The sequence below is a fragment of the Thunnus albacares genome, chromosome 1 (assembly GCF_914725855.1).
Source record: "Thunnus albacares chromosome 1, fThuAlb1.1, whole genome shotgun sequence".
NCBI classification, from domain to species: Eukaryota; Metazoa; Chordata; class Actinopteri; order Scombriformes; family Scombridae; genus Thunnus; species Thunnus albacares.
In genome coordinates this window covers 22,046,213-22,152,184 of record NC_058106.1, presented here as the reverse complement: position 1 = coordinate 22,152,184, position 105,972 = coordinate 22,046,213, and the positions used below count along the sequence as shown (strand labels likewise).

The 105,972-nt window shown below is 38.4% G+C and overlaps 1 protein-coding gene across 2 annotated transcripts; it reads right to left on the bottom strand.

Moving 5' to 3' along the window:
- Positions 1-6,298: 6,298 nt before the first annotated feature.
- Positions 6,299-90,460, bottom strand: galnt18b (UDP-N-acetyl-alpha-D-galactosamine:polypeptide N-acetylgalactosaminyltransferase 18b). Of its 2 annotated transcripts, none has more exons than XM_044349778.1 (12): positions 89,253-90,460; positions 88,816-89,115; positions 54,036-54,231; positions 51,478-51,644; positions 44,307-44,490; positions 43,089-43,286; positions 42,702-42,816; positions 22,523-22,708; positions 19,836-19,973; positions 13,959-14,054; positions 11,270-11,434; positions 6,299-7,025 (listed from the first exon to the last, which is right to left on the bottom strand). In XM_044349778.1, exons 1-12 carry the CDS (start codon positions 89,437-89,439, stop codon positions 6,879-6,881), a joined length of 2,079 nt encoding a protein of 692 aa, XP_044205713.1. In that variant the 5' UTR covers positions 89,440-90,460; the 3' UTR covers positions 6,299-6,878. The 2 variants fall into 2 exon arrangements, with proteins under 2 accessions (XP_044205713.1, XP_044205723.1); XM_044349788.1 differs by having other exon boundaries at positions 89,287-89,361.
- Positions 90,461-105,972: the final 15,512 nt, after the last annotated feature.

Genomic DNA, 105,972 nt, shown 5'->3' with positions numbered 1-105,972 from the left:
ATATGTGTCATTAAGACATGAACATAATTTATAAGCTAAATTAGCTGCAGTTTGTCCAACTGATCTGTTTGTGACATTCAGGCATCATTTCATTATGAAAATCCTGTCAGCAGCAGCCTGAGCAGCACAGAGAGACACAGACAGTTTAGCTGTAGCCACTCAGGTGAGCTCTGTCATGAAACTCTTGGGTTGTGTCACCCAGAATCTCAGATGGGGTTTGCAGCACATTACCTACAGGTTTCTACACATTTATTGTGATAGTCTATGATAGGTTCATTTTAAATAATATTTTTAGTCTCAGATTTATAGTTAAGTAGTCTATCAATAAAATAGAATGTAAAAATCAGAGAAAAATTCATGATACAAGTCCAGTTTCAGGCGAGTAAGCAAATGCATATTCAGTAAAGTTAACATTCAGCAGAATCAGGGTCTTTATGTGTGTGTGTGTATGTGTGAGTGCACATGTGCCTGTGAAAGAGAAGAGAGTGATAGAGAGCAAGTGCACATACACAATTATTTTGGCCATCTAACAAAAAAAAGTCCCCACAAAAGTTAAAACCAGACCTGCTACATTCTTGAGTACAATACAATGAATGTAAGTGTGCTACATTTATCGCATCAAATCACAGATTGTATCTGAAAATCTAATATAATCTACTTTTAAGTGATCATATTTGGAATTATTCTGGAATTGCGAAATGTTTAAAACCTCCGGGAAAACATTTACACTTCAGTATCAGCACCTGTAGCTTTTTAACCTGCGTACCCGTGAAAATCTCCTGGATCACATTCAGTCTTTTCATTGTGACTCAAGGCTTCTTTCTCCACTTTCTCCTCCTTTTTGGAGAATTTTATTTCCACTGGAGCTGATCCTTCATTCACCATTACGCTCTTTTACTTCTCATACATTGTGAACAGATATACACAATAAGAAATACACTCGTCAGCCGGTTCGTCAGTATAGGTCAAAGCATTCAAGCATGACTTAAAAAGGGCAAAGATTAAAGTTACATCTGCATCTGTGGGCAATTACATTCCGTCAGGGCTTTTCAGTTAATATACTCACCTATGGTCCGATGCCTGTGGATATCTGAGAATATGCAGTTTAGGACTTGTAGCCATGGCAACGCAGTTACAACTCGGATTCACTCTCACAGAAAACAATTAACAGTGACATTTATCCACATGTGAAGCATTTTGGCTGCGCGGTGAATACAAATTTCACACCCACACGCATTGTTCTGGTAAATCTGTTTTTCTGCTTAAACATTCCCTCTAACACTGTTGGCTCGCTGTAGATTGTAAGTGAAGAGTCATTTCATCTTTGGCAGGGTTGATGTTTATTTTCACTCACAGAGAAGTAGATACTTAGACTATTCATAGCTTCTATTTCTCTCTGTGTGTGTTGTCCCATTTGCCCTGTGGTACTGACAGCCTCCCCTCAGCTACATGTGGCTCACCTGCAGGAGAAGGAACAGAGAAAACCTGGATCCTGAGGGGCGTTCAGATACTCTTACTTCTGACAAGCTCCTTCCTTTTGCCATATGGTATTCAAAACTCAGCTGATTCCCCTGATCACACCGCGTCTTCTGCCAGGAATATATTCCTCAATGTTTTATGTCTCCGCGCCAGGGGCAGAAAATAATGACAAGACTTGATACGTTGCCTCTTAGAGCCTTCTCCCACAAGAGGCAAAAATATGAATTATAAAGTTAGAGAGAGACACAGAGAAAGAGAGAGAGTGTGCTTTATTACAGTGTTAATATTTGGTACGTATGGGGTACCAATTAAATATTGGTACTGGTGTACTAGGAGAGACGTACAGGGAAAAAGGGGGTAACAAATTTACCTTTAGAGGGAACCTAGAAATAAATTCCACCCTAAATAAGTAAATTATTTTAGCACATATTTAATTATTACAGTGCACAGACAAGGAGGAGACCAACAGTCTTAGTCTGTATGTCCTTTAACAATAGTTATATCATGAAAAGGAGCCAGTCAAAATCAGTTGAAATCGTCAGGTGGAACCAACATTAGGTCCCAAAACTACATGACTGTTCCCCAATATTTTATCATCATCTTAAAGGCTATGGCTGGTGATTTTCTATATTTTTCTTATTGTCAACAAATCTCATGTGCAGAGCCAAACCAACAATGAATTGATCCTACTTACAAGTATTGTGTGTGTATCCAAAGGCTGATATATTTATTCCTTTGTGCCGTAGCCCCCTGTTGTCCAAAAACTATTAAAAACACGTCAGTGAGCCACCCCGCTGCACTGGGTGACATGTTCCTTCACCATGAAGATTATGATCACATTAGTTTCTTTAAAAACAGCTCCAGAAACTAATAACAGCAATTCTCTTTCAACATTTTCTTCATGAAATTCACAATTTAGCACAAAGAAAAAAGGTTGTGATATGAAGCACAACAAGCTAGCGAAGCACAAATGAAATTGCAAGCGCAGTGGTGTCTGCTTTATACAGATCTATTCCCCGGAGACTGAAAATGTGATCAAACTAATGTGACCATAATCTTTGAGGCAAAGTAACATGTCAGCTAGTGCAACAGTGTTTGTTGACGATAAGAAAAATATAGAAATCATCAGCCATTGTTATGGTTCTGTCCTAGTCTCGTTCTTCTATGTCCCTATACCAGTCCACCAGATGCCCTTAGACTTTTTCCCTGTTTGTTGAACTGGACTGAATGGGAGAGGGACAGATAAATTCCAGATTATATTTAAGGACCACTTGAGATACTGTTGCTCGTCGCAGTGAACCTTTGTCCAGTCATTTAACTGCCTAGTTCATAATACATGTGCTATTGGAAGAGCAAACAGTAGTGAAAGCTGAATTACTTTCACCTGGTTTAGTATGAGAGTGTTTGTTAAGTTACCAGATTGTTTTGTGAATGTGTTTCAGGCTGGTTTCACTGAGCTGTCAGGTTTAGTGCTTTCAAGCAATTCACATTTCAAGTAGTTATGCATCACTTTTTGGATAATGGAAAAGATCTGTGTTTTGGACGCTGAGTTACATGTCTCTCAGATTATCTTGCAGCTCACTTAGCTCTGTAGCAGTGTGTTTTTTTTGTTTGCATTTGGCCTTCAGGCATTTAAGGCTTTCTTGAACCTACTTATTGTGTTTTCTGGGTTTTTGGTTTTCTGTTTGCTCTGTGTTTCCTTCCTTTGCTCATCTACACACCTGCTCTGTATCAGCCTCATCAGCCCTGCCCTGCTCCTCCTCAGCCAATCAGCTCTTTTCCTGTTCTCCTGTTCCACCTGCACCTCATCCCCTTGTCGGTTTAGTTTCTACTAAAGTCCTGGTTTTCAGTTCAGGTTTTTTGGCTCCTCTGTTCTGTTTGTTCAGTCTTCTTCTGTATTCTGTTTTCTTTGATCAGCCAGCTTTGTTTTTTGCCTGCAGGAGCCTATAATAAAGACATTATTCTTCAGCCTCGCTCTGCCTGCGGTCTCCTGCATGTGGGTCCATTTAACAGCCATATCCTTTAAAAACATACACATAACTATTTTAAGGCTATAGCTGTAAAGGTAAACACTTCATCCCAGACTAAGGCAAAGTGTTTTGTTCCCAACGTACAACATATGAATGAATTACTCTGTAAAAAAACTTTTTACTATGTAATTTCCCTGAGTTGAACAGTTTAAAATCAAGTCATAATTTTGAAGTAAATCACAATAATATATCTGCACCATTATCCTGATTTACCATTTTCCTGTCTTATTCCCCAGTTACAATACCCTGTAATTATTGAATCAGTACTAAGTAATAAAAAAAATACTTTTACACATAATAGTGAAATATGTACACAGTTCTTAACCTTTTATTAATCAACATCTTGTCTTCTTCCTCTGTACTTACATATTTTTCCTACAGGTATGAGTGTTTTTTTTATTATCCCAAATATCCTAAATAATTACAGTGTAATCTGTGTACTGTAATCTAAAGCTTTGCCTGAGGTACATACAACTATCCTACATTTAAACTAAATGTGTCAACAGCATGTTTAGACTAAAACATAAAGTCCCATTGATGGAGAGTTCTGCACCTAGTGTAGCTAAGTAACAATAATAATGAAAAGGACAACCACAAACCTGTTGAGAATCAATGCGTAACATTTTTCCTGCACATGTTTTCACACAGGGAGTCATTTTAATCAACAGAAAACATCATTTTTCCCACAAGTAATACGGTGCCCTTTTAGTCCAAGTAGTTATTTCAAATTTCCATTATACACAAAGCGAAATCAGATCAGTATATTTCTGGAAAGTTAATTGAAGAAACAGTTTCCATTAAAAACCTGTCTCCTGTGACAAATTGCTCATATGAATACAATTTTCATGACAGTTGCTCCAGAAAGGCAGGAGATGTACCTGTTAAAAGTCGGCATTTAATTCCCACAGCAACTCAAATGACTGTAATTTTGCAAATGTTTGATCTCAAAGGGAAGACAGACATGTTATCAAAATCAGGCCAGCACTTTTCTGAGATACGGTATGTGAGTCATGCTCAGACAGAGGCAGCTCCACAGCTCCATCACTGTGGGGTACAGTTGGATGTGTCTTCTACTCCAGATTTACAGGGAATTAAATTCTCCGCAGTGCACTCGGTGCCAACCTAAAAAAAACTCCTCAAGTCATTTTGTGGCACAAGATTTTGTGCTAAATCAACAAGGGTGATAAATGTATGTATGATAATAAAATATTGAGCAAATGTACATACACAGAGTCTCTATGTAATTTTAAAGCTGAGAATATGATTTGGAAAGTATACCAGCAGGGAATTGGGATAAGAGGTCAACTAGAAGAGGATGTAAGTGATGAGCATGGGAATATGGTTTTGTTGAATTTCTCTCATTCAAAAGTTTGTGCATACAGAGGCACTCTTATTGCATATATTAAGATGTGTTAGTGAGGGAGGTCCCTTTGATGAAAGTGGGTTTCCATGTATATTTAATGCCATGGTTTGCCGAGCTCTGCTTGAATGTGGATGGTAATGAGGACTGGCGTGTTGAAAACAGACTGTGCCACTTGTCTCCTCCCCAGGTGCACACAACAGACATATCAGAGAGCAGTCCTGTTTCTCAGCTTCTGCCACTGCATTTGTCATTACAAACTGACTACATCACTTCCATGACTCTTTGCTTTCTGAATGCCGTGTGTGTGCATCTGTTTACATTGTTCAATACAAGGTTCCTTTGTAAAGGTCAAATCTGCGGTGGCCTTCAGAGCGCAACACACTGCGGCAAAAGAAAACATACAAATGGGGAAAACATTTGACAAACCAATTTGACACAACACATGCAGCATAAGAAAAAAACCACAAATAAAGATGTACTTAAAGGGGTACTCCACAAGTTTTTGCACTTCTGTACGTTTGTCGGACTCAAAATGGATAGCTTAAAAAAAAAAGGTGAACAGAACCAGATATCTTTTTAAAAACTCCATGCATTCCTCTTCCTTGTCAAAACCTGGTGCCTACCTTACCCACAATGTAACTCGATTTGATTCACTCGACTTGCATGTGTTATGCTAGTAGTTGCTAACATAGCCACTAGCGATAAGGACCAACTACAGATAAGGAGCTACAGAGGTCTGGTAACCTCACCTCTTTCTAACCCCACACCTCCAGATTTTTTTCATTTTCAAAGTTTGAAGTCTTCAGACCCTTACTAATGTTGCCTCAAGTGACATAAATTGAGGCTAGACAGCACACAGTTCCCCCTGGAGCCACAGAAAGCTTTATACACCTTTTTTCACATATGCAGTAGTGCACCCCAAAACCTGTAAACATACTTTGGTGTGTAAAATCAGCCCCTTTAACTAACACAATTTTAAAATTAAGATTATTTTGTTAAAACATTCTGATTTCATTATTCATATATTATTGCAGACTTCTATTGCGTACAGTATGATGTCCTGGCTAACAGCCTGCATCACAAGTTAACTCCATGAGCCACAAATCATAGCTACAACTTGATTGCCCAGTTGTGTTTATCAATTTTATTTTTAATTTTACTCTGTGCTGTGAAACCTGCAGCGTTTCTGTATTTGTTTGTTTTTGGCTGTGCTGTCTGAATTTTTAAATGTGTTTCTGTTTTTGGTGGAGTTTTTTATATGCAGAATGTTTTATTATGCTGCATATGTGTTGTCAAATTGGTGAAGATGTTCTTCCAGTCCTGCAATTTCAATGATGAGGCGACTCTTTTGTTAAGATTTGAATCACAGATTGTGCCTTAAATAACACATGAAAAAGGACACTTGCAATCAATAGTTTACATCAGTTATTTTACTGTTATATATTACAAATATTTGGGATATGTACATTTAGAAAATAATCTATAATTTTCAGATTTATTCCAACATTTTCCCACAACTGTACAGCTGAATCGCATAATAAACCTACAAACCTGAGACACTAAATTAAATAATTATAGCAGGGACAGGTTCAGAAAGCATGCTACACAGTAGCAATTATGAACAAAGTAGAAAAACATATTGGACCCATTACATCTTTTAAGTCAACGAAAATCTGACTGTACTGTATTTACCACAAAATATACTAAATATACTACCTTGGCAAATCTGGCAATGCAAAATATCCGCCAACTATGGCTGATCCTGTAGGCAAAATAAAATGTTTAACATTTACGATGTGATGTCGACTGCTCATCAGAGGACACTGTGGTGCTCAAAATGAACATGTTCAACCATGCATCGCTCATCCTCTCTGACTCCTGTATTGTATTCTTACACACACAGACACACTCTACGCACACACACGCGCATACACATGTGCACACAAAAGAAGCAACTCCATCAAGTCCGGTGTGCTATTCGCTCCAGTGCTCCTTTCAGCAGACAATCATAAGGAACTGCTAAACAGCACGTTTGTGATGAACCATTTCTGTCCGGTGCATTTCTGCAGAGCCAGTTGGTAGCCGAACTCATTGTCACTGCTTGCTACCAGCTCTAGGCATCTCTTTGATTTCCTGTTCTGAATGGATCCTCCCTGAAAAGATAAAAGCAGGCCGGTTAAAATTGTGCTGCGCTCCAGAAGAACAATTTGTGTGCACAATATAACTTGCTTCCTTTAAACCCACACTGCTGTGAATGGATATGGATGTGAGCTGCTGATGCGCCATAAGCTTTGGGTGTTTTGGCTGATTCACACTACCATCTACATTGCGCCCACCAGATAACATCAACATGGTTTCAAGGCACAACAACGCTATTGCCAGAGAAATCATTCACTTTTGTTCCTAGCAGGGCAAAGATTTTGAGCGAATATACTGGATGAAAAGATTGACTCAAAAGCATGTGTGTCACTTGGCCTGGGATTTTGAACAAAGATTTTTTCTTTAGCCTCGAATAATTCTCTACTTTGAGCAGGCTGTCACTAAAGAAGACAGCGGTGTTGTAATTTTGTGTCTTCAGTGAACAGAACAGAGACCAATCAGAGAGGGTTTATAGGAAATACTCGTGGTTATTAGCTGGCAGGTTTCTGTCAGTTCTTCATTTGATGGGGTCACTATGACAAACGCTAGCTCACACAGTCAGTCAGTGTGAGGAACAAAGGGATATGTGAAGATTTTTTAGTGGTAAAGGGGTTGAAGCTGAAGCAGTGGCACAAACATCCTCTAATGCTGAGCCAGGAAAACAAAGTGTGTAAATGTCTCTATGAGTTAATTGAGAGACATTTACGCACCTTGTTTTTATGAAATGAGCAGAGGATAAGTTACATACAGCTAATGTACTTTGCATTGCACTGTAGCCAGCTAAACCGTTAGCAATGATAGCTTAGATGTGCCTCCCCTTGGTTAGTGACACTAACTAGCCTAGTCTTGTCTTAGCCAAAAAATGTTATATTTTATCGGTCTGGTAGTCCTACAAACAGCAATAACACCCGAGGCAAGTTTTGCAACAAAATTATGAAAGTTTACTCAGTCACTTTGAGTAGTTGTTTTCAACCCTCATTCGTGAAATTGCCATTGTATTATGGGTTTTGAGGATTTTCCATCATGTAGGCATAGTAATAATGGTAGCAGGTGTCTGATATGACGCTCATTTTGGTTTGAGACATTCAAATGGCTGGAATACGTGCAGATTATATGGTAAATCAAATCTAAACCCTCCCTTGTTTCTCCAATTTTCACATTTTTTAAACAATTTGTAGCGTTCCCATGTAAGAAAAAGTCTATGTAGAAGTACGTTTCTAAAAGTTCTGGGCTCAGCCCTGATGGCTAACAGTCCAGTCAACACCACTGTTCAAAAGAGGAAAACAAGACACGGAAATATGACAGACAGATCGGAGACAAAAGATCTAGTGTTGAGGTGGAAGAGAGCTTGAAACAAAGTCATAAAGGTCACGAAGACCTCAATTCAAGTTTCAGAGCCATTTCAATATAGTTTAAAGTCAATTACTTAAAAGACAAGAAATATTTAAATTATGAGAGGATGAGGAATGTGGAGCCTGGAGGAAGAACAAAACCTTTTAGCGCAAAAGGTAGTAAAGTCCAACCATTTGCAAACATTAATATGACAGCTGTCACCAGAATCTGAAAAGAGTGAGCACATCAGCACAGTGAAAATATTTCAGCATGTCCTGATGAAATGAGGCAGGATTTTCTCATTACAGTGTCAGCACTGACAAAGGGCAAGTGACTGAAGACGAGGCCTTTAACAGTGAGGAGAGAGCTCTTTCCAATAAGAGCCATACAGAGGGCAGTGGGAAGAAAAAGACTGAAGAATTAGACAGGCTGTATAGAATGTGGCCCAAATTATTCTTTTTGTATTTTACAGATACGTCTAGTCTGTCGGAGGTCAAACAGACATTTTTTAGAACAGATTTATATGGAAGTGGGCATTTATGGACCAGTATGTAAGGATGTCTTGAGCCAATTCATAAGGTCAGTGTGTGGAGCAATTAAAGTGTTTAAAAATTAAAGTGTATTATAAAGCCAGATCTGTGTAAGATACTGTTTTTTTTTAATCCAAACTCTGGGTACACCAACTTTCATCTGAACTGTGAACGAGTGAACAACTGAAATGATGACATTTCTATATTCTAAACCATCCCCATCACCACTGAGCAACTCTATCTGCTGAGGAAGGCCATACAACAAATATTTTATGTTAATTTTCAGGTAGGAAACCTGTATAAAAAAATAAAAAATAAGATTGCCTTTTTTGTGTCACCAGGATGCTCTTTTTATTGATATGTAACTGACTGACACAGCAGCCTGCGTACTGAAGGTAAATAAATTGTTTGTGAACCAGGTGTCATCCCGTCATTGTCTTACTGAAGGACGCTACAATATATTTCAAATTCAGAATGACATTACAGTCTAGGTGTTGACTGCAGAATCCCAAATGCTGTGCCAAATGGTTATTTCATTCAGAGGACAGAGCAGCTCCACGTTATGTGACAAACTTGGCAGAGTAGCCTAATTTTCAGACTGAATTGCCATTTTGTTGCAGTGACAGCCTGACATCATTAGGCGTTTTTATTTTGGGGTTTATTCTATTTTGTTTTGCCCTAACCAATCAGCAGCGATTGATGTATCTGTCCTGCCAGTGTCATTTTCAGTTGAAATGGAAGCTGCAGTAGTGGTTGCTTGGAGATGCTCATGTTTTTTTTTTGTTGTAATGTTATAAATTTGTTAGTCCACTTATAACAACTTGTACAGCTCATCTATACTTGCCACCATGTAGTCATTTTTCTGTCACTATTTCTCATGGATATAGCTATTTTCTGGCTCTGGTAGAAGATAACATCCCCATTCTTATCCTGCCAACAAAGCTCTGATTGATCTCTGATTGTCTCTTCAACCTGGAGAAACAGCTGTCGATCAGAACAACACCAGACCTTTATGAACTGCTGAACAAATCTGAGATGAGGGTTGTAACCAGTAAAACCCACAATCCCTTCAAATCTGGAACTTGAACTGATAAAAACAGCTTTGAATTTTACAAATTCTGATAGCGTCTTGGTCCTCCAGCTGTTGGTTGATAAATGTGTATGTGAGCATACAGTACAGAACAATAGGTATTTGTTACAAAGAAATCCCCCACATGTACCCACAAAACACATAAGCAAACCAAAATATACAGTCCCACCCACTGAGCATGTTTGCTTTTCCAATCAGGAATCTCTTGACGGCCTTTCTAACACCTGCCAAGACACTTGACTAAGCTGTACATGCAAGCACATATTTAATTTCTTCCACAAATCAAATCTTATCAGAATCACTTTTTTGTGGTTAATGAGAGGCCGTTTCAGTAGCTGAAGGAAGTCAAGCAAATGTTTTATAAATCACTGGGTAGAGATAAAGGATATCTTCAGTTAATCAGGCTTTGTGCAGAAAGGTGCAACATTTGAATTAAGATAAAAAAGATCCATATCTCTAATTTGTACACTGTTGTGCTCTCCAAAGTTGTCACAGCTGCATCAAGGTAATCTACACTATATCTGTCTAAGCTTGACACTTTGCACATGTGCAGTCAAAACTGTAAATAATTGATGCCATATTTCAGAGACATGATATGCTCCAGCCTTGCTGATATGTCTCTATCTTACTTACTAAATTATACAACGTTAACTAAAATAACCACTTAGAGTTCAGGGTGAGGATATGTGACATATGAGTTCAAGCATATGAAACCTTCTCACACTTGGTGCCCATTACGCTGTAAAAGCCACATTGACACACCGTAGAGGGAGTCACCTGTTTAACATGGTTGAAAGAATATTGCACTTGTTATAACAAGCCTCTAACACAAAGCACATTTAAAATTTTACACATATTTCGATAAAAGAGGAACAAAAATGTATAATTAACTCTGAAATGACAGCATAGCAGACAACAATATGAGGTATTTTGAGCTCAAATCAAAGCATGCAGGGAATCCAATCCACCCACTGTCATGGGGCATTTTGTGAGGTTGCTGCGTGTTCTGGCAAAATAGTTTGCAGGCATACAGCCGCTAATGAAGAAAGACAATCATTAAGTTTCAATGAGTCTTCATGTTTAAATGAGATGCAGGATTGTGGGGAACTCCAGTCAAACAGTAAATTAAACCACTTGCATGATTTACAGCCACCTCCACAGTTGGCTTTCCTGTCACATTAAATAAATTACCTGAACTGAGGCTGAATATAAACTAAGAACTTAGTATTGACTTTGTGTTTTTTTGACCTATAGCTCCCCCTGACCATGTGATGTGTATGTTATGAGCTGTGTCCTGTGTTTTCACCTGAGTGAAGAGCCAGTGGAGCTTCATGCGTTTGTCTGCGGCATAGCTGCACTCGATGAGGCGTGGTCTGCTGTTCACATCCACCAGGCACTTGTTGTCATCGTCGTCAACGGTGGGACTGAGCAGCCCGATGTGGAGCTGCTGAGTACTGGTGTAGTACACATTCTGTGAGAACAACACATCCTGCTGTGAACGTGGTGACTGCACTGTGCATTCAGATTGCAGTGGTTGACATTTAGATAATGGCCCTACCAGAGCTGCATATGGTCATACAGGTTATAAATATATGTGGCTTGCTCCTGGGTTGTCTTTGGGTGGAAAAGAGACATATATGAAGTTGATTTACATACACTAGGTATGCTTACTGACTGAATGGAGGACAAAGAAAGACATTGCAGGACACACAAAAGAAACTAATTATTAACTCAGGATTGGGGAGAAAACCCAAATAATTGTCTGTGATCGAATCCCTCCTAATTATTTTTTCAAGGGCAGTTGTTTGCCCATATTTAGCTGATTGAAAACTGAAAATTTGTAGGAATAAAGCAGGAAAGGCCCATTCTGTATGCAAAAAGGAAAAAGGCTCAGCGGTTTGAGGATGAGAGAGTGAGTTTGTCGATTATATCTACAGCAGTGCTCAGAGTTTATTGGTAGAACAATGGTCTTAGTTTGATGCAGTTCATATAGAGTGATAAAGCAAGTGATGTACATGATGTTAAAAATAGAAATAGGATGGGAAATTGCTGAAATATGCAGTTTTAAACAAATTAACAACAAAAGTATAAGGGAGGATTACATTTGTAGAACTGTTGGAGATACAAGAAGAAGACATGGGAGTTAGATTTATATCAGAGTAAAATTGGGTAGAAGGGAAGAGATTTAACAGGGACTCTATACATTTCAGGAGCTGGAGAAGGATTGTCTCTCACTCAGCAAACCCCATCAGCTGTCAAATCACCCCAAGATATTTTCTTTCATTGAATAAATATCAGGTCCATGTTTGGTTATTCTGCTGCCTGTCTTACTTTTACTCTTATCCTTCTCTTACTCTAATCTTATTTGTCTGATAACGCCCAAACTGCCTCCTTCACACAAGATGCTAAACAGTCTGATGAGTGTGATTTTTTATTTTGTCAGTGCTGCTCATTTTTTTTGGAGCGGCGCAGGCTGCCAGGCTGTATGTGACTATGGTTTTCATTGTTGCAGTGTTTATGTCAGTATGTTTTACTCCTGCTTGTGCTGAAGTGCTGCTGTACTGTATGTTTGCTGACAACACGCTCTTGTAATGTCAGCCGTGTGTCGGATTGTAAGCTTTGTCCTTTCATGTGTGCCTGTGCAATTTTCTTTTAGCACGTTGATGTACTGCATTCAGACTAACTCTCCAAAAGCAAGCATCAGTGAAAAGAAGTTGCCATTTACTATGACACATTTTGACTGATTACAGCAAATATTTGTAATTGTTTATGTGTGTGTATAATCATACAGGCAAAGCAGGGACTAATTCCACTCGATGATGTAACGCTGAAACATAAAAATAGAGCAAACTAGATTTGTCTTGCCGAGGAGATCCGTAATCTTATTAGAAATGTGGCGCTACTCTCAATCCTTTGTTTGTTGTGCCTGGATTTATGGAAGATTTATAGCATATAACAATTAATAATTTGCAAGTTTTAAAGTTATTTGGGTCTGAGAAAAGGCTGTACACATTGTGAAATGATTTCTGTTGAATTTATTAAGGAAACCACAAGATTTCTTATTAAAACATTCTCCTACATCAGTTTTAATTTGCTCGGTGGTATAAATATCAATACTGGGGTAATGAGTGTGAAACATGTTCAATAGATTCATTTGACTTGAGAAGGATAATGTGAGATCAAGCTTCACCCTATAAGACAAGTTTACGACTGTCACAGCAAGGTTAAACAATCTCTGAAAACAATCTGCTCAGACGTAATAGGATGACGGGATCGATAGGAGCTGGATGAGGCCGGAGAAAATAAATGATAATCAAGCTGTGCTAACATTTGAGGGCATTTAAACTTCCTGTTATTTGTGCTGAGATATTATCTGAACAAGTAGTCCAAAGGTACACTTTAAAGAGCATTACTGAAATGACTGATGAATGTGACACAAAAAAGTAGAGCAAGCTGTTAAATTTTTTCTCTCTTTAAATGTCTATGTGAATGAGATAATAAGAAAGTAAAAAAAATTTCAAGCATGACATTAAACTGAAGAAAGCTAGACATAGAAACAAGTTTTCATTTCAGCTTTTGTAGAAACCTGGTGCAGTCTAACTTAATCACAATATAACATTTTACATAGTTTCATCAATAATGTTGCATTTTTTTCTGAGCTGGATTCAGTTGGGACAAGTTATCTCTAAATGACGGTGTATGAAAAATGGAGACGTATTTAAAAACACAGAGGACTGTTGCAGTAAAGGGAAAAATAGAAAAGCTGATCCTGTTTTATGAGGTAAAGTTACTGAGTTTGATCCAATCTGAAAGCACAGGAAAGGTGATTTATTTTTCTTCACGATCGAACAGGTTTTATTGAATAAGAAAAACCCAAAATGAAGATAAAATATGGAGGTGATATATTAAATCTCACTATATGACACACACCGCATGAAACAGTGGTGCAGAGAGAGAGAGAGAGAGAGAGAGAGGGGGCTCAAGGGTGCTCTAACCTGAGGCGTCATCCCGTGACAGAGATACAGGATGGGGACGTTGTCATTGTCAGGCCCCTGGTCCAGACACAGATCATTCTTCAGAGAGTTTTTCAGCTGACAGAAAAAGAAAAACACACACGGTCACAAACATGCACAAAGACACAAAAGATGCGTATTGTGTAGGATAATGAACTCAGGAACAGAAGAAAAGTTAAATTCTTTCAACAACATTATGATTCCTTTTGGCCTAACAGTCTTTCTGTGTACGTGCACGGACCCAATGACCTCTGACCTAAAGGCATAAGGATGTCAAGTAAACATTGGACAGAACTAAAAACCCAACCTTCTTACCACCAGCCACGAGAGAAAATGGACAAAACAGTTTGGGAAATGAACGACTTTGTTTCTCTTTTCAGATACGAACAGACTGCTCCAACCTGGATGAACTATTCCCCACTCACTCACTTCTCTTAAGTCGTAAATTTGAGGGAAGCCCACATTCCTCTCTGAGTGTCCCTCTCCTCCTCTCTTTTTCTTTTATGCACATTAAGTGTCTGAATTGGTCAGAAATGCCACTAAAAAATATGTAAAAATATGTATCTGGACATATCTAACCGATTTTAATTTTTGATGTGTTTAGAACAATTTAGTCAGTTTATTATGGAGATTCAAACTCTGCTTCAACATTCATTAATTATAAGTCACACATATTATTGCATTTGATTTATCTGATATAAGTGTTTTATGTGTAAGTGTACCATTTAGCTGTGGTTCTATTGCTTGGATAATGCTTTCTTAATAGATTTAATTACAGATTAGGAAAATAAGATTTATTAATTTTATTCTGTATTTTATTTGGTTAATCAATATTAAAATTTTTAAGTGCTTCTCACTTGTTCCCATGATCAGTGTCAACACTGACGACAGATTGAGTGAGTATTCAATTTGCAAACATCTATAGTCTTCAAATATTCTATAAGAATAAAATAATTCCCATTTATTTGAGGGTCAGTTTTCTCTCCACAAAAAAGAATTAATTAGTAATCAATGTGGTCCCTAAAACGAGTGCCAAGGATCCTCTTTCTCTCAAAATACGCCTCCTAGACTGTAAAAACGTTTATAACTCTTAGTCAGGCGGCTGTTGCTCTTCTGCTTTTTTTCCTGGCTTGCTGACTTCTGCTACTTCTTCTGTTCTCTCTCAGCCTTATCAGCTGTGATAGCTGTCCATGCATTTTGGGCTTTCTCTTCTTTTTTCCTACAGCCGAGAGCTGAAAGCTCCAGAAAGAGACTCAACTAAGAAGCAAAAGACTGCAAAGATGCCTCAGTCACAAGCCAAGTCACACCCATTTGCATTTGAATATATATTATTTTTGTAATCTCCTATTTTTATCGTGTAGTTAAACTTTTAAAGACTTTCCCAAGGACTCTTCTGATTAGTCTAGCTCCACTCTGCTTTGCTGAGTGGAGCTCCATGCATCCAACTCAGCAGTCTGCTACTGAATGCACCGAGACTGGGACACCTCCCTGCTGTGTGTGTCCGCTACATGGCCTCAGCAAGTCTGAGACTGGATTCATCCTCCTGAGAAGCAGTGAACCAAAGTGCTTCACTGAACCTGCAGCAGCTTTTTCATCTGACTGTCACTCTGGCGAACTGAGGATCTCCAAGTCTGCTTCGCCTTGCTCAGTGCTGTCTAGGAAGTTCTTCATCATTAGCCCTTCATCACCACGGAAACAGTAGGAAAACTATCTACCATGCTTCTGTCTCTGAGTTGATGCAAAGAGCTTTACTTAGAGTTAATTGCCCCTCATTGTGTTTTTGTCTTGTTTTTGATAACATTCATTCATTAATTCATTCATCCTGTCGGCAATAACTTGTTAATTTAATTTACCCATTCATTCATGCATCCATTCACTCACTCATTTTAATTGTATATATGTAATTATGCTTAGTGTTTCCCTATTTATCCCTACTCCTTAAGTAGTTCATAATAAATATCTTGATTAATCACCAAGTTGTTGTATTTGTAGTCCTTTATATCAGAGGATGAGGGTCCCTGTATTCAGAGTTCATGACTTTCAGGTATAAGACTGATTAATTCGATTTAATTATTTTACCTCCTAATTAGTTAATTACTTAATGGAGGTGGTGCCCCTATCAACGTTACGAGTGCATAATATTAATTTCAAGTGTAGTGTTATTCCTACAATTATGTCAATAATATGACAGTGTTTACAGGCCCAGACTAACGAAGATATTCACCCTAATCAGGTAAAAGTGTGAGTCAGACTGAAGTTGTTAACATGAATTTTTGATACCATGTGACCCCATTGGGTATATATTTTACTATGAAGAATTTAGTCGGTGTGAGCTTCAATGCAAGTTCATTAAAATTAAAACATGTTGCACAACTCTTCTCCAGTTCACCACACTTTACTCACCTAACCAAATGTAATGATGAAGACATAAAGAAAAATGAATACTGGATCACATTTGTTCTCACAGAGCCACAGAACAGGATTTCTTTTAAGAAAAATTGGAAATTTTGTGAAGGGATGGATGTGTCGTTGACATTTTAGAAAATACACTTATTCGCTTTCTAGCAGAGTTAGAGGAGAAGATTGATACCACTCTCATATGTATTCCTTAACAAAATCTACTACAAGCACCTCTAAAGCTCAGTATTTAAAAAGTCATCCATACAAAACAGTGTAAAAATGACAATTCGTGGTATTACGGGGGATTATGTCCTGGACTATCTCTTGGCTCTAAGCAGTTGCCAGGCAACCAGTGGAGAGACCACGAGAAGCCAAGAAATTGTCCGACACATAACCCTCTGTAAATCTGCGATTTGTCATTTTAACACTTAATTTTTTTACGGATTAAATAAACAAGCTATACTGTGCCAATTAGTAAGCTTTAAAAGGTGCTGATAGACAGATTTTGTTACCTTCGGACAGAGCCAGGCTAGCTGCTTCCCCCTGTTTTTTAGTCTTTGTGCTGAGCTAAGCTAACTAGCTGCTGGCTGTAGCTTAATTTTTATCAGACAGATATGAGAGATGCATCAATTGTCTTATGTAACTCTCCACCGAAAGGTGTGTTTCCCGAAATGTCAAACTAATCCTTTAGATCGACTTCGAAATTTGTTTGTTATCTGAAAATATTGTGATGACCCCTGTCATCTTGCGGTTGCTGTGTGAGTCTCCTGTCTGTCTGCTCTCTGCAGGTGCTCGTTGGCTAACCTGGAACACCTGAGGGCCCCAGTGTGTTCCCAGGGTATTTAATGGTGCGTTCCATTTGAACTGGGAAGTCGGAATTTCAGAGTTCCCATTTGTAAATTTCAACTGGAACACCGCCTGAAGTCGGATTTCCCACTCGTAAAGTCGGAAGAACCTCACCAACCCCAACCTCAAAATACAAGATGGCTGCTCCACGCATCAACAGTGTGAAAGCTGTAGTAATAAACAGTTTATTAGCACTTCTGTCTTATTTGTGTCTCATTAAATCAGTCATACACACAGTGCTGTCCAACTTCTATGTGTGGACATGTAACTACAGTGTTTGTATGTACAAAATACCACGTAATATGTTGTTATCAACTGGTATTGTTAACAATGGCAATATTTGCTATGGTTTGTTTTTTTTGTTTTTTTTAATGGTTTTCCGACTTATTGTACTGGAACGCGGTCACCTCGGGTGTAACGTCATTCCCAGCTCTGACTTCTGAGGTAAATGAAATGCAGCATTAGTCCTGGCTGCAGCACAGCTCTCTCTCTGACTGACTCTCTACTCTGCTGTTGCGGCTTTGCTCCTCTCCCTTTTGATTTGGTTATGTGGGTTCAGTTATTTACTTTGCTTTCATGCACCTTTCAGCACACACACACACAAACACACACACATACACACACTCACCACCCATGCATCACATACACCATTGATCCACTTCCACGCCTCATATTGTAAATATTCAGTTATCTGTTTAATTTGGTTTAATTTGCTTAGATAAATATCTTTTGTTGAATCTTTTTCTTGGTGTCTCTCCCTTTTGTTGTGGCCACTTGAACCAGGTCATGACAGTATCAAGAAATGGAAGTTTTGAAAAATATTCAACCTTTTTACCCATCGGTAGGTTAAGATAAAAGATTGTTTTTGCCAATACTCTACAACTAAAAACAGTTATAATAAGTTTCTTATTTATGGTGATTTATATTTACTTATAGATTTCCCTTACAAGAGTAAATATAGCATTTTGTAAAGAAAGTAAGTTATGTTTTGTATACTTAGAATGGTGATCTATACAGTATGTCACATGATGGATCAATGGACGGTATATTTTGTAAGGAAACCAGAAACATCCTCAGACCACATATATGTTTGTTGAGATAAATAAAGCGTGGTGTACTGGAGAGGAGTTGTGCAGCATATTTGAAGTTTTATGGACTATGAATAATGGTAACAGACAATTCATGATCATGTGTGGTGTCCACAGATAAAATAAGCTACTGCCAAAACACAGTGAGGATACTGCATTTGCCACCTGCTCTCTTCAACTCAGTATTGCATTATTTCTACTATGGGTGAAAGAAACTATTATACAAACATTAAGCCCTGCTTGCTGCTGTGCTTGCTGTTGATATGAAAATGTATCCACAAGACCGTGTGAGCTTGAGTAAAAGTGAAAAGACAAAGATGTTTATAAGCGGCAGTAACCATCTAATACGGACATCAGCCAGGCATCCTCACAGGGATTCCCATAAAGAGAATATAAATATTAAATTATATTAACAGAAAATACAGAAGGAGGAAGATCTGAGCAGGTTGAAACATCTGAAAAATGTGAATCATACACCAGAGCTCCTTAAATAGATTTTTGCTTTATAAAAATGCTAATTTAATGCGTTACGCTTGATGAACATGACTCAGACTCAGAGGGTTATTCATGCGCGTCATGACAAAAGGTCTGCCTGATTGCGAGATACAAACTGCACCTTGGGGAGCTCCAGGAATGGCAGTTTTATGTGAGGAGCGAATTAGGTAAAGATGTGAGATCAGAAGAACACAGCTAGGGATGATTCAGCTCCCCATTGGCTCAGGAGATGTCTACTTCAATCAGATAATCAGTAAATCCACAGGCAGAACATGGTCCTGTGCTACAACTCAAGTCTAAACATGTCTAGTGTGGGAGAGTGAAAAATATTAATGTGCAACACTTGGAGACACCTGTTGGGGACAATATTTAGCTGTGTGGCCTGGCCTTGTTTGTTTACCTCTGTGATGATCTTCTCTCATTTAATGACTTCTCAAACCACCACGACTGACTAGCCCATCAAATGCATATAGCAAATATAGAATAATGAGATCAACTAAGTGAAAGAAATGAATGTAACTACGTTGGACTATTTCCTCGCTATATCCATCCACCATTTGTCAGTTTGTACATGAACAAATCATCCGTACAACGTAGAAATCTGTGCCATAATAGTGCGGTCGGTGTGTCACTGTGTATTAGGATGCATCACAGTGATGCGAGGTGGGAGGACCGTGGAAATAAAGCTGTTTGGGAACAACTGGGAATGGGAAAATAGAAACACTGCCAGCATGCCCTGTTGGCTGTCAGTTTTTCTAGCTTCGCTGACTAATAAAAGCCCTCTAGCAGGATATAAAAAATCTATATTTAAAGTAAGCTTCAACATATTTTCTTTTTCAGTGACTTTTTTGGAGGAAAAAGTCAAAGTTGCAGCAGCAAACATCCTCTTGGTGAAATGTTTGCGCTGCTGACTGCAGCCATCCGGATCTCAACACAAGGGATTAAAATGATTTGCTCAGGCATGGTTCAGCCTTGTTTTGGCTTTTGCGCACACTGAATTTAATTTGGGATAAGGAGGAAGAGGGCTTACTACTCCGTATGCAATGGTGTCGCTGTACATCCTCATCTCGGGGTAGATGTTGACCAGATACCATCGGAAAGTTTTACACTGCAGCCTTTTCCTCAGAGCCTTCCTTTCAGAGATATCACCAATATCAATCCCTGAGTCCTGGGTTCAAAAAACCACACACACACACACACACACAGAAACACACAGAAGCACACAAAGCATAAAATTGATTAACCGTGGTTTGTGGAGAAGTGATAGATATCAGCCATTGAGAAGGATTGTGCAACCATTTGTTATGTATTTGAATAGCCTCTGTGGGGTTTGATTTTTACTGTTCTGACTTGAAAACCGTCTATTTTCCACACATCCATACCCAGGGCCAGTCTCCTGTGACAATATGCCCAGACTTGTCCAGTGTATCTCATCTAACATCACTGATGCCTCTCTTTATGTAATAACTCAGAAGCTGGAGTGAAAACTGCATTGGGTGCAAATCTTGCTGACGTGGCTCTCTGTCCAAAAACATCTAAAAGTGAACTCAGATGGGCGCGAACGCACATGAACGCGGGGACAGTGTTGATTTTTACACTCTCTGAGGTAAATTAAAACTGACATTTTTGCTGTGTGGTTAATTCATGGGGCTAAATCTGGGGCTAAATTTCATGCTTCTTGAGTACAGACTCTGTTAAACGGCTCATTATTGACTGAATGAATTGCCTGCAGATGTTCATCTATTCATAACGTGGATTTACATATTCAAACAGATTATGCAGGAGAAGAAAAAAACTTCAGTGAACAAACATTTGACTTCGCCTTTGAGGGATGCTGCATTTAACATAAGACAACGTAGTATAAATATTTATTTTATTTTATCGAATAGTTCAACATTATATAAAAACTTGAATCTACTAAACACCCCTAAATACAACTCTGATAAAACAGTGGAAACATAACGCAGACTATGTAGACTATGTGTTTTGTATCAAGTAGATGTACTGTGATACTGCAAACTATAAGACATTATGTACAATAAGAGTCGACACCGTAGACGTCTTTATTCAGCATCTCAAATGATACAATAAAGCCTCAAATAGAGATTAAAAAGAATAAATTGATTGCATTTGTGCTGAAAAATGTAATTATATGCATTCTTTCTGTTTGATTATTTATATTGCTCCCATGTCACAGCTGTAATGAAATTATTTTCTTTAATTCATCGTTTAAAATTCCATTGTTGCCTTTTATATTGAAGTTTCTAACTGTTAATGTCTCTGTTTAGACTGTTATATCGAATCATATCATATTTATTTATTCTGTGGCACACATTTAATTTAGGCCATTCTGTAAGTGTAAGAAATCATTTTTGAGGCTTCTGGAGGTGTCAGGAGCCTGATTCAACTAAACATCTGCGATGGGAGGAGTGCAGCTGATAACAGATCACACTCTGCCTTCTAACATTTAGATTAGGTGCCGGTTGAATGGAGCCGCTTGATGGTCTGGTAGATTTATAATGGCATCGTTTGATATCTTCTGTATTCATATTTGTGCATCAATTTATCACATCTGACTTGGACTTCTGAATGACTGCTCTGTATGGAGGGCTGCAATGACAAATCCTGTGTACAGGTAACATTTAAAAATACTATATAAAATAAGCAAACATATTGTAGTAATAATAATAATAAACATATTGTGACTGAAGCTCCTTCTGGTTGTCTGGTTGATTTGTGACATGTTATTGATAAAATGACAGCTACAGTCTACTGTAATATTCTCATTTATAATATTGAGGTTTTCCTTCCTTTTCAGCACACATTGAAGTCTGAACTGTTTTGGTTTCTGTCAGTTCAGCCTTTTGCTAGTTAATAGCTGACATCCTACGTTGAAAAATGGGACAAATGTACGTATGTCAAAGAGGATGCAGTTTGGCATATAGTGTTTCATCTCAGCTGTCTATAAAACTGTGACACAGAAAACACTTCATAATTAAGTACAGCATATGATGGATTCCTGCTTTGTCATTCCAGGGCTATAATTTCCCCTTCAGTTACACTACACAAATTAAGGATTGTTTTTTTATGTCTTGTCACCACAAAAATTCTTTAAAACGAATGGATTGGTTTAATAAACTGATTTGTACTCAGGTTATTTGTCTCCGTGTCCAAAGGTTATGTTCCTGCTCCAAAAAGACACTGTCCAGAGCAGTAAAAGAGCTCAGAATACTCTCCATTAATACAGACTAGATCAAAATAATAAATGCTGGGGGAATCTTGGTGGTCTAGTGCTATATAACCGCAAATCTTCTCTTGGTTTCCTCTCTGCATCTTCTACTGTAATCTATATAAAAAAGGCAAAATTCCATAAACATAAACTTTAAAAAGTGGTGAATGCAAAGGAGCTGCTGTTTATGCAACAATGTCGCTCAAAGTGATAAAATAAGTTGTGAGTGCAAGTTGTATTTTTCAAACCTAATTTTCACACAGTTGAAGTTTGTATCATTGAAGATTTGACCTGACTTTTGTTTAATGTAAAAAAAACACATGCATTTACATATTTCTAATATATGAACAACAAAAATAATGAATCATTTGTATCACCTGTATTGTGATACCACTATTATCGTGAATAAAATATTTTGCTAGTGAATCATAACAAGACCTACGCTGTGAACTCCAATTCACCAACTGATCAAAATCATCATCACTCACCTCCACGGGAATGTTCCAGGCCATGTAGACATGGCTTTTAAACTCATCCATCCAAACTTCTGCCACTCTGAGGGCGTTCCGCCGCACGTGAGACGTCAGATCCTCCGTGTAGGGTTTGTGAGCGCGCTCGATGTGGGCGATGCGAGCACAAGGCAGGACCTCAACACTGCCGCCACACTGCCACACCTGGTTTTACACATCACAAATAGAGAGCAAGAAAAAAAAATAATTTAACAATGAACCTGCTTTGCCTCTCAGTGTTCAGTTACAAATGTTCAGTGGTAGCCTCACATTAATTAAAAGTCACAATGCACACACATACTGTAGCCTTGAAGATGAGAAGTTACATCTGCACCAAAGGCTTAACTGATGTTGTTGTGACATACTGAAGGGCCTCACGCTTGATGCTCATACTAGCTATGAGTTGGGCCTTCTGAGCTGCATGGAAACACTGTTTGAAGTTTATTTTAGAAAGTTTTACTAAAGACTGACTCCTTGTGCTGCAAGGAATCACGAATCTCATGAAAAACACATTTTACAACTGAGACGTTTCATTTCAACTTCATGAAAAATGTTAGTTTCTGTGTACAAAGCTGTGAACCTTCACTCTTTTTCACCTCAGGGGCTTTGCCTCTTTTCTGCAACTTTTTTAGTTCTGATGCAAACACCAGACATTACTTTCACTGAGGTGGGAGAGCAGCTGAGGAGTCTCCCCACTGCGAGTGCAGTGGGCCATGATGGCATAATTTCCAGGCTGCTTAAAGCGTGTGCTGGCCAACAAGCAGTGCTCTTCATCACCTCTGCACCCTACTGAATCCTCGACTATGAGGAGGGAGGAGGCGGCGTTCCCATGGTGGAAAATGCGAATGGTCCCGGTGCCTGAGAGGGCAAGCGTTAGTCCTTGATGAGCAAAAGCCAGTGGCACTAACTCCTCAAATAATGAAGACCTCTGGGAGGCTCAGGATCCTGGTGCAGGGATCTTTGCAAACTTATTCTGACTGAAATACTTCTATCCAGCCATAAGTGACAGTGAAAACATATATCAGTGTCATTATATATTCAAATATTTGTATAAAGATTTTATTGTTTTTATATTTTGCATTTCTTTCAAACTTCATTTTGGTCCACTGAGCTCTACTGGTACTTCTGCTGCGGTTTTACATCCTTAATTTGCCTTTGTCATACTTGCCTCCATACATTTCTAATCAATATGTTAAGCATTTAAAATGATGGATGGCTGTGGTTATTTATGTAACATGTTCCTGCATCCTTTTACAGTTCAATTTTCCCATATGAGTGATTAACATTTTAATTCATTTTGTCATTAAAAAAATGTATTAATAAATCAAAAAGGATCAGATTTTCTGAGTCACAAAAACTTGTGACGATATGAGAATTAAATCTTGGAGGGAAATGAATTAAGCCGTACAATGTTACTGATTAGCATCTGAAGAATTTGAATGGTATCGCAAAGCAATTCAAAGACTCCACAGAAGAAATGAAGACGTGCTCTTCTGTTTACACGCTCAAATTTGTGTGGGGTCATCAAAGGAGATGTCACTACCAGAGCCTGTGGAGGATGCTCAGAAACCACTTAAATGTGCTGTGCTTAGCATTAGTCCAGGACACCCGGTGTTTTAGTATGAATAAGATTTAAATGATCACACTGTGCTGTTATATCAGCACCCAGCAGCACAGCTCACATCCTTCCTGTGTCATTTCCATCAAAAGACATGTTGCCAAAGAACATGTGCAGCGTTTGGAGATGAGCGTCATCAAAGATGAATTAGAAACATCAGACGTAAACTGTAGATGTGATTGGGACAGTAATGATGGGACACTTTCCATGGCCATTAAACTGGTTGTCAAGCAGATGTGGTCATGGCTTGTCAGTGTGTCGTCACTGATGATTATTTGAGAGAAAATGTCTTCTCGGTCTTTTATGGGGCCAGAACAGCGACAATTAAATTTTGGCATTGAAAATAAAATTTGGCATTGAAAACAAAACCTGAACTGAAAAAGGAAACATTGGCATTGAAACACTACTGGAAAAACTGCATTGGCACTGAAACAAGTTCCACTGAAAAATAAAACATGGGCATTAAAAAATGACAATGTCATTATATTATTTAGAGATTTTTTGCATTATGATGTGTTTTTCAACATCAATCTTCAGATTTTTTTCTTCATGTTTATCTTTTTTCAGTGAGTTTTTTTTATTTTATTTTTTTTTAAAAATTTTTTACAATGTCAGTTTTTGTTCAGAGTTACTGGTTTTCAATTTCAACTTTCTGTCACTGTTTTGGCATAGAGAGGAGGGCTGGGCCTACTTTACCCAGTGTGCTTTGTGGTCTGACAAAGATATCTGAGGGCTATGACATCATGGTATGGAGATTTTGAGCCAGACTTGTAATTTTTGCTCTTGAACTTAATATGTCACTTTATTAAGATTTAACATTTTTTCAGTTGAGAACCAAGTAACCATGCAGATTCCCAATATGTGGTCAGTTTATCCAAATAATACCTTGTTTGTAAATCCGCTGCAACGTATTCGGCAGCAGATTTACCCTCTGCTCTGCTGTTAACCACCAACTGTCAAATAAATGACAAGAAATGGGTCATTACTGTCAAGATGGAAGTCAGAATCCTCCAGTGCTACAGAAGGCTGTAGACAGTACATTGCTATTTGGCTCAAAATACAACTGACTTATACAGTTGTATATTCATAATAGTGCACTCTCCTTGAGTGATCGAACCCATCATCTAATTTGCATTGTGACTCACGCATTCTGTTTCCAGTGTGCTGAAGTGGAAAGCATGGCTCAACAGCACTGCAGCAAACATTTACACTACATTTTATTCCACGATGGTGGCATTATCTTGGATTGAAGAGACTTCCCTCCACATCCATGCTGTTAAAAAAAATGTCAAACAGCAATTAGGTTTACAAAATGTCCAGGAGTGATAGACAGTTTCGCTTAGGGATGGTGGTATCATACTTCCCTCACACTGCGGTTTAAACAAATCTCATCTCCACCACTTATAGTCCATGTCTGAGTCTACTTTGTATTATTAGAAGTCAGGCCCTCACTCCACAGCTATGGAACAATCTCAGTGAGGACAACACAACCACTCCCTTCCCTTGTAAACTTAAAACTTATCTCCTCAAGAAATACCTCATGTCCCCTGCTCCCACTTGTATCATCCCTTTCTGCCACATCCTCCTGCCAATATGCTCCTGTCTAAATCTGTAGATCCTCACTATCTAGCTGTTCTTTGTCTAATTTCTTTTTGCAGAACTTTTCTGACAGAGACAGATCCATTATCGGAGCATGATCAGCCTGAGCCTGAGCTAATTTCACTGCTGCCCTCATCATAATTTGCTTTGGATAAGAGCAGGTGTTAAATACCTTTAATGTAAATGTAATGTGAGTGGAAGTGCTTTGGTGATTTTTCTGTCTACAGCGGTGCCAGTTACCAAGCAGAGCATTTAGTGGCTTAAAGTGGATTTTGATGGGAGTACTCACAAGGTTATTTCACATCATCTTTGAGGATATGAAGCATAATAATAATGCAGTTTTATGGTCGGTACGGCTATACAGTACAAACTTAAGCTTAACAATTAGATCTTTGGATTCTCCTGAATAATTTCATGAACTTTTTACAACCTCTAGTTTGTGTATGGATGGCTCACTGCCTTAAAGTACTCCACCCAAAATCTATCTTTAGAGTTTCAAGCGCTCACCCCCCGCAGGCTTCAAAGGCGGCTCTTACATGTTTGTGTTTTTTTTCTTCGCTAACAACAGCAGCAGCTTGAAGCTGTGTCAGTTTCAATGGATTCCAAAGTTTTCACAGCCAAAAAAAAAAAAAAAAAAAAAAGGATCAAACATCTATAAAATATCTCAAACTATTCCTGCAGCATTAAAGATTTCTCCGCTGTTCATCCATATGCTCAGTGTTGTTCTGTAATGCTATTGTCCTTCACAAAGCTCTGTATTTCCAACAGACCCAGTGTATTTAGCCAGTAGAAAAGACTTTCCAATAAAATATTAACCAGCTGTGGGGGGTGTCTATGTCAGACACTAATAAATGTTGCAGTTTATTTGTCCAGGTTATGAGATATCCCTCGCCAAGATCTTTGCCTCCACACCAGGACAATGGAGGTGAATGGATATCCACACACCTGAGTTTTCATAAGGATTTATTCTTCAGTAGGAAATTCTCCCCATGAAAACAGTGTAGTCAGTGTTATCTGTGGATTATCCATTTACCTCCATTGCAGTGGGTTCTGACTCTGGAAATAGATGTTGCTGTTTTGTATGTACTGTATCTTCAATACTGTCAGCAGCGCATATTAAATTCTATTCACCTCCACTGTGTTGGTGTGGAGGAAGAAATCGCAAAGACAAATAAAACCAAAACTACTGGATAGGTAAAACCATGTCCTCCAAATTAAACAACAGAATACACTGTCAGTCTATTCCCTCAAGAATGTAACTTATATTTATTTTCTGATGATGTGACACTGCTATGGTTAAGGTTTGGTTAGCTTTAGGGAAAGATAATAGTTTGGGTTAAAATAACTACTTTGTAAAGATTAGAAAACATTGTGATTTGGTTTTAAAAAAGTTGGTTCAGGAACGTTTGTCGTCATGGTTACAGTACACAACAACTTTGTTACGGTTAGGGAATGACTGCAGTCATGCTTAAAAGAAACTAATGTTGATTGTTGGTTGGAAATTGAAAACAAGCAGTAATCTCCAGTGTTAAAGTCTGACATTTTGTAGAATCACCTGCCCACCGTGACCTCCTGCCTCTGTGGACTCTGTCGCTCTGTAATAACGTCACAAACAGTTTCCTCCGACACACAAAAATCATAATTCCTACAACTGCTAGAGGTTGGTCTTTGGGCAATTGATAATACGAATAATGCTCTCGTCAGTGTGTGAAATACAGGGGGTCTCAGGGCCCAATATTTAACAACTGGGACTCCCTGAAAATCTCAAAATTAAATTTTCTACACAGTATCTTATCTAAATAGTAAGGTTTATTTTAAGTAACTATCAGTCATTAATCATTTTTAAAATAGCGCAATAAAAATATATTTTAATCAAAGCATTTACAGCATTTGAATACAAATTGCTTCATTTAAAAATAGAGTGTAACCTACAGTGTTGCTGTCACACAGCACAAGTTGCCAAGTCACCAGGAAATGCTGCTAAATGTGTAAGCTACCACATAGGTGCTATCTGTTATCTGTGCCAGTGTTAATGTGAGCTTGCAACGACAAAGAGTAAACAAATCACACTCAAGGCACATTTTGTTTTCTCTGCCAAAAAGTTAAGAAACAGCAGAAAAAATACGAATGACGATGAACAGGCAGCTAACGAAGAATAGTGCTTCGGCTGCTAGCTTGGATATGATACCGATGCTGCTCCCAAACAGGGCGCGCCCGAGCAAGAGAGCAGCTCCGATGTGTAAGAGGCTGTGGCAGGCGTAGTTGAAGGTTCCCCCGATAGTGACTGGAAACTGCGAGGTTCGTCAAAGGGCAAAAATGATAACTTAAGCGGAAATATTAAAATGCCACAGGTTTACAATGCAATGGATACACCTAGTTATGTTTTCTAACAAAAGATGTAGTAAACACTGATGCTCACATTTGTGCAATTAATTAATACAGAGTAATTAATTAATACATTTTATCTCTGCACAAGTCCATATGCAAAATTAAAGTCCTTAAACAGTCCCTATATCACAGGGCAAACAAACAAGTAGTCCAATTTATCACCTTGGGATATTTTTGCCCATTATAACCCTGTTACTAAAAATGTTCCTTAGTATTATTAAGATAATACAAGGTGATTCTCTCCATATTTATTATCATATTATTAACTTGTTATTACTGAGCTACTACACGTTATTTTTTATCATTAAATCATGGAATAAAGTTACCAATACATTCTTGAAAGGTATTTCACAGTCCACCATGATGTATAAGAGAAGTACATACTGGTTGCCAGACCTTTTCTATTACAATATTATGGGATGTTATGACTCAATCAGACTACTGAACACGCTCAAGACACTGAGGGATTTAAAAAAAGAATGATACGGTCTCATTTCAAGCTGGGCGGACCATGAGTTATCACTGTAAACTGAAGGTGGGGATATAATGAAGTAGGGAGCATTTCCATGATAAACATCATGCTCCTTGACACACATTTGAATACCACTAGGTGTCTGGATATCATGGGAGCAAAGCATCTATCTCTGAATACAGATTTTTCAGCAGGATACCGCAAGGAGAAGGACAGCTGAAGGGCTCACAAAAGTCACAGTCAACACATCTAAAACTGGTTTAGTATCTTTAGAAAGAGACATTTGAAATAAACAACCTAGAAATGAGGGATACTCTTGGACATTATTTCTTCATTTTTGCTCAAAATAATTCAAAATCTAATGAAAAAATGGTTTGCAAACATGAGCATATGGATATGACCAAAACCTCCTTTGTTAAATTAGTAATGACCGTGTAGTGAGCAATGATATTACACGCATGTCAGAAAATGCGGTGACACCTTGTCGATGATAAATGCCACATTTGAAGAGAAATATATCAGCAAAAGAAACCTACACTTCTTTAGCCTCCTGACAAGATGAGCGGAACCTCAGGAACTTTTTGCACCATATTCCTGTGATTTACTATGCTGCTTTAGGAATTTCCTTTTTTCATTTCATACTCGGTGTTTTGGTTTCACTGCTATTCGGTGTATGTGAAGCTATCAGCTTTCATCTCCCTGCACCACCTCTCCTGTCCCCCCAGAAACCCTGACTGGCTTTAAAAAAAAACACTCTAATATTTCCCACTGCATTCATTTCACATTTCCTCAGTATTTTGCGATAATAAAACCCTTCACATCAAAGCACAGACCCACTTTTAAGGTAAAGCTGAGTTTCCTCTTTTGCTGCCCAGAGCATAGAGTTGAATCAGTGCAGACAATTGGTATAGAGTTTCCATTGTATGTGTATCAGTTCACACTTTCTGCTGTTTGAAAAGGGGAGCACATTTCCCATCCTCTCCACAGAAGTGCTGGACCATTTTCAGACAATCCTAAACCAACTTGTAGAGAAAGAGAAACAGGAAACATCCTCACCATTATCTTTCAGCCTCCAAACACACAGGTGGGATCGAATTTCTGACTGCGTTTTTGTACATTTCATAACAGAAATCTGGTAAAGTCAGCTTTAGCCTCTTTCAGAAGTGCACCTTGTTGCATAAATGTGCTTGCAATTTTTCATACCACTTTGAATAAAGGTCACAACAGTAATCTGTGTTGAATCCAGAACAATAATCATCACATCATTAGTCTCTAAATGCTCAAGTTTCATCCATAAAAAAATGCCTACAGTATGAATATCTAACAAAATGCTTTACATACAATATGTGACCTAATGGGAATTAAATGAGAGTCACAACCTAATGTCTTGACATTTTAAACTGTGCTCGGGCACTGTTGGACTGGAGGCGATAAAATACCAGAATGCTATTTTCTGTCTAAGAAATGATGACACTGATGAGAAGCTTTATTAGGGGGTCTGCAAGGTTGATTAGACTAGTGAGAAGTGGAGGTTGAGCATACAATACACTGTATTGATCTGGGACAGCTGGTATAAATGGGCTAACAGGGCTAAGCCCTCCCTATTTTTTACATTAAAAATGAGAAAATTATTGTAGAACAATTTTGGTGGACCCTAGTGCAGCAACAGCACCAAACAGTCACAAGAAAAACACAGGATATATCTAAATGGGCTTATTTATTCATCCCAAAGACAGTAGCATCAGCTTCCATTCATCTTTGTAGTGTTAAGTGAGTGACAGGCATTGTGGCACACCCCCTTGATTTGCTGATCATTTGGGCGAAATTCATTCAGCTCACAGGCTACTGACTTTTGAACAATGACAGTGGACATACAGAGTAACGGTACGTACAGTGAGGTGCCACTTGTGTGAGAGTGAGAGGGGGAAGTGAGCGACTGTGGTAATGGCAGGCGTTAGTATGAATGAGGTGGATTATTTACTTTATCATCCATTTTCTTTGATGTCTTTGGAGGAAAAATTGGAAGTGAAGAGACAGGGAACACATTGACCCAATGATGTTTAGATAACACAAAAGGACAAATGACAAAATCGCAAGTTTTGTGTTACGTGGTTTCAATGAAAGGACTGGCTAACGGCAGGTAGTTAAGAATTCACTTTTCTGTTTCTCGTGCTTGCTTTTTGGAGGAGACATTGCTTTGATCCAACAAGGAATTGTGGATTTGAAACATTTATCCGACAAAATTAGGAAACATGAATGCAGTTACAAGTCACATTGGAAATAGCATAAAGCTATCAATTTTGGGTAAATTTAACATTGCCTGTCAACTTGATGTGGACCACTTCATCGCTATACAGAGACACAATGAGCTGGTAAAGAAAAACAAGCATTCACCATCACAGATTGAGGACTGTGTTGTGGGATACACGAGCTAGCTCTGCAGGGGTCCGATGAATCTCTGACTTCACTCCAGTGGGGCGTGTTTCTGGACCTTGTTGACCACACCCTTACACACACTTTGTGCACTACTATGCCCATCAGTTAAACCTTATCATGCAGCAGTCCTGCTCATCTCTTACACCCAGCAGAATATTTTTGGTCAACATCTCAGCTTATGCAACATTTTTCTCCAAGTCCCCCAAAAGAACTGCAGTCCTGGATGAAGTGTGTTGAGGATGAGGATTCCAGTGTCAGGACAAACAAGGAGGAACTTTAAAAGCCACGCCATGTTTGAACATCAAGATACTTTGAAACAGTGTTCTGAAAAAATCTGGAATGATCAGTCTTTGGACAGTGTGTCAATCAAACAAGCCCGCGGCCTGTCCGCATTGCTGGGGGATGTGAACTTTCTTTTCTTTTTATCTTTTTTCCACTCTGCCCTCATGCATGTTGATATTCTACAGAGCTTTCTTCAAAAACGAACCATAGATTCTCTCCAAAAACCTAACAGACCCTGGAGAATTTTTCCTGCTCCATAGCTGAACTGAAGGACAAGCTGACCACAGATGACACCCAGCTACATCCAGATGCAGACACAGCTGTTGCTACAGCAGGATGTGGCAGTCTGATAATCTGTCAGTAGCCAAACAGTGCTGTGAAATAAAGATAGAGCAGTCAAAGGCTTGCTTTGAGAAAGCCTGGCACTTACTATCTTTTGAACTTATTTACACTGAACTGTTTCTGCTGTTTAAGGCCAGTTTCCCCAAGAGTTTGCAGCATTAAAGTCTGCAATGTCACTTTTGAAGATGGTGACTGAGAACAATCTTCAGAGCACATTTTCTGAAACATTGAAATTAATGCAAATAGCCATCACAACTCCCATGACATCGACAGAATCAGAGAGGTGTTTCAGTACACTTAAGAGGATCAAATAATTTCTCCGAAGTACTATGGGACAGGATAGGCTGAAGGCACTGGTTATTCTGTCCATTCAGCAGGACTTCATCCAAAAATCACCGGACTTCAATGACAATCAATGATGATTAACCTTTTGCATCCTGGAAAGGTCGTCCATGTGAGCTTTTCTTCAAATAAGGTAGGCCAAAGCCTTTGGACCTCTTAAAAGACCATCACAGACCTGCCTCTCTTCTATAATGATTATTTTGCTGTGGTTGCCAAATTGTTTCATTCGGGACACATTGTGTTGCAAAACGCCTGATAAAAACAGTTGCAGTATCAATTGGCAGTCGCTACAGCTGGAACATGTTTTGTAGTGCAGCCCTAGCTGGACCCACAAGTTCTGTGGGTGGACCCTTTTCTGACACTGTGGGCTACATGATAGAGTTTCTATTCTATCATGTAGCCTATCATTTCATCATTCTTGCATATTTTGCTTTTGTTAAAAAATGGCACGTGCTAATGTGTACAGAGAAAAATAGTCAAATGGTGTGTGTGTGTGAGAGAGAGGGGCAAGAGAGATACAGAGATTTTGGCATCAGGCCCTTCTTGTGGGTTCTTCTCTATAGCATTGTTTTAGAGCACTTGCTATAACAAGGATAGAGTGTCATTGCTGTAACTTGGTATCTCTGATGTGATGCTGCTGTTGCTGCAGTGTTAACTATTGATGGGCATAATGCATTTCTTAGCCCACCTACCCAATATCGCCACCAGCCTGGGAACTTCAATCATTAATTATTGGAGTTAATAGTGATTAGATTAATGTATAATGAAAATAATTGTTATTTGCTAATCCTACTTAGAATGATAGTCCATTCTTCTGTCCTCCACTTTGGTCAAGATGAAAATATCTTGATTACCAGTCTGTCTGTTTACTCTGAAATTCAGTGTCCCTGCAGGACCTGATTTGGGTGACTCCCCCGTCTTTCATCTAGGGCCAGCAATTAATTTCTACAAAGAAATAGTCCTCCTTAACAATGTTGACGATGAGGTCTGTGAATTGAGTAATGGGGATATTGTTTCTGACTGTAGAGCTATTTATTTTGTTTTTATCTGTGAGCACCACAAACATAATTCCATTCACCTGCACAGTATTGTGTTTTTTGTAATTAAATACTAAATTGTAACAGTAATAGTAATTGTATAGTAATTTAAATACTAAAAATCCTAACTCTCACTGTTAGTAAGATGTTTGAAATGGAACCAGGCTGCCAGTGTTGAGGCTAAATGTTTTACATGCCCATCCACCTACTCATCCTCCACCCTTTTTATTTTGCTGACCCTCACTTGGCTCTGAATGTTGCCCTTGAACATAAATCGCTAGTGAAGAATAAATGCATATCAATGTAATTTGTAGGAGACCGGGCTGCAGTAATCCATACAGGCAGCCATGTGAAGATTCATAGCCTTGAATTATTAACGCACCACTTACCATCACATCCTATCTAAAATGGACTTTGCTAGGAGAGTGGAAATACTGATGGCCTTCTTATTGTTTGTTTATCAGGAACTGTTTACTAGCTTTCTTCTTCTGTTTATTACTTTATATTTTCAAAGGCGACCACAAATGTGTCAATCTGTTCAGTTTTTTTGCAGAAATAATAATCTTTCTGACCTGTGGAAATAAAAAAAAATCTAACATTTTTTGGAGTTTAACAAGCTAGGATTGATGTCATTTAGAACCACACACTTCTAGTCTAAAGCTACACCGACCAGTATGTTGTTTTCTTCCAAAATGCTGCTGTGATTGCTAGAGTGACTACTTCCAGAAGAAACACTATAAATAATTTAAAGGGGAGCTATTATGTTTTCTAGCACTATATTTTTATTCTGGGACTCCACTAGAGCAGTTTTGCATCATTCATTCAGTCCAATCAGTTCAAAAAACACCTTATTTATCTTATACTGGCCCCTTATGCAGCCCCTCCGTTAAGCCTCTGTCTCAAACAGGCAGTCTTAGCTCCTGTCTCTTTAAGGCCCCCCTACTAATGAGCCCACTCTGTTCTGATTGGTCAGCTTTCCGTAAGCCTGTGACGGGCAACATCAGAGTTGTGTTAAGTTACTGCTGATGCAAACCCAACATTTTCTGCTTTATTGCAAATGGAAAGCTTTTAAATGACTAAGTAACAGGAGATGAATTTACAGGAAATGAGACGTGTTCCTCACCGAATTAGCATAACTTCTTTAGCGTTGCTTAAAACCGGGCAACACAACAACATATGGAGATATTTGGAGCTTTTTGGTCAGTTGCAGGGAGGAATAGCACAAGCAGACACAGACACAGTTATGAAGATGTTTGACGAAGAGCTGCAGACAACCAGCACACCTCCAACAGGTAAACTACATTTTTTACTTTGCCCTGCTGTGTAATGGAAAAACACTCACAGCGTGCCAGCTCGACTCCAGTCATGGCTCAGCGTGACTACCCCTAAAACAATAGAAAAATACTATAATGTTAGTGGAGCAGAGCAGTGAACTTGTGCTTTGTGTGGAGCAGATGACCATATATAGAAATCAGTCACGAGCTGACGTCAGCTCAGGCTGAAAGCAGAAAAAAACGCTGGCATTCAGAGCAATCTGAAGCGGGTGCTTTTTGCTCATAGTGATTACTTCTACATACCTTTACCTCATTATTTGACACTTCATCCACATTTAATATGAACCCCCGACATTGTAACATTATATATATATGACTGAAAATAAGGAAAAGCATCATATGTCCCCTTAAATTCACCAGACTTAATGATGAGTGTCTCTTGGCATGTCTGTACTGTGGAAATCCCAACAGATACAACCACTTGGCTTTTATTACCAAATAAAAGCCTGCAGTCTGATCACTGACAAGCACAGTTTTGCTATGTGGATGTGAAATTGAACCCACTGAGAACAAAAATGTCTTTTTGACTGGGGACATGATTTATTCTTTAATCTGAGCAGTTTCCTTCCTCCTCACAATTGTTATCATCAGCACAAAAATTGTGAACTTTCCTTCCTGCACACTTGACAACACCTTCTGGGGTGAAACATTCACACAACAATCTTCTTGTTTGTTAAAGCTCAATAGGCTTCAACAGGCTTTTATTAAGACTACAATACTTTTTCATAAAAAAAAATCAAAGCTAATAAAGAATTAACTTCAGTTTTTTTTCATGATAACAAAGGGCTCCATTCAGAACAACATTTTCATAACTGAACTTACACCTTCCAGTTACAACACACAGCACAATCTTTTCAAGATGGGTAGCATGAAACCATAAACAATATATTATTGGAGGGAGATTGCTAAAGAAATTGTCCATGATTGACAAAAGCTCAAGAAGAAGCATGAAAAAGCAAAGAGGTGTTAATGTTGCACAAAGCCCACAACACCGCAACCAAAACCTGATGCAGCAGGTTTTCCATCTATAGTATCTGTCAAATCTGATCCCTCCTCTTCATGGGGAGCCATTAACAAGCCTTAGTATTTACTCTGTGTTATTCAATCCATCCATAGGGTGTCTTGAAATACTCAAGCTACTACTACTACATACTGCTGCAGCCACACTGCCTTCAATGTCCCCCAGTTCTCCTATATCATTCATCTCCTGCTCCTGGTAACAGGACTGTAAAGGGAAGTAGACCCGCTCTTTGCTCTTCTCTCCCTGGATAAGGTTTGTTGGTTGTTCTAGCCAGTCTTTTCTCCACAATGGGAGAATCGTCTCCCCACAAACACCAAATTAATTAGAGCAGCTACAGTAAGCTGCCACCACCACCTCCATGTTCTGTATTAAACTCAACTCAAAACCCACTTTGTGACTAATTATTAAAGACCCCCTCTGGACATGTTTTATGACAATATTGAATAATAATTTGTGTCTGATATGTTTTTTCCTGAAAAAAGGTTCAATTACCTTGTTAATTTCCTTAAAATTACATCTACTCCTTCTTTCTCACAGAAAAATCCAGAATATATGAATACAGTATGCAATTATTTTTTATTTTAAAAGTTTAACAGTTGAATAAAACATGTCTCCTACCTCACTAAAAAGTCCATCATTCAGTGTTTGTGCACTGGAGGCTTTAAGTTTCCACATCACACTTGTGTAAGTTGCATACTGAATCATGATTGGCTCCAAACTAGTGGCTGGTATGTATGTACACACATTAAACTCTTTTAGGTGAGCGCAGAAAATTTCCTCCTTCAGCAGATGAATGTGAAAACAGTCTTCTAGTGTCAAACTCTGCACATACATCATTCTGCTAAGTGAAGCTCAAACATTAAACAATAAGAAAACCGCATTTTTGAGTGGAAAGGGCCTTTAATTTATTAATATACCAGCAACTCATGGTCCACTCCCTACTTTTTCTAGAGCTTGAGGACCCAGTCTTCAGAGCACTTTTTTCTGAAACATTATAATTAATGCAAATAGGAGACCTGTGCAAACTCCATCTGCTGATAAAGACTGTGACATTGAAAGTTGCTGATAAAAGTAGGTGCACCTTGAGTTAAGATAATGTTGTCAAACTACTATTCCCAAGATCAAGAATGAACTTTTACGCAAGAAAGACTAACTACAGTGCAATATAATACACAGTCGTACAGTGCGATTGAATTATAGTACTGACAATAAACTATTGTGTCTTGTAGTATATTTGATGTAGTACATTTGATAAAACACATTTTAAGCCTCTATTGTTACATATTATGAATTTCAGATGGTACATAATCCCTCATAACATCATTCATTGTTGATTATAATGCAACTGTATAGTATAATAGGGATTTTCTATAGTAATTTCTAGTTACTGTATTCATTGTTAGACTTGATATGACAATGAGTTGCTCTGGTTGTACTTCAGGGCTACATTGCTATTCACATGACCTCTGTCAGACAAAACACTTTCTCATTGATTGTCCTGTTGGTTTGAGATTACGCAGTGGGGTTCAATAGATTTTCAGCAGCACAGGGGTCATGAAACTCAATCAGTGCTGTTCTACAATTGCAGACTGAGTCATTATTGTACAACGTTTTGTTATTCATACTCTATGATTAGACAGAACTAAACCTTTTGTACCATTCCAGTGATGGAGATAGTTGAAACGACAATGTAGGGTTTGAATAATTGACACACATTTTGATGCCGTAGTATTTATCAGACTAACGAGAAACAGCCTAGTTCTTTATTTATTAATGGTTACTTGGTTTGCTTTGGTTTCATTCACTTGAAATGTGCTTCCCAAATAAAGTTTTCATATTATTACTAAAAAGATGCTGCAAGTTAGACACAGAATCGCTGAGGCTTAGCTGGATTTATAGTTGAAAGTAGATACCTAATACATAGGTTTTGTTCACCGTGTAGTATCAGATTCCTCCTGTTAATATCAGCGCAACACTAGACAGATGTCGGCTGTATCAAGGTTTAATTATAATCCCTGCTATGAGCAATGGTGGGAAAGTCCATCCTGTTTCATTACTGAATATGGGACTATTCAGTGCAATCGCAGTATTTATGTTGTTTCATTAGAGAGCAGCAGCTTTGCTAGATGTGTGTAACTGAAAAGGAGAAGATGCATGTAACTGAGCCTTTTTTCAGCTTGATCCATGTTGTTGTTAATATTAGCAATTTCTAATGGCATCAAAAACCAGTCTCAGTTGTTGCGGTCCCTACGTAGCATCTCTGCATGTACCCTTTAATCATCTTATTGAACTGCTGTATTTTCTTTGATAAATTTGAATTAATAAATGAACATGTTTTGCCTTCAATAGTGCTTATATACCTACCTTACACCTATATATAATACATTTCATTTGTTCAGAGCAACAGATGAAGATTCAGTGCTTTTAATGTGTGAGTGAATTGTTTTGTAAGTATATTATTGAGACTAATGTATCCCTATAAATACAAGAAATCTACTTTATTTGCACATCTCACTTTTATTCACTCTGAGTGCGATATGACCAAAATCTCATAACCTGATATAGATCATTTCATATCCAGATAACGATACATATAACGATATAGCACATTTTCTGTAAATTCAATAAATAATTAGTTTATATAAAATTACCACATGGAAAGGCCTATTTCTTCTACATTTTGAATTATATCTTGTACATCTTTGTGACTCTTTTCCATATGGTGTGCGTCTACTTTTGTGCCTCTCATCTGTACACACTCTCCGTACTATTTGACATGATTCTTGTGTAGGTGGTAAAAGAGGATAGTGGTTTTTGAGTCTGTTGTGGGGACTGGTCTGCAGCATAATTTGCAGAGTACGTTTATCTGGTCCGTGTCAGACTTTTTATACCCAAATCTTGTCCGTGCGACAGAAGTAGCTCTTTTATGTATGAGCTCCACATTTTGTCGTATTACCCTGTTCTGTGTCACGTTCACTCTCCTCCATGTTTGTTTGTGCTGCCTTCATGCAAATTTCCTGCCTGCATCGTGGATGTATTATAAGACCTGGATACCGAACCAAAAATGGCACCCATTCAGTCCAACAAGAATTGCTCAGCTGGCGCATACGCCAAAAAAAAGTTTCCAGATTCCGGGTTTGCTTCCGTGTTGTGCGTCCCACTGAGTATGCGCAGTAGTGTTTCCCTCACTGGCCCCGCCCACGAGTTCCCACCCGGCACATAGACTTTACATTGTGATGAAGTCACGATTTTTAAATTACTTTTCTCGGCTCAAGGAAAGTTTTACAAATATAAGACCTCCATGGATCAAAAATTCATAATAGAAAGAGTCACAATTTACCTTTTTGCAGTTCGAGGTGTCCTGTCAGTTTTTACAGATGTCTCTTTTACAATGATGGGGAAAATGTTTTTTGTGTTGCAGGGGGATTTTTCCGCTGCAATACCGCGAGTGACCACTGGGAAAAATTGGCTGCAAGGCTGAGTGGCAGCGCCCTATCCAGCTCTTATATTACATCCATGGCCTGTGTCCATGCCGTGTGGAAGAACGCAAAGCGTCGTTCAAATGATGAAAAATACTGCCATAAAGAGTGTGATTTGCAACACAACAAAATAGACGATAGAGCATAATATGAAACAATAGACGTTTTTCTATCGTCACAGGATATATATCGTCTTATCGCACAGCCTTCTGTGTGCCATCTGTACTTTTCGCACTGCTATTTAATATATAGCCCTCAACGATCCTCATTTCTCAACACAACCTTTCTGGCAGTGGTTGAGAGAGATGATGACTGCTTAGGTCTTCTTGTGATGCATTGTTCCCGGCTGGCTTCACTGGCACAATACCCAGCATTCACAGGTGTTTTGGGAAATCATTTGTACTGTAATTCTGTTTCAGGGTCCTGCCCAATTTGCTGTGTTCTACAGCACAGTCTCACTTGAAGGCACTTGAAGGATCACCTCACAAAAACTATAGCTAAGATTTGCTGCACATCCATCTCTATGTCTCGAAACCCCCCCCAAAAACAAATCAACACATTGTGACTAGAAGCCTAAACAGCCATCCGGTGTTTGAGACAGCTATGACAGGCCTGTATTGTGAGGAGGGTCTAACTCTGTGCTGTGATATGAACTTCTCATGATTATCTAGCAGCAATTTATTGCAGGACACCACAGATGGCATCAGCATAACCTCCCTGCAATTGTAGAGACAGAAAGCATTCAGAAAGTCTCTGCATGTTCCTGGGAAAAAGTTCAAAACGAAAAGAGGTAAGAAGTAAAGCTAGGGGAAGTGCAAAAAAAACAGTTGCTAATTTCCTCTGAAAACACAGAACCTCCTCTTTAGGAGGACATTCACAGAAATGTACTCCCAACATTTAAAGAAGCATAGGAAAATGGCTAACTTGTGCCCTTTGAAATAAAAGTCTCAATTCCACAAAGTCCGCACTATTAAACTTGTACAGAAGAATGTTTTATGAGACCAACATATAAAATAAACATTTGGTTTATTTTTCCTCATTAGAATGACTCTTGTGCATCATGATGGAAATACGCAGCTTCGGTGCTGTGACCAAATGTGAACAGAGAGCAGCGGTTCCTTTCACCCTCACACTACCCAGGACCCATCCCTTTCAAGCCTCAGCCAAAGCCTGTAGCTGTTGGCCTGGTTTGAGTGTGTCTCTGAGGATCTGTCAGCAGCCAGTCTGCGTGCTGGCAGGTGGTCTGGAGGCATGACCAATATGCTGCAGACAGGCAGAAAGACAGAAAGACCCTGCTGGGGCTCTATGGGACCGCTAATCTGGGGCCAAGTCAGGGTCCTCCAGTGTTGTAGCTCTCAGCTCACTGTGTCACTACTGTGTTTCAAAACTATTATTGAACTCTAAACTACATTAACCTCCAGGCAAGGGCAAACTACTTCAGTCCAACAAACCCAAGCAAGTAAACAACATGGAGTGTAAATCTGAGGTCTGAACTCAATACTGACAAGACCCAAAATGATTCATCAAACTATTTATACATAGTGCTAGGACTCTGGTCTATAATATATGTGATAAAATCATCACTGTGTTGAGCTATAAAGCAATCAGTGGGGCTATTATCAGGCCCAGGAATTCTAAAAGCATGTAATTTCTGGAGGAAAATGACTTACGGGACTAATCTCCCTTCTTTACTGATGATTGCATCTCTGTCATTAGTGAGGATGGATATTTTCACATTGGGCGTCCTGTCATAAGCTTGTCTCCACTCTCCTTCTCACAGTGCAATCTAGTCAGAGTGCAGCTGAAGAGGAGTCGTCCCTTGCTTCTCGCTGTTAGTGAACAGGCTGATAGCTGCATTAATGATCTTTGTACAGTAGATGTGTGCTATCATTAGTTATCCCTACGGAGGACTGTTCTTTCTCTGGCCCATCTGCTTGTGGTACCGGTGTGCTTAACGCACACCAACTAATTCCCGACTCCCAGTCAGAGCTGATGATGGTGTAAGAATTAAGTGTAGCACTGTGAAAATGCAACACAAAAAACAGTCTGTCTGCTTTGGATGGTGTCAGCATTCTCTTCACACATCAGCGCTAACAGGAACAATGACTTTGAGTCCTGAAACTCTTACATGTGCTTCAGTGGGATCATCAGGGGAAGAAGGTGATCACTCAGACTTCAGAATTAATTAGTGATCATTAATTCTAAACCTACACAAGAGAGAGCATGTCACAGTGTGTTCTGGGTACACTTGCTGAGGGATAATTTCCCTCGTTGTGTTCACTTGTTCCTGTCAAAGCGTGTAAGTATTTACATTAGTTATCTCTGTTTGAATTCTTTTAAAGGATAAGGCTGGTAATGTTCTATATCTTTGTTATATTACTGTTAACAAATCTCATGAAAAGACCGAAACCAACAATGAATAAATCCTATTGTTAACCTCAACCTGCATTACCATGAACATGGGCACTGTAATTTATTTTGAGTCAATCCCGTATACACATTCCTGCTGCTGTTAATACTTACAATCCCCAACAAATGCACATTTACTCCAGTTTGAGTAATGTTAAAAAAAGGAAAAAAAAAGGAGACATATCATGCACATTTCCAGGTCTATATTTATGTTCTGGGGCTCTGGAATGTCCTTCAATGATTTACAGTTCAAAAACCTCCTTATTTATCCTTTATGTGGCCCTGCAGTTCAGCCTCTGTCTGAAACAGGCCATTTTAGCTCCTGTCTCTTTAAAAGCCCCCTCCTTATGAGCCTACTCTGTTCTGATTGGTTAGCTTCCAGATGCTGCCCCTCAAAAGACTTCTGCTGGCTGTGGAGGCTCCGTAAACAAACAGTAGTAGTCAGATTTCACTTATTTTTCCCAGTCTCTACTCAAAATATAAACTTCTAAAATATATTCGTACCTGTTCAAGCCCAATCCGATCAGAAATATGTGAGTGAACAACGTGAACAACTTAGCAACAAAGGCTACTGAATGGACGGCTGTTTGTGTGTGTGCGCCAACTGAAGTCATCTTGAAGAGGAAGTAAAGATAACATTGCAAACGAACATATCATAAATAACAGAAAATCCCAAAAAGCATGATATATCCCATTTAAAGTATATATTCCCTACCTATTTTTAAAGGCCTAGGTCCCACAGAAAAATATTGAGAGACAGACTGAAGGTACGGTCACATGACATTTTTGTCGTATTGGCCCATTCACTTCAAATGAAGTCCATGCAATGATAAATTCAAGGATACTTCTCCATTTTCTGTGTGATTTATCAGCCCATTCCTGTGGACTCCCGATTCAGAGTTCATCCTTAATCAACTTTGACTGTGCGAATGTGCACAGTGAGCAAATGGAAACATTAATGCACTAAAAAGCAGAAGTCTTTATTGTTCACCCTGTTTTGTACAATATTGCATTAACAGACTGCAAACCACAGCAATGCTCTCACAGACTGTTTACAGTTATTTATTACCTGCATTGGAACCACGTCAGACAGAAAGCTAATGTCGTTAATGGTCTTTTATGGAATTTGTTGACAATAAGAAAAACATAAAATAACCCCAGCCTTAAACCCATTAATGTGAATGTCAACGTCTCAACTCCATTTACTCTCTGATACTCCACCTCTACACAGTTTATAAATGCACAAACAGCATTGCTAAAAGCCACATAAAGTGAGAGAGTGAGACTCTCTGTGACCTTGCTCCCAACAACCATAAAGTGTCATTATCATAGTTAATTTTAAGCACATTACCTGGTTGAACAATGGCCCATGGCCACAGGGAGTGAAATCATTACTCACCCTGATGCCCAATTCCACATTTTCTCCCCCGTACACCTCCATCCCTTCATCCAGCAAACCTATCTCCTCAAAGTACAGCCTATCCACCACGAAGCAACCAATCAGGGCAGGGCTCCTGAGGGATTAAAGAAGATGAAGATCATAGTTGTTTATCTGTTGCTGTCTACTGCACAGGTAATGTTAGCTTGGCTCAGTTGCTATAGTGACAGCAGGGAAAAGAAGAAGAATGTGACCTTGCACAATATCTAATTTGTGCGTGAATGCTGCATGAATTACCCTTTTAGTGGATTGGACATTTGTTTACTTAATGTCAGGTAAAAATATGCTGAATTAATAAATACTGTTTAACTATTTGATTTGGACTGGCAAGATGCAGTGTTCACTTACTGGATGGGAGCGCTCTTGTTGCCCTTGTGCCACCAGGACTTGGGTGGGTTGAGGTAGCGACACCACAGCTCCCAGTCAAAGCCCTGAGCAGACAGCGGATACTCTTCAATCTCGAACGTGTCATACTTGATGTTATCAAATGAAGGGGAGATTATGCGGGTTCTGTCTTCTTTAATTCTCTGGAGAATGGGTTCAGCCCTTTAAATATGGAGACAGAAAGTAATTCCACTGTGAGTATTTGTTTTGACAGCCTTGTTTTTTTAAAAAAACTATTTCAGGAGATGAATTCAGTTCAATTTATTAGACCAAAAAAGCGTTATTTCCATCTGATAAATGGATGGAAATGATTTCTGGGGGATTGTGGGGAGATAAAAATGCCAAATAAAATGTTTATTCACTTACAAACACTTATTAATTGGAAAAACTAAACAATACATTTACTGTTGTGTGTGTGTATGAATATGTTAATATAAAGTTCTTTATGCTCCCCTTCTAAACACATGACAAACATGTATGACAAGATGTATGACAACTAAAAGAAAGGACATATGTATCATATCATTTCAATAAGTCCATGTCTGGATCAAGACAACAGATCCAGTTTACACATTTAAAGTACAAGTATTTCTTGTGATGCCACTTGCACAATGAGGATTTAAAACCACATTATCTCAATGAAAGTGAAATTTTGGATGATGCTGAGATTCTCATTACAGATTTGAGAGAGTGTGAAGAGTTGTCCAGTGGAGTACTCTTGCAGATTAGTGATTGTTGTGAGCTCACACTCAAAATGCTGTACTTGCTGTAGAGTGAGCTGTAAGTATCATATCATATGAATGGTTTGTCACAGACACAGAATACGGTAGAGTTGCAACAATTAATCAATCAGCAGAAAATTATTCAGCAACTATTTTGAAAATCAAATAATCATTTTAGTAATATTTAAGCAAAAATGCCAAATATTTGCTGGTTACAGCTTCTCAAATGTGAGGTTTGATGCTTTTCTGGTTGTAAACAGAGTATTTGTGGTTTTGGACTGTTGGTCGCACAAAAAAAGACATTTGAAGACGTCACCTCTGGAAATTAAAATACAGCCACTAGAAAAAGAGACAATTTGGAGTATTTGTTTTTAAATGAAATTATTGTCAGTAAACCCACACAGACTGATATGACTCAAGAACCAGTGCTCGTGTGTTGAGCTGTGTATGAGTGACTCACCAGCCAACATTGAACTCAACGTGGGCATCAAACAGGGCAACAACTGGCGCAGTGGCAGCCCTCCACCCGCTCACTCTAGACCGGATCAGACCCTCCTGCTTGGCATGCCTCACCATCTTGATGAATCCTGGACGTTGGCTGTTAGTCTCAGACACAAAATCCTTCAGCTTCTCCTTTAGCTCATCTACAACACACACACACATGAATTTCAACATCTGAAGAGCTTTTGAAGATCCCATAAGAGACAGGTGAGCAAAAAGAGAGCTACTTGTGAGCAAACTTCCACCCACAAGACGCCGTCATGTCCTCCTCTGGTGAGCAGCATTTCATTGGTAGGAAGCCAAACGTACGCACGCTTCATTGCTTTGATCACTGGACCAAAGAGGCAGCTGCTTGAGCCAGCACTGCAGACCTCCACGGGGCTTTACCAGTCATAACGGGATATTGCAATATTGAGGACTCAGTCTGCAATGCTTTTTAAAATATGGGGTGATGAAATGGAGGAATTCCAGCCGATTTAATGTTTGGCTTCAAAGTTTACCTCCATTATTACCTGAGTTATATACTGTATGAGTCATACTCTGCAAGATAAACGAGTCATAGAAAAGTATATTAAAGTTCTCTCCACAAATTATAAGTGGTTGCAGTATGGCTTCTAATATTCTTGAAAATACAATGAATTATTAAGATGTATAGGTTCCCCTTGTGGTTCAACTAGAATCACTTTTAAGCCACGTAAATGAAACGTGGGATGATCACCATATCTTTAAAAAAGGTAAAGGCCCTTTATATCACAACTAGATACTGTATAGACCAAATAAATCTGGAAAAAACAAAATGTTCATCTCGGTGTTTCATCATCCCTTGTATAAATCACCTTAGGCTGTGTTCTCACCATTTCACTTTTAACCGCTGGTGCCTTATAAAGGGAATGGGGAGCGGTTGTAAGTGGTGGTCGTGAAATTGTGCTTTGCCTGGGTTCAGTATAAGCAGTATGACACATTTTATAAAGCTGAAAAAAGTTGGATTTTCCAAATCAACAACACTAGAAAAAGTTACACTAGAGAAGAAGTTAATCTGATTACAAAGTGTATGAAGCCACTGGAGACACAACATGAGACCCAACTTTATCAATTATACAAAATAGGATTGAAGCAGCACTTTTTCTTCAAGTATGTACAGATTCTGTAAAATCCCACCACACACTTGGCACAACAGTATATGGAAATAAATTGATTTATCTTAATGTGAAATGTAATTCATTAAAAAAATTCCAGGAGCCATATTTTCACCTACAGGGCAAACAGCGAATACAGGCTTGTTTGGCTTGAAAGTTAATGTTGCCACCTGTTAGTAAACATGTCTCCAAGCATATTAAATCATGGCACTGCTTATGTAACAGTGAATTTTAATATAAAATTCAAGAATATATAATAACATATGATTTTACAGTAAGCAGTAATTATCTTCACCCATATGAGGAATATCAGCCTGGTTTTTAAATCAATTTCTTCTAATTCACAAGTATAATACAGACATAGTATTGCAAGAATAGACGTAATGCATCTCACATAGTCATACATAAGAATGCACTGTAGATACAAATAAACTACTTATGGTCTTTTAATTTTCATAAAAATTAACATAAGCCTCCTCTTAAGGATATTTATTTCTTTAAGGATTTTTCTGGTATACAAAAATATAACAATGTAACATAATTTCAAGAAAGCATGTGCCAATTTTGAATGAGTCACAAGTCAATATATTACTGAATGCTCACTGTTATGGCTGTTTATGTCAGAAGAAAGAAGAAAATGTTCAGTATTCTTACCAAAACAAACAGACACAAAAAACTCTCAAAACTGTCTGATTACCTCAATTTGTCTAAACATTTCCATGGGCAAGTTTGGGGAAGCTGAGGAAGTAAATACAAACATTTCATAAAAATGATTTTTCAATTTTTAACTCAGTGGATGTTGGTCCTTGAGACACAGAAAAGTACTGATATTTCACACCAGACAAACAATTCTGGGGCTGAATAATCACACTGTATGCTCTATGGTGCATATATGATTCTTCAGTACAATATTTACCACTCAGAACAGTCTGCAGCTCTCCTTGTTAGATATCCAGAACTTAAAGGGACTCTAGGTCATAAAGGCAAGAGTAAAGAAACTCTAATTCAAGTGTATTCAGTAGAAAAATGAGCTTTGAAATCCCTTCACTTTGGATTTTTAATTCTACCTATAAGAAAGCTATTGTAGTTATTCATTTGAGTAGCTGCAGCTGACGTTCTAACAGATTACAGTATCTATAATAATTCCTAACCCATCAATAATTAAGACATTCTGATGTGTGCGTGAATTGAAAATAAGAATGACGATGTGTTATGCCTCATAACAAATCATAATAAAGCACAGTTCATTACACCAGGAATGGCTGATGGCCAACAGTCATCAATCTTTCAGGGAGTGATATCATGATGAAGCTCTGTTGGAAAGCAATGGGCTTTGGGATGGAGCTGGACTGGAACAACAAGCAAACAGGTTTCTAACACCATGGTGCAGTCATGCAGTAAATCCAGTCACACATTTGCAATGTAACAAGTAAACACTCAAGGTTTTTCTCAGAAGATAAAAGGCAAAGCTAATGGTGAGTGGCAATATAGTGAACACGCCATGTAGCTCATTTCTATTCTATCCTCAGTGAGATATGACAAAATAACACTGGGTGAAACTGTGTATAACTTCCTGAATAAATCCACAATAACACACTATGAAACTATTCCTTATTTAAAACTGTTTAAGCCTAACTTGGTTTCAAAATCCTGTTGTCAGCTTCAGATATGTAGCTCTATGCATAATAAAGCAAAGGATATTTTATAGAAAGATGGGATTTTAGTAATTGTTTCCTTTGATGAGGGATCTGCAGTTGCATGATCATTTTGTCATTTGTTTCTGAACTGAGCTTGTGTGTCTAAGGCTCAAAATTTTCCCCTAATGAATGTTCAAATTAGGCAACATTTATCACTATGCAGGCGCTACTGCTTTCACAGCAGATGGCAAATCGGCATGGATTCAGGTCTCACAGTTGCTGTGTAGTTTTCACCACACCACTTGGCAATTTCTCCGTACACAACTCTGCGGTTGTGAAAATCTGTGTTTAAAATATCCAACTGCTACTCTCTTTCTTCCTCCACAATTCCACCAGTCTCGTATCCAAACCCTGGGTCCACTGACAGTTTGTTAAAAACACTTCAAACTCGTTAGTTAAGTTCCAGAACAAATGTGCACTGCATGTATTTTATAGTTGGCGGTACATACTGTAAACTCAGCTTTGTTGGTTTTTGCTGATGTTTTCCCAGCTTTTGTGTGCCCTCCAGCTTTCATTGGCTAAACCTGCAGAGACTGGTTGCTGGATATCAAACTGTTTTTTAACGGTTGCATGGACTTCTCTGGACACCTGAACCACTGACTGAATCCACATTTTGCCACATCACTCACAAAGAGAGTGGAAGCAAGCCACAGGATGTGGACGGGGTTGCAACAGCTGCTCATAAATCCATCACCAAGTTTATGCGTAAGACCTTCCTAAATTTCTGCTAAATACTACCTAGTTTCACACTAGTGATTTACTAAAACCAAGTTGCACTATTAAAACTTAAAAATGTGTTAGCTAGTAAAGATTTTAATAATGTATAAATCAGTTGCAAGGACACATCTGAAGCACTGTCCAATAAAAGGCAACCAACCATGTAAACAGGAAATTACTGTAGCATCACAAGCTGTAACATAACTTCCAAAAATAACAGTTTTAGGGGCCAGAAGATAAAATAAACTTACTTGACTGGACCAATCATCAGCCAGAGATGTGAATGAGCTGTGAATGTGCAAACCTAAAGACCAGTCACTGACCAGGGAACTCCTTCTCATTTGTTTTTATTCTAAATGACTTAACTTGATTATTTAAGATTGATTTTGTTTTGTCAAAATCGACAGAGTTAACAATATGGAGTTTACTTCAGTGTCTTGATCATCTCTCTATTCATGACACTTCAGTTACACAGTCTATGTAACAGCCTGCATAAAATAGTTTTTTAATATTAGAGGTGCATTTAGATGCATATTGAGCTGCTTGAAAAAAATGCTTAAAAAAAGCTAAAAATATAATGATATAGCTAGTTAGTCATTCACTTTACTTTGATTTTTTAAAAATCTTGTATGTGTAATTATGTTATGATGTCACAGATATGCACACTGGTTAGTAGGTGTAAATATTTAGCAACAACTAATCTCTACATAAGAACTATTGTGTGGTGCAACCGAATTTAATTTAGCGATGCCTAAATCTCCACTTAGTCAACATTTAAGTTATAACTAGGCTAAGTTTAAACTTACGAACAGCTCGTGCAACCGGCTGATGATCAGACTAATTGTCAGCTGCTGTAAATGCTTCTTAATACAAATGTCTCTTTCAAAAAAAGAATCTTAATCTAAACTAACTGATTAGTCCATGAACAGAGATATTTTAGTATTTAGTATTTTAGTTTAGTTCTTAAAGTTTTGAAGTGAAAAAACAGCTTTCATGGACACTCTTTTTTTCTGACATTACAGATCAAATAATTAATTGATTAATTGAGAAAATAGTTGTCAGACTGGCCGATAATGCTCCATTAGTTGGAGCCTTAATCACAATGACACTAACTCTTTAAACAAAGGATTAATTAATTGACTGTTTGATGAGCACCTTAAGGACTTTCCTCGATGAGATGAAGCTGACTCAGAGGGCTCTGACAGACAGAAAACTGGCACAGACACCACAAAAACAGATTACATTCTTTCAACTGTCTACCTTTTGCTGCTCATCTCAAAATCCTTCACCCTTGCATACATACAAGACTGCTTGGTATTATAATCTAAGTTAAAGTATGGAATCACAAGTCTTCTGATAGCCTGTCTAATAAGTAGGCGCTTCTCAAAAACCTCTCTTACACAGACAAGCCTTTCTCAGGCCACAGCTTGGGACATTATCCAATTAAGGAGGAATCAGCTAGGTCATTTTGCCCTTCTCTCCCTTGATGGCTACACATTCTCCTGCATACTAATGTCTCTCGGAGGTGAGCTGTGACACTGGTGGATGACTCATGTAAAGCTGTGGATGCCTGAGAGGTTAGCTGACCTCCCTCAACAATCTTGGCGACATCACGGGTCAGCAGGCTAACGACATTTAGTACAGATAAGATTCTCAGTCATTGTGATAATGACAACACCCGGCTCATTGGTGGCAGTGTGACAGAGTGCTCAAGCAAACAGGGTGAAATGCCATCAGCAAAATGTCAATGCGTGACTTGGGTGCCTGAAGGAGCTAAAGGGGACTGCTCCCTCGCTCTCAATTAAGTGATGACACATGAAAGTTTATGGTTTGTGATGTGTTAATCCTTCTGTGCTTTGAGGTGTGAGAGCAAGTGTTGCGTTTTCACCTTTACACCAGAACCAAGAGATAACTCTGGTTACATTCAACTTTCTGGTCAATAACAGCCTGAAGGAGAGTAATCATTTTTATCCCAGCATATTGAGATAGTGACTTACAAAGACATACCACAGTGATCTATATTTTGTTCCAGCAGCCTACAGGCCACGCTATATGTTTTGCATTATTGACTTTGGTAAACATTCTTCCCAATGCCAGTATTTCCCATGTTGATTGCCCCTACAAGCAGCACAGCTCATTTAAAAAGTGCATTGCCTATAAATGACCTTGGCACAGTATCATTAGATTTTATGGCCTGCTTTCTGCCTTTGTAATGTAGTTAAATCTTGCACTGTAAATTACTGAGTCTACTCTTCACAGGTGACTTCAAGTCTATCACTTCTGCCTTGCATGGCTGGCGAGAGTTACCTCATCATCAGTGATCTCACACATCAGACATCTCAGTAATAAGCGAACAGCAGTTAGACATTGTCAGCATATATTGGATATCTTTTCGACCTGCCACTGTTTACACCACTTCCGATGCATGCAGATGTAAGAATTAGAGTTGCAAATGCCGACAAGATATGTGCAAACATTCATCACCTTGCTGGATAGCTATCTGCCTCAAGGCAAATATCCTGGCTCTGCAGCTAATTAGTGTTATTCATCTATCTGTGAAATCCAGTCAACACAACCCCAAATTAAAACACTAAAGGAGACTGGAGGCCATCAGAGGGGAAAACATTTCACAGATTCAGATCTCTCCACACATGAAGCAATAATATGTAAACTTAGACAGAACCGCTGAAAACGACTTTAAGCCCCGCCTCCCTTAGCTACAATAATAATGGTGTCAGATTTGGCTCTCATTTGAAACAATGAGTCCTTGATTTCACACAAAGGTAGACAAAAGCAGCTTGTAGTCTTTTTAATGTTTCCAGCTGACTTGTTTTAAAATGAGAATCTTGTGAAAGGGTTCTTGGATGTGCACATGATTGACTGCATATATGACATTGTGTTAAAAGCTAAAGCTACATGTACCAAGTAAAAAGTCAGCATCCTCACCAGGTGATGATCCATGTAGAGGACATGAAATTGTTCTTGTTTTGTTATGTAGAGCTCTTCAGTTTACTTACTTAGTTCGTAGTTCATATTTTCAGTGTGGATAGTGGTGTGTAAACATATGTAACAGTATGTTTTCTCTTTTACATTATAAGAGAAAAAAACTTGTGTTTGGCAAACATAACTGGGTAACGATGGCCGTGGTTGCTAAGCTTCCTATAAATCCAACAAGTTAGCAGACAAAGCAGCTAGAGTTATTGTACTCTGACAGCATCTAGCTTCCACACAGTGTGGAAATATTACACATTGGATGTGCTAATCTTGAATGGGGCTTTTTTTAATGTGACCCTTCAAACTAATGTAGTTATGATGTGCTACATGGCCTTCCAAGTAACACTCAGTTACTACTGTAGGTAGTAAGATAGTTAGCTGGACATGCTAACAGTTGCAGCCTAGAGATTAACACAAGTTTAATCCATTTCTTACACTTTTTCTCTTGTGTTTTTGCTTTTGGAAAAGCTAACGTAGACAGGTCAGGTGTACCCATTTATTTATTGTTGCTATGACTGGACAATCACTGTTTGGGGAGGGATTTAGTGAAAGGTCAGTTGCTGTAGTATGAAATGCTGCTGCTTACTGTTACTGCTGTTGTCGTCCACCAGGATTATCTCTTTGAGAAGGTGGGAGGGCGTCCTTTTGATGGCAGAGTGAATGGACCGTAGGATGACGGACAAGGCTTCATTCACAAAAATGAACACAATGCTCACTTGAGGGAGGTTTAAAGGATAAGTGATGTTTCTGCACCTGTGGAGAACAAATAAATTGTTGGTGAGGCCATGTTTTGTCTGAAGGATTAGCACATAAATTTGACATTGTTTCTTCAAGAGCAGGGCAATGTCAGATTTCATGTCAACTCAGACACTTTGCAGTCTATATCAGGACCTTGTTTTTATGATTCAAGGTGTAAACACTGGCAGAGCCACCATTTCATGGCCTGCAGATTTTTGGAAATTTAACAATAGAGTGCTGCTGCAACAGTGGTGCACCTGCAATGCAGTTATAAAAGAGATCTCTTTAGGAGGAATAAATTATAGGTAGCGTGGTGAGGTCTGACATCAATCAAGCTCCTCTCTGTCTCTTTTAAAATACAGTTTCCTGTCATTACACGCTGACATTTTCATAGGGGAGTCCAGCCTCCTCTCTCATGAGGAAAGTGTCTGTTTCCAGGAAATGCACAGGGAGCAGGTGTAAATATATGAACAATAAGCTGCAGGTAATGTCCCTTTTAGGTTGAATTAATTGTGGAAATCATGTTTTCTGTGTATAATGACATCAATGTGTTGGAGACAATTAATCCCACAATAACCGTATGTGACCTGTGGTTTAAAAACTGTTTATAAATGTTGCCCATAACCCCCATGTGATGACTAATTTAATTGTACAGAGTCGATTTTGTTGGGATTGTGATCTTTCTTACATGCCAGTATCACATTTTAACAAAATCTAATCACTATTACCACATCATGTTGTTTATCCCAGCCAAAAGACTATTGTATTTACAGCATGCCATGGCTCAGGCACTTCTTCTGGGAAATGTGCAGGGAAAACACAAATGCAAAATGCGTGATTAATGTATCCCCTGAAACTGTTTTGGATGAGTGTACAGAGCCGGTATTAGTGGGAACGGATGGTCTGAAGGGTGTTTGGTGACGTGCAGCAGAGAAAATGCCCTGCAGATCTTTGAGCTGTGTAAACTTTCGCACCAGGATGTCACCTTGTGTTCTGCCTGTAACCTTGGTGATGTGAACATGAAAGCTGTATAAAAAAGACACGAGTCAGAGCCAACCAGTGTGATGTTAACAATTCCCTGATAAGATGTTGGTGTATTCACTTTGCAGGATTGAGATTCCTTTTGTCCAAGACTTAATCAAAGTGCTGATACTAAACGAGTAAATGTATGAGGTCTTGAAAATGCACATGTACTTTAATTTATAGGATGCAGATGGAAAGCATGTAGCTGCCAGGTGGCCGCAGGGACTTTTACAGTAAGAATAACTTCTTATGAAGCCCTGTACAAACCCTGTGCGCTTCCATAATATCATTAACTCAGCAGCAGGTAGTTGCATTGGATGCTGTAGGCAAAATTAATTCTTCATTGGTTATCAATTAGAGGCAATCAGTGTTTGAGAGGGAACAACAATGTGTTTTTCAGCGTGGCAAGTGCCTCAGGAGTTCCTTTGTTTATTACAGAAAAGTAAGCAAAAAAAAAAAAAAAAAACCCAGTCCAGAACAGCAGTGTAAAAAAGGTTTAGTGATAAGAAAATATACTGTGTACAGTAAGACTAGAGCCGAAATGATACATTTACAGACATTCAATTGCCAACTATTTTGATAAGTGGTTAATTGTTTCAGTCAATTTTCAAGCAAAAATGCCAAACATTTGCTGGTTCTAGCTTCTCAAATGAGAAGAATCATATATACTGTAATAGTAAACCCAATTTTCTGTTTTTTGACTGGAGGTCGGACAAAACAAGCAATATGAATATGACATATCAGTCTCTGGGAAATTAAAATGGTAATTTTTCACAATTTTGTGACATTTTATTGCCATATGATTAAATTGTTAGTTGCAGCACTAAGTGAGACTATTTATAACATAGTGGCTACACCTTTAATATCTCTGAGTGTATGAAATGTTGAAGGCAATGTTGTAAATCAGTGTATGGCAATATTAAATGATTTTTTCCTTTTTTTACCTTGATTGATCAGGTGTTTAATTTCCTGTCTGGTTAATTTATCAATAGGTTTTCCAGAAAATGTACATATCACAATATAAAATTTGATAGACTGTGATAAAGGAATCAGAGCTGCAATGATTAGCCAATTAATTGATTAGTCAATTGACAGAAAATTAATCAGAAACTATTTAGATAATAATAATTAGAGTAATTTTTTCAGAAACAGAGAGAAACAGAATCTTGTCACACACAATAAAATTGGTATATCACTAGTGTCAGGTCAGTACACTTGATTTACAGCAGCACAAAATTTGGGATCATGACTTAATATCTGTAATTCAAAGTGTCAGTCTGGGCTACTTCATAGATTTATATCAACTACTAGGAGGCAGTTTAGTGCGCTAGTAGTCTATAAAAGTGACTTTATAATATTTCAATATTCTCTCTGCAGTCTTACCCATCAGGCCTGAGGTCTGGTATTGGCCTGTCTAAAGAGAGGCGATCACTGAGGTAGCCGTTATAGCCGTAGTACTGAAACATCTTCAGCGCCACCCGCCGGTTGTCCGGGGCGAGCTCCTGACCCCAGTGAGCGAACAGCGACGAGTCAGAGAATGATGTGTCCGCCTGACTGTCCTCTCCCCTCCCTGGAGTCTCTAGGAGGCACAGGAAGACAAATGGCATGAATATTTGTCTAAGCCACAGCTTCTCAACCTGTGGGTAAGGTTGTCCGTAAGATGACATTTAAGGAACGGGGAAAAATTATAGAGCTAATATAATTACTGTGATGAATGCTGTTTTCCTCATGATATAATGTCCGTTACTAGGTGAAGGGTGGACAGTTATTTAAAGAGACTGAATGGCTAACCTTCAACAGACTGATCCATGACGACAAGCTTAAGTGTCCTTGAACAAAAGATTCAATCCCTACTAGCAACCGATGGGCTGTTTTGCAGCTGACCTTGCTCTTTGACCTCCACAGAGAGGAGAAAATAAAACTAATTTCCCACACACACAGAAGCTAATCAATCAAGAGGCATGGTTTGATCTTTTTTTTTGTTTAGGTGATAATAGTGTGAGAAGACTGCACTTGTGTTTCTTGAGCTGAAGACTGAAGGATTGAAAATGAATGTGGGTCTGACTCATTTCATAGCAGAGCAGCACTGACAGCACTGAGAGCAAATGGACATTTCACAATCACAAGTTTACTGTAACAAACAGTAAACCACTGCATGTGGTTTTCATTGATAGACTCAGTTCATGCCCAGACTCCATAAAACATCGGCGGCATCTGCTCAAAATTCTGCGCTGCTTCCAAAAGGTTTTAATGCACTTTAGAGGAGTTTAACAATCAGGGTGCTTACCAACAGGCAAGTGGCTTACATACAAAACCTACAGTATATAAAGAAGATAAAAATGAAGGGATATCATCTTGAAGAATATACTGTAGAATGAGGGTTTTCCAGCTGAACTTGCATGATTACAGTGTATATCTCTGAAATCTAAGTCAAAGCATCATCTGCAGCCATATTTCTTACACCATGAATAAAAATGTAAAATCCATTTCCATGATAGTACCTGTTGGGACATTATGCAGAGATTCAATAGTGTTCCATAGTCAGGTGTGAATATTGCAGTGCTTTCATGTTATTGAACATCACAGAGATATTTATGATCTGTGAAAACATGGGGGTACAGGTGAGAGATTAGTGGTAACCCGGTGAAGTTGAGAAATTATTGATTTCATGTGCACTTCATCTGGTGACAAAAAACTGTGAGCTGTATTGATGAGTTGCTTTAGTAAAAAATACTATACTACTGCAAACAGTGTCTCTCAGGAAATGATTAAGCTCATACATAACCTAACATAACCTTATGTAATAATTTACTTCAGTGAAAATGACTTCCATGAAACTGAATTCCATGTCATGGATAATAATGGCATATTGTTAATTAAAATGTCCTAATCAGCAGAAAATGAAATCCAATGAAAACTGGTTCTGCTGTCATCTGTTAATAATTTCATTAAAAGAAGCATCAGTCCCCTGCAGCATATTGAGGCCATACAACAATAATAAAAGACTTATTTCATTACAAAGCTTCAGTACTATTCGTTACTGCCAACAGACTGAGGTTATCAAGAATAATTCACAACCAACCAGACATATTAAACTGTTTTGCTTTCTTTCTCAGAGTTAAAGAAAAAGGAAGCTAGAAGTAAATCGATACCTTTAATTATTATTTGGCATCGGGTTTTTCTGTTGTTTAGCAGTTGAATTAATACAGTATTTGTCTCTCAAGCTTCAGAGAAGTACTGCAGGAAGAAGATAAATGAGTTTAGGCAAATAAAACAAGACTGATGATTTTTTTTTTTAAGTAAAATGAAATAAGGAGGAACAAAAGTAAACTCAGAAGCCTCAAAGATCCAAAGAGGGGAGAGAGGAAAAGGCTTTGAGCCCCTAGTAAGACTGTAAACAAAGGACAAGGTTAAGCGTGTGTGCGTATGTGAGTGAGTGTGTGTTTTAAGCAGATTGGGAAAGGTTAATATTCATGAGCAGATTGTTGAACATACGAGTGACAAACCGTGTCAGCCAAGTTAGAACTAAGACAACAATACGGAGGCAGGTGTGAAGGGATTACATGATGAAAACAAAACAAAAACTGCTTCTGAGAAGGCAGGAGCTTACAGTCAATGTCTTTGGAAGGGGAACACAATTATTGTATTGCTAGTCACAGAGTTGTATCCTGTAAAATTAAAACATGCAGTATATAAATAAAACAGACCAAAATAATTGATATTTTTGTAGTGATTGTTGAGATGCATGTTGTGTGGAGAGTGATCAATACTAAAATGATCATTCATCATGATACTCTGAGAAGCAAGAGGTTTGACAAAAATTTGAATTATCCTGCACTTGAGTGCAAATGAATTGAGTAACCAGGTTACAGTCAGTTTTCTCCAGAGAGTTGATTTCTTAACTGTCGTGTGAACAAGAAAACTGCTTTCTGTAATGGGAGTATGGGATTAGAGAAACCTGGTTTCCACAGGTAGATTTTACTCCCTGGAGAACACAGATTTCTCTGCCATATATACATGTAACCAGGTTTCTAATCAGCTTTTTACAAGTAAGCATGTGCACAGTGAGAGACTGCAGACAGAGAAAGTACTGTGCTGAGCGGCTTCATGAAAGGAGAGATCATTACACGGAGAGAAGCGTCCTCGTATCTAAAATATCAGCATCCAAAGTCTGACTGAAACTAAAACAAAGTAGCCTGTAGATGTCTAAATAAGTCTCCAGCTGAACATTTTATTGTTTGTTAAATTCAGACACATTCGCTCTGCTCTGCCTTTCTGTCTCTCACTGCACTGTCCAGCTGCTCCGACACAAGATTCGCTGGATTTATAACACAAGACAAATCCAGAGCATTATTACGAAATGGAATGCGGCACAATGATCATTTTATCTCAATTATCTTGTTTTCATAATCGTTGGAAGCCAAACTTGTAATTGAAAATAAAATTTGACTAATTGCCCAGCCATAATAAAAAGCAAATATTACTTTCCTTTGATACTGTTGTTTCCTTTAGATTGTAGACTCAATTAGTCTCACAGGAGTTTAGATCATAGGGAGCATCATACAGTAGATGTAGGTGTATTTTGTTCGCTCTAAATTTGAAATGTTACTATTACTCAGAGGTTGACTAATGGAACAAGCTTGAGTCCTTGACACAAAGCAAGATGCTGTAATTCCAATGATAATGTACGTATTTTACTTTTTGGAAGCTATAGCCCTACATGTGGCTAATTAAGAAATAGCTGCGTCCTCAAATGTGCAAACGCAGTTATCCATCTTTTACAGTCCACAATGACAAACGTGTGCTCTAAAAATATTCAGTAACAATTCAAAAAGTCAGCCAACATCTAAGTTGAGAGAACAGTGCACAGTGAACGGTATGAGCCTGAGGCGCAGTGACTTCTCAAATTCAACACACAGTTGCTGAAGTTTCACTGCTGTGAAGCAGAGGGAAAGTTCCTCAGCTCCTTGATAAGACAACGCAGTGATTAGACTAAGAACTGGATGAAAGTTCTGAGTCTTTCAATCCCAGCAAGTATGCCTGAAGGCCTCTTTATTTGACTGCTTGTGGTGGTGATTAATTAAGCCTACAGAGACAGTTTCCTCAGCGGTGAATCCCTAAAGCAGTGGTTAGGGCAGGTTGGTGTTGTTTGGACTGGGTAACCTTGGCAATTTATTGTGTGTAATGTGTTTCACTGATGCACATACAGTAGATGTCTGTCAGACATGCTTGGACAACCTTACTGTAATTGGTTCGAATAAATCACATAAAATAAAAAAATATGAGATTATGTCACACGGCTTGTTTTCCATCACACTGGTCATGTGACATACTGTAACCTTGGTGTTTGGAGAGTGGTTTCCTCCTGAGTACACATTCAGCCAACTAACCTTGGTGCTAACTCAAGTAAAGCACAACCAAATACCTGAGGCAAATATTAGTATGTGTGTGTGTTTGTGTGTGTAGATAGGGAAAGTATTCCCAAAGCTTCCCAGCAGCACTCCAGGCGTGAGTGGAGTGCAGCACTAAGTGTGCTTCCACTGCGTGCACAGCAAGGCAACTCAGAGCTGTCTGCTCGCACAGTCACAGAGGAAAGAGGCAGAGGAAAATATATACACATACGACATGTACACACTGTGAATTCGTACACGTTCATTATTATTAACACAGAAGCTGATGAACAAACTCAGACACTTAACAGAGAAGTCACTGAAAAGTAAGAACAAACCTCCAGGTCTTAAGTGAACTTACATTCAGAGGTAGAGCAGCATCTGTTAAATTATTAAATTTAATCCCATAAAAGGTAGTCCACAGTGATGAAACTACCCCACAATGCACAGAGATTTTATCAAATTATATTTTTTCATCCCCTCCCTGCTTGTGGAGAGGAAAATTTTTAGAATTTCAAACACAAATCATTATCATTTTTGACACCTTGGAGATGAAACTCTCTTCCCTGAAATGCTAACTCATGGTGGTACAGATGTAGACTTTTGCTAAAACTGCTGTAGACCTGATTTTTTTTTACCTTTATCTCCATACGCTGAGCTCTACTGTAGACTGTGAGGAAATATGGAAGCATTTGGCTGTTTTAACAACTTTAGTTAAAATCAATGAAAGGGGTAAAATCATGGTCTCAAGTTTTGTGCTCCATATCAGATGCTGTTAACTGTCAAATTGTGGCCACGATCAGTTTTCAGATACTTATTGCTTGTTTTTGTTTCGTCCTTGCAACTACATTTATATATTCATTTTTTCTAACTGCTATGAGCATTAAAACACTATAAATATAGGTAAAACAAACTAACAAATTAGATTTCAGTCCTGGGGAGGAGGGACATCCTTATTAGTGCAAACAGTCACAACAGTCACACTATTTCAGAACAGTTTTATTTGACCTCCAATATCCAACAATCTGCTGCAATTCTAGCTGGTGTGCTAATGTCCACCACCTCCATGACCGGAGCTTTCGGACCTCTTTTTCTTCTCTCTGCTATCTTTACACTTTGCTACTGCATTTTGTTTCAATAATTTAAAGAACTACTTGGATCCTAGTCTTGCAATACCAGACAATCTGTCTAGGGATTTCTAAATACACGGTAGTTGCTTGAACGATGGTAAGAGAGGCCGCTAACAAACTTACACCCCTTACATTTTGTCAAGGACATGCCTTACTGGAAATGATGCTCTCCCCCCTATTCTCCTCTGTTGTGAACTGTATGTCACCGCCCCAATATGAGGGGACTTTGGATTGGAATGCTATGCTGTTTTTTTTTTAAAACTCTCTAATTGTTTCCACCCAGTTTTAACAACAAAACCTGGGAGATTGTCCTCAGTCTCTGTAAGCGACACATTCAGAGACTGACCTGTGAGTCTACTTGGATCCTGACTCAAGATCGTCACAATTACATGTAGAGATACAAAGAAGTTACTGTAGGCCTCTTCTGTAGAAATCATTGGTATTTCAATACGAATTAAAATTGACAATAGAATATTGTTTTAATCTTGTTTGACCTGGACAACAGAAAACCATTTAAAAACGAGTCTGTACTTCGTCTGTTCCATTGACTTCACTCTCGTGTAAATACCTTCTAATTAAATCAGACAGTTTTGCATCCTCAGTCATTGTGAGAGCAAATTGTGAAGTCAAAACATCAAACACTGCGGTGCCTTCAACGTATTCATTGTATATTCATTTTGACACCAACTGAGAAGGAGGAGAAGACCTTGACGTACACTACAGTCTGTAAAAAACAGGTCTCATCATCCACATGAAAATTTCAGGACACACAGTGTTTCTACAACTTGATATCAAAGCAGCTGTCAGCTAAAAGAGATGCAAGTATTTTAAAAACTTTTCACGTTCAAGGCAGTTTTGACAATAGCGCAGAAAATCCCCTGCACACTTACCACAGTCAAGTGCTTTTCCTGCAGAGCAGCTCCAGACTGCACACATCCTAACAACAGCTTCGGCTGTCAATCTCTGAGCTTCTTTTCCTGTCTTGTGATTTTAGAGAATTTTTTTTAATTCACTTGCTATCTTACTTAACAATTACAATAATTATAATAATTATGAATATTTGAGGTATTCAAAATACAATTATATCATTTACAGTATAGAAAGTACATTTGTGAGGATTTGTAAAGGGATGTTTTGTTAAATGTTATTAAATAATAATGTATTTATTTTCAGCTGAATCCTATGATTACATGAACATATGGCGTGATTGTGATTCTGTTGTCCAAATTAATGATTCTTAGCAAATTTTAATGATAAACTATAACAAAAAGAATAATTTAAATTCTTGTTTTACACATGTGAAGGTATAATCCTAATCCTTCCTAATCCTAATAATGGAACATAGTTCATTGCATTGAATATCAATTAGATTTTTCTGTTATTTTGCATACATTTGCCATATTACAATATATAGATATACTAAAATTCTCTTATTAATATTGTGATATTGATTTCAACCATATCATCCAGCCCTAACCTCACTTTTTGACATATCTCCATGTCTGAGTAGATACACAGTACACGGTTTAACACTGGACTTGTAAGCATGAGACATGCTCTGCAGCACCTATTACATGATGAGCTTCTGTTATCAGTTAAGTTCTTTCCACTCTGGATACTGTCCCTCTATGTCACATAATTCAGAGATCGTATTTACAAATGATATACAATGCTGAACAAAGAAATGTCTCAAATGTTATTTCAATTACTAACGTGTGAGCCCGACTGGCTTTTTTGGTCATCTTAATGCCATTAATTGATTAAAAAAAATAAAAGATATAACAAGTCTGCAAATAGGAAGACTGTGAAATTTGAGAGAAAATGTAGGCGTTGTCTGGTCATGGGATATCTACTGAAGCAAATCAAAGGCAGCAGGATTTGCTGGTAAGTCTTGAGGGTGTTTCACCACTTACTCAAAATCCACAAGAATTGCTGAAAGGAGGAAAAACAACATTTCTGACACAAAGGTTGAACAATCAATAGAGATATCTACCACCAAGACTCACTCCAAACCGCACCTGCGGATCCTTAAACACAGGAGAAGAAGGTCATGATTTCACTCATTAAACGCCTGAACCTCAAGTGAGCGGTGGTGTGAATTGTTGAGAAACAGCGGAGATAAGAGTATCATTAAGGCAATTTCCATCCAGCTGGTTCCATGTATATTTTGAAACTTGAACAGACATTAAAGTAAGCAAAGAAAAAAGCCTTAATATTGCAAAAGTGCTATGCAAGAGCCCTGTGCTCAGAAAATGCAAGGGGCTGATGTTGTTTCAAGTATAGATAGAATATGATTCAGGGGAGTCCAGTCTGATTCATAGATTCATGAGTTTAAAGGGGAAGAATCATGCACATTTCCAAGTCTGTATTTATATTCTGAAGCTCTGCTGGAATATCTTTGCATGATTTACAGTAAAAAAAAAAACCCTCCTTATTTTGTCTTATACTGGCGCTTTATGCAGCCTCTCAGTTCAGCCTCTGCAGGCCGTTTTAGCCCCTGTCTCTTTAAGGCCCACTTCCTGATGAGCCAACTCTCTTCTGATTGGTTAGCCCCTGGAAGCTGTCCTGCTACGTAAACAAACAATAGTAGTAGGATTTAGTTTCTTTCAATGGATGTAAATTGTGGGTATAAGTCTGCCGCTGGCCGCCTATTTCAGGTGACATTCTCCTCCCCTTCCACTATTTGTGTGTTACTGTTTTAAAAATCCCTGATGCTACGTGAGACAACAACAACAAGAACAACAAAGCTAACAACCTAAACGCCGAAAATGGCAAGTTATGTTTGTCTTTTCTATTAGCAAAAGTCATGTAACATAGTCAGCATACGTCTTTTACTGTTTTATGTGGTATTTTCTTTTGCAGGGATTTAGCCATTTTAATGCCAAAGTCTCCTCCAATACTATTTTGCAAGGACACGGTCGCTGCATCCTGGGCTTAGTGCTGTCCTAGATGATTGTGATTGGTTTAAAGAATACAAACAAGCCAGAGTGTTTTTTTTCTCCTATCGCAGAATGATAGTGGGGTGCAGCCAGACATTTCTCCAGCAATGGCACAGCGCTGTGGAGATAGGACTGCCTATGCAAGACTAGTCGGCTCCTAACAGAAGCTAAATGACAGAATCATATTACTCCTGTTTTATCACCTGGCACTGGCTGCCTCTGAGGTTTGAAATCAATTTAAAGATTTAATTGATCACAGCTTCAAATCATAACTCAGGTCCCATAAGAGCCGGAACATAAAGGTCTTATATCTTTGGGAAAAAATCTCCCAACTGGTCGAGTCTAGACTTGAAAGTGAGGGGAACTGGGCCTTCAGTGAAAGCTCTTTTTCATAAACAGACATGATACCAGTCTTGGTGACAAAACGTCTTTAATTGGTAATCACATCAAATTTAAAGCTGCATTAATTTATGTTTTATATTAACAATTGAAACAATATGTGTAGTGTGAAAGGTGTTGCTTGCAGTGACAAACCCACAGTGAATTATCACTTGCATCTTTCAGTTCTGCAGCTTCTGCCGTTTTGGTTCACTTTCACTGTTCTCATCAAACTTGCAGTAGGCAGCTGTTTTAATAGATGAGCTCTGATGAACTGACTATACGCTACCTGCCCAGCACCAAACAGTATACAATGTTAGTTGAAGCATTTAGCAGCTAAAGGGCCAGATATATGCCTCACCAGTTGGTTGAGACCAAAACAGAATTAAGAGGAGGAAATGCATTCATCAGGTGGTCAGATGAAACACAACTTCATAAGGATTCTGACGTTGCTCCATCTCTACTGGATGTGTAAGGTAGCATTTTTTGCTACCTGTAACACGTTCGCCTTGACAACTTTATAGAGTTGGGAAGTGAGACATATTTCAGGCAACCCCAGTTCCAGAAGAACAATTCTCATTCATTTTTTCCATAGACAACATTACTTGACTTACAGTTTGAGCATTTCTATGGCTTGGATCAGTATGAAACTCTCCCGGTTACATCATTAGTACAAAAGATGAACAATGAATTAGAAATTATCTGGTTCTTTGATAAAAAGTCGAAGATACAAGACCATGTACATAAAAATGTTGGGGTATACGTTAACTACGGCTCCCAAGGTGCATTTTGGCAAGAAAGAGCCAATCACCTATCGCTTGTTCTTCTAACGGCAGGTGGAAGCTAAAGATTACAATGTTGAGAAAACTGATTTTAGAATCTGCACCGTGAGTCTGTTTAGTTTTAATTTCCGGGTCACTTCTGAGTGAATTTAGCAACTGTGTCTGCTGTTTACAACTTTAGCGACAAAGCATTTTGAATTCACTATTCTCTGATTCGCGCCCGTGGCTTCTTCTCCATAGCAAGAGCTGAGCTGAGGCTTATGGGTATTGTAGTATTCTTAGCTGTCCACCATGCCAAAATCACAGACAAAACATGATTTCTCAGAAACGAAATAATTTAAACTGGCAGTCATAATATAAACCTATAGGATTGTTACATGATCTTGGAGAATCCTGTGTTTCTATGTTAAGTGATACTGAAGATATAATTTAAAGAAAAATTGAAATTGGAATACAAGGGGAAAACCAGTGAAACTCTATTAGAAGATAATGTTAATGTTGTGTTTACAGCTTGTTGAGCTAATCCAGGTTTAACGACCTTCTAGATGGCCTGTAGTCAGAGTAAAAAGATGATAATAACCTGTGACTGAACATTATTATATGAGCATGTATGACTTACTCATAAAATGACTAAATGCTGTAAACAACTTTATTCAATAGCTGAGAATAGTCACTTTTTTTGTAGAACACAGCACTTTTGACATCCAAATCCCTACTGATCTACCTACGCGCTCATGTAAAAGTGTATTACAAAGAACATACTTGTGTGTGAACACAGCAGCTCTCGCACACTTACTGTTGTGCATGCGCATACAGCACAGTTACATTACATACTATTACTCCTCTCTCACTTAAAGTCCTCTCTAACCTGACAGTAAATGCAGCTAATCAGCAATTAGCATGTTTACTGGGTTTGAGTCTACCGCTCTATAGGTGCTGTATGGGCCTCTGTGGCTCTGTAGGAGGGGGAAATTCTCTCATTAGGACGCATCAGGAGCTGGCACGTCACACTGACATTTTCCTCTTGAAAAGAGGAGAAGGGTGCGCAGCTTTGTCTTTCTCTTTGTTTATTCCCAAGAGGGGATATGCTGTGGCAGAATTTAGGAGGAGGGTCATGTTTACTTGCAGCAGCCTTTGTCATCTCTACCCCTTTTGTTCATTTCTCCTCATTAAAGCCTGAAATCACTTGTGCCCTTCAGAAGGGTACAAAGCTTTCTTTCTGCTTTTTCATCCTCTCCTCTAGAAATTCAATGTCATTAACACCAACAAATTCTGAGCAACTAGCTGCAATATTTGCCTTCTTTTGAAGAACAGGGGATGTTACGAGACAGTGGCGGCATTATTTGATATCAAGTTCTGGACATTTTGCTCCTGTGCCACGTTTCTTATTTAAACTGTTCAACTTGAAAAAGTGTATTTGTCATCCCATTAGATTCAGTCATCTGAGATGCCTTTTCTATAGCCTGCTATCAGATCTGACTTCTTCAGGACTGTGAAAAAAAGTGCCTCTCGCTGTATCTTTTCACTTTTTATCTTGCAAGTCATATCTGTGCCCTTCGTTTAACATCATTTGTCCTCTATGGGGGAGTTGCTTTCTTTATAAACTGGAGTCTAGGGTATTGCCCCTACTCAGAAAAGCACTCATCAGTGTTGGATATAAATCAAAAATATTTCAGAGCGTTCACCTGAAAGCAGAAAAATAAACTGATGTGGCCTGAGGCATAGAAGGAATATCATTAATCTATCACTTAGGACATCCATCTTTCTGAGCCAATACCAATTATTCATGGGCAAAGATATTTTAGAACATAACCACAGGATTTTTTAGATCCAGACCTATTTTTCCTGTTATTTTCCATCAAACCCATCATACTTTTGGGGCTGATATTTGGAACTACAGGACTACATTAAGTTTCATCCTCAATGTTGATAGATTGATTTTATCCAACCAAAAAACATCTGACTTGTGATCACTGTTGAGGTTTTTAAATGGTTAATAAAAAAAGTCACAAAACAACAAGAACATCCAGAAAAATGCATGAATACAGGGGCAAATCCTGCACAATTATTGTCACCACTCCTCCAGAACCCAACTGACCCATTCAAAGCTTTAAATAACTCTGCCTTTGCAGGCTTGCAACTCTCTTGTAGTACAATATTTACTGACAGTGAGCTGCGAAAATATAACACTGTGCCAACATGCATGCAACATTCTGCATACAGTAGAATTCACTATTTGATGCAAGACTGATACACTCTATAAGAAATGTGCTAAAGGCCATCTTTTACAGTCTAAATGTAATTTTAATGGTGAAATTCTTGAATGGAAAATTCTCTTAACATTAATGAATCACTTAAATATAACTTAAATATACATTAACATCTCCAATTAAAATAAATGAACACTATCATCTACAGAATGATATAACAAACAAAAGAATAAAAACAGCAGGAGATTTTTGAACTAAGTATACACACCAACTAGAAAATGAGCAGCTGTAAAAGTGGAAATGGAAAATAAAATGGAAATGGAAATGAAAAGGCCATATAATGATCATCATTTGGAAAAATAATTACAGTGTCTGAATTCTTATCATTGAAAAGGATTTAATCATTTTTTCTTCTTTTCATAATAATGAAAAAATAAATTTCAACAAATTATTAAACGGACATGTCATTCAACATAATGCTGCTCACCTTCTCCTTCAGTTGGGAGTAGGTCTGGCTCATTGGCAGGGGGATGGGGATGGGGAGACAGGGCTGCTGTCTACAACTGATTCTGTATGAATAGCTTGCTAAAAGTTCACCTGCATTAATTAAATGTCGGCTAATAGAGGAGCGAAATGAAAACACTCAAAACTTTCTGTGAGGACATTAAGTAACTAATGTTAGGGGAGCAAAAGTAGCCTAGTTCACGATGGAGTAAGCTAACAGGTTAATTTCCATCACTCATGGACTACACCCACCTTTCTTTGGGAAAAATTGGGTGACATACTGTTTCCCTTTCTTTTTTCTCTCCTACAATACAGAGACTCTCTGAATGTTTACTTTTTGCCAAAAACAAGAAAAGAAGTAGTACATTGTAAATACAATATTCTATTAATGATGATAGGTTAATAATTTAATATTGAAAAAAAAAATTACCTAATGTTCTAATAATTAGGGCCCCTGTCAGTCACAGGCTCTTATAATCCTCCTAACATTTCCACCCCATATAGCACACCTGCATGAATAAGAAAATGAGAACAGCAGCCTTGAAATATTTCAGCATCCCCCATGAACTGAGCAGAAAACACAGGTTCTGTCTTTGTTCAAACTCACATTGCAGTTTATGAGAAAAAAAGAGCCACAGTAGCAAAAAATGACTGCAAATTTTGAACAAAATCATGTAATGTTGAAACACTGTGTGTGTGTGTGTGTAGAGGCAGGTTTATTGTGATATATATTGTAATGTGTTTTTAAGCATGTACTCTGATGTTTTAGTGTGTCTAAGATCTGCTGTAGGTCTATTCAAAACGTTCTGTTTTATTACTCTCACGCTCACAAAACACATTCATACACTATATTTCAATGAGTAAAATAGACTTCAGAAAATTAATGCATGTGTATAGGGCTTCAATAATTGATTAATCATCATTTTTCTTTGAGTCCAACTGAAATTAAACCACCTGTTTTTTGTCTTCTACAGCATACATATCTGCTCTGTAAATCACTTGTCCTGTGTCGCCCTTTGAGAAAAAATAGAAACCAAAAAAATAAATGTATACATTAAATCATTTTATTTCATGATGGTGCCTCCTAGTTTTACATTATTTTGATTAAATACCCTTCCGCCATCCACTTGTGTAGTGAGTCCTGATTCCGATAAGTTTCCTCACCAAAAAGCCTGTAGACTGTAGCTTGTTGTCTACCTTACTACAGTAGGAAAAGTCTGTCGTTTGTACTTTAACAATGTTACGCTTATAAGTTATTGATCTGGGATGTTTGAATCTATCAATATATTTCCCGCTTTAACATTACCTGATGTGTTTAGTGTAGCCTACAAACAGTAGTTTTTCTGATATGTTTGTTGTTTACACAACTCATGGGAAAGGCCAAATGTTGCCACACCAGTGACTTCAGGGAAGCAGGATTTTCCAGTTCTGTTGTTTCTCCATCATCTCCGACTACGGCAGTGGCCATGGTGTCTCGAAAAGTAATGCAGCTGTAGGCTACACAGTTACACTGTGTTGTTTCTGAAATGCTGTCTTCTTTTCTTTGGACGTGCACAAGGAGGCGAGGTGGAGAGAAAAAACTGGGAGACTTTTGATTTCGAAGATTGAAATCGAACTCATTTCCATCGATTTTTGATGTAGAATTGAAATCGTGACATCCCTAATAAAAAAACTATTAACAATACATTTACAAACATGTTGACATTATTTTTGACTGCAAAGAAGGATGATAAAAAGTTTTTTCAGTTGGACTTTAAATGGACTATTACTCATGTGATTGTACACTGAATACCCAAGACATCACCTTGGGCTATAGGAAATTGTGGGCATTTTTTTCCAAATTTTCTGACAATTTATAGATGAATCAATTCATTGAAAAAATTACTTGCAGATTAACTGATACTAAAAATAATTGTAAATTGCAACCCTAAATCTGTGTGAGACAGAGAGAAAGTGAAAACAATAGAACTGCCATCTTTTGTATCTTTGCTTCTTTTGAATTTTTCAGAGAATAATTTTAATTCATCAGATAAAACCACACGATTTAGCAAACAAACACTGGACTGAGGGGCAGTATATGAATCAAAATCAAAGCAGGCATGACAGTCTATTCATCTAATTATAAAAAAGATTTTCTTAAAAGTATCCTGATGTTATCAGCACCTTCATAGAGCAGTAAGTCCTCAAGGCCTGACATATTATCAGATTATTTCACCTTTGGCATTACAGAAGAGCTATACAAATTCAAAAGAGAACCCACTGAGTTCTCAAGAGAATTTCTTTGCTTCAATATTTTACTATCTGATGCCTCTAACAATGAAAATCATTCCATTTGAGGTGTACAAAAAGGTTCACCCACAATGACACCATCCAGAGATTTTTTTTAATGAATATAAAAAGATCTTAAGATGTGTGAAGGTTTCTGACATATTGTGTTTAATATTTCACTTACAAGTAGCGACAGAATCTTTAAAACACTGTCTTTTTCTTACCCGCTGCATGTAGAAACAGACGTTTCTGCTCTATATTAATGAACTCTACATGGATTTGGATGGCAGACACAGACATCCAGTATTTTATTTTATGTTTTGTTTTTGATCGTGGCCTCTGATGATCGCTGGTATGGGGCATATATCAATTATTCAGGTAGAGAGCTTCTTGATTTTCCACTCGGGGAAGTTTTGAGGGAAATAAGGCACAGGTCACTTAACAACCAGAGCTATTGTGAGAGTCTTTCTTTGGAAAGCTTCTTGTCTCCTGTGGTTTGTGGTTGTGACTCTTCCTTGATGTTACGAGTTGAGGAACAGTATGCTGCATACAAAAAAGTACCATTCACACTCTTTACACCAGCATGAATGGAGACTGAGCAAGAAAGCATTTGATTGAGCTTTCTGTGGCTACATATTTGCCTTTATTTAGTCATCAACTACTGAGCGACTCTCAGTACTTAAAAAGGTGCCCTGTGGAGAATTTTTGTAAACAAACAAAGGTTATGCTTACATTGAGTGTTACTCATCAGTGTGGCAGGATGAAACCTTAATATAATTCCATCATAAGTCCAACTAAAACGGAAAGTGTCCTCTGGGCATCTAAATAAGTCAGTTTCCACCACTGAACAGTTGACTATTTGTATAATTTAGACACATTCATGCTGTAAGGAAAAGCTGTGTGCTCTCACTACAGAGCCGTGTCCTCTTAATGCACCAACACACACCCCAACTCTGTCTCCTATAATTTATGTTTATCTACCTAAATGGAAGGAGTCTCTGTCTGTCTGTCCTTCGATTTTCTCAACAACCGTTCATCTGATCGACTTCACACTTGGCAGGTGTATTGCTGAGGACCCGAGGAAGTGCAGTGTCCAATGTGAAGTTGTTTGGTTGAGCAGTTCTTGAGCAATAAGCAGTAAGTAGCAATATCGGAGGAGAGCAGAGCTGGACAATTTCACCTCAATGAAACAAATCTAACTAAAATGGAAGGAGTCTCTGTCTGTCTGTATGTATGTATGTCTGTCCTTCGATTTTCATCAGATCAACTTCAGACTTTGGCGGATGTATTGTTGAGGACCCAAGAAAGTGAAGTGTTGATTGTGAAGTTGTTTAGATGAGCGGTTCTTGAGAAAGCAGCAAGCAGCAATACTGAAGGCCAAGCAATCGGCCCGTTCTGAATGGGCACTGCACTAGTATACGAGTATATATATATAATGCCAAATCATAACAAAACTTATCTCAGGGCACTTTTCACATAGAGCAGGTCTAGACCGTATTCTTTAATTTAATTTGACAGTTTGACACAATACAGTTTGAGAGAAGCAAAATGTCACCTGGATTATGTTTTTATTAATCAAGTCGCAACAAGTTTATTTTATCAATATTTTACCATAACCACAATCTTTCTTTAAGTGATTTTGATGACTCAAGCTAACCACATGTGGGACTCCACAGAATGGTCTCCAATGTTAAAGTCCTGCACTGTGCTCGTCTGCCATCCATCTCAACCACACCTCTACAATTTGTGTCTGGTATAGGGGCCCATCTCACAAAAGAGATTTGTGACTACAGTTTACATGCAGATCTCATATGATGCCAGTGTCCTGTTTCACAAATGATTGTCAGTCACAAATTGCAGGAACATTTGTGAGTCCTTTAGTCCCCTCACATGCTCATGCATGGGGCTTAAGTATGGTGCTTGTTTTTATTAGTCATACATGTCAAAATTAACACAAGAGGAAATTATCTCATGTTGCAAATCTGGTCAAACAGCCCCAGAATCGCAGCACCTTCTTCACTTGAAGAAACACTGAACATCAGGAAAACAAATTAGTAGAATATAAAGGTAGTTTCTCTGAGACATTGTTTCAGACCAACACAAATCAGGAGGAAGTGTCTTGCATCATTATTACAGTTAACATAAGTGACCCATGCTTTCAAAATGAGGTCACGGGTACGGAAAAAAAAACAGTGAATAACCAGTGAATGGAAACACATTGATTGATTTCCTGAATAACCTGGTTTCTTGTTTGCATGTAAACATACTGACTTTTATGGGTTAAAATGTTCTTGAGAAACAATCAAATGCTAGCATAAATCTGTTTAGTTTCACTTAACACACTTATCCTCCTGTGACAGTTCATAATCTCAAATTGAATGCAGGATCTAAAATTTTAACTGTGCACCACTCACATCAGTGTCTAAACTAACAGTGATATTTTAATGATCTCGGTGAAGTAGATAGTTTAGGGTATTGTTTGTCCTGAATTTGCTTTATTTTCATGCTTGTTGGTTGCCTGTGACAAAGGTAAAGTATCAGGTAGGACTGTTCATTTCTCTCAAGAAAATACATCTATTGTGAGATGAAACTGTAGCTTTCTCTCACCTGCAGCAGAAGTATCAGACTTAAGTTGACACACCCTCGAAACCCTCAATACTCATGAAACCTTTTGTTTGTTTTTGATGAAGTATAAAAAGCAGAGTGGACAGAGTGCATTTCTGGCAAGTCAAAGCTGGAGGAGAATATTTCTGTAATAAAAACAAATATGAGTCAGTGTTGTGGGTTAAAATCAGTGGAGGTGATAGTAACATTATTGTGTCTGGAAGTGCTGACAAGAAAGTGAAGTGAAAGCAAGTGAGACAAATGCTGTGGAGCAGAAATGGGCTCACGGGGTAGATAGCCTCAGAAAAATAATGGTCGAGCTCTTAAGGTTTGATAACCGACTATCCATTCTCAACATCTGCAAGTAAGTCGAAGACCTGGACAATGATATCAGTCAAGATTTCTCCATTTCTGTTCAGAAGAGGAGAAATGACCTGCAGGTCGAACTGAGAGCTGCCTGAGGAGGCGGAGGGATAAAAGCCAGCCTGAAATGCAATAAAGTTGTTGTCAAACCCTGGGGCTACAAAACTCAAGCAAAAAATACACACTTGAAATTTTCAGCCTCTTACTTTAATATTGTTAATCAGCTCTAATTTACTCACATATGGAATTAATTGGTCATATATTTTCCTAAGATTGTGCCTCATTTCCCACATCACAGCGTTGATGAATTACTGAAATTGGAAGTGTCAGCTGTGATTATGAAGAAGAAGATCATTCAAATCACCTGGACATTTCATTTGTTTTACAGCCAGGACCAAATTTATGAATATTTTCACTCAAACCAAACACTGCATCAACTAGTGCTATCTTATTTTGTTTACTCATGGCCCTGTGTGGCACATGATGCCCCTCAATATCTTACACAATCAAAAAGACAATAAAACATGAATAAAATAACGTTTATCGGAATTCTTTTACTTATTTCACAGCCATTTCCAACAACAATGCAGTTATGAGTTTGGGTCTGTTTTCTTTACGTTATATTTAATCTTATTTTACAGCTGGTGAAGACAAAATACTTTGACACCTGTCACACTTGTTTTCAGCTCAGTCAGTGTCTTTATTTGTTGTTTGCCCTTGCTTTTATTGGAGAAAAATTTTTAATGAGTCCTTTGGGGTTTCTTTATTTCATCTGAGGTCTTTATTTATTTTTCCTTCCCCTTTGTTTTATCACCTTTATGTAGAAATGAACATGGCATCCTATAATTTCAGGGCTGTGGAATTCAAAGACAGCATTACAGATGTAAGGTTTAGAAACAGAATTGCAATACTTAAACATTTAAGGAAATATAAACTATAAGGGCATGTTTAAATGTTGTAAAGGTGCTAGAATTTATATACTACATGTGTGTAATGCAGAGCTTCTTTTCTGGAGATGCAACAATATGCAGGTTTTTATTCCAACCAGTATCTGTTCCTTCTTTTACTTGTTCTCATTCTGTGACTGAAGGTGCACACATCAATAAATCAGATGATGCAGTGATTGGCTGGAAAGAAAATCTCAGATCTGTTCGCCTGTGATGACACATGGTTGAGAACAACTTTACAACAATGCTCCACTGTCAATGGATACGCCAACGGCTGTATAAAAAATGCATCGCTGATTTTTTGTGGGATAAAAGAAAGAAAAAAATGTTTACACAGGTGTGGTTGAAAAAAAAACAACATCACTTACAAGATGTTCAAACCTGAGAAACTCAGTTATTCCAAAGCAATTTCTACAGTGAAATGACCAACTGTTCTTCAGTCATCACGTTATTGACTTTAAAATATCGATACCGCACAACACAAGAACTGTAACATCTAAAATCAATCTGAACAATGCAAAGAAGGCATAAAGCACATATTGTAGAAAAACAAACAGAACATCTTAGACAAAACATTCAGAAATATAGAAATTTAAATGGAATTTTTACACAATAAAATGCATTTAATTATCTTAGGTGTCATTAGGTGTTCATTCATGAGGAAACGGAGGAAAACAGCCTAAGGCTTTCTCCATTCGCAAAACTAGCTGGCACCTTTCACATCCCCCATTCAGGGTGAAGAAACAAGCTACTGTAAGGGGCAGTAATGAGGCTTATCAAGCCTCTTGTGAAAAAAGGCTGCCAGTGATAAACAAACTGCTTAAAATGCTAGAAATATCACATGGGTTGTGAGTTTGTTGCAGCACATTTTATCTTACAGCATTCAAAGTGTGCCAACCGTGCTAAATACGCATAAAGTATTTGTTTCATCCTCGAATACACTGCAAACTGATGCATGTATTGTCTTCACCACAAAGAAAAGGTAGCTAAATGTTTTGCTTCAGGCGAGGCATGGCCGAGCTGCTTCAGTGCACCACCCAAAATGAACCCACCAACCAACAATAAATGTTTTTCCCAGGAGGCACCAAGTCCATGTTTTGAACCTGAGCCTGCGGAATCTGAGGAAACTGGCAGATATTTCTTGCTCTATTCTTCAGTTCTGTAATCAGACTGAAGCAGATGTGCTCTTACGTTTCGCACATCACTTTGATAAAAGCCTTGTTTTACATCCAGCTCCTGCACTCTTACTATCATGAGTCATGCTTGCTGTTAAATAATGTACAGGTTGAGGTTCAGAGGGAGAATTTTATCCAACATTAATTCCAACAACAATACAATGAGATGGATAATTAGCTCAAAAACTCTGTGCTGCGATGCAAAAAAGTGAGACAGCCCAGTCCTTATCACTGCATAGCAGATGCCCCACAAAAGCACGCGACAGGGGAGTTTTTGCACAGTGTTGGTTTGCAACTGAGGCCAGGCCGACTGCATGGCTGCTGGCTGGTTGCTGATGGCAGCTGCTGCCCTCTGTACCAGGCTGACAAAGCACTGCCTGACAGCTGTATCCCCCTATCATGTTCTGTCAGAAGATTCAAAAGCTTTCCAAATGCTTTTAGAGTGCAGTCTTATGAAAACAGAGGAGCATAGTTAGAGTTTTGATATCAGCATCAAAGTAATATAAACATCCTGTATTAATGCAATTCAGGATCAACACTCTTTGTGAGATAGAACAGTATGTTTTTTTTAAAAAAAGAGAAAAAATAAAGGCAATGTTTTTTGTGTTTCGTGTTCATGAAGTTTTCAAACTTTTGTTATTTTCCTGGATTTGTAAATTAAAGCATTACAACTTGAACATGTGAGTATAATTCACAAGAGGCAATTTAACCTGTGACCACATGTTGCAGGACTACACAGATTTCATACAATACACATCTTATTCTTAGTATTTCTGACAATAACAAATGCAGCACAACGACCTTCAGAGGGCTACAGATGGTAACTGAAAGTGTTGTTAAGAAATACTTCTGGAGCTGTGATTCACCAACTGCTGTTCTCCTCTCTGCACAACTCAGCTGAGACATTCCCGAGCAAATACAAAACCAAGTTCTGAGTATTATTTTTTGAGGAGAATGTGTAATGACTTCATTTCTGCACCGTATCACCTCCTTAAAATGGATTGGATCTATTTTTATGCAAAGCATTTGCATTCTAGAGGCATTTGTGAATATTTGATGGCTTGCACTTGCACCAGGAGGAGTCACAGACAGGCAGGGGATGCTGGTGCAGTGCTTTAGGCATCAACTGCTCTATAATGAGTCCAAAATCAGTCGTGTGCTCATATTATTGTTCATTTGAAGCAACTTGGGGTTCAGAAACAATACAAATAGCTGTGTTAGTTCAAATCCAAGAGATTTTGGATGGTAGAGTTAAAACAAATCTAAATATGTCATAAGAAGTTGGTGGTTAATTAGGACAAAGTAATTCTTTTTGTAGTGGCAGGGAAAAATATGCATGAATTTGTAAATAAAAGCCTGGCTAACTAAAAGAAATAGTACAAATGCTTATGCTCTTTCTTCTTGAGAGTTAGATGAAAAGATTGCTACCAGTCTCATGTGTCTCCGTTCAATATGAGGCTACTGTCAGTATCTGGTTGGCTTAGCACAAAGACTAGTCACAAGGGGAAACATCTAGCCACTGGGGAAAGAGCATGGAGGATGTATTAAGAAAATTGGATCTGGCACTGCCGCCCAGCCTTGCTGCCAATTTTTCCTTGTGGTCATATGTGGTATTACAGTGAAAAAAAAATACATTGCAGCTGAAAAAGCATTTTCCCCATAGACTGCCATTATAAAAAAGACGTTTATAAAACTGTTGATATGACACCTCAAACTACAAATAAGGTCAATTATTACTCTTTGTATTGTGAATTTTTAATCCATGATGGTTGTATATTTTGTAAAACTTACAGAGACTAGAAAAGTAATTTTGAAATCCCTGACATCATCCCAATGTAAAGTCTATGGGCCAAGCAGGAACTTGGGGGCGGGGACAGCAGAAGAAACACTACTCTGCACATTCAGTGGGCCAAACAACGCAGAAGCAAACCTGGAAGCTTAAAAATTTTCTTTTTTTTTTTTTTTTAGATGCCATTTTTGAGTCTGGTATGCAGTTCTTATAATACATCCATGGGAAATACATCTATTTAAAAAGAATGTAAAAAGAAACTGAACCAAGGGGAAAACACAACAATTTTACCACCTCATGTGCTGATTCGGACCCCTACATCACAGCATCATTGACACAAATGTTAAAAGATAAAGCAGTGCATCAGACTACCGCTTTTGTTGATTATTCTTGACGATGTATTTCAATGTAACAGTCAGTTTCATTCAGTCAATTTCCTTTTTGATAACTGTGTCCAGATGATTTGTCTCAAAACTGTTCTATTGTTGTTCTGTTATTCAAAATGTTCACATGCTCATGGGTAGCAACTGTGTTCTATGTAATACACAAGAGTTCATACTGAAAATACAGAGATTTGGAAACAAACAAGAGCCTCACTGAGTTAGGAAATTGATTACTTCCAGATTGCATCAGGCTGTCTACATAAGGAGCCATGAGGTGGATCTCATCCTGGAGAAAGTAAAAGGAAACAGGAAAAGACCCAGGTGGCAAAGCAGAAGAATAATAAGCACTTTCACTAATATGATACTTTACTTAAAGCCTTTATTCAATTAACAAAGACATGTTGTTTATAAAAGTGAGACATTATAGATTTATTGAGCTTGTTTTCCCTCTTTAAGTCTGTCTGTGACCCATGTCAAATAAAAATGATCATCACAACTTATATATGAAAGAATTATGAAGAAATATGTCAAATCTTCACTTAAACAAGCCATTTAGTATTTACAATTTCCTCAGCTATTTCTAAAGTAGAAATGTTAACGGAGAAAATAAAACAATGATAATGATTATCTGCCCAATTCAAACTCATCTTCAATTAGCTGAGATCCTCATGTGATTAATGAAAGGTTTGAAGACGCCTTTTGCACCTTTTTTGTTATAAATTTTCCACCAGGACTCCTGGATGTCACAGCAGATTTAAAGCGCAGTTTGTCTGTGATCTGAAGTTCATTTTAGCCGTCGGCAGTGAAGTTTATTTCTGTCAGTTCTTCCCATTCTGGGAAAGTGGTCTCAGACTTTTGGGCCATACTGTACATAAGAGAGACGATCATGCAAAAAATGGGAGGAAATACTGTACGATAAGTGTATCTTGATTTACTAATTAAAATTTCTCTGCCTATGACAAGCAAGAGCAAAAAACTCTTGTGATGAAAAGAAAACTGGAATATATGTATATCTCTGTGTCAACATACAGTTTGGTTTTCCAGACGAGTCGGACCTCCCATGGCTGTTGGTCCACCGTGGGAAGAAAAAAGTAGGTTATTAGGATTGTAATTATTAGTGGGGTAGAGAGAGAAATATCACACGCACTCTGGATGGACTTAAAATCACTGTTTAGTGCATGTAATATTAAAGTCACCCAACCTTCCCTAGAGAAATAAATCCTGTCCAAACAGGGATTATTTTTTATTTTACAGATTACAACCCGGGGAGATTTGCTCAGGATAAAGAATACAAACAACTTCTGCAATTATTTCAAATCACAAGAGGACCCAAAGTAATACTTGTCCTGAGTGAGCAGAACTTCAGTGTGATCAGCTGTAGAAATGGAAAATTTACATTGGTGCTGCGTTCAAGGATGTACTGACATTGAGGTTTAAGAGTTGGTAAACAGAACCCTTCTTAATGGAAGAAAAAATTCACATCGTGTTCCCGTTACTGTTTGTTTCTGGATTTGGACTGCAGCTGATCAGTGCATTGCTTTGCGGCAGATAACTTCAGTTCCAGTTTGGTCTGTATCAGTGACGGATTAATAATGAGTGAAGGTTGGGAACATGTATTGTGATAGAAGATCTCAATTATAGTTAGCTTTGATGAATCTTGTTTGCAGGCCTCGGTAATTCACTTCTGTCTCGTGTAGTCTCACCCTGTAATCCATCTCCACCCTCCCCCATCATAACCTCACATCAGTAACGACTGACTCAATAAAGGGAAATAGAAAATGACAGCTAAAGCCCCACTGTCTTATACTGTAGATAGCAGGATCTGCTGAGTAGAAAGAAATGCAGCTTCAATTTCCTGTTGCATGAAAAATATGAAGGCAACAAATGTAATCAGGTTAAAGAAGTTAGTTAACAGAACTCTGTTGAATCTATTGACGTTTTTGGTTGGTGTGAATAGATTAGCTTTATATACTGACTATACATGTACTGCACATTATAAATTTGTCACGCAGGCCCACGGGGTACATGAAGACAGATCCAAGCAGCTGGCAGCAGCACGTAGACGTTACGTGACTCACAGCTTGAGCACAGCTTGGACTGGCATGAAAGTCTCTTGGTTAAATCATCAGTACAAAAGATAAACAACTGTGTTAGAAAATATCTGGTTTGATAAACAGGAGAAGGTACAAGCCTGTGCACAGAAACATTTCGACAAAGTAACGAACTATGACCCCCAAGGTGCAAGAAACATCTAATTACCGAGCTTAAAATTCTGTGACGTGTGCCTCTAACAGTGGGACAGAAGACACTGAAGATTATGATGTTGAGAAAATCTACAGCCTAAATTAATTTACTTTTATATTTGAATTCAGCAACTATGACACTGAGTTTTGTTCTCGGCTGCAAGGACGGAACGTTTTGAATTCACTTCTGCTCTGACTTGTGACACTGACTGGTCTCTGCATCATGTTTTGAGTCATCAGCCATGCTAAAATGACACACAAACAATGATTTTTCAGAAACTAAGTTGAAATACTTAAAACTGATGGCCATAATTTAAACCTGCATGATTTGTGATATACCTGAGTTTCTATGTTCAGTAACATTGAGGAAATCATTTCAAGAAAAGTTTGAAATGGGAATACAGAAAAGGGAAAAACACTTCACGACCCTCCCACTTCACAGCTTTATTGCTTATATTTATGTTTTGTCTTGTGTTTGTCTTTTTGATATTTGGGATATTTTTGATGTATTGTTTTTGAGGTATGGCCTCTGTATTCTTGCTCTTTTTGATGTGCTCTATTGAGTTGTGAGTTGCTCTGAGATGTTTATCACCCTGGGCGGGTTGGATGATTAACCACACCTGTCATCATAGAGCTTGTCAGCCTATTGGTGTGCATGGATGTATAAATATGGGTATCTTATCCATTTTTTCAAACATTTCGCCTTGACGAAGATCAAAATGATGTCATAACTGATTCAATTTTGTGGCTCGGCGTAAGTCTACAGTGTTCCTACTTTATTCATTGTGTTTGTCCTTTAACATCTTGGGACCATGTTGGAAAAGTGTTTTCACTAGCCTATAATTTTCTAAAATATAAATCTTTGTTTTGTTTCGTCATTTGTTTGTTCCTTTTATTAAATCATTTAGCTGCTTAGTTTGATATATGGAAAAGTTCCATTGATTAAATGCTGTTTTGAAGCTCTCCTACAATAACGAAGACAAATCTCTGAAGGAAATGTATAATAATATTATCATTTAAAGTGTGTTCCTTTGTTTTTCGGCATAAAAGTTGCAGATTCTGAATGTCTTCAGGAAGTATTGTCTACTTTCAGCTTCACCACAAAAAAGAATGGGTTTGAAAATGTGCACTGACAGATTAGATTATGTAGTCAGGTCTAAACTAAACTAAAAGAGGAGTCTAAGTGCTGTACTGCATGAGGTCATGACAGTCTACACTTGTTCATACAGTAGCTGAAAACACTTTTTACATAATGGCATGGGTGTGTTTGAAGCAGAGCACACTTCCTCACTTAGTGCCATTAATTATGAAGAAAGAAAGTGCAGAGGAGGAGTGAGAACTAAAACGACTGCTGACAAATGTAGAAAATATGTAACAACTAAGCACTTCAGTTTGTCTTTACTGAAGCTTCATGATTTTGCAGCATGGAGACACAGTAACGTACAGAAAAGTCTGATATGAGGAAAAAACTGGGTGGTTTATTTTCTCACAAATGGTTTACTGTACAGGAGTAGCTACAAGGAGTAGCTCAACATTTTGGAAAAATAGGCTTACTCACTTTTTGCTTAGAGTTAGACAAAAAGATTGATACCACTGTCATGTTTGTACAGTCAATATGAAGCTAACGCCAGCAGCCGGTTACCTTAGCATAAAAACTGGAAACAGGTGGAAAACAGCTAGCCTGGCTTTGTCCAAGGTAACAAAATACGCCCTCCAGCACCTCTAAAGTTCACTAATTAACATGTTACATCTGGTTTGTTTAATCCACATGAAAACCAAAATGTAAAAGCCATAATTTGTTCTCTTTCAAGGGGGTTATTACTATTTCTTGGCCAGGTACAGTGAGTGTCCACTCATTGCCTGCAACCCTGACATTTGTGTCATCTTCAAAACATACTGCACCTAATATTGAAAATTAACTGTAAATGAAGTGAATTTTTAGGAGACACAATTAGAAAGTTGATCATTTAGCATGCTAATGATCCAGATATTTTCCTCAGGGTTGGGCAGAACAAACAAGGCAGGAAAGAAATGGGATGTCCATGTAGCTCTGTGTCTGCTGAAAGCAGGCAGTTATTCACTATAAGATGTCAGCCAAGGGTATTTGATAACCTGATACTTTATCAGCAATGTTCCTGTGAGATTTCTGTTCACTACTGGTCAAAAATCATTTCATGCATCTGTAAGTCTATCCTGAAAATAGTTATTGTGTCAAGCAATGACGTTCTTATCAATACATCAGTGTACATCGGTGTATACAGATAAATGGCTTGTTGTCATCTTGAGCTATAATGTAAATCTCATACAGTCACAGATAAACCAGATTTCCTGCTGACTTACAAGGACTGTATTCATATTTTTGTTGTGGCTGCAGAAAGTCAGTGGGGAAAAGCAACACAAAATGTTTGCAATAGTGAACTCGTCTATTTAGTACAAATTGTCAGGGGACAACCTTTAAAATTGACATTCTTGTAAGAGGCTTTTACACGTCTAATTTATTCTCTTCTTGATGGTTTTGCCCTCTGGAGTCAGAATAATTAATTGTTTTCATTACCAAATATTCTCCAGTGCATTCATACCCTCATATTTCAATAACTTCTCGATTTATTGAAATTACCACCCAGAATATCCTACTGTTTTACACTCTTCACCGCCAGACACTTTTTTCTCACACTGTCTTCAGCTGTGCCTGGCTGCAAGCAGCAAGTGCTGACAGATGATTCAGACTTAGTACAGCACTAGAGAAATATAACAGCAGAATGTTCATAGAAACTGCAGTTGCGTTGATTTCATATTTATAAATTATGAAGAACGGTAAACCTCCTCTCTTCACTCTATTTCAACAGCTGCTCAAGCTAATTTTGGTTACATTCAGTAATATGAGAAACACTATCACTATACAGTGATGAATTACATGGGCTGGTCTATTAAAAGCGCTCAGATTTGCTTACAGCTCTCTGTCTCTCTAAATGTGTTCAGTGTCCTACCTGGCTGGTTCCTGTCATGAAATTCTGCTAACCATAGCAAGACTTAAATTTTCACTTAACCAATATCTTCTTAATCATATGATGTGCTGTATATACAATTGAGCCTGACTGCAAAATCAGTCAGTCAATACTATTTTAACTTATCACAGATATATGATTGGCACATATGTCATTGTGTCATGTGAAAATGCAGAAGACAAATGCCAAAGATATATTTGTAGTAATTTAGAAACAGTGCTGTCAGTAAGACAGTTGAAATCTAGTTGATTTTAGAAAAAAGGAGACAAAGACACACTTTCTCCCTACATCAGTGGAGCTGAGGTGGAGCAGGTGAACAGTTTTAAGTTCCTGGGTATCAGCATCACAGAGAATCTGTCACGGACATCACACATCTCCACCCTAGAAAAAAGCTCAGAAACGACTGTACTTCTTAAGGAAACCTAAGAGGGCAAATTTCCTATCCTTTTACAGAGGAGCAATAGAAAGCATCCTGACTGGAAACATCACAAATTGGCATGGGATGTGCATGGCCCAAGACAGGAAGGCTCTGCAGCGTGTGATTAAAACTGCCCAGAACATCATTGGTACCCATCTACCAAGCATCAGTGATATCGGTGAGGTGAGGTGCCTGCATAGAACCCAAAGGATACTAAAAGGCAATACCCACCCCAGGCACAGCCTGTTCACCCTGCTGCCGTCTGGCAAGAGATACAGAAGTATCCACTGTCGTACTACCAGACTACAGAGAAGCAGAAGACTCCTAAAATCATCCTCTGCACTCCAACATAAAAAATAGTTTTATTTTTATGACTTATTATTTATTAATCCATTTATATAATTTCTGTTTTTGTGAGTAGCATTAAAGGACTACAAACTACATATCGTTATACAATCTTGTATTGTAAAATGGTAATACATGAATCTTGAATCTTGGAATAGTTTGTACACCAACACTAACTGTTTTCAACTGTAAAATACCCTGTTCAGTACATCTTGGTCACAATTTGAGCTGTAATGATTAGTTGATTGACAGAAAACTATTCTGCAACTATTTTCGTAATTGAATAATAGTTTTAGTCATTTTTTAAGCAAAATTGCTAAAGAAATGTGTTGGTTGCAGCTTCTCGAATGTAAGGATTTGAAGCTTTTCTGCGTAATTCATGATGGTAAACTAAATATCTTTAGAGTTTGGACTGTGCCATTTTGTTATCAGATTTTTAACTCTCACATATGTATCATATAAATATGTGAGAAAAAAAATCTAGTGGCTAGGTTATAATATACAGATAATATCTAACACAAAATAACTTAAGTTTTTGTCAGAGGGTGCAGTCAAAGTCAAATACATTAAGGGGGACCTATTATGCTCATTTCCAGCTCTATGTTTTTACTTTTGCATTCCATTAGAGTAGCTTCGCATGATTCACAGTTCAAAAAACTCTTGATTTATCTTATATTGGCCCTTTATGGAGCCCCTCAGTTCAGGCTTTCTCTGAAACAGGCTGTTTTTGGATTGCCCTCCCATCTGCCCCCCTCCCTAAAAGCCCACTCTGTTCTGATTGGCCAGCTTCAGGAGGCTTCCTCCGGCTCCAGAGGCAGCGTAAACAAATTTTAGTAGCTGGATTTTCCTTTTTGTTCTCATTCTTAAAATATAAACTTCTCAAATACATCTGTACTTATGGTAGCCGAAATCTGTTCTGAAATATGTGAGTGGACCGCATGAACATCCGCAGCAACAAAGATTACAGCAGAATGTCTCTGTTTGCAAAGGCTCATTACCTGCTTATTGTTTAACATCTTCATCCTATCTGTGTTCAGCTCTCAGTACTTTTGTAGCTTCTAAGTGAATCTCTGTGATGTGAAGTTTAGTTTCTCTCCGTTTCTACTTTTAGATATCTACCTTATTTTACTGTTTGCTGATTGCTTTAGGCACATATCAGTCAGCACGTATCAGTTGTGTTAAGTTACTGCTGATGGAAACCCAACATTTTCTGCTTTTGCTGCTTCAAATTAAAAGCTTTTAAGTGACTAAATAACGGGAGACTTTTATTGTGAAGAATTTACAGGAAATTAAATGTGTTTATTCGCCGTTTTAGCAGAGCTTCGTTAGAGCCAGTCAACACAACAACATATGGAGATATTTGGAGCTCTCTGTTCAGCAGATCAGTTAGAAATAATGCAAGGAAGAATAGTACAAGCAGAAACAGTCACAGAAACACCTTAATGTTAGTGCAGTGGAGCAATGAAGTCCAACAAGAGCAGCTGACACACGCTCCAGCAGATGACCATATAAAGGAATCTGTCATGATTTGATATCAGCTCAATTTGAAAGTAGAAAAAACTTTTGGAATCCAAGCATTCAGAGCAGTCTGAAGCTGGTGCTTTTTGCTCACTGGGATTACTTCATAACTTCCGACAATGTAGCATTATATATATATGACTGAAAAGAAGGAAAAGCATAATAGGTCCCTATAACATTGCTTGATAATTTGCATGAAATTGATCAAGCAGAAACTTACCAGGTGTATCCTTACTGGACTGGAGCCCAAAGAAATCAGGCCTTTTTCTTACGCAAAACAGACAAACACATCTTTTTCTTGGAAATTAATATGAGACAGCTGTCCTTTTTTTGGCCTGTCCACAACTCAACTACAGTACTTATCATAACGACTTCTTCATCTTAATATACTTTTGCACTTTTCTGCCTGCAAGTTCTCACCTGTCCTGTCATTTCAGACCATTTTCTCTCAGCAGCAGCCCTCAGCTGTTCCTGCCATTTCCCCACTCACCTGATCATCACCTGCCAGCACACCTGCCCCTCATTCCCTTTGACCAGCCATTCAGTTTATATATGAGGCCACTAACACTGCCAGATCGTCTGTTGTGCCACTATAATTGTAAGACCCAATAAATCAAGTGCTAAGAGGAGGCAAACCTAATTTCATTTTTAGTTTGGGTTAATATCCCCTGTCAACACAGCAAATGAAAAGGTTTACATAATGGTCCCCTTTTACGTGTGAAAAAAAGACAAAATGATCATCAACCAGTCCATTAACCTCCAATTGTAAAAGAAAAAAAGCTGCATTTTACCGCTTCACCATGGCAGCAGCTCTTCTGTGGTTTGGTGCACCAGTCTCCTACCTGCTGAAATAATGAGCTCTTGGAGTTGCCAAATGGAAATCTGTTGCAGAAGTTACACAACAGACTAATCGATGCTGAAATCAAGTGGATTTCTGCAGATGAAGCCCGTTTTAAAAACTGAGGGGCGAATTCACAAAGAATGGTTTGCGGCTGCTGATAGCACCATGAATTACGCACCACTTGCAACTGCTATCTGCTCCGTCTCAAGGTCAGATTCACAAAAGATATTGTGCTAATAATGATATTAAAGCACAAACATGCCCATAAAGCTTTGCAGCTGAGTGAAATTTGTCCTTGTTCTGCATCTGATTGCAATTATCCATGTAGCAAAGTATAAATGTTGCCTTTGCACCAAGAACACAGTAGGCAGGACAATGGCAGAGTGAAAGTGAAAAATTAAATTTTCAGACCGCGAGCTACAAGCTCCGACCAACAAGGTGCAGGGGCATTCCTCAAAACTTCAGGCAAGAAATTTAAACATGACAGAGAGAAACCGTATTTGGGATTTAATATCCCAGTCTGTCAGTATTGTTGGTTTTTCCAAACGCACACCTTCAGACTGCAAAAGAAGATGGCATGATTTGAAAAGAGGTCAAAAGAAAAAATATCATTCAGTGCCTCACCAGCTTCTCAAAGGGGCAGTGACCCGATCGATGGAGGGTGACACCCCTTATAAATGCGCTTCAGTTACCACCAACTCTCTGAAGATTTTAATAATTTCACTGTATGTGTGTGTGGCTATTAGTGCTGGTCTTTGTGAATTGGACTGTTTTTGCGATGAGACTCATTTGCATAGAAAGGGGCCAATTATGCACCAAATGTATGCATATTATCTAATTTACATATGTGCAAATAGTAAAAGGAGCACCGAGGCGCTATTTACTTGGCAGTGCAGTTTCTGGTGCATTTCACCCTTTGTGGGTGCTTTGTGAATTACACTGTTTTTTTTCTTTTCCTTATTTGTGCAGGTTAGGTGGCTGCAAAAGCCGCGCAATCCTTTTGTGAATTCTGTCGGCAGTGGAGACATTCGAGTCAATGGGCTCATTTTGCCTCGATAACTTATATTGTCTTTAATATAATACCTTAATGACACCCATTCAGTCATCTTATATCCAATTAAGTGTTATCATTCAATATCTTAGTTAAGTGAAAAAGAAATATTAGAAAAAAATGTATTTATTCTGTAAGACACAAGGTTGCCTTCTTCTAAAACTGTACCAAAGGAGCCTTTTGGCTGTTCTTCCTCCCAAAAGACTGAGCACTTTAAAGGAGCTGGAAGTATGTGTGAGTGTAAGTTGTACTTTCCCTAAGCTGCATACCAGAGCCTGCACGACTGCATGCACAAGCATGCACACATACTGTGCAATACATGTGCACACGTCACTGAAGACACACACACACACACACACACACGCAATGATTTCTCTTCCTCGCTCATTTATTCTACAGCTGCATTCATTGTCGCTCTGGAAAATCACATCAGATAAATACCCAAATATAACTGTCCTCCAAGCATCAATGGAAACGCCGATTTACTGAGCTTCTCAATTGACTTGACGGGTGGATTTGCTTGAAGCCGTCTTGGGAACTGTCACTATCATTTGCAGCTAAATCAGCATTGTGTTAATGACTTGCACTCGCAGGCCTCATGGCCATTCAATCAGACAACACAATAATAATGCACATCCTCAGAGGTCAAAGCAAGCCATCAAACAAACTGCCTTTTCATGAAAACCATCCCCATGAAACAGGTCTTTGTTAAAACCGCATGTTGGTCACACCATCATACACACGCATCACACTGTTTGCTTACACTTTAGGTTTCATTTCAACAGAAAATGAAAAACTATTTTGATAATTGTTTCTGTCATTTTTCACGCAAAAAGGCCAAATATTCTCTTCTTTCAGCTTCTCAAATGTGAGGATATGCTGCTTTTTTTGTCATATGTGACAGTAAATTTTAAAAAAGGTTTTAGACTGTTGGTCGGGCAAAACAAGCAATTTGAAGACATTATTGTGGGCTCTGAGCAATTGTGAATGCCATTTTTCACTTTTTTTTTAATAGACACAACCTATTAAACGGGTAAATAATCAGCTGATTAATCAATGATGAAAATAATCATTAGTTGCTGCCCTACTGAAAATATACACTCTGCATTACCATCATCATTATTAGTACTATAAACACTTAAACAGTGGAGGGAATCACCTTTTTAACACTAATTATCTAACTGATCAACACGGCATCTACTGTATTCAATTCAAAACCAGTTATCTAAGCAAAAACAAAACTACAGTATATGTGGAATTCTGATAATAAATAAATATATAAATATAAATACCAAAAATATCTAAAAAAAACACACACAAAGTCATACAAAAGCATAAAAAATGAGCTATACTAGAGAAAATTTGTATGAAAACAGGAAGTCTAACATTTTATGTGTTTTCCTAAAACATTTTAAGAGGACTCAGTCTTCTCTAGACTGCCAACAATGCAGTCACATGGAGCTGCTACATTTTTCCATGATTTTTGGTTTTGGTAGCACAAGGCAAAGAGTGCAGCGGCATCCCTCACGATGGGCGTGTGTGAACCTGCTCTGTCCAACTATCCAATAAATTCTCCTTGGCTGACTGTACTTAATACAAGAAAGAATTCAGCCTGTTTATGTTCTGTTGCCACGTTGCTTTTTCCTGGTAACAGGCCAGTGAACTTCATCACATATTAAAGTTGCAGTCGTGGAATATTTCTGTCTCATCCCCGAGTGTGTAGTTGACACCAGAGACACATCTCTCTTCACTGTCTGCAGTGAGTCAGCTGCAGTAAATCTTTCACTTTCTCATGCAGCGAGGCTCTGTGGTGAGGGAGCTCGTGTTGGCCTCCGGTGCACAAAAACTAAGTGCATGTACAGTTCGTGGCTGTGTGAATACAGCACCAGGACTCCTTAAGTGTATAAGTCACAGCACTGAACTAGAGAATGCAAAAATCAGAATATATAAAAACAGGAATATGCTCTTTCTGCACTTGCCTCACAATATCGGAAGAAAATGTATTTCTAGAGATGTGGAAAGTGCACTAATGACTCTGGCTCTGCCCGCAGCTCACTGACTGTTGACGCCGCCGGCCACTTACAGACTCGGATTATAGGTCTATATTTGCAGCGGATGCATTCAGAGCAATTATTGGGGAAATGCAGACAATATGGCTCGCACTTAAAGTGACAGGTCATTTTGTTACAACAGTTTTCATTGTTGCAAATGTGCACTGATATGTCTCCAGTATTAGCCCCTACAGATTCTGCTGTCAACAACAGTAATGTGCTCCAAACTCGAAGGGCTAAAAAATGACAAGCACCATGATTCACTACTGGTATTTGTGTGACCTCTGTCATGTCCCTGCAATTTATGTGTGGTGCCTGGAAACAGGTTCTCAAAATTGAATCAGTACAAATACCCAAAGCAGCCAATAATGAGGCTCGCTGACTGTGCAGGAGCTCATGAATGTGTACATAAAAAGGTGAAAATTTTTGAGCAAGAGCATGGACAAAACAAGCTTTTGGGATTTTCTATTTAAGCTTGATAAGCTATGTTTATAATCTTTTTTTAATACAATTATCTTTAATTTTAGGTGAAGGAATGCTTAAGTGGAAAATCCCTGTAAAAGACTGTGCAGGTTTTTTTCAACACAAATCCAGCATGAAATGATCTTTTCAGTCAGAGCAACATAAATACTTGAAACGTGTACTTAGGAGGAAAGTCACTGGGGGCACCTGAAGAAAGCTCCGCCCCTCAGATGCCTATGGGTGCCAAACTGAAATGGAGACCTGCCTCCAGGAGGAATGTTTATCCAAGCTTAGCATCGAGCCTTATTGGTCAAAACAGCATGAGTAGATTTTTCTGTCTGCGTTTCACTTCTGCACCAGCTCTGTGCCATTTCAAATTGAGACCTGCCCAATACGAGCCCCCCTGTGATGACAAGAATAGCTCCTTTAAAGACACAGAGTGGAGAGAAAATTAACTGTGTGTGATCAAGCGTAAAGTAACTGTACACCGGCAGTGGAGAAAAGGCTTAAAGGAATTTGAGAACAAAGGATTCCTGACATTCCTAAAAGTAAGGAAGTCTGAGTCCAATTGATGTTCAAGGAGCAGAGAATCAGATTCTAATAGCTCCATTAATAAACCTAATTTGCTTAGATGAGGTAACAAGTGACTTATAGAGGAAAAGATGAAAGGATGAAAAAAAAATCTCTTTGCAGGATGTCCGCACACATAATCGCACTGTGATATAACTGTATTTAAATGCAGACTTTTTCTACAGTCAGCACTAAACACTTTATTGGATTTTGGCTCTCAATAAGGATGCATAATGTTGTGTCACACAAGGAGAGTGCAGTTCAAGATATAAGGATTTTAACATATAGTGCACTTTTATAAAAGAATAAAAGAAGGTTTGCAAGCATGAGTAGCCTAATGACTGAGACAAGGGTTCTTTCTCTGTCTTTAAATCACTAAGTGTAGAAATGTGAGTCAGTTTACGTGACATTATCAGACTTAATGATATTTTTTGCATCTATTGTAAGACATTCTCATATTGTGGCCTACTTATGAATCTCAAATGTGTTATGTTAGAGCATCACTGTACTAATCCTTTTCATCAGGACGGGCAGCTTTTCTTACTGTCCTTTGTCTCTCTATCACACCCTCCAGACAAGCTGATCCTTAACAGACAAAAGAAGTTCCCGTTCTATCAATTTCCAAACACAGATAACGCAAAAACATAACTGCACCTGCAAACACACCTTGCTGTAAGTTCATTCATAACGTAAAGCTATAAACCTACTAAAACTTTCTTATGATAGCGCACTGCACATGTAGGTGCAGGTAAAGTAATGCACCAGTGAAGAGTAAGTTAAACTAATTGAGGCTTTACCTTGAATATGCTGGTTGACCACATTCTCCAGGCGATCAAGCCGCTCCATGATCCGGAGAGTGTCTCCCTTTTTGTCACCCTCTAACTTTCTCTCCGGTAAAGGCATGGGGACTTTGATGTAAATATTGGCGATGTAATTAGTAACCCATCCGACATAGAGCAGGCAAACAATGTTGGTCATGCCGCTCAGGATCACGCATGTGGACACCAAAGTTTTGGTTCTCCTGGTGCAAGCCATGCCGACATCCCTCCATACAGCCTGCAGTTTCCCGTTAAACCGGACGACAGGGCGACACTCGCCTGCAAAAAAACGGGAATAATGAAGTTATTTCCAGCGATGCAAAATCCGAATCTGTGCGCCTTTACTTCAAAAGTGCGGTGTTTGGTTTGTTTGAGGGGGCGCGATGGTGAAAAACAAGTGAATGTTAAATATCTACAGGTGAAGGTTCCCTCCTTCGCTCCATCGCAAACCTCCGTCAGCTCCAGTTGCATGTGAGGATCAAGGAAACGGGAGAGACGCGGAGCATCCTGCTGCAGCCAATGGGAGTGATGGTGAGGACTGACCGCCTCCTCCTGCACGCGTCCCCGCTGCGCTGCGCACTGATCTGACCGGACTATTTCCATGTACAGAGACACAAACTATGACAACCCATTTCTGTCCAAAGAGCGCCAACTTTGCGCCACATTGACCTTACTGTGCACATGTGATGTTTGATTCATTTCCCTGAGGACTCACCCACCTGAGCTGCAGAATCTCTGAGACTTTTTTGGTTCATTTGATCTCAATTATCAGGCACTGTTACTGTAGAAAACGCTGTTGGAGTTACTTCGATATGATCCAAGGACGCAAATGAATACAATCGGTTTCCTGCTGCAATCCTTAATTAAGCCGTGAGATAAAGACGACGCGGGTCCACGAGAAATCAAGGTGTGGTGGGGTCATGTCATAGGTTTGGCTCTGGTCCAGCTCACCATGAGACGCACAGGATGCAGGGGAGGCACTGCACTTGTCTCACATGATGCTGTAAATAGACCAATGCAGGGATACAGTCTAATTACTGCAGATCTGTTCAAAGACAACGCTGCAGACCAGCTAAACACAAACACCTGCAACACTTTACCTGGTGAGACAAAGTGATTTTCTACCAAACTGTAGTTTATAGTGTTAATTGTGAATTTAGTGTTTTAAAAATCAAGGCAAATGGTATGTTTATTCCCTCTCTATAAGGATGAGGTGATTATTGGATTTCAAACTGAGGCATTTTCGGTTTGGAGGTGTCTCGGCACCACTCAGACTTCAGCTTTTTTTATTTTTGTGAATGGTTTTCTCAGTTCTTGTTATTTCTGCACCCAAGGAGAAGAATAGAGGCTCATTAAATGGCACAGCAAAAAAAGAAAAAGCTTAAAATGTAGCCATTGTGAAGAGAGTTTTGCTCATGTTCACTCTCAAAATGCCATGCAATTCTCATTTCTGCAGGATGTGCTCAGTACAGCAGAGCCTCTGGATTCTGTTTGTCTGCCAGCTTTTTCTCCTTTTTTCTTGGGTTTCTGTGTGTTTGAGGTTGGTTGACTTGTCATTTTTTGCTAGATGTCCTCCTACTCTTTAAGAACATCAAATATTTTTTATCTTTGTGGGTGAGACTTGGTAGTTAAAAGGACGTGCTGCATCTCACTGAGGCTCCTTTAAACTAACATGGAAACTGCGGCTGAACGTCGGGTCTTGACTATAATTTTACTAAAATCCTTGATTGTGTTTTGACAGTGTGTTCTGGTACCATTTTTGCCAAATGATTATTTGCTAATAACAGCCTTTGCCATCCAATCTGCCAGACAACAACAACACAGCAGGCTGCCAGAGTGAAAGCATTAAATTTGGTGATGAAGAAATAAATGTTCAATGCAATACATTAATTATTTTTTAAATGGATTAAAAAGCATTGTTATGACATAGTTTTCCTGGATGACTGCAGCATGTGTAGGAGAAGGAAACAACACAAACAAACTCTTCATTTTGCAGTAATACCCACCATCTCTTCACTTTCAGAGCATAATGCTTCTCTATGGCCTGCTGCTGTCACACCTCGATTATAGAGAACAGGAAAGAGAAAAATCAGTAAACTGAAGCGACAGACAGGCAGGAATATGTTGCCATTTGTAAAAGAGGAGCTTAAAACCTGATCATTTTCAACTCCAGTGCATATTGCTTCACACTAAAAACACGTAAGGGCTTCAATAATTGCCTCTTATTTATTTAGCCAGTCAACAATCACAAGCATTACCCTTTCCTCCGTGATCCAGATCTAATGACAGACCACCTCGTCTGTCCTGTCTGCTCAGCAGCAGCCGTTTATGGCTGTGAGATCAATGCAGGAGCATGCCGCCCATTCATCTCAGCTAACAGACCTGCCATAGTGCACAAAGGTAGTTTTTTTAGTTTGCAATATGAAAAGGGGTTTTTCTATTTGTTAGTGACATGTATGTGATGAAAATCATTTTTGTATCTTTTCTCACTCGTTTAATCACTTGTCCGTGAGATTCTGCTGAAAGTCGATAAACTGTTTTGTGGCCTCCAGTTTGAGTTAATGGTAGAAACTGTCCTCTACTGACACACCATTATAGAAGCTCAGGTTGCTGACTATGAAAGATGTTATTTACAACTAGTCTGATAAAGCTGAAATGATTTTACAATTAATTGATTAGCCTATGGACAGAAAATGAATCGACAACTATTCTGATAATTTATTAATCATTTGAGTCTTTTTTTCATCAAAAATGCCAGTCCTCAGTTACAGCTGCTCTCTGCTGCTTTTCTCTGTTTTATATGATTCTATAAATGTATAATTGTAAAGTTTTGACTGCTGGTGAGACAAAATTAGACATCATAAGACATCACCTCAGACTTCAGGAAACTGTGAAGAGCGTTTTCCCCTATTTTCTCATATTAAGCTGACAAAAAGATTGATCATTTGAGAACAGACAGATTCATCAATAATGAAAATAATTGTAGGCTGCAGCCCTGAAGTTTGCATGGTTTTCATTTCACTGATTCATCATTCATAATTCACAATTTTTCTTCATTGTATCTTCATTATAGCTTATTAGTACCATGATATATCAAATATTTAATCAGCCAAACTTGTCAAGCTTTGGCTCCACAGGGGAGTCTTTGTGGTGCATACTTCTACTTTCAGATCACAACAAATTTTTGAAATGTGAGCTAGAGAAATATTTCATTGAAATGTGAGAAACATTTAACTATTCTAATCAATTCTTGGGGTAATTCCTTCCTCTAACTTCAAATGGCCAGTGTGATACAGTATGCTCCTCAGACTGCAAACTGTGCCCAGCGTGGAGATGGATACAATTAAAGAGGATTGAAATTATAATGAGCAAACCATATCGCCAGTCCAGACGGTCACATTGAAGGGCCTATTCAAAGATTAGCTTGTTTTCTAACTAACAGAGTGGTACACTGTGATATATGAGTTCCCGCTCTGGTCTCACTTTGTTGTTTTGACCCTCACCTCTCTTGTCTCCCCTGAAGGGCAGAGCTGAAAAACGAAGCTTGCGAGAACAATCGCAGGATGTCCCACTAACACAAAGTGTTGTCATGAAGATGACCTCAAAGCCATGTACACATTTCATTGACAAGCCATAAACACCCACAAGTGTCAGACTGGCAACTTCCATTGATTTCTTTTGAACTGGAGCCAGCCGAAGGGACATTTTGAGGTTGGTATTAGGGATCTGCGATCCTCCCACTGAGTGATCCACACGGCCAAGCAGCTGCCACATTTAGTCTGAGCGAGTGGTCTTCTTCTGGGCTGATAAATTACTGTGTGTGAGAGGTTATCCTATAATCATCACTGTGAGGACTGGGAGACAAAGATACGACCACTGTAAGTTCTTCAGCTGTGGAGACAGCAACCATTAATCAACAAAACACACTCAATACCAAAGTGGTATAATTGTCCTTTTCTGAACCCTCCCTCTTTCATTTACTGATATAAATTATAGGGAAGATATTTTTAATACTTTTAACACGCAGCAATTTTGTCCACAATGAAAGGATTTTGGAAAAGACTCTGAATCTCCTCCAGCTTTCAAAAGGTGCTGTTGTGAGGCCGACCTTCTGATTGTCTCACAATCCCCCCCCCATTAAATGGCAGAAATGGTCGACACAAATCCTCCCCTCATACAGTGCGACAAGCTGACCCTGTACGCTGATCTCTCTGTGGGCAGGGGGCCGACAAGGAAAAGGAAATTTCCCCTGAGACTCAGGATCACTTTCAATTAATTCATGTTTAACTGGTGCACACTGTTGATTGCTGCACAAGAAGCCTGAAAATTTCAATGAATTTAAGTTTAAAGGATATCTTTACACATCCTTTAACTTTTACATTTTGGCATGAAGAACAAAATTGTTCACTTCTTGTGTTAACAGCTTATATGCAGTTCAAAATGTGACTGAATATAAGAAAGTTATATTTGTAGTCTCACATCACAGAAAATAGCCTTTCTGATCATGTACTGTGTGCTCATTCATGGAGAATTACAGCGGTTTTATTCTTACAATTTATTATTGCACATAAAACATTTAAAGATCAAGAATCAGTCTGATGCATTTTTATCAGCTGCACCTTCTTTGAAAAAAAACTTGAATGGTTTCAAGTGATATTACTAGTCTTCGTTGCCTCAAATGAAAATAGTCTTCGTTTTTTTATTACTACACCGTAGTGTTTTGAATATTTGTGCTTTCAAAAAGATGTAGCTGTGAAACTATTTCTCGATGCGGACACAGGGATTGTGAGATGAGAATCGCATTAAGTTCAAGCTCATTTATTTATAGAGCACTTCATCACAAGCATGTCTCAGAGGCCTTCAGAGAGAGAAGGAGAGAACGTATCCAGATCTCTCTAATCATAATCAATCACATGACAAAATGAAGTGCTGTAATACATGATGAAACAAGTGAAATGCAAGGCAGCAAATAAAGCACAAGACACAGAATAGCTTCACGCATCTAATTAATCTACAGGATATCACAGGTACCCGTTAAATCTAGTGCAATCCAATTCAATAATCCTGCAATAAATTCTACTTTTGTGAAGCTACAATACTTTAAGACTGTGTGAGAGAGGAGCTGACTGTGGTAATTTATACTTTGTGTTGTTTATATAGGATTGAATTATGTGTTCAGGATGGAGCTCATGGGGACAAAATACAGTGAACAACTTACAATTTAATACATTTGCAGGCAGTTATTGCTGCAGGGCTGTTGTATGAGATTGAATTAGGTTGCACAGGTGATTCATGATATTGTGTCCAGGCCCTGTACATACAGTACTGTAGCTTAGTCCCTGCTCCCCAACACCACCAGCCTTGAAACTGTAGAGACAGTCTGGAAAAAACTACTTTGCTTTGTCACAGTTTAGGCTGCGAAGCCCTGTGTCAACGATGAAATCATTTAAAATCCTTTCACTAAAAATAATTTTAATATTCTCATCTCACAGTGCATTTTAAGGTCAGTGCTCTGAGTGTTGTGTTCTGCAGGCTGTCATCTTTTCAAATTAAACCAACAGAAATGAGAAGCCACAGATCTTAAGGCACACAACAGTAATAGACCAAAAAAAGGAGGACATGTGTGTTTTTAATTTTGGAACGCATTTGCAGAGTAAATTAGCTCAGAAAATGGTTGAAACCAGAAAGCCAAACCCAGAAGGGGCTTGTGTTAACTTTCTCAGCAGGGGAGAAACAAATCTGTGACATGAAAGCAAGTGTTTTTTGATGTAGAGAAATTAACACATGTATCAGAAAGTGATGGCAGGGGGGTGAGGAGAATCAGCATTCAGGTTTGGCAGAATATTGAAGGAGAGTGGTGGGTGAGCTCACCTGGGCTTTGAGAGAAAACAGAGTTTACAAGCTCAGTTTGGTGCCCTGAAACGAAAGACACAGGAGCTGCAAGCAGGAAGAAGGGTACAAGAAAGGTTATCACCATCTGTGTCTAAGTTGGGAGATTTGTGGACTCCCTTCCAGGTGAAGCTAATCAAATTTAAAAAGTTGAAAAAAGGAGGTAGCAAAGAGAAAAATAAAGAGAGACCCAGAGTTGAATCAGAAATGGGGACAATGACATGATGGCAGGCAAAAGTAAAAAGGATTGGCTTACAAATACACTGTTGCTGCAGCTGCACTCCTTGGTATTTATCCTTTTGTCTGAGCAAAATTGGACAATTGTTTTGCCTGAAAGACACATTGGCTGCATTCAGACTGCAGGCAAAAGTTGCCCAAATCTCATTTTTTGGCTCATAGATGACTCAGATTTTTTGCAGTATGACCTTAGTCTGATCAGAATTCATGTGACTTTTATGTTACGGATCGACATTCATCACAATTCTGCACTGGCAGGAGTCACTCTGTGAATACAAACATGAAAGACAGCTGTGATGGAGGTATTCAGTGGAATGACAGTGAGGTGTTAGACCTCATCAGTATTTTGGGTGACAATTCTGCTCACGAATTCGCTGGCTTCCACTATACATCAACTTATAAATGAAACCATAAATGCTGACTTCAGTGGCCTCCATGTTTATTCCCATATGACAGTGTGCTGCATGTGACATCTTTGTTATTGTTCTTTTGCAGTTCACACTGGAATCTGATATTCCTCACATTTAAAAAATAATGTGAACAGCCAAACACAAAAATCAGATATGAGCAATACATCCACATTGAGCACTGAGGCTTGCAGTGTGAATGTAGCCATTGTTCTTAAGTTATGCTGCCAGGACTGAATCTCATCCTAAACTTTAAAAACATCAAGACACCTTCGTGACAGGCTGAATTTTATTTTTTAAAAAACCTTCCTGACACTTCATTTGGCATGGTGGACAACAAAGACTCCTACAAGAAATGAAAAATATCACCTAAAATTAAAAGAAACTATTTCATGGAGTCATCTTGTATCATGTAAATAAAGCAATACATTTTAACATTTCTTCATCCAGTGAAGAAAGCACACAAATCATTTAAGCCTAGTAGAACAAATTATTTGATTATCATATTCTTATGGATAATACATGTCAAACTAGAGTAGGGATTTTTCAAGGTGCATGGAGATGGGAAATAATCTAAACTAAAACCAGCATCACATATTTATAATGAACAACTTTTATAACACCAACTTTGTTACTGAGACCAATGTTGCTTGTGATTTTTTTGATTTTTATTCATATTTCATGCATAAGAAGTCAGGGTACTTTTGCAGGTAGATGCCGTTCTGATCACACTGCAGAATTTAAATATTTCTAACCTGCATTCAGATAAGCTTTTCAAAACCTGCTGGCCTCTAAGGAGCAGAAATGAACTCATCATCACTGACCATTATAATAGTAATGCCAGCATAAAATCTCTTTTCTTTGCCCTACTTTCTCCATTTGAGCTTCAGATTCTTTTCATCCCTCATGCAGGGATGAAGTGAATTGGCCAAACTCAGCAGAGTAGAGCAGTATCCAGTATTTAACAGAATGCATATAGATATGTCACATAAAATGAGCATCCCAAAGCCTCTATAGTGTACAGTGTGGCGTGTAGGTGAAGATGAAGTAATTGCCTGGAAAGCCTGAGGAAGTTTTAAAGGGGAACTGGAATTTTTCTCACGTTGTGTGCAAAGAAACACAAACTAAAATGATAATGCAGCCATTGAGCACATTTTTACATTACTCAAAAGAGGATAAAACAGGTTTTGGACATATTTGTGGAAACAGCATCTAAGCTTCAGGCCTCCGAGTGGGCGTTTCCCATGGCAACTGTTGACTGACATTTGAGGGCTCACGTTGCTAGGAGACACACTTTCAGCTTCCATGTTGCGCTTCTGGAGGACGTCATAGACCTGTGTAGCCTATGAATGTTGAAAAAGATGTTTTTCCCCCTTTTTAAGATTTATAATTTTTATAACACTGGGGAGGGCTTAGCGAGGTGTTCAGTTTTTAATTCACTCGTTGAAGCTACAGAAAGTGGAGCCTAGTTGGCTTCCCACTCAACATTACATTTCAATCATGTTATTTCAACACCAGTAGAGTCATCAGCAGCTCCTGCACGCTAAGTTTTGTGTTTGTCCTGCATCATAGAGAAGAGGGGGTCTAGCTAGTGTTAGCTGTCTCTGTTTTAATGTTCGGTCATGATAACGAAAAATAACCAGTGTTGTAATCAGTTACTGATTATACACTGCTCATTGTAAAAGTAAGTCCATTACTTTAGTCATTACTTGGCAGCAAAAGTAATACCTTACATTACTCATTACTTTTGTTACTTAGCCTTTAAACAACTCAAATTCCTCCACACCCTGCACACTGCACTACACTGCATCTTTTGTATTTAACTCATGTAGAAATAGAAAATGAGACGTTGTGGTATAACAAGCAGGCGGGATACAGTTGGAAGAATCTACTTACCATCCAACAGCTAATGTTAGCGAAGCCTCAGTGACTGCACACAGCACTCCAGAAGTCCCAACCTTAGCTGCATGAACTAGCGTCAGGTGACTCCTGAATGTAGGTGTACCTGTAGCTAACATCATCAAGCCAACTAAGAACACACATGTGAATATGACAATTTTGAAATTACAGCAAGTCACATTTCTCATCCTCCGGAGCAGTCTGTCAACTGATCACAGACACCACATTGATATCAACCCTCCATTGATCACGACGACCCCCAAGTGTAAAAGTAAAAGAGCGTTACTGGGATTAGTAACTGTAATGTAATTACAGAATTTCAAATTGTAATCCCTTACACTACTTGTTACTGAAAAAAGTAATTACATTACTGCATTACAAAGTAATGTCTTGCTGCCCACAAGTTGTCCTGTAAACTCGGGGCTCCATAAGGTACCCCGTGACTCGAATTATAGCATGGAGTGACTAACGTCCAGACTTGCAGGTTGATGTGGAAAGTGCTGAAATCACAGAAAGTACTAAGCAATGGCTAAAAACATCTGCCCCACAGGTAGTTAACTGCCTTCACAGCCGGTGGAATTGAAGTGAAATTGCGAACCACTAGATTACAATACTGACCAAAAACCAAAAACTCATAGCCCCTGGAAAACATTAATGTAGTTGGCGCTATCATGGCAGAAACATAAACTTTCTTAAAGGACCAGTGTGTTGGGTTTAGTGGCATCTAGTGGTGAGGTTGCAGATTACAACCAACTGAACCTTCCCCTTCCAAGCATGTAGCGGAACCTACAGTGGCTGTGAAACTCATGAAAAATGCAAAAGGCCCTCTCTAGAACCAGTGTTTGGTTTGTCAATTCTGAGCTACTGTAGAAACATGGCGGTGCAACATATTGGGCTCCGTGGAAGAGGACCCACTCCCTTTGTAGATATAAAGGGCTCATTCCAAGTTAATGAAAACAAGATTCCTAGTTTCAGGTTCTTAGTTTCAGGTATACACTGAAAAACATAATTATGAATATTATATTCTGTCATTTCTGTCAATAGATCCCTCTAAATCCTACACATGGGTCCTTTAAATATAATAGCAAACATAAATTTCTATTTCAGTTCGAGTTTAAGGAAATAATTTAAATGTCTCTATCACTTACAATAGATCGTTGGGAAGAACTGTGTTGCAGTTGTGACTGCAATTAGAGATGTATCAATCTTTAAACTGATCTTTCTCAGCCTTTCTTTTGTATCTTGCTCACATCCTGCAACCCTCAGGTGATTCACCCTCAGAAGTTCATTGTTGTATATTTGCTTTTAATAGTATAATATGTAATAAGTATGCCTTTTGTCATTACTACAGTAAATTAACTCTCTTTATGCCTGAACACTTATTTCTCTTAAAATTGTGTGTGTCCTCACTTTATTATATTCACCCTTGGGCACTTTAAGTTTAATCCTGATAATACGAGCTTTGTAGAAAAATTAATCTGTTTTAAATCCCTTTCTTTGTAAGCCTTTAAGCCAGGAGTGATTCGCTATTCCTAACAAGACTAAACATTCACACTGAGCCTCAATTTGTCTAACCCCCCCCCTAAAATATAAGGTGTAACGAGCAGAAAACCATTCAGCAAATCAACTTAAACAATATTAAAGATGACATCTCTTTGCTGTGGGTGACTGTCTAATGAGTTCAACACTTTGGAGGCCAGTATGTTCAGAAAAAGTCTTTTAGCAGTTGTGACCCAACATGTTCGAGGTTGTGTTCGTTTGTGTGGCTTCAATTGACTGCAAGTACTAGATAAAAGAAAAAATGGTAAATTAAATTCTGTCTGTGCGGAGAGGATTTAACATTATGGTATGTGATGTGAAAAAACATCTATCGTTGCTGAAGTAATGAAGCAACAAACCAGTATGGTAAACGAATATGATTAATTTGGCCATGGCGTTTTTAATATTAAGAATCCGTCATGATCCTCTATTGCCTATTGATCTTCTATTGCATTAAACTGTAATGTGAATATTTAACAACTTAACACCTAAGTGTTTCTTTCTTAAGTCTCTGAATCACAGCAAAAGCAAAGACACAGCATGGATTCATATAGACTAAGAATGATGAGTCTTTGAAAAGTTATCAAATGCAGGGCTGACCATACAGCACATACTGTACTGCTGACTACACATCTTTCAAAAATATATCAAAGGCCTTCATAAAAAAGTGGCCAACTAATTCTGATTCATGTTAAGCAGCTACTGTAGAAACTGTAAAACTTTATGGCCAAATGTCAGTCATCTATAAACTTTGACTTTTCATCTTTATGAGATTCAGGTGCAAATGTGAGGTTTTATCAACGTGTAATAGTTATATAGTGTAATGAAGAGCAGTAAAAACACCTAGCTTAATAATTTAAAGAAGACATATTATGCACATTTTGAGGTTTATATTTTTAATCTCGGGCTGCCACTGTCTGAAACAGGCTGTTTTAGCTCTTGTCTCTTTAAGGCCCCCCCTCCTGAGGAGCCCACTCTCTTCTGATTGGTTAGCTCCCGGAAGCTGCCCCTTGGCAGATTTCCAGTGGCCCTGGAGGCTAAGACTAGTAGTCAAGCCCCTGGGAACAGCACCGGGCTTTGAAGCCAATTTGACACAGTGGCCAAACTGTGTAATTACAACTTCTGGATCCATCACGTGATGCACACTGGCCCAAAAAGCATTTTTCCTGCACACAATCATGGGAAAATGAGTGGCTGTGACACAGTGTATACATTTTTTTGAGCCTCACAACCATTGCGAAATGACTCATTTCACCATCAGAATTTGATCCATTCGGTCCAAAAACATTTGGAAAGTCTAGAAGAACCACATGATTGAATTATTTTATCCTATTCAAGTTAGCGGAGGGCTAAACTGGAAGCTAGCCAACTTGGCCAGCGGAGGTCTCTGGTGCAGATGCGGATGGGACGCCTCCCATCCGCATCCGTTAAAGGAAATGCTAGTGTACTTGCTCTGTGGGCCACACAGATACGGAAGATCTGGATAATTTTATACCTGGACATCAAACTTTTTTGGCTTCATGCGCCACTGAGTTACTTTCATAGAAATGAAATTCATAATGCATCTATGGTAGTAGTTGGATTTTGCTTCTTTTTCCTGGTCTCTTCTCGAAATGGAAACTTCTCAAATCATCTGTACATGTTTGAGCCGATCCAAAATATATGAGTGGACAACGCTAACAACACATGGGTCACCCTTTGCAATGACTTTAGCAACAAAGGCTGTGGAACGGGCAGCCATGTGTGGGCATGCACAAAAAATCTAACGTCAGTTCACTTGGGAAGTAGTAACTTTGCAAACTAAGCGTTCAGAGCAGGTTAAAGCCCTGGCTTTTGACTTTCAGAGAGCATTTTTTTCATCTTAGGTTTTGGAATTTTAACCATGTTTAACGAAGATATCTGACATCATAGCATTGTATATAAATGTCAGAAAATCATATAAGCATTTTATGTATTTTTTAATACATTTACTGTTTATTACTGTATATTGAAGAGTGAGTGTCATTATTACCACATAATGTTGAATGTTGCAGTATAAACACATAATTTAGTATATTTATCTTATAATGTGTCATTTTGTGGTCTGTCATGTTGTTAGTCAGCAACATCATGCCATTGCTGCAAGTTGGTTTTATTCAATTCTGTACAAAATAAAGACAAAAATAACACACCGATATGTCATATACTGCACTTCTGTTGCTTTTTCACTGCGACCTTACACATGAAAAGCACAAGTATTAGTTCCATCAGGACACTTATATCAAGTTTCTTACCATTTGTTGCAACAATAACACACATTTTAGTTTGCAGAAGTAGCTCTGCTCATGTGATACTCTTCAAGAAATCTGAACAGACTTTGACACAGACTGTCTGAGCTCATAAACCCCTACAGCAGGGTCTGAAATACACAACATTTGGTGAATATGAACCTCGAAAGATTAACTTACTACCAGGCTGAAAAGCCATGTCTGGCCTGTTTTACACCCTGCAGCACTGATGGGTGTGGCCAGAAGTGATGTCCCACTGTACCGCCTCACACTGGAGTACACTTATACATCACTGATGGGAGGTCAAACCAGTGGAAGTCAGTTAAAACAAACAAGACAGTAGCATTTGCAAATGTTTATAAGGTGTTAGAGATAGGACGTGGACATACAGTATCTGACTGGCATATAGATCATGTGACTATGAAACAACTGCGAGGCTCAGTTGAAAGTCAGTTAAATCTTTTCATAAAGTACACTGATGAGGTGAATCCAGGTGAAAGTCATTATCAATTATCTTACTGATTTCTTTATTAAATGTTTACAAATCACAAGGGAGGAGATATAAACAAAGAAAGGCAGAAGTTTATTTATTTATTATTATTTAAAAAATATTTTAGGATCAAATCTGCTTCTTTTCAATCAACTAAGTCTATTCACTAAAAAAAAGGACAAATAACATCGACTGATGGTGCAAACTGAGGCAACAAAAAAATTAGCACAAAACCTAAGTTGAAACTTACTTGAAAGGAACCTATAGGGAAGTACTGTCATCTGACAAAAGTAGCCTACTTGACACTTCATAGTTCTTGAGTTTTTCCCACTAAAGTTGATGCAGGACAAACAGCAGGTGCATCTAGTCAAGTCAGTTTTATTTATATAGCGCCAAATCACAACAAATGTTATCTCATGACACTTTTCATATAGAGCAGGTTAAGACCATATTCTTTAATATACAAAGACCCAACATTCCCCCATGAGTAAGCACTTGGCAATGGCAGCAAGAAAAAACTCCCCTTTAATGGGAAGAAACCTTGAGCAGAACCAGGCTCTAGGTTGGGTTAGGGTTAGGGTAGGGCATCTGCCTCGACTGGTTGAATTGAGAGAGAAAGAGGGAGGGGGAAAGAGAGAGACAGAGATGCACAGCAACAACAACAACAACAACTATAATAATAATAGTAATATGACTAATATTAATAATAGTAGTCAAGCAAGACCACAGCGGCAAGTGGTCCACAACCATGATCAACAGAAGCCACAACCATGATCTATAGAAAGCTGCGAGACGGGAAAGCACAAAAACTCTGGGGAAGATGCTAATTTAGTAACATGCAATAATGGCATGGAATGCATACAGATGGACAGGGAGAGGGTGAGAGAGGAGCTCAGTGCATCATAGGAAGTCCCCCGGCAGTCTAGGCTTATAGCAGCATAAATAAGGTATGGTCCAGGGCAAGCCTGAGTTGGCCCTAACTATAAACTTCATCAAAAAGTAAAGTTTTAAGCCTACTCTTAAACGTAGACAGTGTGTCTGCCTCCTGGACCCAAACTGGAAGATGGTTGCACAGGATCCTGATAGCTGAAGGCTCTGCCTCTCATTCTACTTTTGGAGACTCAAGGAACCACAAGTTAGCCTTCATTCAGGGAGTGCAGTGTTCTAGTGGGGTAAAAATGTCCATAAAAAATGTCTATGTTACACCCATAGAGTACAAGCTGACTCAAGGGGTGACATATTTTAGAAATGATTTATTATGAAAGATTAAATGAAAACCACAATATAATGCCAACTGAACTTAGTTGTAACAATAGAAATGACAATATAAAATAGTAACAATATAATATCAAAGTTTCAACATTTCAAAATACAGTATTAACCATGCATTCACTAGATATTTCCATTTAAAACCAATAGGCCATCAGAATCACAAAAACATAAAATTGGCTGTCATGGGTTGAGACTACCTAGCTAGATGGGTGGTGATGGTGTACAGGTGATGGTATCCTCCAAAAATAGCCAACTTGCTGTTGATGACATCACATTCCCATTCCCTATATGACATTTACCCACCTGAAAGAATAAATGAAAAACACAATAGTGAGTCAGCTGATTGTCAGTGGCTTTACTAGTTCAGGTGTTAACTGCGAAGTGAAGAACGCAGCACAAGCCCACCACTTATTTATCCACTGGTGATCTTGTGCCTTTTATACTCAAAATAAAAATGTCTGAAATTGAATGGAGGGTATCTGTAAAAATACAAGATAAAGTGCATACATATAAAATAACACATTTAAGTATGTAGGCAATTACATATAAATATCCTATGTGCCACGTATGCAGCCTCATAAATTTTTATAGGTGGTCCTTTGTTAAGTGGCGATACATACAACACACACACACTCACATGTAGCATATAACACATTATTGACCTATACATTTGGTAAAAAAGATACACTTACATCTAGTTACACCCTGCATGCCCTCAGTGCTGTAAAATGGTCTCTGGTGTACCGTCTGCACTTTACTTTCATACATCAGTAGAATCTGATTTACACTTCAAAGCAACGTAGCGAAGGACGGGGGGAAGAAACACTGAGAGAGAGAAAGAGGGAGAGAAAGAAAGAAAGAAAGAAAGAAAGAAAGAGAGACTAAGAGGCCCCTGGCTTAGTTTTGATTTGATTTTCATTAAGCAAGAGAACATAAAAGTAAAATCAATTAAAGTGTGAATCTTTGTTCCCCTCTGGTCACTGCAGGTTAGTGAATCTCTGTCATCAGGGTGAGCAGGGAAGAGCTCTCCACACCCAGCTGGTAGAGTTATAGATCCTGGCGTAGCTTTGATTAGTGTCTCGATCTCCTGCCTCCAATCACACCGCTTCTTCTGATGCTTTCCTTCGTTTCCTTTGTTAACCTCTGCTAGAGCTGTAAACTGAGAATGCACTGCTTCCTTTTATTGGGCACGTCTATAATATCAGGACTGTGAGCTGCCTGCTTTGTCAATATAAAACACAACTAAGCTCAGAGATGGTAAGGTGCTGCTTAGCGTACTGAAAATAGCTCTGACCTTATTCTGATAGCTTAAAATAGCAGGCATCATTTACTTTATATTAAAGTAGATCATGAACAGCCTCCAATGCACACACACCACCACTGTCTCTGGAGATACTGATTTTGCATTGTTGCAGGGTACAATCCACATGAATAATGTAATTACGCATTGTTTTTCTCATGCTTTTTAACGATACACTGATGACCAGTCTAATGGAAATAGTCTAATTATTATGTTGTTATGTTTTTTTTCACATCTGACCAAAAACTCCCCCAACAAACAATAGAGGCTGCAGAGCAGAAATACAGCATTACTCGGTAAATCACAGCAGACGTAAAGACAGACTCTTCAGAAGGCCTTGGAAGAAGCTTTATAGCCAGACACGGAGTTTGCTCTTTCATTTTGCTAATTCAGCAACAGCCTCAAATATACAGTAAACTGCTCATGCCTGACAAACAATATGGGACCATATGTTACTTGATTCTGTCAGTGCACAGTTGTGCAGTTGTTTGGGTAGTCTGCAGAAATGAGATGGAGAAGACAAAAGAGCTCATTTGTATGAAGTGTGATTTGGAGGGAACACTTTACTGATCAAACTCTTCCATTAGAGGAATAATGCTAACAGAAAGCTACTTATGGAATAACAAACAGGTTATATTTGTTTGCAGGCCTCCATTAATTTCAATTAGTGTTCAGTTTTGAATTCATGATCCGAGAGGTTGTAAGAGTAACCCAGCGAGAACATTAAATAACAAGCCTGGCTCTTCATTTGTCACAATTATGAAAAGCAATAAGAGAAAAAGATGGATCTTCAAGCAAAGGTACATTTGACCTGCTGAGGCATGAATTAGTTTAATTTAATCTTCAAGGTTACACATTTCATACCCGCTGGTTCTCCCTGTAGGACTTATACTATTGTTGCCATCATATTTTGAGCTCTCCATACAAACAATGACTATTGCCAAGACAGAGAGCCTTGAGGGCCATTTAACAAATTATCTACATAAGGACATATTATATACAACAATATAATACAACTTAATGTTATAACATATAGAGGGAAGGCAGAAATATGCATTTAGTTCAAATTCATTGCACTGAAAGTCATTGCAGCTTGAACTGGGTGCGTTTTCTGTGTAATTAAAAAATTAGTTCATAATCAAACATCACCAACAATAAAAAATATATGCATTTATGTTACATAATAAACTTCAAGCTACCTTGAGGAGTTTTTGACCAATAGAAGCCCTATGGAGCAATGTTTTCAAGAGTTGGTCCATGTCTCATTTGTATCTCATGCACATGCATAAGGATGCGATATAAAGCCTTATCGATTGCTTGATGCTATTCCAGTGATCAAAAGCTGGTGCCATTTATGTGCCAAGAAATGTAACGATTTACCAACAAAGGTGAGGAAGGAAAAGCATGGATGCAAAGAATGTACTGTATGTTTCACATTCTTATAAAAATCAGTTCAAGGAAATGCATTTAATATGTTTATCAGGCCTAAAGGTCATATACAAAACGTGTTAGTAATTAACAGTAAATGTAAACCTAAATTTATTTGTTCACAAAAGAAATCCACAGGGTATCTTCAAACTTTATAGTATACATCATATGATACACACCCTGTAGCAGATGCCAACAGGGGCAGTAATCAATAAAGTTTACTCTTGTGAATATGTACTGTAAAATATCCGGTGCGGTATATTTTGATTTCATCATGGCACAAACATGGCACACAGTGTTGCATAATTCTCATATGTAACTGGCAATGTCATGTACCAATTTTTTGTAATGAGGTCAGTAACTTTACTGGTGTTTAGTACAACCCTTAAGAGAATAAACATCATTTTT

Coding starts and splice junctions, on each gene's coding strand:
- galnt18b (XM_044349778.1), bottom strand. CDS start 89,439: ATGGAAATAGTCCGGTCAGATCAGTGCGCAGCGCAGCGGGGACGCGTG. Junction 51,645..54,035: donor CCAGACCTCAGGCCTGATGG/GTAAGACTGCAG, acceptor TGTTCTCCACAG/GTGCAGAAACATCACTTATC. Junction 42,817..43,088: donor AACAAGAGCGCTCCCATCCA/GTAAGTGAACAC, acceptor TTAATCCCTCAG/GAGCCCTGCCCTGATTGGTT.